General features: G+C 53.8%; 4 protein-coding genes across 5 annotated transcripts; 2 read left to right on the forward strand and 2 right to left on the reverse strand.

The window, feature by feature from the left end:
• Positions 1-34243: 34243 nt before the first annotated feature.
• PLEKHG6 (pleckstrin homology and RhoGEF domain containing G6) lies at positions 34244-50138 on the forward strand. Its single transcript, XM_056106864.1, has 14 exons — positions 34244-34294; positions 35944-36108; positions 37937-38032; positions 38267-38317; positions 38551-38700; positions 40772-40882; positions 41004-41153; positions 41298-41435; positions 42409-42528; positions 44156-44288; positions 44417-44532; positions 47335-47480; positions 48886-49632; positions 49967-50138. Exons 2-14 carry the CDS (start codon positions 35956-35958, stop codon positions 49974-49976), a joined length of 2121 nt encoding a protein of 706 aa, XP_055962839.1. The 5' UTR covers positions 34244-34294; positions 35944-35955; the 3' UTR covers positions 49977-50138.
• Positions 50139-50806: 668 nt separating this feature from the next.
• Positions 50807-69554, reverse strand: TNFRSF1A (TNF receptor superfamily member 1A). The gene is made up of 10 exons (XM_056106862.1): positions 69255-69554; positions 58587-58725; positions 58005-58133; positions 55957-56106; positions 55081-55159; positions 53476-53549; positions 53257-53370; positions 52987-53021; positions 52166-52451; positions 50807-51566 (listed from the first exon to the last, which is right to left on the reverse strand). Exons 1-10 carry the CDS (start codon positions 69291-69293, stop codon positions 51262-51264), a joined length of 1350 nt encoding a protein of 449 aa, XP_055962837.1. The 5' UTR covers positions 69294-69554; the 3' UTR covers positions 50807-51261.
• Positions 69555-81162: 11608 nt separating this feature from the next.
• On the reverse strand, positions 81163-111514 carry SCNN1A (sodium channel epithelial 1 subunit alpha). The gene is made up of 13 exons (XM_056106865.1): positions 111467-111514; positions 110866-111229; positions 96921-97191; positions 94739-94929; positions 90742-90845; positions 90024-90187; positions 88906-89007; positions 88670-88787; positions 82934-83012; positions 82788-82845; positions 82494-82549; positions 82265-82340; positions 81163-81516 (listed from the first exon to the last, which is right to left on the reverse strand). The coding sequence occupies exons 2-13, from the start codon at positions 111222-111224 to the stop codon at positions 81163-81165; spliced, it is 1932 nt and encodes a 643-aa protein (XP_055962840.1). The 5' UTR covers positions 111225-111229; positions 111467-111514.
• A 16100-nt stretch (positions 111515-127614) lies between these two features.
• Positions 127615-137983, forward strand: LTBR (lymphotoxin beta receptor). 2 transcript variants are annotated; one of them, XM_056106840.1, is made up of 10 exons: positions 127615-127947; positions 128079-128175; positions 128437-128562; positions 128683-128838; positions 129170-129266; positions 129378-129505; positions 134912-135013; positions 135491-135516; positions 136367-136613; positions 137124-137983. In XM_056106840.1, the coding sequence occupies exons 1-10, from the start codon at positions 127852-127854 to the stop codon at positions 137363-137365; spliced, it is 1317 nt and encodes a 438-aa protein (XP_055962815.1). In that variant the 5' UTR covers positions 127615-127851; the 3' UTR covers positions 137366-137983. The 2 variants fall into 2 exon arrangements, with proteins under 2 accessions (XP_055962815.1, XP_055962816.1); XM_056106841.1 differs by having other exon boundaries at positions 127616-127947; positions 136370-136613.
• The last annotated feature ends 2349 nt before the right edge of the window (positions 137984-140332 follow it).

The following is a 140332-nucleotide window of genomic DNA, read 5'->3' on the forward strand; positions in this document are numbered from 1 at the left end:
GAGACAGACAGACAGACAGAGACAGAGACAGAGACAGAGACAGAGAGACAGAGAGCCTGGTCTGCTGGCAAACACCCACAGGACACTCCGGTTGAACAGAGCTATTGTGCTTGGCCTTACACACTGCATGTATTTTCCAGAGAGTGCCTCAGTTAGTACTCCCCAGAAGCAAAATCTGATGGGTGTAATAAGTGCAAAAAAAGGCATGGAAGGGGGGCTGGAGTGATAGCACAGCAGGTAGGGTGTTTGCCTTGCACGTGGCTAATTCCCAGCATCCCATAGGGTCCCCTGAGCACCGCCAGGAGTAATTCCTGAGTGCAGAGCCAGGAGGAACCCCTGTGCATTGCTGGATGTGACCCGAAAAGCAAAAAAAAAAAAAAAAAAAAAAAAGGGCACCAGAGATGGTTCTAGGCTGGAGCACAGTCTTTGCATGTAGGAATCCCAAGTTTCATTTGTTGGGACTTTATGTTGTTGTTGTTGTTGTTTTGCTTTTTGGATCACACCCGGCAATGCTCAGGGGCTACTCCTGGCTCTGCACTCAGGGATCACTCCTGGTGCTGCACGGGTGGCCTATGGGATGCCAGGGATCGAACCTGGGTTGGCAGATTGCAAGGCAAACCCCCTCCTCGCTGGAGTATTGCTTTAACCTGAGTCCCAAGTTTTGACCCTGATACTGGATGGCCTCTGAGCACCCCCAGGAGATGCACCCCACCCCACCCCCACCCAGACCAGAGCCGGGAGTTCTTGCAGTTCTAGTACATACGCTTGTTGGGTCCCACTCTTGATTTTGGTGCCTGCCAGGGGCCACTATGGCCCCAGTCTGCGGGAGACACTCAAACCCTTTCCTGCGGGGCCTCACTGGCAGCACAGGTGGGATCGAACTCGAGGCCTCGGGCTTGCCAGCAGGTGCCCCTGGGCCAGGTCCTGGTCCCTTAAATCCTGTGTCGGGGCTGGAGTGATAGCACAGCAGGCAGGGTGTTTGCCTTGCACGTGGCCAACCCGTGTTCGATTCCCAGCATCCCGTAGGGTCCCCTGAGCAACCGCCAGGAGTAATTCCTGAGTGCATTGAGACAGGAGTAACCCCTGTGCATCGCCAGGTGTGACCCAAAAAGCAAAAAAAAAAAAAAATCCTATATCATTGTAGTTGTTGTTTTGGGTCCATCCTCAGCAATGCTTGGAGCTGACTCTTGGCTCTGCAGTCTGGGATCACTCCTGGCGGGGCTCAAGGGCCCACGTGGGGTGCAGTTTATCGCGACCTACAAGCCTCGGCCTCCCTCTTTGAGAGTAGATGGATGTTTCCGGCCTCCTGGTTTCCTCCCTGGGCTCCTCTGGCTGCGAACCGGGGACCCCTCCGCGTGGGAACCCGGGAGGCTGTGGGTTCCGGGCCGGCTTCTGCTTCAAAGCCAACTGCGCTGTCCTTTGGTCGCTTTGTGTCTGCAGCCAAGGACACACCCAGGGAGTGCCAAACAGTCTGTCCCTTGCCCCCAGGTTTGCACGGATACCTCCCATCCCCCCACCTCCCCCGCTTCTGGGGTGGGTGGGGGGCAGCCTTGCTTGTTCCTTGTGCAGATTGCCACTGGGTCTCCCAAATCCCACCCCAGTGTGTTTGATTGTTCTATTTGGACGTCAGAGCTGCCCGGCTTCCTCCTGGCTTCCTCCAGGCACCACGCCTGGCGGTGCCTCAAGGCCCCTACGAGGAGCCGGGGATTGAACCTGGGTCAGCAACGAGCAAGGCTAGTAGTGCCCTGCCCACTGCGCCATCTCTCTGTCTCCCCACCCCCAACCTGAATTTATTTGCCTCAAGGTTTTTCCCTGAATGATGTGGGGGGGGACTGAGTACTCTCTCTCCCTCCTCTCCCTCCCTCTATTTCTCTCCCTCTCTCCCTCTCTCTACTTTTCTCTCTCCCTCTCTCTCTCCCTGTCCCCCTCTCTCTCTTTCCCTCTCTCGCCCACTCTCTTCCTCTCTCCCTCCCTCCTCTCTCTATCTCTCTGTTTCTGTCTCTATCTCTTTCTGTCTCTGTCTTTGTCTCTCTCTACCTCTCTCTTTCTCTCTGTCTCTCTGTCTCTCTCCCTCCCTACTCTCTCTCTGTCTCTCTGTCTCTGCCTGTCTGCCTGCCTGTCTGTCTGTCTGTCTCTCTGTCTCTCTCCCTCCCTACTCTCTTTCTGTCTCTCTGTTTCTGTCTGTCTGTCTGCCTGTCTCTCACTTTTGCTCTCTCTCCCACTCTCTCCCTCTCTCCCTCCCTCCTCTCGCTATCTCTCTGTCTCTGTCTTTGTCTATCTCTCTCTGTCTCCCTCTGTCTCTCTGTCTCTCCCTCTGTCTCTCTGTCTCTCTCCCTCTCTCCCTCCCTATTCTCTCTGTATCTCTCTGTCTTTGTCTCTGTCTGTGTCTGTCTGTCTGTCTGTCTGTCTGCCTGCCTGCCTGCCTGCCTGTCTGTCTGTCTCTTTCTCTCTGTTTCTCTCTCCCTCCCTATTCTCTCTCGGTCTCTCTGTCTCTGTCTGTGTCTGTCTGTCTGCCTCCCTGTTTGTCTGTCTGTCTGTCTGTCTGTTTCTGTCTCTGCCTCTCTCTCTCTCTCTCTCTCTCTCTCTCTCTCTCTCTCTCTCTCTCTCTCCCTCACTCCCTACTTACTTCCCCCAGGCTTTGAGGAAGACAGCTGCAATTTTGCAGGGAAAAAAAAAAAAGACACTCGCTTGGCTCCTGGCACCTCCGTGACAAGCTGGGAGGTTCTGCAGGTTTCTGAGCCAGGAGCGGGAGCAACAGCCCCACCCTCAGACCCCACCCTGCAGAAATGGATTTATGCCTCACTGTGGCTGAGAACCCTGGAAGCCACGGGTACCGTGACTCAGAAGATTCTTTACTAACAGAAGTTGCCCTGGCAACCTGGGAGGGCCCCGGGCTGGAAGGTCTCCGTGTGACCCCTGAGAACCTTCTGGAATGACTGGGTAAGGCCAACACACACAAAGACATCCGTTGTCACGCTGTAGGAGTTCCCTCTCTAACCTCCCCCTCCCCCACTCTTTCCTTCCCCCCTTCCCACACAGGGTACAGGTACCCCAATTCTCTTCCTTTTGACTCAGAAATCACCTCGCTGTCACCTCGATCTCAGGTGCTCGGGAGGCCGAAGCAGAGGTTGGGGCCAGGACAAGGGGAGTCCCGCAGCATTTCTTTGCCTTTGTGGGTGTGAGGCTCTGGGCTCCGGTTCCTGGCCTCCTGTTGTTCATCATTTGCTCGAGCGAGCGGGCCCAGTAACATTGCGAGACTTGTTGTTACTGTGTTTGGCATATCAAATACTTCACGGGTAGCTTGCCAGGCTTTGCCGTGCGGGCGAGATACTCTTGGGAGCTTGCCAGGCTTGCTCCGAGAGGGGCAGAGGAATCGAACTCGGGTCAGCTGACCGGCCCGTGCAAAGCAAACGCCCTCCCCGCTATGCAATTGCTCCAGCCCCTGGCATTGCAAGAAAACTAAAGAAGGACTGGAGCAATAGTCCAGCGGGGAGGGCGTTGGCCTTGCTTGCCGCTAACCCAGGTTCGATCCCCAGCATCCCATAGGGTCCCCGGAGCACCACCAGGAGTAATTCCTGAGTGCAGAGCCAGGAGGAACCCCTGAGCATTGCCGGATGTGACCCAAAAAGGGAAAAAAAAAACCCTCCTTAAACAGGCTGGGAATGCCCAGATGGAGTCAGGATGTTGAGTCACTGCCAACTCCAATCCCCCTAAGTCCCCATCTCAACCCTCCGCCTGGCCTGTTCCTCCCACGGGTGGCATGACCTAGGCCTAAGAGCCACTATCTACAAGCACAAGGTCAACCTCAGACCAAGGGCAGGTGAAAGGCAAAGCTTGTCCATTGGTGGCCGCCACCAAGAATAGGCAGCACAGATGCGTTGTCGAGAGAGAAGAGTGTCATGTTTGGGCTGGAGCAATAGCACAACAGGGAGGGCATTTGCTTTGCATGCGGCCGACTCGGGTTCGATTCCCAGCATCCCATAGGGTCCCCCAAGCACCACAGAAGTAATTCCTGAGTGCAGAGCCAGGAGTAACCCCTGTGCGTTGCCGGGTGTGACCCAAAAAGCAAAAAAGGTAAAGGCCCTCCCGTTGATCGTCGATTTGCTCGAGCGGGCCCAGTAACGTCTCCATTGGAGACTTTGTTGTTACTGTGTCTGGCATATCGAATACTCTCGGTAGCTTGCCGGGCTCTCCGAGAGGGGCGGAGGAATCGAACTCGGGTCGGCCATGTTGGCCGCTTGTAAGGCGAACGCCCTACCGCTGTGCTATCGCTCCATTCATGAATTTTGCTCTTTTGGCCTCCCAGGTTGGGTTTCGGGAGGGGGATTGTGGGGGGGGGCGGAGAGAAGGGGAGGAACAGTCAGGTGGAGCTCTGAGGATGCTCAATCACCCGATCTCCTGCTTGCAAAGCTTGTGACACTGACCACTGAACCCTCCTTCCAGCTCACCTCCACCCCCTGCCAAAAAAATAAATAAATAAAAGATTGTGTTGTCTGTGTGTGTTTTGCTTTTTCATTGATTGAGGTTCTGTGATTTCTTTTTTTTCTCTTCCTTTGTTTCTGGACCACACCTGGCAGTGCTCAGAGGTCACTCCTGGCTCTGCACTCAGGAAACACTCCTGGCGGGGGGCAGGGGAACGGATGGGATGCTCGGGATCGAACCTGTTTGGCCGCATGCAAGGCAAGCGTCCTCCCTGCCGTCCTATCGCTTCAACCCTGAGGTTTGGAGATTATTTTTTTTCTTTTTGGGTCACACCCCAGCCGGCGATGCTCAGGGGTTACTCCTGGCTCTGCACTCAGGAATCACTCCTGGCAGTGCTTGGGGGACCCTATGGGATGCTGGGAATCGAACCTGGATTGGCCTAGTGCAAGGCAAACGGCCCACCCACTGTGCTCTTGCTCCAGACCTGGTTCGGAGATTTTTGATGCTGTTAATGATGGTTTCCCAAGCACGTAATTCCAGCATCACAGCCATCACTGGTTTGAATCCCAGCACTGCATTTGGTCCCCCCAACACTGGCAGGCCTGGACTCTGACCACAGAGCCACCCCTGGGTGCACCCCCAAAAAATATATTTATATGAACAAACAAGCCCGTGAGATAGAAGGTAAATGACTTTGTTTGGGAAGGGTCAGCATGAAACATCTGTTCCTTTTATGATTCATGCTGAAAATCATTTTGTCTGAGAGGAGGAAGTTGTTAAAAATAATTGTCCACACCATTGTCAAACATATGTCTCAGTCCCGTGGGATAGAGCGATAGTACAGTGGGTAAGGTGCTTGCCTTGCATCTAGCTGACCCGGATTCAATTTCTCAGCATCCCAGATGGTTCCCATGTAAGCCAGTCAAGAGTGACCCCTGAGCACTGAGCTGGGAGTAAGCCCTGAGCACCACTGGGCGTAATCCCCAAAACAAACAGACAAAAACAAAAAAAAAAACATACCTAAGTCTCTCTTCCTTCCAGAATTTTACTAAGATACATTACTTGGAGAGTTTTAGCCAACTGATTTAGACCCCCTCTACACCCTAGACCTGTTCTCCTGAATCCTTTTTTTTTTTTTTTTTTTTTTTTTTTTGCTTTTTGGGTCACACCCAGCAATGCTGATGGGTTACTCCCAGCTCTGCACTCAGGAATCACTCCTGGCGGTGCTCAGGGGACCATATGGGATGCTGGGAATCGAACCTGGGTCGGCCGTGTGCAAGGCAAATGCCCTCCCCGCTAGATTACCGCTCCTTCCCCTGAATCCTCTTTTAATCACCATTTAATGCTCACTTAATCAAATGCCACTTCTGTCACATACACATTTTGTCATGGGGCCAAAGCACTTGCTGGGCATTTGACCCTCCCTGGTTTGACCCCACCCAACACCACAAGGTCCCCCAGCACCTCCAGGAGGAACCCAAGCACTTGACTGGGATCCAACCTCCCCCCAATTTATAAATGAAAATAAAAGAACCGAGAGGGAGAGAAAGAGAGAGAAATAGAGAGAGAGGGAGAAAGAGAGAGAGAAAGAGGAGAGAGAGAGGGAGAGAGTGTGAGAGAGAGGGAGAGAGAGAGGAGAGAGGGAGAGAGGAGAGAGAGAGGGAGAGAGGGAGAGAGAGAGGGAAAGAGAGGGAGAGAGAGGAGAGAGAGAGGAGAGAGAGAGGGAGAGAGAGGGAGAGAGAGGAGAGAGGGAGAGAGAGGGAGAGAGAGAGAGGGAGAGAAAGAGAGAAGAAAAGCCCCTGCCATAGAGGCAGGCAGTGGTGGGGGGGGCGGTGATGGGAGGGAACCTGAAGATTCTGGTGCTGGGAAATTCATGCAGGTGGAGGGATGGGTGTTAGACACTGTATGACTGAAACCTAATCAGGAACAGCTTTGTAAGGGTCTATCTCACAGGGATTCAATTTTTTAAAAATTAAAAATTAAATTTAAAAGTGCACTGTAGGGGCTGGAGCAATAGCACAGAGGGTAGGGCGTTTGCCTTGCATGAGGCTGACCCGGGTTCAATCCCCGGCATCCCATATGGTCCCCCAAGCACTGCCAGGAGTAATTCCTGAGTACAGAGCCAGGAGTGACCCCTGAGCATCGCTGGGTGTGATCCAAAAGGCAAAAAAAAAAAATGCACTGTAGGGACTGGAGTGGTAGCACAGCGTGGAGGGCGTTTGCCTTGCACGCGGTCGACCCGGGTTCAATTCCCAGCATCCCATATGGTCCCCTGAGCACCACCAGGGGTGATTCCTGGGTGCAGAGCCAGGAGGAACCCCTGAGCATCGCCGGGTGTGACCCAAAAAGGCCAAAAAATAAAAATAAATAAAAATAAAAATGTAGCACTGTCCTCCTGTTGTTCATCGATTTGCTCAAGCAGGCACCAGTAACGTCTCCATTGCGAGACTTGTTGTCACTGTTTTTGGCATATCGAATATGCCACGGGGAGCTCGCCAGGCTCTGCCATGCGGGCGAGATACTCTCTGGCACTTGCAGGGTTCTCCGAAAGGGGCAGAAGAATAGAACCGGGGTCAGCCTTGTGCAAGGCAAACAAACACCCTACCCGCTGTATAAATAAAACAAACGATCCCTGAGCACAGAGCCAGGAGTTAGCCCTCAGCACTGCCAGATGTGGCCCCCAAACAAACAAATAAGAAGAGGAAGCAGCTGGCTGGGATCCTGTGGGGGTGTTTGGAGTGCTGCTCTATCCTGGGGTGCAGCAGGAACAAGGAGACTCGTTCAAGCCGCCCCTCTTCCGGAGGAGAAGCGCCAGCTCGGAGAGGTCCCAGGCAAGCGCCTGTCTCGCGGGGGTCCCTGGGCGCTGAGCCTGTCCTCCTGAAAACAGCCCCGTTCTTTCTCTTCTCTTTGCTTAAATGGAATCACCGTGAGATACACAGTTACAAAGTTGTTTATGATTGGGTGTCAGTCACACAAGGATCCAACCCCTGGCTTCACCAGTGTACATTCCTGGCTTCACCAGTGTCCCAGTTTCCCTTCTCTCTCTCTCTCTCTCTCTCTCTCTCTCTCTCTCTCTCTCTCCTTTCTTTCTCTCCCTCTCCCTCCTCTCTCTCCTCTCTCTCTCCTCTCTCTCTCCTCTCTCTCTCCTCTCTCTCTCCCTCTCTGTCTCTCCCTCTCTCTCTCCATCTCTTTCCCTCTTTCTCTCCCTCTCTCTTCCTCTATCTCCGTCTCTCTCTTTTCTCCCTCTCTCTCTTTCTCCTTTCTGTCTCTCCCTCTCCCTCCTCTCTCTCCTCTCTCTCTCCCTCTCTCTCTCCCTCTCTCTCTCCATCTCTTTTCCTCTCTCTCCCTCTCTCTCTTCCTCTATCTCTGTCTCTCTCTTTTCTCTCCCTCTCTCTCTTCCTCTCTCTATCTCTCTCTCCCTCTTTCTTCCCTCTCTCTCTTTTCTCACACTCTCACTCTCTTGATCTCTCCTTTTAGGCATTATGATTTTCAATATTGTTGCTGAAAAGTTACTATATTTGTCCCTTAGCTTCCTTTTTATTTTTTTAATTCTTTTTTTAAAATTTTTATTAGTGAAACACCATGAGGTACAGTTGTAGACTTACAAATTTTTGTGCTTGGGTTTCAATTATTATTATTATTTTTTTTTTTTGCTTTTTGGGTCACACCCGGTGATGCACAGGGATTACTCCTGGCTCTGCACTCAGGAGTTACTCCTGGCGGTACTCAGGGGACCATATGGGATGCTGGGAATCGAACCCAGGTCGACAGCGTGCAAGGCAAACGCCCTACCGGCTGTGCTATCTCTCCAGCCCCTTGGGTTTCAATTATACAATGATCAAGTACCCATCCCTCCACCAGTGCCCATTTTCCACCACCATGGATCCCAGTATCCCTCCCACCCCCCATCCTCCCCATCCCCCCTGCCTCTGTGGCAGGACATTCCCTTTTGTTCTCTCTCTCTTATTGGGTGTTGTGGGTTGGAAAAGAAACATTGAGTGCAATCATGTTTGGTCTATAGTCTACTTTCAGCATGCTTCTCCCATCCTGGGAGGATCCTCCCAACACCCTTTATTTGGTGCTCCCTTCTCTATCTGAGCTCCCTTTTCCCCTAGCATGTGTGGTTGGCCTCCAAGCCATGGAGTAAAATTCCTGGTACTAATTTCGGCCACTCTTGGATGTTAGTCTCCTATTTTGTTACTTTATGTTCCCCAGATGAATGCAATCTTTCTATGTCTATCCCTTTCTTTCTGAGTCATTTCGCTTAACATGATACTTTCCATGTAGTACCACTTGTATGTAAATTTCATGACTTCATCTTTTCTAACAGCTGCATAGTACTCCACTGTGTAGATGTACCAAAGTTTCTTTAACCAGTCATCTGTTCTCGGGCACTCAGGTTTTTTCCAGATTCTGCCTTAGCCTCCTTTTTAGCACTCATTTCTTTTTCAAAAAAATTTTTTATAAAGTAGTTCACAATATTCGATCACATTTTTTTTAGATTTTTATTAGTGAAACACCATGAGGGACAGTTGTAGATTTACAAATTTTTGTGAACATTTGATCACATTTAATATCCCAATACCGATCCCACCACCATTGCATTTTCCCGCACCCATATTTCGAATATTTCCATCCTGAACCCCAAACCCTGCCCCCAAAACAGAACCGAAGTAATTTATTTTGCATTGCTTGTTATGAATAATTCGCTAAAAAAAGGATCCAGAAAGGGTTTCTTAGAGGAAAGCGTGTGAAGATTGCTGTATTTCACCCAGGAACCCTTAAGCCCTGTTATAAGACATTAGTAACGTATTGTTAAAGGTTGACACTTGGGGCCGGAGTGATAGTACAGCGGGTAGGGCGTTTTCCTTGCATGCAACCGACCTGGGTTCGATCCCTGGCATCCCATATGGTCCCCCAAGCACCGCCAGGAGTAATTCCTGAGTGCAGAGCCAGGAATAACCCCTGAGCATCGCTGGGTGTGACCCAAAAAAGAAAAAAAAAGGTCGACACTTGTGTGCTTATATCTATATCTGTATAAATGTATTTCCCCTAAGATTGATTTTCTTCTATTTAAACCCCATCAAATGTGGTAGGCTACTCTTGGTACATACATCAGTGGTGTAAAGTATAAGATGTCCAGGAATAGATTCACTCATGGGTGAGACTCGTCCGAGCATGTGGAGAGCGTTGAATTCTGAAAGTTTTCGGCTTTGGGGGCTGGCCTCGTTGGAGTGGGGAGGGGAACTCACTCACCCTCTCTGGGGTGCTCTGGATGAAACAGCCCAGTGCTGGGTTTATGGCATATGGTTACGTCCATGGTGTATCGTTCTTTTCAGCACTCAGTTCTTGTCCAGTGTAATCATTTCCAACTGCCATTGTCACAGTGGCCCCTTTTCTGACCTACCTGCCCTCCTCATCCACACCCCCCCCCCAATTTGGGGCAAGTTTCCTGCCTAGGATGGTTCTCCTGGCCCTCATTTCTACTGTCCTTGGGTATTAGTCTCATGCTATAGTTTGTTTTCTTTTTCTTTTCTTTCTTTCTATTTTTTTTGGGGGGGGGGTACTTTTTGAATCACACTTAGCAATGGTACTCCTGGCTCTGCACTCAGGAATCACTCCTGGTGGTGCCTGGGGGACCATATGGGATGCTGGGGATCAAACCCTGGTTGGCCCCGTGCAAGGCAAATGCCCTCCTCGTCTTACTATCACTCTGGCCCTCGTACTGTTTTTATAACCCACAAATGAGCATAATCAGTCTATGTCTGTCCCTCTCCTTGGTTTTTTTTTTTTTTTTTTTTTTTTTGCTTTTTGGGTCACACCCAGCGATGCTCAGGTGCTCAAGGGTTCCTCCTGCCTCTGCACTCAGGAATTACTCCTGACGATGCTAGGGGGATCATATGGGATGCTGGAGATTGAACCCAGGTGGGCCACATGCAAGGCAAATACCCTACATGCTGTACTATAGCTTTGGCCCCTTGGTAGTGATCCTTTTTGGGAAGGGGGGTCACACCTAGCGATGCTCAGGGGTTACTCCTGGCTCATGCACTCAGGAATCCCTCCTGGCATTGCTCAGGGGACCATATAGAATGCCAGCGATTGAACCAGGGTCAGCCGCATGCGAGGCAAACACCCTCCCCCTGTGCTATTGCTCCAGCCCCTTGGTTGTGATTCTTTTTTTTTATTTTATTTATTTATTTATTTATTTATTTTATTGACTCGCCGTGAGATAGTTACAAGTTTTCATGTTAGGGTTACAATCACACAATGATCAAACATCCATCCCTCCACAAGTGCACATTCCCCACCACCAATATCCCCTCTATACCCCCCTTTTCCACCTTCCCCCTGCCTCCATGGCAGACATGATTCCCCATAATCTCTCTCTACTTTTGAGCATTATGGTTTGTAATACAGACACCGAGAGGTCATCATGTTTGGTCCTTTATCTACTTTCTGCACACATCTCCCATCCCGACCGATTCCTCCAGCCATCATTTTCTTAGTGATCCCTTCTCTATTCCAGCTGCCTTCTCCCCTTTGCTCATGAGTCAGGCTTCCAGCTATGGAGCAATCTACCTGTCCCGTGTATCTACTATCCTTAGGTGTCAGCCTCATGTTACGTTGTTTTATACTCCACAAATGAGTGCAGTCCTTCTATGTCTGTCCCTCTCTTTCTGACTCATGTCACTTAGCATGATATTCTCCATGTCTGTCCATTTGTAAGCAAAGTTCATGACTTCATCTCTCCTTACAGCTGCATAGTATTCCATTGTGTAGATGTACCAAAGTTTCTTTAACCAGTTATCTGTCCTAGGGCACTTGGGTTGTTTCCAGATTTTGGCTATTGTGAACAGTGCTGCAATGAACATATAATTACAGATGTCATTTCTACTGTGCTTTTTTGCATCCTCGGGATATATTCCAAGAATTGGTATTGCGGGGTCATGTGGAAGCCGAATTTCTATTTTTGAAGGATTGTCCATAAACCGAAACAGAAATGAAAAGGGGGACATTACAACAGAAACTACAGAGATTCAAAGGATCCTCAGGGAGTACTTTGAGAAGCTTTATGCCACGGGACATGAAAACCTCGAGGAAATGGATAAATTCCTAGATTCCTATAACCTCCCAAGGTTGAACCAAGAAGACCTGGAATACCTGAACAGATCTTTCACCATCAAAGACATTGAAACGGTAATAAAAAGTCTCCCCAAGCACAAAAGTCCTGGCCCACATGGATTCACTAGCGAATTCTTCCAAACATTTAAAAAGGACTTACTCCCAATTCGCGTTAAGCTTTTCCATGAAATTGAAGTATCAAAAACACTTCCGAACAGTTTCTATGAAGCAAATACCACCGTGATCCCAAAAGCAGACAGAGTTACCATAAAGAAAGAGAATTACAGGCCAATATCCCTGATGAACACAGCCGCAAAGATCCTCAACAAACTATTAGCAAATAAAATCCAATAACTCATCCAAAAGATCATACACCATGACCAAGTAGGATTCATCCCAGGGATTCAAGGATGGTTTAACATTCAGAAATCGATCAACATAATCCATCTTATCAACAAAAGAAAAGATAAAAATATATGATCATATCAATAAATGCAGAGAAAGCATTTGACAAGATCCAGCACCCATTTATGATGAAAACTCTCAGCAAAATAGGCATCAAAGGAACTTTCCTCAATATAGTCAAAGTCATCTACCACAAGCCCACGGTAAGTATCATTCTCAATGGGGAAAAACTGAAAGTCTTCCTTCTAATATCGGGCACAAGACAAGGTTGCCCACTTTCGCCACTCCTATTCAATATAGTACTGGAAGTCCTGGCCATTGCAGTTAAGCAAGAGAAAGGTATCAAGGGAATACAGATAGGAAAGGAAGAGGTCAAGTTATCACTATTTGCAGACGATATAATACTATACTTAGAAAACCCTAAAGACTCTACAGAAAAGCTCCTAGAAACAATAGGTTGTTTTAGTAAAATAGCAGGCTACAAAATCAACACCCAAAAGTTTATGGCTTTCTTATATACAAATAATGAAAGAGAAGAAAAAGACATTTAAAATAATTCCTGGGGCTGGAGTGATAGCACAGCAGGTAGGACGTTTACCTCGGGTTCGATTACCAGCATCCCATATGGTCCCCTGAGCACTGCCAGGAGTGATTCCTGAGTAACCCCTGTGCATCGCCAGGTGTGACCCAAAAAGCAAAAATAAATAAAAATCCCATTCACAATAGTACCTTAGAAAACCAAGTACCTCGGAATCAGCTTAACCAAGAGGTAAAGGACCTATACAAGGAAAATTACAAAACATTACTTCGGGAAATAAAAGAGGACACTAGGAAACGGAGACACATCCTGTGCTCATGGATAGGGAGGATTAACATTATCAAAATGGCAATACTGCCTAAAGCACTATACAAATTCAATGCGGTCCCTATCAGGATACCCATGACATTTTTCAAAGAAATAGACAAAACACTCCTGAAATTCATATGGAGCAACAAACCCCCATGAATAGCTAAAGCAATCCTTGGGAAAAAGAAGATGGGTGGCATCACTTTCCTCAACTTCAAACTGTACTACAAAGCAGTAGTAATTAAAACAGCATGGTACTGGGCTAGAAACAGACCTGCAGACCAATGGAACAGAGTTGAATATTCTGTCACAAACCCCAAAATATATGACCACTTAATCTTTGACAAAGGTGGTGATTCTTGGGGCTGGAGAGATAGCACAGCGGGTTTGCCTTGCACGCGGCCGACCTGGGTTCGATTCCCAGCTTCCCATATAATCCCCTGAGCACTGCCAGGAGTAACTCCTGAGTGCAGAGCCAGGAGTAAATCCTGTACATCGCCGGGTGTGACCCAAAAAAGAAAAGAAAAGAAAAGTGGTGATTCTTAAAAGCATCTGAGACTGTAGGCTGGGGTGCGGGGAAGCGCTCCCACCTACACCCTGGGCTCTGGCCCCCGGGAGAGAGAGCAGGCCAGCAGGGCTGATGAGCTGGCTCTCTGTTGCCTCTGTTCTCCTTTGCACAACTTCAAGGAGGAGGAAGTGAAAAGTTTCACATTTACTCGCAACAGGAACGTGACATGTTTTAAAGAAAAAGGAACAGTTTTCAAGCACTTTTAGCCTTTGAGGTTTGGGGAAACATTTATTCAGACTTGTAGAAAAAAATGTTTGTGGCTTTTTTTTTTTTGGTTTGGGGCCGTACCCAGCAGTGCTCAATCATGCCAGGGTGAGCCCAGGACGCCCACGTACCAACCATGTGCTCCCGCCCTTGAACCACCTCCTGGCCCCTTAAAAAAGAGTTTCCTTGGGGCTGGAGTGATAGCACAGAGGGTAGGGCGTTTGCCTTGCACACAGCCGACCCGGGTTTGATTCCCAGCATCCCATATGGTCCCCCAAGCATGGCCAGGAGTAATTCCTGAGTGCATGAACCAGGAGTAACCCCTGAGCATCGCTGGGTGTAACCCAAAAAAAAGAGTTTCCTTGGGGTTGGAGCGATAGTACAATGTGGGGGTGTTTGCTTTGCATGCGGCCTTTCATCCCCAGAATCCCATATGGTCCCCCAAGCACCGCCAGGAGTGATTCCTGAGTGCAGAGCCAGGAGTAACCCCTGAGCATTGCTGGGTGTGACCCAAAGAAAGAGTTTCCTCTTGTTTTGGGTTTTGTTTTTGTTTCTGAGTTACACCCAGCTGTGCTCAGAGCTTACTCCTATCTCTGCATGCAAGGATCACTCCTAAGGGGGCTCAGGGGACCATAGGGGCTGCTGGGGATTGAACCTAGGTGAGCCACATGCAAGGCAAACACCCTACCTTCTGAACTCTCTCTCCAGCCCCCTCATAAAGATCAACGTGTGCCGTTCGCAATTGTTGGAAAACAGAAAGTCACTTTTTAAAGAAAAAATTAGGCTGTGGGGGCTGGAGCGATAGCACAGCGGGTAGGGCGTTTGCCTTGCATGCAGCCAATATGGCCGACACAGGTTCGATTCCCAGCATCCCATATGGTCCCTCGAGCACCGCTAGGATTGATTTCTGAGTGCATGAGCCAGGAGTAACCCCTGAGCATCGCCGAGTGTGACCCAAAAAGCAAAAAAGAAAAAAATAGGGTGTGTGGGGGCTGGAGTGATAGTACAGTGGGGAGGGCATTTGCCTTGCATGTGGTTGACCCGGGTTCAATCCTCGGCATCCCATATGGTTCTCTGAGCACCTCCAGGAGTAACTCCTGAGTGCAGAGTCAGGAGTGATCCCTGAACATAGTTGGGGTGTGACCCAATACAAAGCTTGTAAAATTTAGGGTATGTGACTTCAGTTGGCCACCAATCACTTTTCACTTGATTCATTTATTCCTGCCAACATTGCAATTAAATTATTTTATAAATACTGAGTTTACTCATCACTAGTACGTTTGCAGGGTGCTCCAATGTACCAGAAATATATTATTTTCTCTTGCATCTGTTACTTTTCTCGAATCTCTGCTTTGTTATTGGTTATGTTCCTATTTGCTCTTGTAGGAGATAGAAATTTGTCTTCTATGGGAGAAGATGGCCACCTTGTAGTGTGTGTGTGTGTGTGTGTGTGTGTGTGGTGCCAGGGATTGAACCCAGGGCCTCACACATGCAAGGCAAGTGCCTTAGTTGTAAAACACCTCCCCAGTCCACAAGTAGATAATTCTTAGGGAGATTTTAAGTCATCAATAGATGAAATAAATTTACCAAAGCCACATAAGTGAAAGGTAGCAGAATCAGGACTCAAGACCAAGCTAGTCAGAAGAATATAGCCATAGCTCTCCTCTCTCTCTCTCTCTGTCTCTCTCTGTCTCTCTCTGTCTCTCTCTGTCTCTCTCTGTCTCTCTCTCCACCCCTCTCTCTCCAATGACCTCCTCTCCTCTCCCCTCCCCTCCCCTGGCCCCTCTCTCTTTCTCCCTCTTTCTCTTTCTCTCTCTACTTCTTTCCTCTCCTCTCCTCTCCTCTCCTCTCCTCTCCTCTCCTCTCTTCTCTTCTCTCCTCTCCTCTCCTCTCTTCTCCTCTTCCCACTTCTCCCCTCCCCTCCCCTACCCCCTCTCTCTTTCACCCTCTCTCTTTCTCTCTCTCCACTCCTCTCCTCTCTCCTCTCTCTCTCCACTGCTCTTCTCTCTCTCTCTCTCTTTCTCTCTCTCTCTCTCTCTCTCTCCTTCGAGAGGTGAGGAAAAGCACTGGCAACTAAATGGGGAAGTCCAAAACCAACTCAACTTTCCCTTTTTAGCCCTAATGTTAATTCAAAATAGAGTCTGCCAATTGTTTGCTAATAATTAGTGTAAAATCATTATACTAGATACCAATTCTGATGTGTAGAGAGTGTGTGTGAGAGCAAGCAGGACAGAGTATTACCAATCAATTGATCTAGGAAAAGGTCACTTAATCACTTAATCACTTAACTTCCCGTTAGTCGTCGATTTGCTCGAGCGGGCGCCAGTAACGTCTCCATTTGTCCCTGTCGCGTGCTAGTGTAGCCCAATGGCATCTCTTCGCTCCGGGAACATGGAGGGCCTCAAACCGATCGTTCATGACCTTGACAAAGAAGTCTGACCATCTGGTAGGTGGGCGGCCACGCGGTCTCTTGACATCCCGTGGAATCCAATCAGTAACAGCTCTAGTCCAACGGTCGTCTTTAAATCTCATTACGTGACCAGCCCATCTGATTTTCGATACCTTGGCATATGAGACAGCGTCCCTGATCCTTGATCGTCGACGGATGTCAGAACTCCGGATTCGTTCTCTCATTTGAGTGAAACGTGATATTCCAAGCATAGCTCTTTCTATTCTTCTTTGGGAGACCTGAATGGTGTTCTCATCTTGTTTGCGTAGGGCCCAGGTCTCTGAGGCATATGTTAATGCAGGAAGAACAGTGGAATCAAAGAGATGTGCCCGGAGCCGGAGGTTCTTCGTCCTCTTAGCTATTTCTTCGACGTTCTTGAAGGCGTTCCAAGCCGCTCTCTTCCTCCTGCGCAGCTCGGGTGCCAGGTCATTTGTCATGTTGACCTCTCGACCTAGGTACACATAGCTGTTGCATTCGGAGATGGTCGTTCCATTGAGAGCGAATGGGGCGTCAGGAACAAGGTAAAGCAAAGATAATTTTTTTCCCCAGTGTCAAGAATCAAACCCAGGTCTCAAGCATGTAAGGCATTTTACTTTACCACTGAGCAATGTCTTTTGCAGCTTTGTTTTAAATTGGCCTTTTAAAGAAAATAAATAAATAGAATAAATAAATGTAAAGATTTTTTTGGTTGGGGGGATTTGTGGTTTTATTTATTGATTTATTTATTGGTGAGGGGGTAGCTGGAGCGATAGCACAGCAGGTAGGGCACTTGCCTTGCATGCAGCCAACCCAGGTTTAATCCCCAGCACCACACATGGTCCCCCAAGTACTGCCAGGAGTGATCCCTGAGCACAGAACAAGGAGACAGCCCTGAGCTTACTGGGCATGGCCCAAAAACAAAGAAAGAAGAAATAAAGAAAAAAAGAAAAAGAGAGGGGGAGGGGAGGGAGGGAGGAAGGGAGGGAGGATTTGAGGAAGGGAAAGAGTGAGTTGTTTCTGTTTAAATGTTAATGAAAGTGACATGCTATAAAAAGTGCAGGGAGGGGGGCTGGAGCGATAGCACAGCGGGGAGGGCATTTGCCTTGCACGCGGCTGACCCAAGTTCGATTCCCAGCATCCCATATGGTTCTCCAAGCACTGCCAGAAGTAATTTCTGAGTGCAGAGCCAGGAGTAACCCCTGTGCATCACTGGGTGTGACCCTAAAAGCAAAAAAGAAAGAAAGAAAGAAAGAAAGGAAGGAAGGAAGGAAGGAAAGAAAGAAAGAAAGAAAGAAAGAAAGAAAGAAAGAAAAGTATAGAAAGGAAGGCAAGGATGCAATTCAGTGAGATAGCATAGGACTTACATGTGTATGAGGATCTGGGTTCCAATTGTGGTATCACATTTGTGATATCCAATTGTGGTATCCCCTGCCCTCCCTCTCTTTCTGACTCATTTCACTTAACATGATACTCTCCATGTCTATCCATTTATAAGCAAAGTTTATGACTGCATCTCTCCTGACAGCTGCATAGTATTCCATTGTGTAGATGTACCAAAGTTTCTTTAACCAGTCATCTGTCCTAGGGCACTTGGGTTGTTTCCACATTTTGGCTATTGTGAACAGTGCTGCAATGAACATATAGGTACAGATGTCATTTTTACTGTGCTTTTTTGCATCCTCGGAATATATTCCAAGAAGTGGTATTGCGGGGTCACATGGAAGCTCAATTTCTAGTGTTTGAAGGATTGTTCATAAACCAATTATGGTTTATGGACAAATGTGGTATCCAATTGTGGTATCCCCTGCCCTCCTCCCCCCCACAAGAGTACTATCTGGAGAGATCGGGAAGGAAGGAAGGAAGGAAGGAAGGAAGGAAGGAAGGAAGGAAGGAAGGAAGGAAGGAAATTTAGATCTAAAAAAAAAATAAGCAAGGGGCAGAGAGACAGTACAAGTACCTGCTCACTGTCCACTCTACCTCTGTCCCTGGCACCATATGATTCCCCGAGCACCACCAAGAATGACCCCTGAGCACTGAGCCTGGCTGGAGCAGCGCACAGGTAGCTACAATTTTCGAGTGTGGCCCAAACACCAAAAAGAAAAGACATTTAATTTTTTTTAAATTAATAAAGACGGGGGCTGGAGTGATAGCACAGCGGTAGGACGTTTGCCTTGCACGCGGTTGACCCGGGTTCGATTCCCAGCATCCCATATGGTCCCCTGAGCACTGCCAGGAGGAATTCCTGAGTGCATGAACCAGGAGTAACCCCTGTGCATCGCTGGGTGTGACCCCAAAAACAAAATTAATTAATTAATTAATTAATTAATAAAGACGTCTAGAGTTCTCCAGGATTCTCTGGTTAGTTGTATCTTGCACACAGCTTAAAGACAAAAGTCTGGGGGGGGGGCGTTGTTTTTATTTTAACACCACACCTGGCAGTGCTCAGGGCTTACTCCTGGCTCTGCTTTCAGGGAACTCTTGGCAGGACGCCATGTGGGGTGTCAGGAATCTAACCAGGGTCTGCAACATGCCAGGCAAATAATTCAACCCACATACTGTCTCTGCAGCCTGGAGCGATAGCACAGCGGGTAGGGCATTTGCCTTGCACAAGACCGACCCGGGTTCAATTCCTTTGATCCTCTCAGAGAGCCCAGCAAGCTACTGAGAGTATCTTGCCCGCATGGCAGAGCCTGGCAAGATACCGGTGGCATATTCGATATGCCAAAAACAGTAACAACAAGTCTCACAATGGAGACGTTACTGGTGCCCGCTCGAGCAAATCGATGAACAACGGGAAGACAGTGCTACAGTGCCACTGTCTCAGCAGGCCCAAAAAGAAGAACCTTGAGTATGGAAACGGACCCTTTTGCTTCCATGCCATTGGTCAGGCTTGTCATGTGACCTCTTGCCTCCTCTCTCCCAGGTGAGCTCCCGGAAGTCAAACTTTAGGATGGAGCTGTGAATGGAAGCGGCCTCTTGGACCTCTCCTGCGTGCAACTGCAGAGCAGAAACGAAGCAGGACAGGGAGGAGGGAGACAACGAGTGACAACAGAAGCCTTGGTCCACCCATGGCAGCTCCGCTGCTGGGACCTCCCTACAGATTAGAGCTGCCGGGGACCAGATCTTGCTATGTCCACACTGACCAGTCCTTGGGGACAGAACCCAGGGAAACACGTGTCTTCAACTGAAGCAATTCCTTGAAGGAGAGACTGACCCGTATCCACTGTCAATCATGCTGCCTGCGGCCCCGTTTTACAGACAGGGAAGTTGAGGAACACAGAGGTTAAGTGCCTCGTTCAAGAGCCACAGAGCCAGTAATTTGGCTGTCAGCCTTGCCACATGAATGTTACCTAACAAGTATCCACCAGCCCTCTCCTAACAGTTTCCTAACAGTCCTTGTCACTTTATGGAAGTGACCACAGTCAACACTCCTGGACCAAACAGGCAGAGGTTGTAAAAACACAAACTCCAAAGCTCAATCCATTCTCCTTGATTCACAGCAGTCCAAAAGTCTCACCCATTGCCAGGTGATTGCTTGAAGTCGCTGTGGGCAGGGTGGAGAGAAAGAATTACAGGGAGGGCACTTGCCTTGCACATGGGTGGCCTGGGGTCCATCCCTGTACCATCTCTCCAACACAAATATTAGTTCTATTTTCTGTTTGGCATTGGATGACAACTGGCTGTGCTTAGGACTTACTCCTAGCGTGGATCAGGGTAACATACGCAGTGCTGGGAATTGAACCGGGCCAGCGAGGTGCAGTGCAAGCCTCAGATGCACTATTCTATCTCTCTGGTCTGGAAAAGTCATTTTTTTTAAAAATACCTTTTCAGAGCTGGAGTGATAGCACAGCGGGTAGGGTGTTTGCCTTGCACGTGGTCAGCCTGGGTTCGATTCCCAGCATCCCATATGGTCCCCTGAGCACCACCAGGAGTAATTCCTGAGTACAAAGCCAGGAGTAACCCCTGTGCATCTCCGGGCATGATCCAAAAAGCAAGAGAGAGAGAGAAAGACACAGAGAGAGAGACAGAGAGAGAGAGAGAGAGAGAGAACACGAGCTTCTCCAAAGACGGAGAGAGCCCCTACAAACACCCCAGCATTAGATATGGAATATAAAAGTCCACATCTCAAGAGGAGAGACGGGGACGCCACGTGTGCTCAAACACCATATGTGCTCAGCCTCATGGGTGCAAGAAGCACATGGGCTCAGGCAGCATACATGGCCTTGACTTCCTGCATTTGGCATTCTGGACGCAGAATCTCCTGCTCCCACACCAGGCGGCCTTCACCGGGGTCCCTCAGAAGGGGGCAGGGAGGGAAACTTTCCCTTCCCACCCCAAGCAGAACCCCAGCAGCCAAAAATCTCCAGAACCCAGCCACAGCCATGCTTAAGGCCACTCTCCACACGCTCAGACGAGCCTCAAGCAAGAAGGAACCGGCAAAGGAACTCAGGTATGTGGGACTCGTGGCTGAGATCTCCAAGCCTGCTCGGATCGGGACTGGGTCTCCTCCACCCAGACTCCCAGTTTTCCAGTAGCTTGGCAGTCACACCCACAAATTGCCTCCCCCCCTCCGCCAGGCGCGATGTAATCTCATCAATGGCCAAGATCCAGAGACTTTAAAACAAAGCTCCCGGAAGAGAGCAATGCAGTTTCTCCCTCTCGGAGATCCTGGCAAGCTACCGAGAGTATCCCGCCTGAATGGCAGAGCCTGGCAAGCCAAAGCCACCCTTGGCGTATTCGATATGCCAAAAACAGTAACAGGTCTCATTCCTCTGACCCTGAAAGAGCCTCCAATAGGGCAGCGTTGGGAAAGACGAGTAAGGAGAGGCTGCTAAAATCTCAGGGCTGGGATGGATGGAGACGTTACTGGTACCCACTCAAGCAAATCAATGAACAATGGGATGACAGTGATACAGTGACACTGCATTCGGTGTTCTATCTCTATGTGGCTCCTTTTTTAAGGACACGTGGCTGGGTGGTGAGTGGCCCAATGCAGGGCGGCAGGCCTTCACTTTTCAAGACTTGGGCAGTTTATTTTCCTTCCAGGACAGCCCTGAAGGATGAAACAAGATGGTCCATTTTCTCTGCTATCCAAGTGGCAGCTTTTCCTTCTCTTTGCCTTTTCCTTCTTTTCTTCTCGGTGGAGATAGAGGCCAGTGCCACTAAGTCACCTCCCAGTGACCCATTTCTTCTCCGACAGCATAGTAAATGGTGTAGATTTGAGAATGAGCTAGAAGCTAACTCCTGAATCAGTGCTCAAGGGTCACTCCTGGCAGTGCTCATGGGACCATGTAGTGCCAGGGATCGAACTGGGGTCAGGAATAGATAAGGCAAGCTCCTTGACCCTGTACTATCTCTCTGATTCTCACTTGGTCCTCTTAAAGTTCCTATATCCCTCTTTCCTTCTCTGCTCTGCGAGGTTCCTAAGTGCCTTGCACAGTTTTTGCATGGATTAAAGGAAAGAACACACTTTCAAGAGCTTGATGATGCTTTGCACAATATCATTGCTTTATTTAAAAGTTGGTTGTTCTGGGGGCTGGAGTGATAGCGCAGCATGTAGGGCATTTGCCTCGCATGCAGTCGACCTGGGTTCGATTCCCAGCATCCCATATGGTCCCCTGAGCACAGCCAGGGGTAATTCCTGAGTGCATAAGCCAGGAGTAACCCCTGAGCATCACCAGGTGTGACCCAAAAAGAAAAAAAAGTTGGTTGTTCTGATAATGATCTTAATGTTTAGTGATGGTGGTAGCCTTCGTTGCCATATAAGGGTGAAGTCCATCTGCTCCACATGAAGAGATTGTGAGGACGTTGATATGGAAACGGACATGGATTTGACCTGGACTTAAGGTGGTCCTGAGCCTCTGAGAACTGACCATTTGTCTGGCCATGCATACTCTTACTCTACAAGCAAAAGAACAATGCATGCTTAAGGAGTAAGGAAGACAGACTGTAACAGAAGGGGCCAGAGTGATAGTACCAAGTTGGGAGGGCACTTGCCTTGCACACGGCCAGCCCAGGTTCAGTCCCCAGCACCCCACGTGATCCCCTGAGCACTGCAAGGAGTGATTTCTGAGTGTCGAACCAGGAGTAACCTCTGAGCATCACCAGGTGTGGCCCTAAAGCAAAACCAAAACAAAACAAAAAAGGACTATAACAGACTTCCAGGAGTTCAGGAAGGAGACCAGTATAAACCAGAATTGAGGTAGAAGGGCACCATCTGTTCTAAATGCCAATGGTGGCATCCTGGTCGGAAATGACTTGTTACCAAGTGCTCACTCTAAAACGTCAGTAGACTGGAGCCAGAGCTATAGTACAGCGGAGAGGGCATTTGCCTTGCAGCCAACCTGGGTTCCATCCCTGACATCCCATATGGCTCCCTGACCCTGCAAGGAGTAACTCCTGAGTGCAGAGCCCAGAAGCAATCCCTGAACATCACCGGGTGTGACCCCAAAACAAAATAATAAATAAGTAAATAAAACTTCAGTAGATTGATTAGGGGCTGGAGTAGAATAGCAGGTAGGGAGTTTGCCTTGCAGGCGGCCCACCCAGGTTCAATTCCCAGCATCCCATATAGTCCTCTGAGCACCACCAGGAGTAATTCCTGAGTATAGAGCCAGGAGTAACCCCTGGGCATTGCTGGGCATGACCCAAAAGAGAAAAAAAATTCTGTGAATTGAGGGCTGGAGTGATAGCACAGTGGTAGGACATTTGCCTTGAGCGCAGGTGGCCTGGACGAGCCGGGTTCGATTCCTCCGCCCATCTCGGAAAGCCCAGCAAGCTACCGAGAGTATCTTGCCCGCACGGCAAAGCCTGGCAAGCTACCCGTGACGTATTCAATATGCCCAACACAGTAACAACAAGCCTCATGATGGAGATGTTACTGGGCCCGCTTGAGCAAATTGATAAACAACGGGAGGGCAGTGCTACAGTGCTTAAGATGGGCATTCAGCATGCTGACCTCTGTGGATTGAATCCCAGTCCCAGTTCTTCCACTTCCTGACCATGTAACTTATTCTTAGAGACTCTGTCTTGGCATTTTTTGAATGGGCTTAATACCAGTGACAACGGCTTCTATATATAGTGTTGTAATAGGGCGAAAGTAGATTTGTCTATGGTGAATATTTATCAGCAGACCTGGCATCTCCAGGGAGGTAGGTTACTCAGAACTCATTGCCTGCCCTTTGAGCCCTCACTTTGAACTTGGGTCTCCAAAGATGGGGAAAGGGTCCAGGACTTCAGAACCTATGATTTCTGGATTTCCAAATTCCTCTTCACTCCTGGCCCCATCAAATGACCTGACTTTGTGTCTCCCAGGTCCCCAAGAAGGTCTATGACCCAGAGATGCATATGCCCTGGGGCATGAGGAAATGACGCGAAGCTGGAGCTGGAGGTATTTGGGTCAGAGTCGAGAGAGAACTTCCTGAAAGTCGAGCTTGTCAAATTCAATGAGAAACCACGATTTAGGACTTGCCGGCTCAGCCTCTGCTCTTCACGTAATGGCCTGTGCTCATCTTCCTGGGTTGGGCAAAATAGACCATAGCACTGTAGCACTGTCCTCCTGTCGTTTATCGATTTGCTCGAGCGGGTACCAATAACGTCTCCATTGTGAGACTTGTTGTTACTCTTTTTGGAATATCGAATATGCCATGAGGAGCTTGCCAGGCTCTGCCGTGTGGGCGGGATGCACTCGGTAGTTTGCCAGGCTCTCTGAGAGGGACGGAGGAATCGAACCCGGGTCAGCTGTGTGCAAGGCAAACAACCTACTCTCTCTGCTGGATCCTAATCTCCTGAGAGCACATGTCACCCTCTAGGGTCAGCGGGGACCCTGGAAAGAGAGTGACAACGGCCGTAGAGCCTGCCAGCACTTGGCTGTAAGCTGGGGTGGGGCTGTTCTGGTTTGGGAAATCTTTGCAAGAATGACCCAGAACCTGCAATGTGTTTGTCACCCATGCTGATGAGTCATGCTCTGGCCAAGGGGAAGACCCAGTGTCAGCGTCAGAGCAGACCTGTGGGAGGAAACGCTCTTGAAGGAAGGGGACCCAGGGCAAGCGGCCACACGGTCACCAATCAGAGCTTGAGAGCGATGGACTGGAGCTGACGCAGCACAGAGGAGGGGACTGTCAACCAGGACACTGCTGACTGTCTTCCCTGCTTGAGGAGGAACATTGACTTGTAAGACCACGTGGGTCCCCCTCAACCAGGAAAGGTCAGGAAGTTGGGGTTCTCTCCACTCCTGGCCCCAGAAACCAAGTCCAATCGAATCGCACTTTTAGGGGCTACCACTAGGGAAGACAATGCCCCTCTCCTCCCAGGTGCATGGGGGACAATAGCAAAAGGCAGGAAATCAGACACTTCTGGAGGTGACTGACTTCTAAAGCATCTTTTTTTTGGGGGGGAGGTCACACCCAAAGATGCACAGGGATCACTCCTGGCTCATGCATTCAGGAATCACTTCTGAAGGTTTTCAGGGGGACCATATAGGGTGACAGGGATTGAACTGGGGTTGACCCCTTATTCACTGTACTCCAACCTGCCCCATTTGCTTCTTTTATTTTATTTATTTATTTATTTAGGGCTGGAGTGATAGCACAGCAGTAGGGCATTTGCCTTGCGCGCACCCAGCCCGGCCGAGCCGGGTTCGATTCCTCCAGCCCTCTTGGAGAGCCTGGAAAGCTACCAAGAGTATTCAATATGCCAAATACAGTAACAAGAAGTCTCACAATGGAGACGTTACTGGGCCCGCTCGAGCATTTATTTATTTATTTTGCTTTTTGGGTCACACCCAGCAATGCACAGGGCTTCCTCCTGGCTCATGCACTCAGAAATTACTCCTGGCGGTGCTTGGGGAACTATATAGGATGCTGGGAATCGAACCCAGAACCAGCCTCGTGCAAGGCAAATGCCCTCCCCCCCCGGTGCTATTGCTCCAGCCCCGCCCTCATCTGCTTCTTGGCCAGACCAAAAGACCCCACACTTTCACAGAACTCATTCTTGGTTTAATGTTAGAAAAGCATTTAATAAACAAATCCCTTCCCACTAACAAGTAAGATAGGAGTTGAGCTGGAGATGTGGGGTATCTCCACAAGTGTCCAAGGGATCCTGCCTGGTGCAGAGGCTCCCAGATGTCCTCAGAAGGCCACACCTCCAACCTTAGTCCTTGGGCTTCAACCTGTAACCAGGCTGAATACACCTCTCACCCCTGAAAGCATCTCAGTTGGGACTGGAGGATAGCACAGCGGGGAGGCCATTTCCCTTCCATGTGGCCAACCCAGGTTCGATCCCTGGCATCCCATATGGTCCCCCTGAGCACCTCCAGGAGTAATTCCTGAGTGCAGAGCCAGCAGTAGTCTCGCATCACTGGATACGTTTCAAAAAAGCAAAAATTAATAAAAAAAATTTAAGTATCTTAGTTCTCTCTCTTCTCAGCACCCACCATTCACAGATAAGACTCTAAGAAAACCTCTGGGAGTCACCAGAACTGACTCACAGGAAAGACTTGATGGTTCTGAAACCCAAGATGGTTCTGAAGCCCAAGACAAGATGGTTCTGAAGTCCAAGAGAGATAGTACAGAGTTTAAGATGCTTACTGGGGCCGGAGCAACAGCACAGCGGGAAGGGGATTTGCCTTGCATACGCCTGACCCAGGTTTAATCCCCAACATCCCATGCGGTCCCATTCAACAAGGAAAGGTCAGGAATTTGGGCTCCTCTCCACTCCTGGCCCCAGAAACCAAGTCTAATCGAATCGCATTTTTAGGGACTGTCTTGCGCACGGCAGAGCCTGGCAAGCTACCCGTGTCGTACTCGATATGCCAAACACAGTAACAACAAGTCTCACAATGGAGATGTTACTGGGCCCATTCGAGCAAATCGATGAACAACGGGAGGATGTGGACCATGGACCGTCTCGAGCACCTCCAGGAGTGATTCCTGAGCCAGGAGTAACCCATGAGCATCACTTGATGTGTCCCGCAAACAAACATACAAATAAGATGCTTTCTTGCACATGGCTGATCCCAATTATAACCCCGGAACCATGTGTGGTCCCCTGAGAACTGCCAGGAGTGACCCCTGAGCACTGTCAAGTGTGACCTCAAAACCCCAAAATGGAAAGGAAAAAATAACACCTTTACTAAAACAACAACAAATGAGTTTGTCCTAAGGAATCAGGAACCTTAAGAAAGGCACATTACAGGAAGATTGTTCCATGGTTGGAAGCCTATGTCATGAGCTGAGGAGAAGGCAGCTGGGATGGAGAAGGGATCACTAAGTCAATGGTGGTTGGAGAAATCATTCAGGACGGGAGATATATGCTGAAAGTAGATAAAGGACCAAACATGATGGCCTCTCACTATATGTATTGCAAACCATAATGCCCAAAAGTAGAGAGTGAGTAAGAAGGAAATTGTCTGTCATAGAGGCAGGGGGACGGATGGAATGGGGTGGTGGGAGGGATACTGGGTACATTGGTGGTGGAAAACGTACACTGGTGGAGGGATGGGTGTTCAATGATTGTGTGACTGAAACTGAATCATGAAAGCTTTGTAACTATATCTCACGGTGATTGAATAAAAATAAATAAATAAATAATATCACGATCACGATCATCCTGTTGTTCGTCGATTGCCTCGAGCAGGCCCCAGTAATGTCTCCTTCACCCTAGCCCTGAGATTTTAAAAAGTGCCATATTTAAGGCTCTTTCAGAGCTAGGAGAATGAGACCCATCATTGTTACTGGTATTTGGCATCTTGGGTACGCCACGGGGAGTTTGCCAGACTCTGTCGTGTGGGCAGGTTACATTCAGTAGCCCGCCAGGTTGTCCAAAGTAAGAATGAGATAATAAGATGTCACGCGGCCGCAAATGCGACATCTTATTTATATTATTTTAAATAATATAAAGTTTAAAAAAGAAAGGCACATTAGAAGAAATAATTCATTTATACCATTAAACACACACACACATAGGGCCAGAGCGATAGTATAGTGGGTCGGGAGCTTGCCTTGCATGCAAGTGACCCGGGTTCAATCCCCAGCACTACATATGGTCCCCTGAGCACTGCCAGGAGTAATCCCTGAACACAGACTCAGAAGGAAGCCCCACTGGGCATGGCACAAACACACACACACACACACAGATGGAGCAAAGTGGGAAACTAGGTTAATGAACCAGGCGAAGTCCAAGAATCTGAGAAGGAAAGGGGGCTCCTTTAGGAGGTGGAGAGAGGAAGTGATCTCTAACCTGCACTCCAAAGGGATGCTGATTGCCAGCAAGTATAGAGGGCAGAAAGAAGGAAGGAGGAGGGGCTGGAGTGAAAGCACAGAAGGTAGGGTGTTTGCCTTGCACGTGGCCAACCTGGGTTCGATTCCCAGCATCCCATATGGTCCCTCCAAGCACCGCCAGGAGTAATTCCTGGATGCAGAGACAGGAGGAACCCCTGTGCATTGCCGGGTGTGACTCCCCCAAAAAAATAAGGAAGGAGGAAAGAAGGAAAGGGCGGACGGGGCATTGGTTCTGGTTCAGGGCACTGGAGCTGTGTGTGCCCTGTGGTCAGTCCTGAGCTGCCTCACGTGACCTGGGCTTCCAAACACGTGCGACAGCCACCTGGGGCAAGGAGGACAAGGCACCACACCTCCTCCATTAGTTGCCAGGAGGTGCTGCCTCATTAACCCAGATGACCCCGCCCAGGGGCTGTGACCAGGTCCCCTGCACAGGGCACCAACAAACACCCTGCCCTGGACGTGCCTGGGGACAGAGGGCAAGCAGGGACCGAGGTCCTTCTCAGTCACTTCTCAGAGTGGAGGCAGGAGCAGGTGGAGGAGAAAGTGAGGTGTGCAGGAGGAAGAGGACATAAACCAGAAACAGGAGGGAAGGGGGGAGAGAGTGGTCAAGAAGAAAGACAAGGGGCTGGAGCTATAGTACAGTGGGTAGGGCGTTTGCCTTGCACGCGGCCGACCTGGGTTCGATTCCCAGCATCCCATACGGTCCCCTGAACACCGCCAAGAGTGATTCCTGAGTGCAAACCCAGGAGGAACTCCTGTGCATCGCTGGTGTGACCCAAGAAGCCAAAATTTTTTTTTAAATTTTAAAAAAAAAAGAAAGGAAAGTGTTCAAGGGCTCCATCCGCCCAGCCTCCAACCCCCATCTCTGTCAGTTCTTCCTCATTATGCAGTTTCCCACTCAGCCTGTTTGTCTGGGAATTCTTCTCTGCACAGCCCAGAGGGGTGAGGGAACCCCAAGTGGAGTGCACCCCACCCCCATTCTGACAATGCAGGAGGCTGACCTCCTGCCCACAGATGGCCACACCCCACTTCTAGCTTTCCCTGGGAACCTCTCCTCCCCAGCACTCAAGACGCTCAAGACGGGCCCTGGGGCAGCGGGCAGGAGAGATTGCATCTCAGCCTCCGGGGAGTGAAAGGGTTAACTCTCCCCCATGTGTCCACTGGGCCAGTCTAGCCAGCTCACCCCAGGGAGGGCGGGGCTGCTGTAAGTCCAGGCTTGCCTGGGTTGTCTCCATCTCAGTCTCCCTCTGACTCCTTCCAGCAACTTGTGGAAGACACAAGGGCCCTTGGCACCAACTCTCTCCCGGAGTGTCATTAATGGACCAGTAATCACCACCTCCTGTTTATGAGCCTTCTGTGGCTCATGTTATCCCAGGAGTTGGGAACCGAAGAACTTAAAACGGATCCCCATCAGCGGGGGAGGCCGGAAGCAAGAGGTGGGGGTGTTGTCAGCTACAGGGAAGGTGAACTCTTCCCCCACAAACAGAGTGACCCTGACATTGAGGGCAGAAAAAGAAAAATGAAGGGATGGGGAACAGAAGGGTGTGTCAGGACTAGAACCCATTCCCTGAGAAAGGTTGGGCCTCTAAGCAAATTAGAGCATGGAGGGGGGAGGGGGGAGAAACTATACAGCAGGGAGGGCATTTGCCTTGCATGTGGCCGACCCAGATTCAATCCCATATGGTTCCCTGAGCCTACTGTTAGGACCAGGAGTGATCCCTGAGCACAGAGCCAGGAGTAAGCCCTGAGTACCTCAGTCTGTGACCAAAAAAACAAACAAAACAGAGATTTTTTTTTTTTTGCTTTTGCTTTTTGGGTCACACCCAGAGATGCTCCGGGGTTACTCCTGGCTTTACACTCAGGAATTACTCCTGGTGGTGCTGGGCAGACCATATGAGATGCCGGGGATCGAACCCAGATCGGCCGCATGCAAGGCAAACGCCCTGCCCACTGGGCTATGGCTCAGGCCCCAAAATAGAGACTCTTGAATCCAAGTGACAGTGATGGATCTTTGAGGTAAGGAGTACATCAGACAGGAGGGGGAAATGGAGTGCCTTTCCCTAAGGTCTTGGAACGCTGAGGGATTATGCTTTGAGAAGAATTTCACGAACTCCAGAGAGCTCTGAACAAGTACCCTCCCAGCTCAGCCAATCTGCAGGCGGAAGATGAGGGTTCACACCTGCCCCCAACCAGCCTCTAGACAGTCTCATGCTTCTAAGATTCTAATGACAGGGCTGGGGGTAGTCTGAGGGCCTTGCTTGAGGCCCTCAATTCAATTCCTAGCACCAGGGAAAACACCACACACACACACACACACACACACACACACACACACAAAGTCACCTTGTTCCATTTGCTTGTTTTGGGGGGGAGGGGGGCAAGCTTTGGGCCATACTCCGCCTAGTGGTGCTCAGGACTTATTCCTTGCTCTGTGCGCAGGGATCACTCCTGACAAGTGCTCCGAGGACCTGGGGCAGGAGATCAATCAACCACCTTCAGGACAAGCCTTAACCCTGTACTCCCCCCCCCACCCCCACATTCCTCTCTGTTTTAAACAGAGACTAATTGCCCTGTTTACCACCACCCCCAAAAAATTCAAATGAAATAGCTGCTAAAGATGATAATGACCGCATATCCGTGTTCAGTCCTAACGTGTCCATCAGACGCCTTGCAAACTTGGGGGCGTTGAAAAAAATTATAAAAAACCGTTTCCTGGCGGAGCCTGCACCGCGACTGGGAAGCGGCCAGCCTGGGCCCGCGTCCGTTTGCCAGGGAAGTACGCGTCCCCTTCAGCTCGCCCTGTCCCCCAGGGTCCGGAGCCGGGACGAGCGTCAGGTGCATTGCTCAGGTGCTCCTCGGGAGCCCAGGCAAAGTCCAGAGGTAGCCGCCACCTGATGGCCAGCGCGAGCCACCGAGAGATAAGACTCACACTTTGGACCCGGGGGACAGCGGGACGCGCGAGCGCCCGGGGGTGCTGAGGCCCCGGGGCCCCCAATGTTCTCCTTTGGTTGCAAGAGGCCGACGAGGGCCCCCGGGAGGAGGCTGGCTGCACCAGCCGGCGACCGACCCGGGCGCCCGTCCCGGCTCCCCGGGTCATTCCCCGCCGCCGCTCCTCCTCCTGCGGCGCCCGCTGCTCATTTATGCCTCATTACGCTGGCGCCTCGCGGGGGTCTGACCCCCCGAGCGCGGGGGCCGCGCGGTCCAGCCCTGCGATCGCGGGGTGGAGAGGGTGCAAAGAGGAGGTGCGCGCCGAGCCCCGAGCCCGCGTCTGCCGCGCGGCTCCCGCACCCCAGGGCGCTGCGGGGGCCCCCCCGGGAGGCGGAGGGGCGGGGCTTGCCGCCGGCCACGCCCCCTCCCGGCCCTCCCTCCCGGCCCGGCCCTGCGCAGCCCCGGCTCTCCCGGGCCGCTCGGTCCCAGACCCAGGCCGGGCAGCGGGGCTGGCATCGCTGGAAGGGGGGACCCGTCGGCGATCCGGAGCCCCGCGGGCCGGGAACCGGCAGCGCGGGGCGCGGGGACCCGCGTACCTGCCCGCACAGGTGAGCGGCCGGAAGGCTGGGCGGACGGGCGCCGGGAGGGCGGCGGGGAGCTGGAGCGGACAGGGGTGCCCAGGGCTGCCCGAGGCTGGGTCCATGCTCAGAAAGGACTCTGGGTCGGATGGAAGAGGGGGAGAGCGCCCCTGAGCGGAACGGGGTGGGGGGATGAGGAATCTTTTCCTCCGCTGCCCATAAATCAAGGGGGGAAAGTTTCGGGGGGTCGAACAGCACCTCAGACTCACCTGGAGGGGTACCCACGCCTCTTGCGGAGTCCCCTCTTCAGGATTTATCCCAGAAATGAGTCCTCTTGCCGAGGTTAGGGAGAAGGAAGCCCCATATCCTGGTGGCCAGTACCCGGAGCTGGGGGCACCCACAGACAGGGGAAGTCCAAGATCAATCCCCGTGTTCCCCTCTGGGCTAAAACCCTGTCTTTCCCCCACCTGGCTCCTTGCCTATTGACAGGTGGGGCACTTTTCCCTGCCGGCAAGTAAGGCAGATGTTAGACTTTGAAGCCAATATAGTGCCAACGTACTCCTCCAGCAAAGCAGTTACCGCAAATGACTAAGGAGAATAGATGTGGTCAGGAAAACCTAATGGACCCTGAAACCGGAATGTCACATATTTTTATGTTTATGAGATATTTGTGTGTGGGGGACACAGGTGGGCGGGGACGGGTGGCACACAGGTGGGTGAGGCGGGGTGGCACACCCCGGGTGCTTCAGGAGGACTCCGGGCTCTGTGCTCAGGAATCACTCCCCCAATGCTCAGGGGATTGGGCTACACCAGGGAGCACTGGAGTGGGGCTTTCTACTATTCGCAGACCCAGTCCTCAGCCCAGAGACTTCTGTCTCTGGTCCAGGTCTAAGAAACCTTATTCTTACTTCTTGTTGTTGCGTGTTAAATCACTGACTGCTTAAACATGCAAAATGCATTTTGTTTGTTTTTGTTTTTGTTTTGTTTTGGGGCTTTGGGGCCACATCCAGCAATGCTCAGGGCTTCCTTCTGGTCTGCACTCGGGAATCACTCCTGATGGTGTTCAGGGTGGGGGGGTCATATAGGATGTCAGGGATCAAACCTGGGTTGGCAGCGGCCAAGACCAGCACCCTACCCACTCTCCAGCCCCGGAAAAATGCATTTTTAACTTTCGGGCTCTTCCAGCATAGGTGGTAGGTGGGGGGAGGGGGGTTCTAGTCCCAGATTTCTGTCCCTCCCCGCCACACACACACACACACATACACACACACACACACACACACATACACACCCTGCAGCTTTCTACAGTCTCTGCGCTGGCCAGTGGACAGTGCCTTGGGACCCAAGGGGACCCCCTCCACCTGAGACACCCCAGAAGCCAGGACCTAACTGTGACTCTGACCCCCTCAGTGCTCTGAGGAACAGGAGCATCCTTTAAGACCACCATGGGAACTTGCACCCCAAATATGCCCAGATGTGAAGGACGAGGTGTATTCCCAAAGAACCCAGAACACGGGGTGCGTTGTACCCCATCCTGCCAGGTACTAGATAAGGCAGCTCTGCTCCCCCTAAACACCAGGTTCTCCCCTCTCCACTCTCCGGATCATTTCCCTTCCCACTCCTGGCGCTGGTGACCCCCGTGGGCATCCCGTGATCTGTGCCGGCTCTTCCTTTCTTGTAGGTTCTCCGGGCTGTCTCGAGGCTGTTCCTCGCTGGACATTGGCACCATGACCTTCGCCAGGTGACCCAGCAGGGAAGGGATGCGGGCCTTTGACCCTAATGAGCGGCACCATCAAGGAACCGTGGCCTCCCTCATCGAGGCCTACGGGGGCCGGCGCGGCGCCCCGAGTCCCCCACGCAACCTCTCTCCCCGCAGAGGGAGCCCCACACCGGTGAGTCCAGCCCTGTGGCCCCGAGACGACCCGGGCGGGGCCCAGGGAGGGCGCATTCCCGGCTTTGAAGTCTCAGCCCGCGTGCTGTGGGCCGCTCTATCTCCGTCCCCCGCCCCTGCCCTCTTCCCGGGGACTGCAAGGGACAGGAGGGCGCGCGGGCTGTCGCACGGGGCCAGGCGGGGCTCGGGAGCCCGGAGGAGCCACGCCTTCGGGGAGGGGTAGTCGGACGGGTCTGACTGAGGCCCAGCGCTGGGGAGAAGGTCACCCCGCAGCCGGGACACCCGCCTTCACTTGGGAGGAGCCTGTGGGCTGCCAAGGTTCAGGGTGCCCCCGCCCGGCTCCACCCCCCGGTGCACCCACAGAGCTGTGCCTCCTGCGGCCTGCAGGGCACCGCACCCTGCAGAAGATCCCGGCTTCCAGCCGCGGGGATCCCCAGCCCCGTGGAGGAGGCTGCGAGGATGGCCAGGCCCATCCCCGGCCCAAGGCGCGCGGGAAGTGAGGAAGACAGTGTGTGGGGGGTCAAGCCAGAGGCCAGCGAAGGAATGCAGCCGGGCCTGCTGGGATCCCAGCCTCTAACTCACCAGGAACAGAACTGGAAGCAGGGGCTGGAGCGGTAGCACAGCGCGAGGGTGTTTGCCTGGCAGCACGGCCGACCCGGGTTCGATTCCCAGCATCCCATAGGGTCCCCTGAGCACTGCCAGGAGTAATTCCTGAGTGCAGAGCCAGGAGGAACCACTGAACATCACCAGGTGTGACCCAAAAAGCCAAAAATAAATAAATAAATAAATAAAAAGAAATCAATAAAAAAGAAAAAAGGGGGCTGAAGCAATAGCACAGCGGGTAGGGCATTTGCCTTGCATGTGGCCGACCCAGGTTCGATTCTCAGCATCCCATAGGGTCCCCCGAGCACTGCCAGGAGGAATTCCTGAGTGCAGAGCTAGGAGGAACCCCTGTGCATGGCAGGATGTGACGCACAAGAAAAAAAAAAAAGAAGAAGAAAAAGAAGAACTGGGAGCACCAGGGGGCAGCTCCTCACTGTGAGCGTGGGACCCGGCTGCATGTCGCTGGCACACGCTTAAATGCCCCCAACCCTGTGTGCCAGCCAGGCTGATGGCCCACCTGGGCCGCTTGTGCATGCTGGCCATGCGGGGGCGGGAGGCCAGCAGGGCATACCCACAGTGGCCCGTGCCAGCATCCTGGCTCTGAAGGAGGCTTCTGCCCGCCGGGGCCCACTCGCGGATCCAGGTGGGCATGTCCCTGCCCAGCCCGCTCTGGCTTCCTGGCAGCAGGCACGAGTGACTCAGGCCAGGAGCCGCTCACGCCAAACTGGTTTTGGGGGAGAGACGAGCCAAACCTGTGTTTCTGGGGGGGCGGGGGGGAGAGGTTGCTATCTGGAACTGAGCCTGCACCCCCCACTCCAACTCTCAGGGGCTGCCAGGGCAGGAAGTTATCCCCCGCAATTCCCTCACTTTCCACCCCCCCCCCCCCCCCCCAGGATCCCAGCCGCCGCCGCCGTCATGGTCCCTTCACCCGAGGCCTCCCACCCAAGCGGGACACAGACGCTGAAAAGAGGCATGGAGGCTATTTGGGCAACGGGCCCCCTCGCTCCCCCATATTCAAGGTAAGGGACCCCCTTCCTCCCACCCGCACAGCCACAACCCGACCTGTGAAGTTCTCCATGGTTGGCACAATGTGCTCCAACCCCACCAGCCCTTGCCCCCAAGAAATAGCAGCTGGCTCCAGTTAGAGACCCCGCAGGCATCTGCCTCGGAGCCTGGATGCCTGAGAAAAATGTCTCTTAGGGTCAAGGATAAGGCTCAGTGGTAAAGTGCACGCCTTACGTACAGGAAACCAGGGTTTCGTCCCTGGCACCCCTAAAAATAAGAAAAAGAAAAGCCTTAAAGGGACTGGAGCAATAGCACAGCAGAAAAGGCATTTGCCTTGCACTCGGCCAACCCGGGTTCGATTCCCAGCATCCCATAGGATGCCCTGAGCACCGCCAGGAGTGATTCCTGAGTGCAGAGCCAGGAGTAACCCCTGTGCATGGCCGGGTGTGACTCAAAAAAAGCAAAAAAAAAAAAAAAAAAAAAGAAGGAAAAAAGAAAAGTATTAAAATACCAGGAATGGAGAGATAGTACAGCAGGTAAGGCACTCGCCTTGTAAGTGGCTGACCCTGGTTCACTGCCCAGGAGTACATGGGGTCCTCTGAGCTCCACTAGGAGTGATCTCTGAGCACAGAGCCAGGAGTAAGCCCTGAGCACTGCCAGGTGTGGCCCCAACATGTCACTGTCACTGTCCTCCCGTTGTTTATCGATTTGCTCAAGCGGGCCCAGTAACATTGTGAGACTTGTTACTGTGTTTGGCATATTCGAATACGTCATGGGTAGCTTGCCAAGCTTTGCCGTGAGGGCGAGATACTCTCAGTAGCTTGCCGGGCTCTCTGAGAGGGGTGGAGGAATCGAACTCGGGTTGGCCATATCGGCCAGCTGCGTGCAAGGCAAACGCCCTACCCACTGTGCTATCGCTCCAGCCCAGCCCCAATGTGAATAATAATAAATATAAGACAAAAGTACTAAGATCAGAATAATAGTACGAGGTTATGGCGCTTGCCTTGCATGCAGCTGACCCCAGTTCAATCCCTGGTGCCCTGAGCCCCTCCAGGAGTGGTCTCTGAGCACAGAGCCAGGGGTAAGCCCTGAGCACTATTGGGTGTGGCCCAAATACCCCTCTCTCCCAGAGAAAATAGAACAAAGTCAAATCAAATGTCCATTTCATGGGAGCATATTCAAAATGTTGCTGGCCCTCGGAGCCTCTAAGTTCCATTGCCCCCTGAAGGGAAGGGGGGCGTTCTCCCTCTGGGACACCCCAGAACTTCTGGTCAGGGCACTCAGGTTAAACCCCGTGGTCCAGGGTCCTTCCTTCCCAACCTTTCCGTGTTCCAGCAAGATGTAGTTCTCTGGGCTGGAGAGATAGCACAGTGGGGAGGGCGTTTGCCTTGCACACAGCCAACCCGGGTTCAATTCCCAGCATCCCATATGGTCCCCTGAGCACCACCAGGAGTAATTCCTGAGTGCAGAGCCAGGACTAACCCCTGAGCATCGCCTGGTGTTACCCAAAAAGAAAAAAAAAAAACGATGCAGTTCTTCTGTCATCCCAGCCTCAGACTTCCCCTTTCCCAGTGTCCCATTGTCACACACATACACACACACGCGTGCACGCACGCGCGCACACACACACACACACACACACACTCTGTACCCCACCTGCCAGGAGGCACCTACGATGCAGAACCTGGAGAGGCGACTGCACACATTCAGTATGTTCGGGATGCCGCGCCTGCCCCCCGAGGACCGGCGACACTGGGAGATCGGAGAGGGCGGCGACAGTGGCCTCAACATCGAGAAGTCCTGGAAGGAGATAGTGCCGGAACACAAGGTGCGTGCACACCTGTGTCTTCCCCGGGGTCTCACTCTGTTCCTGGGGGGCAGAGATGGGTGGGGAGTGGAGGGGTAGGGACCAGAGGCATCTGAAATCATCTTACTCCAGGATTCAATTCTGGCGTGGCAACTTACTGCTGAGACTTTGGTCCAGACAAAGTCGGGGCTAGAGAGATTGTTCCTGGCTAGAGCTTTGCATGTAGGTGGCCTGGGTTCAAGTCCCACCACCACATGGTCTCCTGAGCACAGAGCCGGCCGGGAGAAGGCCCCAGCACCACCATGAGTGCCCTCCCTCCCCACCCCGGCTAACAAAAAGATGGCAACGCTCCCTGCTTCAGCTGCTTCTCCGGAGAAATGGGGGGAAGGGCTGGGGAGATGACTCAAAGATCTGGCATGCACGCCTGGCATGCAGAGACCCCGGGTTTGATCCCTGGCATTTCATGGTTCCTGAGGTGATTCTAATAGTCTCCAAGCACTGCTTGAGAAACCGTCATCCCCCCGCCCCAAAAAAAGATTCTGGGGGCTGAAGCAATAATATAGCAGGTAGGACATTATCTTTGCATGCAGCTGATCTAGGTTTGTGTCCCGGCATCTTATATGGTCCCCCAAGCCCACCAGAAGTGATTGCTGAGTGCAGAATCAGGAGTAACCTGGCGCTGGAGTGATAGCACAGCGAGTAGGGCGTTTGCCTTGCACACGGCCGACCTGGGTTCGATTCCCAGCATCCCATATGGGCCCCTGAGCACCGCCAGGAGTCATTCCTGAGTGCAGAGCCAGGAGTAACCCCTGTGCATCGCCAGGGTGTGACCCAAAAAGCAAAAAAGAAAAGAAAAACTTCTGCACCACAGACGTGGCTCAGCAATAAAGTATTTGCCTTGCCTGTGAGGCCCTGGTCGTCATCAGGAAATAAAAAGAGGGCTGGAGCTATGTTATAGTGGGGAGGGCATTTATCTTGCACATGGTCAACCCAGGTGCGATCCCCAGCATACCATATGGCCCCCCAAGCCTGCTAGGAGTGTTCCTGAGTGCAAGAGCCAGGAGTATCCCCTGAGAATCATTGTGTGTGGCCCAAAAAACTATGAGGAGAAGAAGAAGAAGAAGAAAATTCAGAGGCTGGGGAGATAGTACAGGGGTAAGGCTCTTATGTTGCATATGGCCACTCTTTGTTCAATCGCCAGGATCCACAGTGCTCCCTGAGCCCCACCAGGAGTAATCCCTGAGCACAGAATCAGGAGTAAGCCTTGAGCATAGTCAGGTGTGACCCCCCCCAAAATTTTTTTTTTGCTTTTTGGGTCACATCCAGCGATGCACAGGGGTTACTCCTGGCTCTGCACTCAGGAATTACTCCTGGCGGTGCTCAGGGGACCATATGGGATGCCGGGAATCGAACCCGGGTCGGCCGCATGCAAGGCAAACGCCCTACCTGCTGTGCTATCTCTCCAGCCCCCCCCCAAAAAAAAATTTAAAACAAGAAAATTCAAGTTAACTGGGGGTGATACCCTGCCTCACTGGAGGGTCTCAGAAATAGATTCAGGGACCGGAGCAATAGACCAGCAGGTAAGCTGACCCAGGTTCAATCCCCAGCACCTCTAGTGATTCCTTGAGCCTGCCAGGAGTGATCCCTGAGGCACAGCACCAGAATTAAACCCTGAGCACTGCTGGGTGTGGCTGAAAAAAAAAAAAGTAGACTCAATAGCATTTCACAAAGGGTAACAGGGGCGGAGAGATCTTCCAGGGGTGAGGTCAGGGGTCCTCGCCTTGTGTCCATGGTAGCTGCTCTTCTCGTCTCTGCTCCCCCACTGAACCCGCCCTCTGCCCCTCCCCAGGACATGAGCCGGGACCTTTGCCACCAACAGGAGGCCCTGTGGGAGCTGCTGACCACCGAGCTCATCTATGTGCGGAAGCTCAAGATCATAACCGATGTGAGATTCTCCTTCCGCCCCAGGCCTGGGCTGTCTGCAGTGGCCGGAAGATGCACGGTTGGGGGGTGGGGGGGCGCAGGGGGAGGGATCAAGAGCACCCCCCCTCCAGCTTAGAACGCCGGCAGGGCACCTCTGGGGCAATGCTGGGTGGGAACTGCAATGAAGCACTGGGTGGGGCTCCTGAGAAGAGTTGGGGGTTCAGGCACTGAGCCCCTCTTCTCTCCCTGGGTCTAGCTCCTAGTCAACGGTCTGCTGAATCTCCAGCGAGTGGGCGTGCTGACAGACGTGAGTGCTCAGGGGAGGACCACAGGCCCCCACATCAGGCTCCTGTGCTATACCCAGCCCTGAAGGAGGGGTTGGGGGGGGGTCACACAACCACCCAGGCAGGGGGGAGGACATAGCTGGACTCCCCCTCCCCCCAGCCTAGGGTCTATTACCGCCCCACCCCCACCCTCCAATTCCTTGCCCCTGATGGCCACCTGCCAAGATTTGTCACTCCCTGCTGCTTCCTCCTCTAGGTGTCAGCTGAGACCCTTTTCGGAATCGTCCCCAGGTTGATTCGAGCCCATCGGAGCTTCTGGGATGAAGTGCTGGGTCCCATGCTTGAGGAGACTCGAGCCTTGGGCCGGCCCCTAGACCCCATGCGCCTGCAGGATGGGTTCCTGACGGTGAGGCGGGGTGAGGGGCTACGTGTGGAAGGGGTGGGAGCTGTCTGAAGCCCAGGAGGCTCAAATCCTCTCGTGACTTACAGGGCAGGAGGGGCTTGAGAGCATAAGCCTCAGAATATCCTGGGAATATCCTCGGATAGCAACTTCAGGATAGCCCTTCCCTTACCAGGTTCATTCCAGAACTAGGAGCTCTGGCCCACAGGCTCATTGGTCCACTCTCTGGGCACAGTTGGGACATGAAAAGGCAGTTCTCTCAGAGAAAGCCCACAGGTAGCTCCTGATCACGGTCACAGACCTCCCGTTATTCATCGATTTGCTCGAGCGGGCCCAATAACATCTCCATCGTGAGACTTGTTGTAACTGTGTTTGGCATATCGAATACGTCACGGGGAGCTTGCCAAGCCTTGCCGTGCAGGCAGGATACTCTCAGTAGCTTGCCGGGCTCTCCGAGAGGGGCGGAGGAATTGAACTCGGGTCGACCACGTTGGTTGTGTGCAAGGCAAACGCCCTACCCGCTGTGCTATTGCTCCAGCCCCAGCCCCTGATCAATGATAAAAACCATTTCAATTTTAGGGGCTGGAGTGAGAGCACAGCAGGTAGGGCATTTGTCTTGCACGCGGCCGACATGGGTTCGATTCCCAGCATCCCCTATGGTTCCCCAAGCACCGCCAGGAGTAATTCTTGAGTGCATGAGCCAGGAGGAACCCATGTGCATCGCCGGGTGTGACCCAAAAAAGGAAAAAACAATCAATTTTTGGACCAGAGAGGAAAATACAGCGGGTAAAGTGCTTGCTTTGTATATGGCCAACCTCAGCTCAATCACCAACACCCCACATGGTCCCTGCAGGACACCAAGAACAGTGACCCCTGAGCACTGAACGAGGAGTAAGCCCGAGCACCCACCCAGTGTGGGCCCAAACACCCCCAACCCCAAATATCTCTTGAGCAAGAGAGCTTACTCCTTGAACTAGAATGTTTGCTGAACACAGGGTTCAATCCCTGCCACCACATGGTCGCCCAGCACTACTGGGGGTGGCCCCCCCAACAAACAGTTCTTGGACAGCAATCCACTGACAAAGAGCTGTAGCACTGTAGCCCTGTCCTCCCGTTGTTCATCGATTTGCTCGAGCGGGCACCAGTAGCGTCTCCATTGTGAGGCTTGTTGTTACTGTGTTTGGCATATTGATTTTTTGTTTTTGTTTTTGTTTTTTGCTTTTTGGGTCACACCCGGCAATGCACAGGGGTTCCTCCTGGCTCTGCGCTCAGGAATTACCCGTGGCGGTGCTCAGGGGACCATATGGGATGCTAGGAATAGAACCCGGGTTGGCTACGTGCAAGGCAAACGCCCTACCCGCTGTGCTATTGCTCCAGCCCCTGTGTTTGGCATATTGAATATGCCACAGGGAGCTTGCCAGGCTCTGCCGTGTGGGCAGGGTACTCTTGATAGCTTGCCAGGCTCTCCAAGAAGGATGGAGGAATTGAACCCGGGTGGGGCCGTGTGGGGCCGTGTGCAAGGCAAACACCCTACCCGCTGTGTTATCCCGACAAAGAGCTAGGAGCACCTAAGCAAAGTGGCCCCCTAGGGGGCTGGGGGGAGGGGGGTGTAAGGGGTGAAGAGGAATGATGAGTGAAAGAATTTTGTAGCGAACTGAGACTGTCTCCTGGAACCTTAGATGGCTCCCTTCCTTGGGAGCAAGGCTTCGGGGCCAGGGTGGGGTCCCCGCCACCCGGTAGAGTGAAACGGGATCCCTGGTGTCCTGAAAAACGTTCCGATTGCATTATTCATGGTGGGAGAGTCTCCAGGCTAGGCTAGGCGTGGGGTACCGCATGAGTTAGGGAGTCAGACGGAAGAGGCTCTCGTCCTTCTTCCCCTTGGGATCCAGAGAGGGGGCTGGGGGCGGGGGGGAGGGTTGCCAGCACGGGGGAGGGGAGCCTGACAGCCCCAGGGGAGATGGTCTTGGCGGGAGCTGGCCTGAGAATCCATGGAGGGGCTCTCCCCCTCCCCCGTCTTCTGCAGCCAGACCCCGATGATCTCCTGACCTTCTCCCCTCCCCCCCACCCCCCACTCCAGTTCAGCGAGCGCTTTCAACCCTACGTGCTTTACTGCCTGCAAGTGAAGCAGACCATGGCTTACGCCCGGGAGCAGCAAGACAGCAACCCGTGCTTCCATACCTTCGTGCAGGTGGGAGGGCCGCCTGGGGAAGGGGCGCGCGAGGTGGGTCCTCCCCAGGCTGGTTCGTGCCTGCACCGGGGGCAGGAGAGAGCCGGCAGGCACCTGAGCCCATGCCCACTTTTGCCCACAGTGGTGTGAGAAGCACAAGCTGTCAGGGAGGCAGATGCTGGGCGATCTCCTCATCAAGCCCCACCAACGCATCACCAAGTACCCTCTGCTGCTCCAGGCGGTGCTCAAGAAGACCCCTGACCCCCACACCCGCGAGACCCTGACCACCATGGTAGGTTGCCTATAGGGGAGGGGAGGGGAGGGGAGGGGAGGAGAGGAGAGGACTCTTGAGGGCCCTGTCCTGCTGTGCGTGGGAAGGGGCCGGAAGGAGGTCCCGGGAGGGAGCTGACCGCTCTGTCCTGGGTTCCCCCTCCAGATCTCATCTGTGGAGTCCTTCCTGCACCACATCAACCAGCAGATCCGCCAGGGCGAAGAGCAGGAGAGCTTGGCAGCGGCCGCCCTACGCATCGGGCCCTACGAGGTGCTGGAACCTTCTAGCGAGGAGGTGGAGAAGGTGAGAGGCACAGGGTCAGGGAGTTCAGATAAAGCAACGTTCCCAGGCCACTATAGGGGAGCCTGAAAGGGAAGGGAGGCGGGGGCGAGAGGAAGGGGGCGTGCCCTATTGATGAGGATGCAGCCTACCACCACAGAGGGTGTGGCCTAAGACAGGGGCGTGGCCTACCATAGGGGGTGTGACCTATCACGGAGGTGTGGCCTACAACAGGGGGGTATGGCCTACTGCAGAGGGCGTGGCCTAAGACAGAGGTGTGGCCTACCATAGGGGTGTGACCTAAGACAGGGCGTGGCCTATTCCAGGGGGTGTGGCCTATTCCAGCCGGTGTGGCCTAAGACAGGGGTGTGGCCTAACAGGGTGTGACCTAAGACGGGGTGTGGCCTGACACACGGGGGTGTGGCCTATCATCGAAATGCAGTCTTATTGGTGAGGTAGCTAACCAGGGGTGTGGCCTACCAGCAGGGGTGTGGCCAACTGGGGGGCGTGGTCTATCAGCAGAGGCGTAACCTAAACACAGGTGTAGCCTATTGGTGAGGGGATGCTCTACTACAGGGGGTGTGGCCTATAAATGAGGGTGTGGTCTACAGCAGCGGGTGGGGCCTATATGTCTTTCCTGGAGGGGTGGAGTTTCGTGGCAAGAGGGATAGCCCAATAAACTGGAGCACAGGCTTTGTGTGCTCCTGCATACTGCAGTATCACTGTTGGTGGCAGCCCCGACCAAGCATCAAGAAAAGGATGCTTATTACTCCCCAAACAGCAATAAGTAATGTAATAAATGAGCACGGAAAAATCTTGTCAATGTAAAAAAAAAGAAAAGGATGCTTTACTGCATGGGATGCTTCCTCGCGTTCCAAGAGGGGCAAGAGTGGTAAGAATGTGCTGGTGGCCGAAGGAAGAATGTTCTTGGTTGGGAGGCGGAGAGAATCCTTCCAGCCCCCCCACCCCCATCCTCTCTCCCGTCTATGTCCCTCAGAACCTGCGTCCCTACTCCAAGCTGGACCTGCAGATTCCCATGATGGGCGTGGCTCCAGAGAACACCAGGCAGCTGCTGCTGGAGGGGCCTGTGCGGTTGAAGGAGGGCCGGGAAGGGAAGGTGAGGCCGATGGGGACGGAGAAGACAGTGGATGAAAGGTGACGGGAGGCAGGATAAGAGTCAGAAACGTGGGCCAGGGATGTGGCTCAGTGGCAGAGCACTTGCCTTGCATGCATGAGAACTGAGTTCGATCCCTGGCACCCCAGGGGAAAAAAAAAAACAAGAAAAGCAAGAAGTGAGGGAAAAGGGCATGTGGGTATGAGTATGTTTGTGAATCTGGGTATGAGTCTGTGTATGTATTTGTGTAAGCCCCACTGCATCTGTTTGTAAGTCTATCTGTGTTAGGCTGTGTGTGAAGTCTGTCCGTGCAAGTCTGGATTAAGAGTCTGTGTGTCTTTGTGTCTGTGTCTGAGTTTTTGTCTGTCTCCTGTGGCATGTGAATCTGTGTGTGTAAGTCTGTGTACATCTGCATGCTTCTCTGTGTGTGAGTCCCTGTATTTTGGTTTTTGGGGACACATTCAGAGGTGCTCAAGAGTCCCTCCTGGCTCTGTGATCAGGAATCACTCCTGGTGGCCTCAGGGGACCATATGGGATACCAACAAGTGCCTAATCTGCTGTACTCTCTCTCTGGCCCCTGAGAATCTATGTGTGAGAGTGTATATGTGTGTGTGTGTTTTGTGTGTGCCCATGTGCAAGGCTCTGTGTGAGTTTATGTTTATGGAAGTCTGTATAAGAGTCTATGTGTGAGAGAGTGTGTGAGTCTGTGTGTCTGTCTCTGTGTGAGTCTCTATGTGTGTATAGTCAGTATGAGTCTACTGTGAGAGTCTGTGTGTCTCTGTGAAAGTCTGTGTGTGTCTGTGTGAGTCTCTGTGAGAGTCTGTGTGTCTCTGTGAGAATCTATGTGTGTGTCTGTGTGTGAGTCTCTGAGAGTCTGTGTGTATGAGTCTCTGAGAGATTGTGTGTGTGTGAGTCTGTGAGAGTCCATGTGTGTGTCTGTGTGTGTGTCTCTATGTGAGAGTCTAATGTCTCTGTGAAAGTCTGTGTGAGTCTGTGTGTATGAGTCTCTGTGAGAGTCTACGTGTATGTTAGTCTCTGAGAGTCTGTGTATGTATCTATGTGAGAGTCTGTGTGTGAGTCTATGTGTCTGTGTGTCTGTGTATGAGTCAGTGTGCAAGTCAGTGTGAGTGTGAATCTTCATCTGAGAATCTGTGTGTCTGTCTCTGTGTGAGTCTATATGTGTGTTTAAGTCAGTATGAGTCTATTGTGAGAGTGTGTGTGTGTCTGTGTGTATGTTTCTGGGAGTCTGTGTGTCTGTGTGTCGGAGTCTCTGTGAGAGTCTGCCTGTGTGAGTCTCTGTGAGAGTCTGTGTGTGTGAATAGCTATGTGAGAGTCTGTCTGTGTGTGAGTCTGTGTGTGTGTCTGTGTGTGAGTCTCTGTGAGAGTCTATCTGTGTGTCTGTGTCTGAGTCTGTGTGTGTCTGTGTGTGTGTGTGTCTCTGTGAGAGTCTGTCTGTGTGAGTCTGTGTGAGTGTGAATCTCCGTGTGAGAATCTGTGTGTGAGTCTGTGTGAGAGTCTAGGGGTGAGAGTCAGTGCACCCCACAGGTGCCACACGCCCCACCCCCAACCCCAGAGCTCTGTCTCTCCCTCCCCCGCTCCCCTGACCCTCTTCCTCCTCTGCCTGTCCCAGCTGGACGCCTACTTGTTCCTCTTCTCGGATGCGCTCCTGGTGACCAAGCCCCAGCGCAAGGCCGACAAAGCCAAGGTCATCCGCCCGCCCTACATGCTGGAGAAGCTGGTGTGCCGAACCCTCCGAGACCCGAGTAGGTCCCTCCTGCCCTGTGCCCTCTCCCCTCCTCCCAACCAGGGCCCAGGGCTGGGACTGGGGCTGGGGGGGATGCAGGAAGCCCAGCCCCTGCAGCCCCTGCAGCTGACCTTCTTCTGCACCCAGACAGCTTTCTGGTCATCTACCTGACTGACTTCCAGTGCGTGTCCACCGCGTTCACTGTGCACTGCGCCAGCGCTGCCGACTGCTTGCAGTGGCTGCAGAAGATGCAGCAGGCCCAGGTATGCAACAGCTGATGACAGGAGAGGGGAGGCTGGTGCAGAGTGGACCTTTAGCCCCTTGGGTATTCTTTTTTTTTTCTTTTTGGGTCACAGCCAGAGATGCTCAGTTACTCCTGGCTCATGCATTCAGGAATTACTCCTGACGGTGCTCAGGGGACCCTATAGGATGCTGGGAATCGAACCCGGGTCGGCCACATGCAAGGCAAATGCCCTCCTTGCTGTGCTATCGTTCCAGCCCCCCCCCCCCACACACACACCCTGGGGTATTCTTGCCAAAGATCTTGGGGCCAGAGAGACAGTACAGTGGGCAGGGTGCTTGCTTTGTATGTGGCTGAACTGGATTTGAAGCCCAGCCACCCCTTAGGGTCCCCTGAGCACTGCCAGGAGTGATCTCCGCCCTCCCGTGCAGAGCCAGGAGGAAGCCCTAGGCAGAGCCAAAACAAACAAACAGATGAAGGAGAGACACTTTGTTTCTGGAAAAGCCTGGAAGGGACTTGCAGTCAGCTCCTGTGCCCGGCACAGGGGAAGTCCAAGACCACACCCCCCGAACGGTTGCGACTCCCCCCAAACAATGACCTGCTAAACTTCCTCCTTCCTTCCAGTGCTGTCAACGGGCCTTTGCTGCTGCAGGTCCTGTGAACAGGCGGCCACTCGAAACGTGTGTGGGATGGTGCTGGGGCTGAGAAGGGCCATTCTCCCTGTGGGCTGGCTGGTCAGGGAGGCAGCGTCCAGGAGGGCATAAACCAGGAAGGTCTGGGGCAGGAGTTCCTGTGTGAACCCCACTAGGGGGTGCATCAGGGTTATTCTGGGGATCAGGGGGCAAGGGCGGGAGGCGGGATCTGCAGTGGTATATTGGGTGGTATGTTAGGCATATGATTACATTGATATATAATCACTATCACTGTCACCCCGTTGTTCATCGATTTGCTCGAGCGGGAGCCAGTAATGTCTTCGTTCGTCCCTGTCACGTGCTAGTGTAGCCCAATGCCAGATATATTGGGGGCTCTTTCAGAGTCAGGGGAATGAGGACCATCAATCATTATTACTGTTTTTGGCATATCGAGTACGCCACGGGTAGCTTGCCAGGCTCTGCCATGCAGGCGGGATACTCTCTGTAACTTGCTGGGCTCTCCAAGAGGGATGGAGGCTTTTCGGGCAGCCTCTAATCACCTTTACAGGTGTTCCCAGTCAGGCATATATGCGGGCAGGATATTCTCAGTAGCCTGCTGAGTTCTCTGAGAGTGAGAACTAGAGAATAAGAGGTCCGGGAGCTTGGTTTTATAGTCTCTGGATTCACAGCCGAGACCAGCCACTGGGACGGGCCCTGGTCTCCCCTCGGTCCTCGAGTCCACTCACTGCTCTGTGCTCTTTTCGGGGAGCTGGAGCCTGAACTTGGAAAATACCCTGACTTAGGGTCCGGGAAGAGGAAAAGGAACCAGTGATGGGAACAGAAACTGCTGGCAGAAACAGCAGCCAAGGAGGAGGGAGGGAAGCTGAGAGGCGGGCTGCTGAGTGATCTCTGTTCCGGACGCGGGCTACCTCGCCCCCAGCTGGGGACTCTCAGGGGTACAGGACAGGGAAAGGGGTGTTTGTAAACTGCCTGGGCTGCAGGCCCGGCACCGAATGGGTACTTCCTACATGCTTGTTACTGGCACAATTAGGAGAAAAAGATGGTCGTGAGCCGAGAGATGGTACAGGGGCAAGGCATTTATCTTGCAAGCAGCCAAGCCCGGTTTAATCTCAGGCACCCCTCAAGGTTCCCCTGAGGACCACCAGGAGTGATCCCTGAGTACAGAGCCAGGAGTCAACCTTGAACACAGCCGGGGACAGCCCCAAAGCAAAATACATACACAAAAAATACCAATGACCTTTTCTGTCGGTTCCATCTGTCCCAGATGACACCCAGGTGTGAGCCGGGCCTCTATCTGTGCTTGGAGATGCCAGTACTGGGTGCTCCTGGCCGGGGACACTTTCTTTCCAGTTCTTTTTTTTTTTTTTTTGAGGTCACACCCAGTGATGTACAGGGGTTACTCCTGGTGCATGCACTCAGAAATGACTCCTGGCAGTACTCGGGGGACCATATGGGATGCTGGGAATCGAACCCGGGTCGGCTGCATGCAAGGCAAATGCCCTCTCTGTTGTGCTATCGCTCCAGCCCCCTTTCCAGTTCTTTACTTCCACAGACCTCCCCTCTTCTGGCCATCCCAAGTGCAGAGTTGGCCTGGGGTTCCCTAGGTGGAAGGGCACCATGTCTCAGCAGTTATTCCTGCAAGCAGTGACAGCCTGGAGACAGGAGCAAGAGAGGAGGTGACAATCCCTGGCAGGGAGTTTCCTCACTCTGGCCAAGTCTCGCGAGATCCCTTAGCCTCCTCCGGCCCCAGACGGCAAAGTATCTCGTATGTCTTGCATGTGTTCATCTTGCAAGGGTTTGATCCCTAGCACAGCAAAATGGGGCTGGGGGGAACAGGTGATACCAGTCAGCCAGGACTGTGAAAATCATTCAAGTTGGGCTGGAGCGATAGCACAGCGGGTAGGGCATTTGCCTTGCACGCGGCCGACCTGGGTTCGATTCCCAGCATCCCATATGGTCCCCTGAGCGCCTCCAGGAGTAACTTCTGAGAGCAGATCCAGGAGTAACCCCTGTGCATCGCCGGGTGTGACCCAAAAAAGCAAAAAAAAAAAAAAAAAAAAAGAAAAAGAAAATCATCCAAGTTAAGGTACATGAAGCACGTAGCTCGGTGCTTGGTATACAGCAAGCGCACCATAAGCAACAGCCCTTCATGAACGTTTCCCCCCATCCAGACCTCCTTGCAAAAGCTGAAGACAGACGAGTACGTCCGGCAGAAGCGGGGGCTCCTGGCCCTTTACCGGGACCATGAGCAGGAGTCGCCGGGCACCAGGCCCTCCACGCCCTCCCTGGACAGCTCCCAGAACAGTGTGGACAGCAGGTAAGGCCAGGCCTGGACCCCGGGGCCTCCCAGAACAGGAGGGAAGAGACGGGCAGGGAGGTTGACTAGGGAATCGTTGGCCCCAGCCTCGTCCCTGCCTGGGAGGTGTGGGGGTGGAGGGGGCATGAAACCCACCTCGAGTTGGCACCGGGCACAAGGTGCAGACATGGGACGCACGGGCATTTACTACGGAGTGGGTGCCCCGGCCCTAAGGGAGAGCAGAGGGTGAGCTGGGTGTGTCAGAGGGCAGAGCCTCAGGGCCCAGCTACCCAAATGCCCCCGCTCCTTCCGGGATGAGGGGCATCAGAATCCCGCAGCGGGGGCTGGAGCGACAGCACAGCGGGAAGGGTGTTTGCCCTGCATACCTGGTTCAATTTCCAGCATCCCACAGGGTCCCCCGAGCACCGCCAGGAGGAATTCCTAAGCGCAGAGCCTGGAGGAACCCCTAAGTATTGCCGGTGTGACCCAAAAAGCAAAAAAAAAAAAGAAAGAAAGTGCCAGCCCAACTGGGCTAGAGCGATAGCACAGCTGGAAGGGCGTTTGCCTTGCATGCGGCTGACCCTGGTTCGATTCCCAGCATCCCATAGGGTCCCCCGAGCACCGCCAGGAGTAATTCCTGAGTGCAGAGCCAGGAGGAACCCCTGAGCACTGCCAGGTGTGACCCAAAAAGCAAAAAACAAAAAAAAGGAACCCCACAGAGGATGGGCAGCAGCCCGGGAAGGTGGGAAAGGTTCATCCCTAGGGGAGGTGCTGGGAGCTCCCGGCACTCCCCAAGTGCCTCCTCCATCCCAGGAGAGGAAGTCCAGGGGGCAGGGCACTGGCTTTGCCATGGATCCTAGTTCAATCCCTGGCACCGCTTGTGGTCCCAGCAGGGGTCACTCTCAGCTGGGCTGTGGAGCTGTGTACCAACTGGGGTAGACCCATACAGTCCCCTGAGCCCTCCAGGAGTGATCCCTGAGCACAGAGCCAGGAGTCAGCCCTGAGTGCTGCTGGGTGTGCTCCCCCACCCCATAGCACTGTAGCACCGACCTCCTGTTGTTCATCGATGTGCTCAAGCGGGCACCAGTAACGTCTCCATTGTGAGACTTGCTGTTACTGGTTTTGGCCTATCAAATACACCACGGGGAGCTTGCCAGGCTCTGCCGTGTGGGTGGGATACTCTCGGTAGCTTGCCGGGCTCTCCGAGAGGGACAGAGGAACCAAACCCGGGTCAGCCACATGCAAGGCAAATGCCCTATCCGCTGTGCTATGGCTCCGTCCCCCCACCCCCACCCCCAGAAACAACAAATGCAGGGAAGGTTTGAAGGCAGGGACCATAGACAGCATCATAGATGGCAGCTTCTAGAGTGTCCCGGTGACCTCCCCACCCCAGCATCGGCCTCTGACCTCCCCTTGGCACCTGCAGGTCCCCCGAGTTCTTGACCATCATCCCCAACCTGGTGGTGACGGAAAACACAGATGAAGATGGTCCCTTGGGTCACGACGACACCTCGGACTCCGGCTATGGCACTCTCGTCCCAGATTCCCCCCAAATACTCCGCCAGCCCCTGAGCCGCCGGCGCCCCCTAGCCATGCGGCGGGACCCTCGCCTCAGTTTCTCCACCATGGACCTCCGAGACGTCCCCCTGCGCCCGCTGCCCCCGGACTCCCAAGCGCCCCAACGCCGAAGTGCCCCGGACCTGCCAGAGGATAATCTCCTCCCCCGAGGAGGCAGCCTTCCCCGGGGGCTCATCCCCTCCTGGGCCGAGGACAAGGACCACCGGGGGACCCCGGGCCGAGGGGACGTGGTGATGCAGACATTGCATCGAGCCCTGGTCCGTGGCCAGCTTCCCGCGTCACCCAGCCACACAGACTCCGCCGGGGACAGCCCCTGGGAGCTGTCGGGGGAGGAGGAAGAGGAGGAGGAGGAGGAGGAGGAGGAGGAGGAGGAGGAGGAGGAGGAGGAGGAGGAAGAGGGGGCGCTCCTGCCTACCCACCCCCGGCCCCTGCAGAGAGAGGACATTCTCCGGGAGATCCGAGAGGAACTGGCCCGGCAGAGGATCGATGGCCTCCCGGAGCCCAGGGGCGGCCAACCCCGCAAACTGACACGGGCTCAGCTGCACAGGATGCGGGGGCCCCAGGTCATACAGCTGGACACGCCGCTGTCCACCTCGTAAGTGCTGCAGGGGAGTGGGGAGGGGAACGGGACGGGGCTCCAGCTGACTTTGCTTTGTAGCTTGGCAGGGAGGGGGGGAGGGCGGGGGAGGGGGCACACCTGGTGTCATCCCAGGGGCCATGCAATGCCAGGGATGGAACCCAGACCTCAGCCCTTTTGGGGGGCCAGGGGCCCCACACCCACCCACTTGTGCTCAGGGATCTCTCCTGGAGGAGCTTCGAACCCGGGTCAGCCACCTTCGAGGCCAGTGCCCTCCCCGCTGGACCATCAGCCCTTTGACCTATCTCAAGGACGTGGTTTTCCCTAAATAACCCACCTCCTCTCTTTTCAGGGAGGTGTGAGGGGATGAGAGCCCCACCCCAGGAGTGCTGGTCACTACCCACCCCCTCTGGACTCTACCTCAAGGACCACATGTCCCTCAGAAGCCTGCTCCGGGCACCTTGCTCAAAGGAATCGGGGGACCCAGGATTCTTCATTCTCCTACCCAGGACGCCCAAAGCCCGCCCACCGCCGGGCACAAAAGTGATGGCTCCGACCCCTGGGATGGTGAAGGAGCCAAGAGCATCTGTGTTGCAAACTCGTGAGGTCGAGAATTTGGTCCCCGGTGCGACCTCCCCGGCACTCAGCTTGGTCCCAGCACGGGAGACCTGTCAGCTCCCAGGAAGCCCACGGGCAAACACCAAGAGGACGAGAAGTGTGCAAGCCCCAGTGAGCACCGCGGCTGAGGGGACAAACGCCACGACCAAGTCGTACCTGCCACCCCACATCGCGGAAACATCAGAATAAAGGGGGGGGGGGGGGAGGAGAGGAAAAGAAAGGGAAGAAGCAGAAAGAGACAGGCGGAGAGAGCTGGGGGGAGGCGGGCGGGGGGGCGGGGCTGTTCCCAGCCACCCGCGGGGGTCCCAGGCCTGGCCTCCCACACCCCCCACTCCCTCCATCCAGGAGCCCAGCTCCCAGGGTTTTGAGTGTTTTCCTAAAAGAACACGGCTCCCCGGCCTGGGACGGAGCACGCGCTCTGCACCCGGACCCACATCACCACAGAGTGTGGCAAATAAAACCCAAACACACGCAAAGTAAGACCGGCCTTGCCTTTCCTTGCTGGCCCTCGGACCCCCGGGACAATTCCAACCCCGCCTCCAGTCACCGGCCGCTTGTCCAGGCCGAGGGCAAAAGATGTGTCGGTTTTTATTAGTGTAACACAGAAAAGACTGTAACGGTACAATCGAGGGACGCCAACGTTGCTGGCCCACTGTGAGAAGGAATCGAGGGCCAGCCCGAGGGGCCAACCCTGAATGGCTCCCAGTGCTGGGGGCTGGAAATCTAAGTATCCCAGCAGCCACGACCAGGGTTTCGGGGTGAATTCAGACACACGCGCGCGCGCGCGCACACACACACACACACACACACACGCACTCGGGCCGCTGAGTAAAGCTATGTACAGTGAGGAACTGGCACCCAGTGGTACCCAACTGATGCCTGCCCCTCCGAGGCCCTTCCGGGAGGCGGTTCCCGGGTGCGGGGGAGTCTTTTTTGCACTGTCCTTGTGGAGGAGGGGGGAGATGATGAGCTGCCCCGCCGCCCCAAACTGCACGAAGAGGTAGCGCCCAGGGGGGCGGGGGCGTGGCCTCACCGGGGAGGCCGGGGCGCGGGCGCGCCAGGGGCGGCGCCTGCCACCGCCTCCTGGATGTCCTCCAGGCAGCCCCGCAGGTCCATGTCGCAGAGCACTTTGCCCAGCAGCTCCAGGGTGGCCAGGTGGCGCGGCGTGCGCTGCCTCCAGGCCGCCAGCATGCTGTAGTGCGCCTCGCGCAGGCAGCGCCCGTTCTGCAGCTCCAGACGCTCGATCTCGTGCTCGCTCAGGCCCAGCCGCCGCACGAACTCCCGCCAGCGCGTCGGGGGCACGCCGTCCACCACGGCGTACAGCATCGCGGGGTCTGGGCGGAGGAGGGGCGGCGGGGCGGGCGGTGAGCGGGGTGGGGAGGGGGGCAGCCCCGCGAGCGCGCCCCCCGCGCCCCTGCCCACCCGCTCCCGGTGCGTGCGCCCCCCGCGCTCCTGACCCTGGTCCCCGTGCGTGCGCCCCGCGCCCCTGCCCTCCCGTTCCCCGCGAGCGCGACCCCCGCGCCCCTGCCCGCCCGCTCCCCGTGTGTGCGCCCCCCGCGCTCCTGATCCTGCTCCCCGTGCGTGCGCCCCGCGCCCCTGCCCTCCTGTTCCCCGCGAGCGCGCCCCCCGCGCTCCTGCCCACCCGCTCCCGGTGCGTGCGCCCCCCGCGCTCCTGACCTTGCTCCCGGCGCGTGCGCCCCGCGCCCCTGCCCTCCAGTTCCCCGCGAGCGCGCCCCCTGCGCCCCTGCCCGTCCGCTCCCCGTGCGTGCGCCCCGCGCCCCTGCCCTCCTGTTCCCCGCGAGCGCGCCCCCCGCACCCCTGCCCACCCGCTCCCCGCGAGCGCGCCCCCTGCGCCCCTGCCCGTCCGCTCCCCGTGCGTGCGCCCCCCGCGCTCCTGACCCTGCTCCCCGTGCGTGCGCCCCGGCCAACTCACCGTCTGGGCGCGGCTGCGGCGGTGGCGGCGGCGGCGGCGGCGGCGGCGGCAGCGGGGCCCCCTCCTCCCGCTTTGGCAGGAGGCAGGAGCTGGGGCCTGGGCTGGGGTCCGGTGACCCCGGGACGGGGGTGAGGGCGGCCTTCAGCAGGGTCGGGGCCGTCTCCCTCGCGGGTGGTCCGAAGTGGGGCCAGTTTTCAGAATTTGGCGAGGGGAAAGTGGGGATGGGGCTGAAGGTGGGGGAAGAATAAGGGCCGCCTGGCCCAAACTTCCCGGTATCAGGCTCCCCCTGAAAGAGAAAAGGCGCAGCCTGGGCAGGGGTGAGAGAGAACCCCCCACCCCCCACCCCTGCCTGAATCACGCCTTGGGGCTAAACGCAGCCTTTTCCAGCTTGGATTTTCTTTTGGGACACCCTCAGCAGGGACTCCTGACTCTGCGCTCAGGGATCACTCCTGGAGGGGTTCGAGGGACCACTGGGAGGTGCCAGGGATGGAACCCAGACCAAGCCAGGTTTAAGGTTGACCCTCTGCCTGCTGGACAATTCGCCCAGGCTACTTTCTTGACCCTGTTGGCGCCTGCAGCCCGGCCCAGACCAGCAGTTATAGACCATTGCGGCAGACCAGAAGTTTCCAACCTTCCTACACCTGCCAAACCACACGGGTCCACAGGGACCAGCGGTTGAAAACCACGGGGACTAGAGAGAATGGGGGTGGGGGGGAGGAACCCAAGGGTGACAGATGAGTGAGGGGCAGCTGGGAATTGCAGGCATCATTCCCAAAGGACCCTTAAGGGAAATGGGGGTGAGGTGAAGGGCTCCCTCTTACCTCTTTGATAGGAGTGGATAGTTTTTGAGGACAAACTGTAAGACAAAGAAACTGTGTGAGTGACGTCACTTCCTGTCTCAGCCCGGGACCAGAGAGCCGGTGCTCTTGGGGACTTGCGGTTCCATGCTTCAGGGCCTAGGCGGCCCCAGGGACTACATACACCCCCCTTTGCAGTGTGATGGGTTCACCATTTCCTTCTCTGCGTGTCACACTCTTCCGTCCTCCCACCCCGCACGGTCCCCTGCCCCGCCTGCTGCAGTGTCCACTCACCCATGGAGGCCAGCTTGGATTTCCACCGGGGAAGGCGGCACAGGAGCACAAAGGAGAGGAGGAACAAGAGGCAGAGGCCGAAGAAGATGACCAGCGGCAGCAGCACCTCAGTGCCTGGACACAAAGGGGGTGGCGGTCAGAGGGGCGGGCAGGCTGGCTAGGGCTACGGAAGGGGACAGGAGAGGCCCGTGGTTAATGAGCTGTTTCTGCTCCACTCACCTTTGTCCTCAGGTTGAAGAACCTCATTTAATGGGTTCAGGCACAGCTTCACACAGTCTGAGTTGTTCTTACAGCTATGACAAGAAAACAGTGGTTGGGCCAAAGAGATAGGACAGGAACTGAGTCAACTGCCTTGCATGTGGCTGACCCAGGTTTGATCCCTGGCACTGCACACGGTCCCCTGAGCACAAGCCAGACATGGCCCAAAAACTAAAAAAAAAAAAAAAAAATTCAATAAAAATAAAAGAAGAGGGACTGGAGCGATAGTCCAGCGGGTAGGGCGTTTGCCTTGCACGTGGCCAACCCAAGTTCGATCCCCAGCATCCCATATGGTCCCCCCGAGCACCGCCAGGAGTGATTCCTGAGTGCAGAGCCAGGAGTAACCCCTGAGCATCACTGGGTGTGACCCCCCCAAAAAAAGCAAAAAATAAATAAAAGAAGAAATAGCACGGGTGAAGTGGATGGGGGTGGGAGTTGGCATTATGCATGAGAAAAACACAGCCCAAAAGGAAAAAAGCAAAAACACCCGCTGCTGGAAGTTCTTGGTTTAACAAGTACCAAGTCTCCCTCTTGATCAAACGGAAATGAAACCCGTCTATGGAATTGATGGAGAGGAATGGAGAGCAGAGCAGAGGAATTGATGGAGACTTCAGCCCATCTCAGACTCGTTTCATTTTCGAATGGAAATTGATCTCAAAGGTGCTTGTGGACACACACACACACACACACACACACGCTCACGGTGCGTGCAGGTAAAACCCAGCTATGGGGGCTGGAGCAACAGCACAGCGGGTAGGGCATTTGCCTTGCACGCGGCCTACCCGGGTTCAATTCCCAGCATCCCATATGGTCCCCTGAGCACCGCCAGGGGTAATTCTTGAGCACAGAGCCAGGAGTAACCCCTGTGCATTGCCGGGTGTGACCTAAAAAGCAAAAAAAAAAAAACAAAACAAAACAAAAACAAAAAACCCAGCTATGTCATGCATGACACAGAACATGTCAGATGTCTGGTGTGGCACTACTGAACCAGAGTGGGCCACTGGGCCAGGACCAGATGCCCAAGTCCTCAAGGTAGCAGCCTGCACCCCCAAACCTCCTTAAGGTCTGAACAGGAAGGAGTCAGGGAGATAACTTTGGGGCACAGAATTCACCTCATATGCATGAGGCCCTGGGTTTGACTCCCAGCAACACACACACACACACAAACACACACACACACACCATTTGACAAAGGACCTGAGCCACAGTACAGCAGCTAAGGTGCTTGCCTTGCAGGCAGCCCATCTGGGTTCAACCCCTGGAATCCCATATGGTCCCCTGAGCCCACCAGGAGTGATTTCGGGTGATCTGTGCTAAGTGATCCCTTAGCACAGGGCCAGGAGTAAGCCCTGAGAATCACCAGATGTAACCAAAAGAGAGAGATTTGAGGAACGAGGAGGTGGGGAGAGGGGCTGGCCCTCACCATACCGTCAGACGGAGACAGAGCCCCTGGGGTGTCTCCCACACCCTGCCGGTGGTTTCACCCAGAGTCACCCCACCCTGCCCCCACCACATACCATGCACCACCCCAGGTCCAGCTGCCAGGCAACCAAGATCGGTACTCACTTAGCACAGGACTCGCACTTACTCTTCTTCAGGTAGAACCCTGCATGGCAGTTGCAGACCGTGTCCTGATTTTCCCCACCTGTAGGAGGAGACACAATGAAGGCAGCTTAGCTGAAGGGTCGGCATGTGTGCACGCACACACACACATTCACACACGTACACATACACTCACACACACATACACACACTCACACACACACACTCACACAAACACACACACTCACACACATACACACACACATACTCATGTACACACATACACTCACACACACTCATACAGTCTCACACACTCACACATACACTCTCACACACACATACTCACACATAAACTCACACACACTCACACATATACACTCACACAATCACACATACTCATACACTCATACACACATGCACTCCACACACTCACACACACTCACACACATACACTCACACGCTCACACACACTTGTACATACTCACACACATACACTCTCACACACACACTCTCACACACACATGTACACACACATACACTCACACACTCAGACAGTCTCACACACATACACTCACACACATAAACTCACATACACTCACACATATACACTCACACACAATCACACACACTCATACACTCACACACACATACACTCCACACACTCATACACACACATACACTCACACGCTCACACACACTCATACATACTCACACACACATACACTCTCACACACTCTCTCTCTCTCTCACACACACACACACACACACACACACACACACATGGCAGGACCCCAGAGGGAGGAAGGGCCGGGAGGGTGTTGTGGACCAGATCCAGGAGAGAGAAGGAAGTGCAGAAAGGTGGGGAGCCGGGCGGGGGGCAGGGAGGGACGGGGTACTCACAGGGGATATAGACAGTGCCGTTGAGACAGGGGCTGCAGTTCTTGCAGAGGAAAAGATCCAATCCCGAGTGGACGCGGTACTGGTTGGGCCCACAGCCGCACACAGTGTCCTGGTATGCAGTGCAAGCAGAAATCTCCACCTGCCTCAGGTCTGGGAAGGGAAGGACAGGAGACAGGAGTGAGCCGCCTCCCTGGGTCCCCAGAGCATCCCTGCTTGTCCTGGGTCCCTCCAAGACATACAACCCTCCTCCAGACATTCCCACCACACTGTGCCCAGGACATTCTCGGTCCCAGGCACGCTCACGCACACACCTGCTGACAACTCCATACACACACACACACACACACACACACACACACACACACACACGCCCGCATGGCCAAGTTCCTATACACAAAAAAATATTCTGCAGCTGAAAGAAAGAATAAAAATCCTGCAATTTGTCGCTCCGTGGATGAAACTGGAGGGGATCGTGTTGAGTGAAGTGAGTTGGAAGGAGAGGGACAGACACACAGTGATCGCTCACTCGCATATGGGGTCTTTAAAGATGAACTGTAGGGCCGGAGTGACAACAGTATAGTGGATAGGGCATTTCCCTTGCAGGCGGCCGAGCCGGGTTCAATCCCCGGCATCCCATATAGTCCCCGGAGCACTGCCAGGAATAATTCCTGAGTGCTGAGTCAGAAGTAAACCCCTGAATACCCCCGGATGTGACCCCAAAACAACAACAGCAGATACACTCTATGAAGGGAGTTTGGGGGCGGGGGGGGGACAGAATCATAGTACAGTGGGTAAGGTGCTTGCCTTGCATGTGGATGACCCATGTTCGATTCCCTGTATCTCATACGGTCCCACAAACCCTGCCAGGAGTGATCCCTGAGTGCAGCATTGCTGGGTGTGGCCCCCAAACAAACAAGAAATAAAAATACACGTAAGAGGGCCGGAGTGATAGCACAGTGGGGAGGGCGTTTGCTTTGCATGTGGCCAACCCAGGTTCCATCTCCAGCATTCCATATGGTCCAGGAGTAATTCCTGAGTGCAGAGTCAGGAATAATTCCCGAGCATTGTCAGGTGTGACCCAAAAAGCAAAACAGAAAACAAACAAATAAAAAAAATACATGTTAGAAAACAGCAAGACATCTGCCCCGGCCCACGGGACTAGTCAACGTAAATAACCCGGAGAAGGTGTGCGAGTGAGAAAAAAGAGAGAAACAGAAGAATGGGAGCAAGGCAAGACTCTGATCAAGCTCCAAATTTACCTCTCCCAAGCTAGCCTTTTATAATTGATTACATGAAGAAGTGGGCAAAATGGGGGATTAACAAAGCAGGCAGATATGCAATAAATCATGGTGTGAGCCTTAACGGTGAGCTCATGGGACTTCTCCCGGGCATAGCTCAGAAATTTACACAATGTATTTTAACATTTTTTTTCCAAGAAGAGATTAGTTCTTAAATCGCAGGTCAGGCTGTACTGACATTCTGGCTCCCGGCAGACAACTCAACTGAACAATGGGTTCAAGAACTAGGCTTGGAGGGGCTGGAGCGATAGCACAGTGGGTAGGGCGTTTGCCTTACACGCAGCCAACATGGCTGACACAGGTTCGATTCCCAGCACCCCATATGGTCCCCTGAGCACCGCCAGGAGCAATTCCTGAGTGCATGAGCCAGGAGTAACCCCTGTGCATTGCCGGGTGTGACCCAAAAAGCAAAAAAAAAAAAAAAAAAAAAAGAAAGAAAAGAAAGAACTAGACTTAGGGAGGGGCTGAAACTGGAGGCCATTAGACCTTGGGGGAGAGAAGTGGGCACTATTTGTGTATGTGGTACTAGAATAATGTGTGCGTGAAGCCATCACTAGCAATACTGTAAATCACAGCATCTCGAGATCTTTTTTTTTTGGATAAATAACTAAAAATGGTTATTACCATCTAAATAAGCATCTCAGGGATTATCCCCCACAAAACACAAAAACCCACCAACCAACCAACCAACATAAAGAGCCCGGGCCCACACGCATCCTGCTCCCAGTCCTCCCCTCAGCATAGACTCACTTTTTCGGCACCGGGAACAGCTGAGGCACCGTTGCTGGAAGTTCTGCTGGGCCATGTAGGTTCCCTCTGCACAGGGCGCACATCCCGTGCTCATCCAAGAGTTCTCACAGTGAGTCTTCAAGTAGGTTCCTGTGAGGGGGCCGGAGCGATAGTCCAGCAGGTAGGGCGTTTGCCTTGCATGCGGCCCACCCGGGGTTCAATCCCCGGCATCCCGTATGGTCCCCCGAGCACCACCAGGAGTAATTCCTGAGTGTATGAGCCAGGACTGACCCCTGAGCATCGCTGGGTGTGACCCAAAAAGCTCCCCCCCAAAAAAAGAAGGTTCCTGTGTTGGGGGTAAGGGGGAGGGGGAGGGGTGTGGAAGAGCAGAGGCAGCCCCCAACTCCAAGAACAGACAGAGGGACGCCAGGCCACCCCCAACCCCTCAGGAGGGGAAAGAAGGGACAACTTCCTGGTAGAGGTGACAAATGTAGGTTTGGGGAGCCCAAGATTTTTTTTAAAAATCTATTTTTTTTGAAAAAAAAAAAAACGAAGAAGCAGAAACCCGGGACGGAGAGAGTCCCTGTTCCCCATTTTTCTGACCTTTATGGCACATGGTACAGCAGATGGTGTTATTTTCAGGGTGGACATATTTTCCTGGGGGACAGGAGTTGCCTTTATTCTCCGGGTTCTGTCCAGTAGCCCCTGGGAACTGTACTGCCACCAGCAGAGCCTGGAGCACCTGGGGGGAGTCCAGAACAGAGAAGCCATCAGGAGCGGGAGGACGGCGGAAGGGGGAGGATGGCAGAAGGGGGAGGGGAGGACGAGGGGGGGAGGATGGTGGCGGGAGGGGGAGAAGGTGGGAGGGGGAGGACAGTGGGGGGGAGGACTGAGGTGGAATGGGAAGGACGGAGGGAGAGGGAGCGGACGGGGAGGGGAGGGGGAGGACTGAGTTGGGATGGGGAGGACGGTGGGAGGGGGAGGGTGGGAGGGGGAGGGGAGAGGGAGGGTGGTGGGAGGGGAGGGGGAGGACTATGTTGGGATGGGGAGGACGGTGGGAGGGGGAGGGTGGGAGGGGGAGGAGAGAGGGAGGGTGATGGGAAGGGAGGGGGAGGACCATGTTGGGATGGGGAGGACGGTGGGAGGGGGAGGGTGGAAGAGGGGGAGGGGAGGGGGAGGACGAGCACTGGAATAGGAAGCAAGTCCCAGCTCTGCCCGCTGTGGGTGCAGCCTCCCACCCCCTGCCTTCCTCTTCCCAGCTCGGCCCTCTCGGCCCCCGCACCTTCGGCCCCTCACTGCCCTCTCCTGTCCTGTACACACATTTGTCCCTCCCGTCCTTCCCAGGACTGGTTTGGGGACTGGGAACTGGCAGGTGACCTCAGCGCCGCCTGCCCTCCTGCACTGCAGCTGCCTGAGTGTTGGGGGGCGAGGGGGGGTTGGGGTGGAGGGAAAGGAGGACTTTGGATTTGTTTTGTCTGGGGGCCACACCTGGCCGTGCTCCTTCATTCCTGCTCCTGTGCTCAGGGGCCATATGGAGTGTTGGGGATCGAACTGCGTTTAGCAACTAGCAACGTGCAAGGCAGACGCCCCGCCCTGCTGTGATAAGACACAGTGTAAAAGGGGTAAAAAACCCAAGAAACCAGAGTGGGCGCCGGGTAGGAGGGGGGGGAGCCAGGGAGAGACTCGAGAGCATGCCTGAGCCTGACGCCTGACGTGGGAAGCAGTAGGTGAATCAGGCCACATAAGCCCCCACGCAACAGGAGGGCTTCCAAACAGCACCCCGATCTCCAGCAGACAGGTGGGTCACCCCTGAGTCCCCACCATGGGGTCGGAGGCGCCTCAGTGCTGCTGCCCCAAAGCCAAGGCCACAGCGGGGCCGTCGCACAGAGCAACAGACCAACACCGCTCTCCCCTCCCCGTGCTCCCCCGCCCCTCCCCCACTCCTAGGCCAGTCCCCCGCACCAGCACCCCCAAAGCAACAGGGAAGCCTCTGACGGTAGTTCTGGGAAGAACTTCCCAATCATGAAAAAGTGGCTCCCCACCCCACCCCACCCAAGGGAGGCAATCCTGCTTGGAACCCCCAGTTCCAGAGAGGTTTCCAGGGGAGGGGGGCCTCCGGTTCTGGATTGTCTTGAAAGGCCAGGGGGAGCGAAAACATCTTTCAGCGACCTCTGGCCTTTTGAGGAATAAGCTTGTGTGGGGGAGGAGGAAACACCCCCCCCACACACACACACACATACACACACACCCCCTGTCCTGCGCACGTGTCCCCCACACCTTCAGCACCTCGGGGGTTAAGGAGATCCGGGGAAAGGGGAGACCTCTTCCAGCAGCCCCGCCCAGTGACTCAGGCCTGGGGTATGGGGTGGGGTGTGGGGTGGGGGGGAATCGCTAAGGGAGGGGGAGAAGGAAGAACCAGAAGCTTCCCCAGCGCCTCAGGGGTCCATGAGTCAGCAGAAAGACTGGAACCAACCCCCACTCCGTGGCCCCCCATCAGGCCTTGCACCCCTGTCCCACTTGGCCCGATTTTCTTCGGGAAGTGGGAAATGGGGTCCCCAAAGGGAAGCCTCCCCAAGCCCTGGCTTCCTCTCCCCAGTTCACTGACCATCCCCCCTACTGCCCCATCCTTCATGAGCCCCACCCCAGCTGCTCCTCCTCCTCCCCCCCCTCCTCCTCCCCCTCCCAAAGTCCTCCCTTCCCCTCCCTTTCCCTCCCCTCCTCTCCTCTCCTCCTCCTCCTCCTCTCCCCCCTCCTCCTCCTCCTCCTCCTCCTCCTCCCTCCTCCTCCTCCTCCTCCCCCTCTCCTGCCAGTCCCCCCCCCCACCCCCCACCCCCCCCGCAGATAACCCAGGTCTCCGGGTTCCCACACCAGCCCCCTGACACTCCCCAGTTCCAGAAAGAAGCAAACCCAGGCCTGCCCTGGCCTGGGTTTCACCACATTCCCACAGCCTGGCTGGTTCTGGCCAGTTGGATCGGATTGGGTAGGGAAGGGGAAGGGGGGGGGGTGTTGGTAGGGGACACACACCTCCCTGGGGAGCCCAGATCATCTGCCGGAAACAAGACCGATTCTGAGCCTGCCCCCAGCCCCCCTGGCAGCTCAGGAAAAAGCTGAGGTGTGTGGGTACTGGTGCCGGGGTACTCGGGCCCTCGGGGCCTCCACTTCCAGGAATGAGAAGTGAGGGCAGAGAGCAGCAGAACTTCCCAGACACCCCCCAGCAGGGCCCCCAAGCCTCTGACCCTTCAGGGCTGTGGGCCCCGCCACCCACACACCACATCTGTAGGCACCGGGGGTTGGCACCATGGTCCCCAGAAAAGGCACGGGGACCTCAGCCTGAGCGGCTCTCACGTGGCGTGGGTGGAGTGGGGTCACAGCCGGAAGGCAGGGAGGGCCTGTGAGAGACAGTTGAGGGGGTGGCCTGCCCCCTCCAGCTCCCCACAATTTCCGCCTCAGGAGGCCTTTAAGTGTGACTTCCTGTGCAAGGATGCCAGAGCTGGGCCAGAGACAGAAGCGACACTGACCCGGGCGCCTGCCTCCTACGGTTTCAAATGTCTCCCCCCCCCTCAACTAAATGTCAAGATCTTGGGGGAGCCAGGTCTCCTGCCAGAGGCCACCCTGAGCACCCCCTCCCTCCCCCACAGCCCTGGGCTAATGACGTCCCCACCCCAGCTCATTAAGCGCCAGCTCAGCCCCCCTGTGAACGTTCAGCTGTTCAGCTCAGCGCCCCCCTGTGAACGTTAATGACATGAATTAACTTTATCTCTCATTGGGCTTCTTATCATCACATAATTATCTGGGGGGTAGGCAGATAGGATCTCCCCAAATAGACCATAAACTCTGAGAGATGAGAGATCAGAGAGGATCATGGTTGGCGGATCAGTGTCTCACCTCGTGGGTAAATCTCTCAGCACTCAGAACTGGCTTGTGGGCAGATCTAGTGTGTGATCTGTCTCCCGGTAAGACCAGTAGTTCCCAAAGAGAAATGGGGGGAGACGGTGTCCCCCCACCACCACCACCACGCCCCCCCAAAAGCATATTTCTGTCCAAGAAAGTGCTCTTAAGCCCTCCCCCACCTTCCCATGCATGCATGTATACAAACACACACACACACACACACACACACACACACACACACACACATTCCCTCTCTCTCCCTAAAGGCATCTGACAAGTGTTTCTCTCTTGAGAATCCAGGTTTCCTTCGCTCCTTTGGAGATGTCTGTAACCTCTATCATAGGTAACAGCAACGCCTTTGAAACCCTTTGCATTAGGAGGGAGAGTTATAGCGGGCAGGGCGTTTGCCTTGCCTGTGACTGATTTGGGTTCGATCCCCGGCACCCCATACGGTCCCCTGAGCACTGCTAGGAGTAAGTCCTGAGCATCCTGATTATGACTGTCACTGTCACTGTCCTCCCGTTGTTCATCGATTTGCTCGACTGGGCCCGGCAACATTGTGAGACTTGTTGTTACTGTGCTTGGCGTATCGAATACATCACGGGCAGCTTGCCAGGCTTTGCCATGTGGGCGAGATACTCTCGGTAGCTTGCCGGGCTCTCCGAGCGGGGCGGAGGAATCGAACTCAGGTCGGCCGTGTCGACCGCGTGCAAGGCAAACGCCCTACCCGCTGTGCTATCACTCCTAAAGCAGAGTTTCAAAGGCTTTGATGTTACCTATGATAGACATGATATGATTTGAGTATGACCCAAAACAAAAGGAAGCTCTGCTCTATCCTGTTGGAGACCCGTTTCCCTTGGGCCATCCCCTGGGCCCCACGGACCCTTCACATGCCCCAAAGGGAATTGACCTGGGATTCTAGGAATGTCACACTTGGTGTCAACGCCCAGACCCTGGCCTTGGTCATCTCCCTCGATGGCAGTCAGCCTGCCCCATGTTGTGCCTGTCCCTCCCCTGGGGCCCGGCAGCCTTCTCCATCCTTTGTTGCCTCACACCTGGTTTCTTGCAACTGTCAGCCACCAGCCTCTTTCCTGTACAGTTCTTATCTCCCTTCAGGCTTCCACTTGCTCTTCTCTGCGTGAGAATCTTCCTCTTCAGGGCGTGACCCTGCACATCACTGCCACTCCTCACGTCCTCCTGGAAGACGCACTACAGACATCCCAAATGAGTCTTCTGGGCACTGTTCCGGGCACAGTATGCCCTCAGAGAATTGTTGATGAATGTATGAATGAGTGAGCAAGTGAATGAATGAGTGAATGCATGGATGAGTGAATGAATGAGTGGGCGAGTGAGCGAATGAGTGAGTGAATCAGTGAATGCATGAATGAGTGAGTGGATGAGTTCGTGAATGAATGAGTGGGTGAATAAGTGAATGGATGAAAGAGTGAACGAATGAGTGGGTGAATAAGAGAATGAAGGAATGAAGGAGTGAATGAATGAGCGAATGAGTGGATGAGTTAGTGAATGAATGAGTGGGTGAATAAGTGAATGGATGAAAGAGTGAACGAATGAGTGGGTGAATGAGAGAATGAAGGAATGAAGGAGTGAATGAATGAGCGAATGAGTGGATGAGTTAGTGAATGAATGAGTGGGTGAATAAGTGAATGGATGAAAGAGTGAATGAATGAGTGCGTGAATGAGTGAATGAATGAATGAGTGAATGAGTTAGTGAATGAGTGAATGAACAAATGAGTGCGTAAATGAATAAGTAAATGAGTGATTGGGAGACTAATGATTGAGTGAGTGAGTGAGTGAATGAGTGAGGAACTGAGTGAGTGAGTGAAGGAGTAAGTGAATGAGTGAGTGAGTGATTGAATGAGTGAATGAGTTAGTGAATGAGTAAATGAACAAATGAGTGCGTAAATGAATAAGTAAATGAGTGATTGGGAGACTAATGATTGAGTGAGTGAGTGAGTGAGTGAGTGAGTGAGTGAATGAGTGAGGAACTGAGTGAGTGAGTGAAGGAGTAAATGAATGAGTGAATGAGTGAGTGAGTGATTGAATGAGTGAATAAGTTAGTGAATGAGTGAATGAACAAATGAGTGCGTAAATGAATAAGTAAATGAATGATTGGGAGACTAATGATTGAGTGAGTGAGTGAGTGAGTGAATGAGTGAGGAACTGAGTGAGTGAGTGAAGGAGTAAATGAATGAGTGAATGAGTGAGTGGGTGATTGAATGAGTGAGGAACTGAGTAAGTGAAGGAGTAAATGAATGAGTGAATGAGTGAGTGGGTGATTGAATGAGTGAGGAACTGAGTGAGTGAGTGAAGGAGTAAATGAATGAGTGAATGAGTGAGTGGGTGATTGAATGAGTGACTTCCTCCACTGGAACACATTCAAGATTCTTTATCACTTCCCTCCATCTCTACAATCTTCTTTTGGTTTGGGGGCCACACCAGGGGTTCTGGGGGCAACCTCCTGCCCAGAACTTGTGGGCTGGGGCCGGAGAGAGAGTACAGCAGAAGGGCTCTCGCCTTGCACGTGACGACCCAGCTTCAATCCCTGGCACCCGCATAGGGTCCCCCAAGCCCACCAGGGCTGATCCCTGAGCCCAGAACCAGGAGTAGACCCTGAGCACTGCTGAGTATGGCAACTCACTCCCAAAATAAGCTCAAGCAGAACTGAGCTTAGGACTGGGGGGTGGGGGGTGGGCAGGGAGCCATGCGGTGCAGGGGGCTGAACTCGGACCTCCCACATGCAGAGCCCGAACTCAACCCACTGAGCGTCTCCCTGACTTGTTTTTATTTCTCATCGTCCCTCAACATGGTCCTTCTACTCCAACAAAAGTCAGCTCTTCTGGACACCACTCCCGACATAAAGGCCCTCTCCCTCCTCCCTCACAAGTCTCCTGACTCTTCTTTCTCTTTTTCTCTTTCCTCCCTTCCTTTCTTCTTTCTTTCTTCCTTTCTTTCTTTCTTTCTTTCTTTCTTTCTTTCTTTCTTTCCTTTGGGCCATTAATGGTGCTCAGGAATTACTCGTGACTTTTTGCTCAGGGGACCATATGTGGCACCGGGATTTGAACTAGGCTCAGCCACGTATGAGGCAAGTGCCTTACGCCCCGCACTATCTCTCCAGATCCTCTCCAGGAACGAGTGTGGGGGTGGTTACACCCAGCAGTGCCGCCAGCTCTGTGCTGGTGGTTGATTTCTGTCTTTCTGTCTAGTCATCTGCTGACCAATAGCTCCAAATCTCAGCTCCGGATCTTAGTTGCTTTTTTTCGGCGGGGGTGGGGGGGAGGTTGGGGGCACTCCCGGTGTAGTGCTCAGGGGATCAGGCTGTGCTGGGAATTGAATGCAAAGTTCCTGAATGCAGGGGCTGGAGCCATAGCACAGTGGGTAAGGCTCTTGTTTTGTAAGCAGCTGAACCAGGTTCGATCCCCCAATCCCCACCAGGAGTGATCTCTGAGCACAGAGCCATGAGTAAGCCCAGAGTACCACTGGGTATGGGGGAAAAAATATGTATGCAAAGCAAATGTTCCAACCCTTTGAATCATGCTCCCTAAATCTTCCCCCCCCCCCAGGATGTCTTCCCTCCTTCACCCAAGTGATACCTGTTCCTTCAGCCACTTGAGTAACAGCCTCTGCAGATGGTTGCCGGAAGGCCAAGATAACTATATCACCCTGTTCATAAGATCTCTCGATTGGGATGGTTCACTGGAGGCTCTCAGACCCAGGTAGGGAGTACCCCTGAAACATGATAATGTGTAAACACACACACACACACACACACATACACACACACACACACACACACACACACACACATCAACCTGGGACATTCCTGGGTTTCCTTGAGCTAAACTCCACTAATCAATTCAAAAAAAAAAAAAAAACCAGCAAGGGCCAGGGAGATCATCCAGGGACTGAGGCACTTGCCTTGAACACTGCTGGCATACCCCAGGTCAGATGGCATCCCTGGCCAGACCAACTGCCAGCACAGAGCTGGGAGCATTGCTAGGTGTAACCACCCCCCCCCCAAATTAAAGACAAGAGCAGGGGGCGCTTGCCTTGCACACGGCCGACCTGGGTTCGATTCCCAGCATCCCATATGGTCCCCCGAGCACAGCCAGGAGGAATTCCTGAGTGCAGAGCCGGGGGTAACCCCTGTGCATCACTAGGTGTGACCCAAAAAGCAAAATAAATTTTAAAAAAGACAAAAGCAGTCCAAGATACCCACGCCCATTCCCTCTGCTCTCCACTCCTTGGTTCTCCCTCCCAATAACACCCTAGGTTAACACATCATAGCACTTTTGTAATTTTGTTTTCTCTCCTTCCCGATGATTGTGAAATCATTTTTCACAGCAAGTCCTCTTGCCTCTTAGGGCTGTAAGTTCTCGGAGAACAGCAAGATTCTTTTCTCTCGGTCCCTTTCTCTCCTGTATTAGAATACAGCCCCGTCTCCTCCACCACCACCACACACACAGGAAACGCTCAGTGTCTCCTTCTGAATGGTAAGAAGCTTGGACAGCAATCAAGAAGAGTTGGATGGATAGGGCCGGAGCGATAGCACAGCGGGAAGGGCGTCTGCCTTGCACATGACCCACCCAGCTTCAATCCCCGGCATCCCAGAGGGTCCCCTGAACACCGCCAGGAGTAATTCCTGAGTGCAAAGACAAGAGGAAGCCCTGAGCATCGCTGTGTGTGACCCAGAAAGCCAAAAAAATTTAAAAAAAGTTGGATGGCTAACCCTGGCCTTACAGAACTCCAATTTAGCCCCCTACCCCAGCCCCAAGTGGAGCTTTAGAAGTTATAAACCAGACACCCAACCCATGGGGCTGAAACGTGTGGTTACAGTGGGTACAGTGGTTAGGGTTCTTGCCTTGCACAGAGGAACCTGGGTTCTATCCCGTTATCTCATATGGTCCTCCAATCACTGCCAGGAGTGATTTCCTTGGAGCAGAGCCTAGAATAAGCTCTGAGCACTGCCGGGGGGGTCCCCCAAACCCTAAACAAATAACATCAAACAACCCTGCCCCCCACACACCTGGGTTTTAACCTGCACCAAGCCCCAGGCTCTTTCCTGGCCCCTAAAACTCTAACCATATATGTTGAGAGGATCCTCCCAGGATGGGAGAAGCATGCTGAAAGTAGACTATAGACCAAACATGATTGTCACCCATTGCCTCTTTTGCAAACCACAACACCCAATAAGAGAGAGAGAACAAAAGGGAATGCCCTGCCATAGAGGCAGGGTGCGATGGGGGGATGGGGGATGGGAGGGATACTGGGATCCATGGTGGTGGGAAATGGGCACTGGTGGAGGGATGGGTATTTGATCATTGTATAACTGAAACCCAAGCACAAAAATTTGTAAGTCTATAACTGTACCTCATGGTGTCTCACTAAATAAAAATTTAAAAAAAAAGAAAATAGAAAAAAAATTCTAACCATATAAAAGCTAGCACCAGCTGTTCCTTCTCTCTCCTCAGCCCTGTTCCTGGGCCACCAGGTAAATTCCACAGCTCAAAGATTTGGTCCAAGGCCCTCATCACCCCGACCCTTAAAACAGGGAGAGATAAAGGTGGGAGGTGGGGAGACCTCGGAAGCCCGGAGCGAAGAAGACACTGGTGGTGGTGGGATTGGTACAGGAGCACAGTGTGTCTACAACCCAACTAGGAACACATAGTATGTCTACAACCCCGCTATGAGTAACTTTGTCAATCACGATGCCTCAATGCAATCAGAAAGCGAAATAAAAAGCAGAGAGTGACATCTCAACAACACTAGGGCAGCCCTTCTGCCACGGCACCCATAATAGCTTCTCAATTCTCAATCATCCGGCGGGTAGGGCGTTTGCCTTGCACACGGCCGACCCGAGTTCGATTCCCAACATCCCATAGGGTCCCCTGAACACTGCCAGGAGTGATCCCTGAGTGCAGAGGCAGGAGTAAGCCCTGTGCATCGCCAGGCGTGAGCCCAAAAAAAGCCAATATAAAAAAAAATAGTTCATTTTAGAGAAAATAGTTCATTTTAGAGAAAGAGAAACTCAAGCCTGGGGGTGGAGGGGTGGGGGGGGGCAGCATTGCGTCATCACAGTAGCGTGTGAGGGAGTCAGGCTCCAAACGGGGGTGCGCTACCCCCCCAAAAAAAGGACAGAAGATGCCAGGGCCCTTGGATGGGGGGTCAGAGAGAAGCGGAGAAGAATGGGGGAGGTGGAGAGAAGAGAAGGGCTGAGGAGTGGAGGGATGGGGCTGTGAGCTCAGGGTGCCAGGGGCATTAGGGTCTAAAGCCGTGGGGGTTCGGGGCAGGGGGGTCTGGAATGAGGAAGGAATGGAGGGAGAAGAAGGTTTCAAACAGGGAAAGTCCAAGCGGTGGAAGATTTCTGGGGGGACACATAGAAAAGTATGATTCGGGGAGGGGGGAAGGGAGGAATGTGGAGGGGCAGGGCAGAGCCCCAGGGCATCCCCCAAGAAAGTGGGGGCAGAGGGGGACTCAGCCCTCAGAGCAGGGGCTGACCCCCCCCCTCCCCGCACCCCCAAGGGAGGGACGCGGAGGAAAAGTTGAGAACAGGCCAGAGAAAGGGACATTTTCCAGTGACGAAAACAACTTTCTACTTCCCCAAACCGTGGCCGGAGAAGCCAAGGGATTATATTGCCCAGGCCTTAGGAGGCCTTAGGAGGGGGTGGAGGGTGGGGTGGGGGGGTGAGGAGCAGGCACCAAGGGCGGGTGGCAGACGGGCCCCCTCACTGCCTGCCAAGAGGCTGAGCCTGAGGAGAGGCAGAGGTGGGTGAAGACGGTGGGGTGGCGGGCAGGGGTGGGAGTGGGAGAGAGGGGGCTTTCTGGACACCTCATTTCCACCCCCCCTTAAGCCCCGACCCCACTGCCCCCGCCCCCAATCCACTAGGTTCCCAGCCAAGCCCGCCAAGCCCTCTCTCTCCTAGACTCAGTTTCCCCGTTTCCCTCACATCCCACTGCAGCCCGGCAGTGAGACCTGCTCAGACAGGCCCCCCCTGGCCAGCAGCCCGGGCCAGCCCACTGCCCAGGGCCGGCTCTGGACTGAATCCTGGCTGCTGGGCCCTCAGAACTTCCCACCTGCCAACACTCCCGCCTCCGCCCCCTCCCTCTGCGGGGAGGTGGGGGTGCCCGGTCCTGAATGCCCGCCTGGCCCCAGCTAACTCCCCGGGGCTGGGCTGACCTCCCCCGGGTTCGGTTCGGTTTATCCCTTTGCTCTCCTCCCGCCAACTCTGGGGCGAATGAATGGGGCCGCCTTGAACTTGGAAAGTGCGGCCTGGCCGCGGCGGCGGCGGCGGCGGCGGCGGGTCAGGCCTGGGCGCTGCTCCCCACCCACCAGCCCCTCCACCCAGGGTCCCCCCAACTCACCAGGGTCAGCAGCAGGCCAGGCACGGCGGGGAGGCCCATGACCCGCCAGGCCAGCGGGGTCGCTCACTCCCCCATCAGGGCGCTGACGAGGGACGTGGCGGCGGGGCCAGCCGTGGAGTCCAGGGCCCGCCCTGGCCACGCAGGTGCCCCAGGGCGCAGGGGTGGAGCGCGGAGATCGGGGAGCAGACGGGACGGTCGGTCGGGTCCCCGACACCCGCCAGCCCCAACCCAGGCCGCGACTGGCAGCCACGTCCCCCCAAGAGGGACTGGGAGAAGAAACTCAGCCGAGTTCAGAGGAGGTGGGAGGAGGGCGAGGGCGAATGGGGTGTTGCAATGGCAGGAAGAGAACCGGGGGCGGAGGCAGAGTAGGTGCGGGGAGGGGAGGAGGAGGGCGGAGGCTGCTTAACCCTTCGGGGCCCAGGAGAGGCACGGAGGGGCCCGGCCCCAGCTGTCTTGGGGCCCCCACTCCTCGGGGCCCTCATCTGATTGCCCCCAGCCAGACCCCCGGGAGCTCCCAGACTGCCACCCCCCCACCCCTTCATTTTCCCCCTTGAGTGGTTCGTGGGTTCCAAATTCTGCACCATCTGGGTGCACCGGCCAGGACTAACTTTTCAGAGCCTTTCCCAGGGGGGAGCAGCTCTTGCTGAGACCTGGAGACCCCCAGGTCCCCCAGAGTTCCCCATTGACACCCCAGAATCTCTCACTTTTTTTTTGTTTTTAGATCACACCCGTGCTGGTTCTGCACTCAGGAATTACTCCCGAAGGTGCTCAGGGGACCCTATGGGATGCTGGGAATTGAACCCTGTGCAAGGCAAACGCCTACCCGCTGTGCTATTGCTCTAGCCCTCAAAATCTCCGCTTTCTTGAGGATTTACCGCAGCAGCAACGGAAGCAGGGTTCAACTTGTAGAGCAAGTGAATCCTTTTGGTCCTTTTCCTTTTGGGGTGTTCCCGGGGCGCCTTCTGGATCTCAGAAGGGGTGCCTCTCAGCAGTGTTGGGGGGCTGTGTGGTTCCAGGGATTGAACCCAGGATTTCTGCACACAAAGCCTGCGTTTAAGCCTTTGGGGTTATCTCTCTGGGCCCAGAGTACTTCCTCATCCTTATCCCTTGGCTTTCTGTCCTGACCTGAGGGCAAGGGGGTGAAGGGGTGCTGTAGGGGGGGCCTGACACCTGCCCCTCACCCCACATACACATTTCATACTCTGGTTCTCACCGACTATCTACCTGGCTGGGAACATGCAAACCCCCATTACTGCATGATCCCCTGAGCACTGCCAGGAGTGACCCCTGAGCACAGAGCCAGCAGTATTTCTTTTTAGATTTAATTTTTATAAAGTTGTTCACAATAATTAATTACAGTTAATATCCCAACACCAATCCCACCACCTAAATCACACCTACCCACCACCATATTTCGAAGGTTTCCACCCCGACCCCCAAAACCTGCCCCCAAAGCAAGGACCTGAATCATTTGTTTTGTATTGCTGGTTTTGAATAATCCATTAAAAATGATCCCAGGGGCTGAAGCGATAGCACAGCGGGTAGGGCGTTTGCCTTGCACGCAGCCAACATGGCCGACCCGAGTTCGATTCCCAGCATCCCATATGGTCCCCCAAGCACCGCCAGGAGAAATTCCTGAGTGCATGAGTCAGGAGTAACCCCTGAGCATCGCCGGATGTGACCCAAAAAGCAAAAAAAAAAAAAAGATCCCAAAAAGTTTCCTTAGAGGAAAGTGTGTGAAGATTGTTGCATTTCACCCAGGAGCCATTAGGCCCCTGTCTTGGTACATCAGTGGGATCAGAGTATGAAATGTGCCACAAGCCAGGAGCATTTCTCAAGCAACGCTGGGTGGGACCCCAAAAGCCCCCCTGAATGAAAATCCTAATTGACCTTAGAGCTAATCTGCTGTGAGTCCCCCGGGTTGGGTTGGTATTTTTTTTTGGCTTTTTGGGTCACACCTGGCGATGCACAGGGGATACGCCTGACTCTGCACTCAGGGAATTACTCCTGGCAGTGCCCAGGGGACCATATGGGATGCTGGGAATTGAACCCGGGTCGGCCGCGTGTAAGACAAATGCTCTACCCGCTGTATCTCCAGCCTGTGAGCCCCCAGTTTTACAGAAGAGAAAACTCAGACACACACACACACACACACACACACACACACACACACACAGAAGCAGCTGAAACCTGGGCATATCCAGATTTCAGTCTAAGGACCCGTTCTGTTCTATTTAAGACATTTGCCGCTTTCCTCTGGCTGGTTTTCTTTTTTGGGGGGCGGAGGGGACAAATGTTTGTTTGTTTGTTTGTTTTGAGGGGAGGGGGCTGCGGGCCCCCAAAGCAGGACTTAGACGACCCAGAAGTCACTGCTGGAGGGACTCAGCTGATGGAGCCAGGGGACTCAATGCTGGGGGCCACCAGGGATACCCTGGCATTGCCCAGGGGCCCATGCAGTGTTAGGATGGACCTCAGGTCCCTGTGCATGGCACCCCCACCCCTAAGCGATCTCCCAGCCCCAGGCACCATTCTATGTCTCTTTGAATCAGACCCCCACCCCCTGATTTTGGGGGTAACCCATTTATGCAGGATATCTTCAAATGAACACCACAAAGAGGCTTCCATGTCTGTCCAGACAGCCTCTAGTATATTGACCTTCTTTCCATCCAGGGGCGAATATGGCAGCAAATACAGGGGGACCAGGGGCCAGAGAGATAGCACAGTGGGTAGGGCAATCCTGGGATTGCCTTGCGTATGGCTAATCCCAGTTAGATCCCCGGCATTCCATATGGTCCCCTGACTGCAGAGCCAGGAGTGACCCCTGAGCATCGCCAGGTGTGCCTGCCCCATAGAAAGAAAGAACAAGGAGACCAGAAAGGAGGAAGATCTCAGGGCATTGGGCTTTGGAGTCAAGAGCCCCCTGGCTCTATCAACTGACCCTCACCCTGCCTCTTCCTGGCCTCCCCTCTGTGTTCATCCCCAAAGCAGAGCATCTGTCCAGGAGAAAGGGGGAGCAAAAGTCCCCACTGTCTCTCCAATGGACTCAGGCCCCTCCTCCAACCTCTGAAGAAGTGGGGAAGGGTTGCAGCTGGACCCAGGCGGGGAGCTCCCATCCCCCACACTTCCAGGCCCCCCTACACACACAGGGAGGGAGCCCAGGCCTCACAGCGCCCTGGAGGAAGTCTGTTCCCCAATAAAGTGCCGAGCTCAGCTTCCCTGCTTTGCTTTAGGAAGCAGAAAGACAGTCCCCGCCACCGCCTCACCCCAAAATGGGGAACATGCCTGTCACATCATGGGCGTCCATGGTCAAAGGCACGCAGGGAATGGGAGCAGCTGCCTGCCCTATGGGAAACACGCAAGGTGTGAGAGTAGGGGCTGGAGCGATAGCACAGCGGGGCGGCCGTTTGCCTTGCCTGTGACAGTCCCCGGTTCGATCCCCAGCATCCCATAGAGTCCCATGAGCACCGCCAGGAGTAAATACTGAGTGCAGAGCCAGGAGGAACCCCTGAGCATCGCCGGGTGTGACCCTCTCCCCCCAAAAGAAACGTGAGAGTAATCATGATTGTTTGTCTGAATAATGGGTCTGCGCCAGGACAAGGTGGAATCATGCTTCACGCACAGGCCTGGGTTCAATCCCTGGTACTACAAGGCGTTAACAATAATTATTACCAATTATTATTTTATTAGCACAGCGGGTAGGGCATTTGCCTTGCACATGGCCGACCCAGGTTCAATTCCTCCATCCCTCTCAGAGAGCCCGGCAAGCTACCCACACGGCAGAGCCTGGAAAGCCCCCCATGGCATATTCAATATGCCAAAAATAGTAACAAGTCTCACAATGGAGACGTTACTGGTGCCCACTCGAGCAAATCAGTGACCAACGGGAGGACAGTGTTACAGTGCTATAGTGCTATTATTATTGTTCAATTTTTAATCGTAGGAAGGATTTTTTCCTTTGGAAGGGATTTTTATTATACCACTAATGTGATGTTCAGGGTATGCAACGGCACTGGCCACAATGGGAAGGAGAAAGCGGAAATGAATTTTTAAAAATTGTGAACTTGGGAACTGGAGGGGTAGCAGAGTGGGTAGAGCACTCGCCTTGCACACACCTGGTTCGATCCTTGGCATCCCATTGGTGGTGCTCAAGGGCTAGTCCAGACTCAGTGCTCAGGAAGGTCCCCAGTGGGATTCGGAGGATCATGCTATGATGGGAATTAAACTGGGGGTCCCACATGCAAGTCACCCGTCTCAGTCCTTTGCATCATCTCCCAGGCACTTTAGGGAAGACTTTTTCCTTTTTGGGTCACACCCGGCAATGCTCAGGGGTTCCTCCTGGCTCTGCACTCAGGAATCACTCCTGGCGGTGCTCGGGGGACCCTATGGGACGCTGGAAATCGGCTGTGTGCAAGGCAAATGCCCTACCCACTGTGCTATCACTCCAGCCCCACTTTAGGGAAGATTTTATTTGAATAGTCTGCGCAAACTCTCCAAAACAGAGTAATACAGAGGCTGGCACAAAAAGAGAACTTCTTTCAATATGAACGATAAATGCTTGCAAGTTTAGAGAAACGTGTTGTTAAACTGTCTAACAAAATTCAAAGAGAAAGGGGCCAAAGAGATAGCACAGTGGGTAGAGCTTTAGTTTGCCTTGCATGCAGCTGCCTCGGATTTGATCCTGGCATGCCAAAAGGTCCCCTGAGCACTCCCAGGAGTGATCACTGAGCACAGAGCTAGGAGGAAGCCCTGAGCACAGCCAGGTGTGGCTCATAAACACACACACACACACACACACACACACACACACACACACACACATTCTAAGAGAAAGAGGGGACTTAGGAGCAGGAAAGATAACCAAGGGAGGCTGAGTCCATAATCAGGCCAGGGAAGAAGAAATGTGGTGAGCGAGGAGTGGAAGAGATAAAGATTGGAGATGTGGGGAGAGGGGTGACCGACAGCACTGACTCAGGAGTGATGAGTGAAGAGCATCACGTCACACACGCACCTAATCACAGAGAGGCCAAAAGGACACTGCACTCCGTCATCAGGCTGATAAGGATTCTGGCCCAGCCCTGCCATTCCGTTCTGATGTGTCACGGGGAAATGGGATCGGCCCAGGTTCCAGACTGGTTCTGTAAGAACTGCGAATGTGGGGACCCCCAAGGACAGCTCCGTGGCTGAAAAAGCATCTGCTTTGTTGGCAAAAGACCAGAAGTTTGGGGGTTAGAGCAATAGTACAGCAGGGAAGAGCGTTTGCCTTGCACGCAGACAATCCAATACAGTTCCCTGAGCTCCGCCAGGAGTGATTCCTGAATGCAGAGCCAAGAGTAACCCCTGAGCATCACTGGGTGTGACCCAAAAAAGATTTTTTAAAACGTGGTATTTTAAGATGATGAGTTCAGGGAGATTATCTCTCTCTCTCTCTCCTCATTGACCACCCTCCAGAACTCAAGGCTGCTCCTCTCAGATGGGACTATAAAAGGAGGCCCCCATAACCATGCCACTGGACCCCGTGCCAGGCTGTTTTCACTCGGGGTGCCCCTGAGGGGTGCGGAAGAGAGCACTCCCTGCCCCAAGGGACCCAGCCCTGGCAGCTGACCTCCATACCCAACTGCCACCACGCTCCAGGCCGCTTTCCGGACCCTGCGGCCACAAAGTGCTCGCACAACACATCATAAGACACTTCCTACCCATTTTCTATTATTACCACACCATGTTTGATGGAGTTCAGACAGTAGGCAACAAATCATAGAAACAAATATATATATATAATATATATATATATATATATTTTAAAAGGCCCTCCCGTTGATCGTCGATTTGCTCGAGCGGGCCCAGTAACGTCTCCAATGGAGACTTTGTTGTTACTGTGTCTGGCATATCGAATACTCTCGGTAGCTTGCCGGGCTCTCCGAGAGGGGCGGAGGAATCGAACTCGGGTCGGCCATGTTGGCTGCGTGCAAGGCAGACGCCCTACCCGCTGTGCTTGGACAAAATGGCAGGCTACCGAATGTAACCTGCCCACATGGCAGAGTTTGACAAACTCCCCGTGGTGTACCCAGTATGCCAAATACCAGTAACAATGATGGGTCTCATCATTGAAAGAGCCTTTAATATAGCATTTTTTTTTAAATCTCAGGGCTAGGACGAAGGAGACGTTCCTGGGGCCTGCTCGAGGCAATCGACAAACAACAGGATGGTCGTGATCATGATATAGTAAAGTAAGTAAAGTAAAGGCCCTCCCGTTGATCATCGATTTGCTCGAGCAGGCCCAGTAACGTCTCCATTGGAGACTTTGTTGTTACTGTGTCTGGCATATCGAATACGTCACGGGGAGCTTGCCAGGCTTTGCCTTGCGGGCGAGATACTCTCGGTGGCTTGCCGGGCTCTCCGAGAGGGGCGGAGGAATCGAACTCGGGTCAGCCATGTTGGCTGCGTGCAAGGCAGACGCCCTACCCGCTGTGCTATATATATGCCTCTCAGAGAGCCCAGCAAGCTACCGAGAGTATCTCACTCATTCTCACGGGCAGAGCCTGTCAAGCTACCCATGGTGTATTCGATATGCCAAAAACAGTAACTATAACAGGTCTCATTCCCCTGAGCCTGAAAGAACTTCCAATCATTGGTAAGATGAGTAAGGAGAGGCTGCTAAAATCTCAGGGCTGGGACGAATAGAGACGTTACTGACGCCTGCTAGAGTAAATCGATGAACAAAGAGATGACAGTGACAGTGAGTTCAAGGAGGCAAAGCGATAGTACAGTGAGGAGGGCACTTGCCTTACATGCGGCCAACCCCGGTTCGATCCCCAGCATCCCATATTATGGTTCCCTGAGCTCTGCCAGAAGTAATTCCTGAGTGCAGAGCCAGGAGGAACCCCTGAGCATCGCGGGGTTCAGAGAGAGAGAGAGACCAGAAGTTTGATTCCTGTTGCTGCCCACATGTGCCCCACATGGTTGTGTTGCTCGGGTTAGCCAGTGCTGCCACAGAGTGTGTGATCTCAGGGTGGGCTGGAGGAGGCTGCAAGCACACAAGTGAGTAACAAAACCAGGAAGGGAGAGCCTGGGTGAGTGGTTCTGTGAGCTCAGCAGCTAAGGCAGGTGACTGCAGGTGAGCACTGTGGCCGAGTTCCACAGCCGGGAGAGCGGGTAATGCCGGGGAAGCCAATAGCAACAGCCCCAAGGGGAAGGGGAAGTAGAAATGAATAAACAGATCATGAATTTGGCCTCATTGCCCCTGCTTAACTGGGCAAAGAGGGACCGGAAAGATAGGACAGCGGGAGCTGGAGTGATAGCACAGTGGGTAGAGCGTTTGCCTTGCATGCGGCCGACCCGGGTTCGATTCCCAACATTCCATATAGTCCCCTGAGCACCGCCAGGAGTAACTCCTGAGTGCAGAGCCAGGAGTGATCCTTGTGCATCGCTGGGTGTGACCCAAAAAGCAAAAAAAAAAAAAAAAAAAAACGATAACACAGCGGGTAGGGCACTTGTCTTGCAAGAGGCCAAATCTGAGTTCGATCCCCAGCACCCCATATGGTCCCCTGAGCCCTGTGCCTCACTCCCCCCAAAAAAACTTGATAAGGAAAATAAAGCCAAGGACCACCCCCAACACACACACACACACACACACACACACACACACACACACACACTTTCTCTAACACTCTAGGTTTAGACCCCTGAGTCGAGAGTACCATCAGGATGATGAGGAGTCAGCCCTGGGGGAAATGGAGAGCCAGAAGCAGCCCAGTTCGGACTGGAGGGACAGGGAGCAAGGTCACTGGGACTGCCATTCACCCAGAGCCAGCTTTGCCCAGCAGGCCCCGCCCTGTCCACCCAGCCAGGGGTCAGGCAGAGCTGACAGGAGGTGACTCCAACTAAGGGGACTGTTGAGACACCCTTGGCCCTTCATCGACCAGGAATGGGACGCCAGGAATGATCACACCCGAGGCTGAGCGATACTACAGCTGGGAGGGCGCTTGCTTCTCATGCAGCCAACTCGGTTGGATCCCATTATCCCTTATGGTCCCCTGAGCACCGCCTGGAGTAATTCCTATGTGCAGAACCAGGAGTAGGCTCTGAACATCGCTGGGTGTGGCCCAAAATCAGAAGGAAGGAAGGAATGAAAGAAAGAAAAAAAGAAAGAAAGAAAGAAAGAAAGAAAGAAAGAGAGAGAGAGAAAGGGAAAGGAAGGAAGGAAGGAAGGAAGGAAGGAAGGAAGGAAGGAAGGAAGGAAGGAAGGAAACAGAGAGGGAGAGGGAGGGAGGGAAGGAAAGAAAGTAAGAAAGAAAGAAAGAAAGAAAGAAAGAAAGAAAGAAAGAAAGAAAGAAAGAGAAAGGGAAAGGAAGGAAGGAAGGAAGGAAGGAAGGAAGGAAGGAAGGAAGGAAGGAAGGAAGGAAACAGAGAGGGAGAGGGAGGGAGGGAAGGAAAGAAAGAAAGAAAGAAAGAAAGAAAGAAAGAAAGAAAGAAAGAAAGAGAAAGGGAAAGGAAGGAAGGAAGGAAGGAAGGAAGGAAGGAAGGAAGGAAGGAAGGAAGGAAGGAAGGAGAGAGAATCAAACGGGTTCCTGGCCAGTGATCTCTCCTCCCCACTTCCCAGCTCCTCATGTCCCCCCTGTGCTCCCCAAACTCACTCCTCATGACAGGGGAGTGGCAGTTCCCTCCTGCCATTTAGGGAAGGAGGTGGAGTTGGGAAAGGAAGTTGCCCCAAGATCATGACAAACAGGAACTTCAGGGTCAATGTTGGAGTGGGAGAAAAAAAACTGGGGTTGAGAGGTCAGAAAACTGGGGGGCCACCATTCTCAGATATCCCCCATTCCCTCTTTAAAAAAATTTTAATGAATCACCATGAGGTAGTTACAGACTTACAATTGTTTTTTTTTGCTTTTTTTTGGGGGGGTCACACCCGGCGATGCACAGGGGTTACTCCTGGCTCTGCGCTCAGGAGTTACTCCTGGCGGTGCTCAGGGGACCATATGGGATGCGAGAATCGAACCTGGGTCGGCCGCATGCAAGGCAAATGCCCTACCCGCTATGCTATCTCTCCAGCACCCAAGACTTACAAAATTTTGTGCTTACATTTCAGTCATACAATGATGGAGTACCCATCCCTCCAGCAGTGCCCATTCTCCACCACCAATGTTCCAGTATCCCTCCCGCCAACCCTACCCCATCCCCCCAACCCCTCCTCTCTGTGGTGGCAGGCATATTCCCTTCTTTTTTTTTTTTTTTTCCTTTTTGCTTTTTGGATCATACCTGGCAATGCACAGGGGTTACTCCTGGCTCACTCCTGGAGGTGCTCGGAGGATCATATGCGATGCTGGGAATCAAACCCGGGTCAGCCACATGCAAGCCAAACGTTCTATCCACTGTGCCATCGCTCCAGTCCCAGGCACATTCCCTTTTACTCTCTCTCTCCTTTAGGGTGTTGTGGTCTGCAATGCAGGTATTTAGTGGCCATCATATTCGGTCTATTGTCTACTTTCAGCTTGCATCTCCCATCCTGAGCAGGCCCTCCAAGCATCCTTTACTTGGTGGTCCCTTCTCTATCTGAGCTGCCTTTTCCCCCAGCATGTGAGGCCAGTTTCCAAGCCGTGGAGCAATCCTGCTGGTCCTTATCTCTACTATCCTTGGGTGCTAGTCTCCCATTCTGTTACTTTATGTTCCACAAATGAGTGCAGTCCTTCAATGTCTGTCCCTCTCTTTCTGATTCATTTCATTTAGCATGATACTCTCCATGCTGATCCACTTATAAGCAAATTTCGTGACTTCATCTTCTTGATTAAAGCTCCGAAGAGTCACACTATGATCTCTCTGGCTCTCTGAAGTTGCCAGAAGGCCACTCGGGGAGACTCGGTTTCCAGAAGAATCTGGCCTTTGCCTCACCCTGTCCTGAGGTGCTTGGGGAGTTAAGTGGTTGTGCTGGAGTGGGGTTACTGGTGACGGTCCCTGAAGGGAAGGGAGGCTCAGGAGGGGGGGGGATAGTACAGCAGTTCCAACGCATGCCGAGCCAGCATCCAATCTGGGTTCGATTCCCAGCACCAGTGCTCCCAGCATTACTGCCTGAGGTGCTCCTGGAGGCCCCCAGTACTTCCTGGGGAGTTGGGGTATCCCCATCACCACGGGTCCAAGCAGCACCCCATCCTCAGGCGCTTGCATTGATCTAACGACCCAGTTGCCCAAGAATCACCAGTAGGAACCTTGGGACTCCTAAGCACTGTTTGGGAGGCCCCCCCCATTAAAAAATAGAAAAATAGAGGCTGGAGAAATAGTACAGCAGGTAGGGTGCTTGCCTTGTACGCAACCAACCAGGGCTCAGTCCTCAGCATCTCATATGGTCCCCTGAGCACCAAGTAGGGATTCCTGAGTACAGAGCCTGGAGGAACCCGAGTCCCCCAGGTATGGCCTTCAAACCAAAAAGAAAGAAACAAATAAGTATAAAGAAAAGGAGGCCCATGGGGCTGGAGTGATAGCACAGCAGGTAGGGTGTTTGCCTTGCATATGGTGGACCCAGGTTCGATTCCCAGCATCCCATATGGTCCCCCGAACACCACCAGGGGTAATTTCTGAGTGCAGAACCAGGAGTAACCACTGTGCATCACTGGGTGTGACCCAAAAAAAGCAAATAAAAAGAAAGAAAAGAAAAGAAAAAGAGGCCCAGACATTGGAAGTCCGGGGTCATCCAAAGCATAATGGAGGGGCTGGAGCGATAGTACAGTGGGTAGGGCATTTGCCTTGCACGTGAACGACCCAGGTTCGATCCCCAGCATCCCATAGGGTCCCCTGAGCACTTCCAGAAGTAACTTCTGAGGGAAAGAGTGCTCCCCAACCCCCACTGTTTGCTCCTTATCCTCTTGCAGCGAGGGCCCAGCCATGCTCAGAGCAGAGCCAGAGTTGTCTGTCCTCCAACCCCTGAGTGGTCATTTCCACAATGAAACCAAGCAGTCCGGGTGTCGAACCCTGCTCCCACCCCGGGGTCCCCTGGGAGCCTGGCACCCACACCCCTCTTCCTTCCTGCAGGCCCCATTCAACTCACCAGACATTTCATTTTGCCTCAACATTTATTGAGCACTTGCAACTTGCTCCATGAAGGCCCGGACTAGACCCAGCAGCTACAGACATGCACAGGACTCAGCATCAGGTCAGACTCCTAGTGGGGAGGCAGCCGTGGGGAACAAGCCAACAGAGTGTCATGGCAGAGGGGAGTGACGGATTCTGGGGCCAACAAGGCTGGCAGGAGGCTTCCTGGAGGCGGCAGTGTCTGAGCTGGGTTCTAAGGGATGCAGAGGAGTTTGCCGGCAGCGGGAGGAGAGACTTGTCAGCTATCGACAGAGCTTGAGTTGACAGAGTTATGAAGGACACGGGGCATGACTGTGGGTCCTGGAAGCGGGAAGAATCTTGGGGCTGGCCAGGGTGGATGCCCCTTTCTGTATCTGTGCTTCTGCTCTGGGCTTTGTCCTGGTAAGTCAGGGATGGGGGATCTGTCCACGAACTAATGAAGAGAGCTATAGGGCGGGCTTCACCCAAGTCCAGTCTGTGCAGCAGAGCAGTGAGGCCGGCCCGAGGGGGGCTGACCACGGACCTCCTTGGTGGGGGTCCCAGGCACTCCCTTCTTTGTATTTATGGTCACAACCACACACCCTGGCCCATTTCTTAGGCAAGTTCCTTGTCAGAGCCCCAGGTGGGACTTGGCTGATCCGTGAGAGAAGACTTGTCTGTGACGGTGAGGATGCCAGAATGTTCTAGAAGCAGGCAGAGGAGTCAGGGCAGAAGTTCGGGGCCACTTTCTTCAAGTCCAGTTTGGGACAATTTCCCCAGACCACCCTAACCCTCTCCCCACTGGCCCCCACTGAGCCCGGACACTGCCTGGCGTGATCCGCTGGCCTTGGGTGGTGGACACTGACCTTCCCCCTCAGAGACACAGGGGGTCACGAGCAGAGGTCCCCAAGGCACCCGGGGCAGTGGGGCTGGGGCCCAGGCTGGAGTAGGCAGGTGGCGGGGCCGCAAGGGTAGCAGGCGTGGACGCGGAGAGGCCGGGGGGCAGCGTGGAGCCTGGGGTGGAGGCCGGGGTGGAGGCCACCTCCCGGGCCCCTCCACGGCCCCCGCGGCCTGGGGACCAGTAGCGGCTGCGGAACCTCCGGAGCAGCATGAGGGCCGTGATGACCAGGAGGTCGAAGATGAGCTCGGCCATCTCCACCACGGACAGCACCGACGAGCCGAACCACAGGCTCCACTGGCTGCCCAGGTTGGACAGGAGGGTGACCATCTGCGAGGGGCGGGGTCACAGTGACCGGGCGGCAGAGGGCCCCCTCGCTCCCCTTCCTGCCGCCCCCAACTCTCCCTGCTAAGACACCTCCATGCCCTAGAGACATCTTCCCCCCCACCCCTCACCCCTGCATCCTCTGCCTTTCAAGCCCACCCCTCCCCCGCTTTCCCTGCTAGAACACCCCTATCCCCCCCCCCCGCAGACATCCTTCCCTCTCCCCCTCACCCCTCCATCCTATGCCTTTCAAGCCCACCCCTCCCCCGCTTTCCCTGCTAGAACACCCCTATCCCCCCCCAGACATCCTTCCCTCTCCCCCCTCACCCCTGCATCCTCTGCCTCCCAGGCCCCATGACCCTTCCTGATAAGACATCCCCATGCCCTAGAGACATCCTTTCTCCTCACCCCTCACCCCTGCATCCTCTGCCTTTCAAGCCCACCCCTCCACGTTCCCAGCTAAGACACCCTCATTTCCCCAGATATCCTTACACCCCTCCCCCACGCATCCTCTGCTCCCCCCTCCCCCCATAAAACACTCCCATCCCCCAGAGACATCCTTCCCACCCTCACCCTCACCCCTGCATCCTCTGCCTTCCAGCCCCCTGACTTTCCCTGCTAAGACACCCCCAAGCCCTAGAGACATCCTTCCCCCTCCCCCTACCCCCTGCATCCTCTGCCTTTCAAGTCCACCCCTCCACTTTCCCAGCTAAGACATCCCCCAAAGAATGAGCGGCTCGGAGCTAGGCAGTACCGTGACGGACGGAGACTCGGAATTGGTTTTGTAGTTCAGCTCCTTGAAGAAGATGTTGAGTTTGGCCACTCCATCTCTATGGAGAAAGGAGGGGTGGGTGGGGAGGAAGGGCGGAGGTCTCGCTTCTCAGACCCTCACAAAATTCCTTTGCCACCAATCCCATCCATCCCCCCACCCCCTCCCAGAGGTGCCTTTCCCAGAGTTGATGGGGAAGGGCGCAAGTGCTGACCTCTTGTTGGTGATGGTGTAATTGTTCTGCTGGGACAACATCTGGAAGACCCAGTCCTGGGGAAGAAGGGGGGAGTCGAGTCAGTGGAGTCACCCACACACACCACTGAGGCACGGGGAGGGGAGGCAATGTTGTCAGAAGTGCCTATGCACAGTGACCCAGAGATGACCAGCCATGACGTTTCATACACACACACACACACACACACACGTACACACACACACACACGTGCACATACACACACACATGCACAAAGGCCAACACCCATCACCCCCTCTCAGTCCCCTGCCTTACCTGGGATGACACTGATGGCCATCGGGAGTAACCGGCTGAGAGCTGGTAGCTGGTCACACTGGGGATAGAGGAAGGGGCTCAGCTGGGTGGCCCTGGGTTCCCCCTAGCCAGCTGCCCCTGTCCCCCGTGTTCTGGGGACCACCCACCTGCACGGCTTCCTGCACTTGGAGAAGCAGCCCAGGCGGTCGGAGGAGAAGGCATCCTGGAGCTTATAGTAGCAGTAGCCTGTAGGGCCCAGAGGGTACCGTTTGCCCAGAGACCACCACCTTCTACTCCCCATGCCCCGGAGGTCTCCCCGGACCCCTGGATGGCCACTTTCTTTTTTTTTCTCTCTCTCTTTTTGTAGGAGTACTGCTATTTATTCAGCCACTGATTAGCTGATTGAATTGTGCATGAACTCCACCTTACTTTTTTTTCTTTTTCCATTTTTTATAATTTTATTTATTGAATCACCGTGAGAGCAGTTACAAAGCTTTTGGGTCTAAGTCTCGGTCATACGATGAAACACCCGTACCTTCACCAGTGCCCATTCTCTACCACCAAAAATCCCAGTACACCCCCATCCCACACCCTCCCCCTACCTGTGGGGCAGATGATTTCCACATTACTCTCTCTCTACTTTGATCACATTCAATATTTTGACACCAGGCCCACCATTATTATTTGAGATTTACCCCAACACTCAGATCTGCTGAAAAGGCAACAATAGACCATCTGTGTTCTATTGCTGGTTATATGATGTCGCGTGGCTGCAGTAGGGCCATGTGGTTTTGAAATTCTGAAATTTTAACACTTAAATCTGGAAGGATTTCTGCCAAAAGCCACTGGGTTTCGAGATCTGCTCCTGAGTCTCTGGGATCATGGCCGTTGAGCAGCTTGATGAGGAGCCAAAGAGGCCATTCGCGGGCGATGACTTGGGGTCTCACTGGGGTGGGGAAGACAGGCCCGGCTCCACCTCCCCCCCATCCCGTGAGACCCAACAAGTTTCGTCACTGCGGGCCCAAGCCTGACTGTCCAATGGCCTCTGGAGGATGACAGCCACCAAGTCACCAAGAGGGAGCAGGCGGAGGGACAGCACCCATTCCCCCCTGGGGTGGCCCGGTGACAGTAACCTACTGCGGGGTCCGGACACATTTCTGACAAAAGCCGCTGGGTTTCGAGATTTGTTTCTGAGTCTCTGGGATCAAGTGGACGGCCACTTTCAAAGAGACTTGGGGAGCCCCAAGTGGCAGCCCCCCCAAAGATGCTGAAGACGTTAAAATTAAGTTGGGGCCTGAGACATAGCGCAGGAGGGGGAAGCCACTTCCTGGCACGTGACTGACCCTGCTTCAATTGCTGCTATGGCCTAGGGTCCCCTGAGCACCGCCAGGAGTGACCCCTGAGCACAGAGCCTGGAGGAAGCCCCGAGCACTGCCAGTGTGGCCCCAACCGAGGCAAAGAAGGCGGTGAGCCACGAGCATCCTTGCGTGATTCTTTCTACGTGCCCTGTACAAGTGTACCAAGACAGGGAGAGAGCTGGGCTTGCAGGGGTGCAGTGGGCAGGGCAGAGAGGGGCCGTGTGAGAAGGTGATCGGGCCTGGAGCGTAGCAGAGGGGGCAAAGGTTCTTGGTGATGAAAATGTTCTAAAAGTGATGGCGGTAACTGTTGCACAACCGGATGGCCAAATGACAGCCCAAACAAACGATGGCGACACTTGGACTGAGGGGGGGAGGGGCCCGGAACTTCACGGAGAATGAAGTTCTTCAAAAGGAGCAGCCGGAGGGATGGGACAGTGGGGAAGGCTCTCGCCTTGCCTGTGGCTGACTCAGGTTCTATCCCCGGCATGTCACAGGGTCCCCCAAAAACACCATCAATAATGATTCCTGAGTGCAGAGCCAGGAGTAAGCCCTGAGCGTCACTGGGGGGGGGGGTGCCCAAAACAAAAGCCAAAGGAGGATCCAAAGAAGGATCTTACGGGTCCCCTCCTCGCCTATGGCCCAGGTTCTCAACAAGTCTATCAGGTTGTTCTTACAACTTTTAGTCACGTGTTCTTGAAGTCATTCTTGCCCGCCCCTCCTCTCCCCTACTGAACCCTCCCTTCCTCTCCCCTCCCCATATTCTCTCCTCTCCCATCCTACCCTCTCCTCCTTCTTCTCTCCCCTCTGTTCTTCTCCCTCCTCTCTTCCCTCTTCTCCTCTCCCCTCCCCCTCTCATCTTTTCTCTCCCCTCCCCCCTTCCCTCCCCTCCCCTCCTCTCTCTTCCTCTCCCCTCACCTCCACTCCCCTCACCGCCCCTTCCCTCCTGTCCCTCCTCTCTTCCTTTCCCGTCCTCTCCTCTCCCCTCCTTTCCTTTCCTCTCCTTTTCCTTTCTCTCCCTTTTTCCCCCTCTTCCTTTCTTCCTCCCTCCCTCCCTCCCCTCCTCCCTTCCTCCCTCCCCTCCTCCCTCTCTCCCCGCTTCCTTCCCTCCCTCCCTCCCCTCCTCTCTCCCTTCCTCCCTCCCTCCCTCTCTCCCTCCTCCCTCCCTCCCTCCCTCCCTCCCTTCCTCCCTCCCGTCCTCCTTCCTTCCTCCTCCCTTTTCTCTTTCCTTCCTTCCCATCTTGAGGCCAGACCCCGCAGTGCTCAGGGGCTACTCTGCATCAAACCTTGAAGTGCACTCCCCACAGTGCTGGGGAGACCATAGGGTGCGGGGGTGGGGGGGGGGGAGGGAGGTTAAAAGGCACCACAGGCCCTCCTGCCTGTGAAGCCTGTGCTCCCCCTGTGAGATATCTCCCCACGCCAGGAAAGCCTTTACTTCTGCCCCACATCCTCCCTCTTGAGGGCTGGAAGAATGGGAGGAAGTTGCTGGCCGCCCCCTCCCCCCCCCCACCCCCCCCACCCCACACACACTCCTTTTCTTCTCAGGGCAGCAAGCGATTCTCAGAAAGCACCAGGCTGGGTTCACAGTCAAGTTCCTCTCCCTGCCTGGACAGCTCTGTCACAGACTTCTAACAGCTTCGAAATCACGGGGCACAGGGGCCGTGCGCAGGGAAGCAAGTCTTCTGGGCTTCGGTCTGCAGCTCCAAGAAGGGGTGAAGCGGGGAGGGATGATGGAGACCTGACTCCCTCCAGCTCTGTAATGCTCCAGGACAGAGCAGGGCGGGCTGGAAGGAAGGAAGGAAGGAAGGAAGGAAGGAAGGAAGGAAGGAAGGAAGGAAGGAGAAAGGAAGGGGTGGGGAAGGAAAAGGAGAGGAAAGGAGGGGAGGGGAGAGGAGAGGAGAGGAGAGGAAAGGAAGAGAGGAGGGGAGAGGAGGGAAGGGAAGGTGAGGGAAGAGGAGGGGAGGGGAGAGGAAGAGAAAGAAGGGATGGGGAGAGGAGGGGAGGGGAGGGGAGGGGAGAGGGAAAGGAAGGGAGGGGAGAGGAGAAAAAAGGAGAGTGGGGAGGAGGCAGGGAAGGGGGCAAGGGCAGTGCCAAGTCAGGGCCGACACCACACTCTGGGCTCTGCAGCACCCTACAGTGCTCAGGATCCCTGGGGGGATCGAGGGGGTCTCCCGCCACCGAGGTTGGCGCCCAGCTCTGGGAAAGGACTCGGAGGAGCCCACCCCCCCCCACTGTCTACAGCTTGTTCGGGATCTTCCTCCTCTCTCAGCTTCCCAAGAGAAAGTTTCACAGCCGTAGAAGTCAGCTGTGAGGAGAGGAACCCAGGGTTTTTGGACAGGACCACACCCAGCAGTGCTCAAGGCTTATTCCTGGCTCTGTGCTCAGGGATCACTCCTGGCCGGGCTCAGGGACCCTGTGGGGTGCCGGGGATCAAACCGGGTCAGCCATGTGCTAGGCAAGTGCCCTCCCTGCTGTGCTATTGCTCTGGCCCCGGAACTCAGATTTTGTCTACATTAAGGAGGAGAAGAGTCTGATGCTGTCTCAACTTCTCTCTCTCTCTCTCTCTCTCTCTCTCTCTCTCTCTCTCTCTCTCTCTCTCTTTCTCTCTCTCGCTTTTTGGGTCACACTCATGCACTCAGGAATTACTCCTGGAGGTGCCTGGGGGACCATATGGGATGCTGGGAATCGAACCTGGGTCAGCTGCGTGCAAGGTAAATGCCCTACCCGCTGTGCTACCGCCCCTTGACTTCTTCTCTTTTTAAAGGGAGACTCCCTAAGACAAAAACGAAGGAAAAAGGGAAAAGCAGAATAAGTAAATAAGGGCTACTCCCTGCAGTGCTCAGGGTCCAAGCAATGCCAGGGCAGGCATACAGCCTTCACACGTCAAGGCTCAAGCCATACCCCGAGACCTCAACTGTTTTGCTGTTATGTGTGGGTGGGGGTGGGGCAGGAGGAGTTGTTTCTTGGTTTGGGGCCACATCTGGCTGTGCTCAGCGGCCATCTCCAGCTCAGTGTACAAGGACTGCTCCTGGCAGTGCTCAGGGGACCATGTGATGCCGAGTTCAAACCCGGGCCTCCTGCATGAAGTCCAGGTGCTCCAACCTTGTGAGCTGTCTCCCGGATCCCCTCAATTGTTTTCAACTATTCCATTCCCTTGATTTTTTTTTTCTTCTTGGGTCACATCCGGCAATGCTTAGGGGTTACTCCTGATTTATGCACTCAGGAATTGCTCCTGGTGGTGCTCAGGGGACCCTATGGGATGCTGGGAATCGAACCTGGGTCAGGCAAACGCCCTCCCCGCTGTGCTATCGCTCCAGCCCTCCCATGATTTGATTTGATTTGATTTGATTTTTTTAAGGGAAAGGAGGGGCTGGAGAGATAGCACTGCGGGGAGGGCGTTTTCCTTGCACACGGCCGACCCGGGTTCGATTCCCAGCATCCCATATGGTCCCCTGAGCACCGCCAGGAGTGACTCCTGAGTGTAGAGCCAGGAGTAACCCCTGTGCATCGCCAGGTGTGACCCAAAAAGAAAAAAAAAAGGGAAAGGAAAAGAAAGCCTTAGATAAGTAACTTCATTCTATGCCTCTGATTTATAGAAGCTGCATATCCGCTCCTCGTGAATTGAACGGATATGTATGTTGCAAGACACAGAAAATGAAAGCTGTTTGGTTGGGAGAAGTGAACAAGAAGGACTTGGGGGGAGGGGCAGAAGGGATCCCATAGCACACAGGCAACTCGGGTTCAATCGCCAGCATCCACCAGAAGTAGTTCCTGAGTGCAGAACCAGGAGTGACCCCTGAGCATCACCAGGTGTCGCCCCCCCCAAAAAAAAACAAAGAAAGTATTTGGGGTTCAGGGCTGCAGTTCAGCAGCGGAACACAAGTTTTGCACACTTCACAAGCTCTGACACCATGAAAAACAAACAAGCTTCTAGCATTTTCTTTTTTTTTTTTTTTTTTTTTTTTTGCTTTTTGGGTCACACCCCGCTATGCTCAGGGGTTACTCCTGGTTCTGCATTCAGGAATCACTCCTGGCGGTGCTCGGGGGGACCATATGGGATGCTGGGAATCGAACCCGGGTTGGCCGCGTGCAAGGCAAACGCCCTACCCGCTGTGCTATCTCTCCAGCCCCGCTTCTAGCATTTTCCATCTGTCTCCACCCCACCTGTTGCGTGGTCAGCACCTGAGGAGCAAACCAGGAAGCTCAAGACAGATTTGCCCATCTGGATTGATTCCTGGCATCCCATCAAGTCCCCAGGGAAACCCCAGGAGTGATCCCTGAGCTCAGAGTCGGGAGTACACCCTGAGCTGCGCCGGGTGTGGCCCAAAACACAACCAACGGAATCAAAACATCCAGTCGCCGGAAGAGAGAGAGAGCGAGAGTCCAACGGGGGCAAAGACCAGAGCAGGGTGATCAGAGGCAGGGCGAGGAGGAGGTCAGACCGGAAGAAGGCAGAAAGTGGGGGACAGGGAAAGAGAGCAAGACCTGAGCTTGGGAACGGGGTGGGGGGGTTGGAGGGAAAGCCGGTGGGTGCCCTCGAAGCCTCACCCCAGGAATCGTGCTTGCGGTAGTCACAGAATTCCACACCAGGGCGCCGCGGGTAGAAGAGATAGGCACAACCACACTGGCGGATCATGCTTTCCTGGAAGCAGGAGTGAATACACACCTGCAGGAGAACGGGGCAGGAGGGAAGAGGTGAGAGCTGCCTGGTCCAGCCCCTTCACACCGCCGAGCCCTGTGTCCACCGCGCCCGGCTGGCCTGGAGATGCCCAGCATGGCCTCACCTGCTGGGTGTACTTCAGAGGGTGATACAGGTTCTCCACAGGGACATCACTGCCGTTCTGGGTGCAGTCGCCGTAGTCGCCCCCCAGACGCACCAGAGCTTCCTAGGAACACCCAGACAAGAAGCCAGAGGTCAGAGCCAGTGGCCCAGGCCCCTTCCAGAATAAGTCTCCATCTTCCAGTCCACACAATCTCTCCTTCCCTGCCAGCCACTGCTCTTGACCGCACTGTTTCAAAACATGTCCGCAGCCGGAGTGATGGAAGAGCAGGTAGGGGCGCTTGTCTTGCAGGTGGCCAATGTGGGTTCTACCTCCAGAACTTCCTATGGTCCCCCTGAGCCCTGCCAGGAGTGGTCATTGAGCTCAGGGCCAGAAGGAGGAAGTCCTGATTGGAGGCTGGAGCGATAGCACAGTGGGTAGGGCATTTGCCTTGCACGTGGCCGACAGGGGTTCAATCCCCAGCATCCCATATAGTCCCCTGAACACTGCCAGGAGTGATTCCTGAGTGCAAAGCCAGGAGTAACCCCTGAGCATCACTGGGTGTGACCCAAAAAGCACTGTAGCGCTATCCTCCCATTGTTCATCGATTTGCTTGAGCGGGCACCAGTAACGTCTCCATTGTGAGACTTGTTGTTACTGTTTTTGGCATATCGACTATGCCACGGGGAGCTTGCCAGGCTCTGCCATGCAGGCCGGATACTCTCAGTAACTTGCTGGGCTCTCTAAGAGGGATGAAGGAATCGAACCCAGGTCGGCCATATGCAAGGCAAACGCCCTACCTACCACCTGCTGTGCTATCTCTCCAGCCCAAAAATGAAAAAAAAAAAAAACTGGGTAAGATTGAAAACCAAAAGAATAAAAACATGTTTCCAAGGACCCTGACCCCCAGCATGTCCGCACTCCCCTCTCGGGACTCTTGCCCAAGCTGCACTCCTCAGGTGCCCGCTGCCTAGCATTGGCTGGGCCAGCGCCCACCCCCCCATCCCCCACCCCAGCCAGCCCTGACTGGCCTCTGGGACTCCACACATCCCAGGCCTGGCCAGCGCCCACCCCCCCATCCCCCACCCCAGCCAGCCCTGACTGGCCTCTGGGACTCCACACATCCCAGGCCTGCCCCTTGCCTTCCTCATGCTGATGGAGGTTTCCACGCCAGGCCGCAAGTTAAAGCCGCCGTCGTCCATGAAGGGAGGCTCGTCCTGTCCATGCACCATGACCCTGGCCCCGGTCACCGTGGACAGCAGGGGGATGAAGTCATTCTGCTCGGTGCGAAGTGTCAAGGACAGACCTGGGGATGGCGCAGAGGTGGGGAAAGGGGTGGAGGGGGGATGGATGGAAATCCACACGCCCATCTGGGCTGGTCCCCACAGCTCCAAGGGGGAGCCGCATCAGGAAGACAAACAGCTTGGGTGACCCCAGGACCTGGACCGTGCGAGGAGAACCCCGAGTTGGGCATGCTGCAAAGAATCTGTGGGACCCAGGAGAGACAGAATAAGTGGGGGGCGGCTCCCCCCCATGTTTGAGAGAGACTTGTGGGGAGGTCCAAAGGCAACAGTAAGGGGCTGGAGTGATAGCACAGCGGGGAGGGCGTTTGCCTTGCACGCGGCCGACCCGGGTTCGATTCCCAGCATCCCATATTGTCCCCCGAGCACTGCCAGGAGTAATTCCTGAGTGCATGAGCGCATGAGGCAGGAATAATCCCTGTGCATCGTCAGGTGTGACGCAAAAAAAAGAAAAAATAAAAAGGCAAAGGTAAACTCAAGGCGGGAAGGTGCCCAAAAAAATATGCACACAAGGTCACAGGAAGGCCCCAAGGAGGATGTGGAAGAGGAAGTGGCTCACCATTGTTGATCCCAGGCATGGAAGACATCCAGAGTTTAGAGTTGTTTTTGTCATTGAACGTGTAGCAGTTGCCATACATGGGGTGGTGGAAATGCGAGTAATTCCTTATGAGGAGAGAGAGAGAGCACGTCGGTCAGAGAGAGGCACCTGGGTGGTCAGAGGAGACAGAATTCCAGGACGCTCTGCTCTGGGGCCACCTATGACTCGCCAACATCACGTAAAGGCGCTTCCCCGAACTCCGAGGGCACCGGAACCACAGCACAGAGGTCAAGAGATAGTCCACGGCCACGCCAACAGCCATGAGGACCTTGGAACTCAAGCCTGGGTGGGCTTTCTGAGCCCGGGCTCCTTCCCCACCAGGCCACCAACCTCACTGGCCTTGTGTCTCCCCAATCCCACCCCGATTGCAATGTCATAGCACGAAGATACCCACGTGGTCTTCTCCAGCTTCTTGTGTGTCTAAGTTTCCCCTGCGGACTGTGACCTCCTTTTTTTTTGTCTTGCTTTTTATTTATTTATTTATTTATTTAGGTGGGGGGAGGCATGGTAAGTTGTGCTCAGGGGCTACTCCAGGCTCTGTGCAGAGCGGTGATTCCTGGTGGCGCTTGGGGTTTGCATGAGTTTCATTCCTAGCATCATGAGGACTGAATCCTTGGCAATATGTAAGAGCAACCTCTGAGCATCGCTGGGTGAGACATCCCCCCTCCCAAAAAAAAATACCCAAAAACTTTTTAAAGCCAGCAACAACAAAAAATACCAAGACAATTTAAGAGGAGAGCCAGAGGCGAGATGAGATGAGTGATATCACATTCATGATATACACAGTTTCCATTTGTTTGGGGGCCACATCCGGCCAGTGCTCAGGGGTTATTCCTGGCCCTGCACCCAGAAATCAATCACTTCTGGTGGTGCTCAGGGGACTATATGGGGTGCCGGGGTTTGAACCCAAGTCGGCCATATGCAAGACAGGTGCCCTCCCCACTGCACTATTACTTTGACCCCAATTTTGAAGAAAAAAAAAACCCAAAGAGAGGATTTGGAGCAATAGTATAGCAGGTAGGGTGTTTGCCTTGCACGCGGTCAACCTGGATTGATTCCTAGCATCCCCAGTGGTCCCTGGAGCACTGCCAGGAGTAATTCCTGAGTGCAAAGCCAGGAGTAACTCCTAGACTGGGTGTGACCCAAAAAGCAAAGTGTGACCAAAAAAAAAAAAAAAACTCAAAGAGATGTATGTTAAGCACTGTGGGGCGTGAGGCGGAGTTGTACAATGAGCCCGTTCAGAGCACGTCTCCAGACTTGTGTGCTGTGCATTTGAATCTCAGCTCTAATAAGAGGGACCACCGAGGTACGTTGGAACTCGGGGAGAGGCATGTCAGAGAGATGTGGTTTCTCACCCATTACACAGGAATCATAAAAATATGTCACAACATGTGGTCAGCGCTCAATTAATCTGAAGACAGTGGCGAGATCTTATATAAGTTTACTACAAAAATCATAGGCCCTCGTTAAGATGGCCAAGGTTAAAAGATAATAACAGGGGGCTGGAAAGATAGCACAGCGGGTAGGGTGTTTGCCTTGCACGTGGCCGGCCCGGCCGAGTCGGGTTCGATTCCTCCGCCCCTCTCGGAGAGTCCAGAAAGCTATCGAGAGTATCTCGCCCACACAGCAAGGCCTGGCAAGCTACCCGTGACGTATTCGATATGCCAGACACAGTAACAACAAGTCTCACGATGGAGACGTTACTGGGCCCGCTGGAGCAAATCGATGAACAACGGGAGGACAGTGACAGTGACGAAAATCCAGGCCCTCATTAAGATGGCCAAGGTTAAAAGATAATAACAGGGGGCTAGAGCGATAGCACAGCGGGTAGGGTGTTTGCCTTGCACGTGGCCGGCCCGGCCGAGCCAGGTTCGATTCCTCCGCCCCTCTCGGAGAGTCCAGAAAGCTATCGAGAGTATCTCGCCCACACGGCAAAGCCTGGCAAGCTACCCGTGACGTATTCAATATGCCAAACACAGTAACAATAAGTCTCACAATGGAGACATTACTGGGCCAGCTCCAACAAATCAATGAACAACGGGAGGACAGTGACAGTGACAAAAATCCAGGCCCTCGTTAAGATGGAGCATGGGTCTGGGTCCAAACCTTTTCCCCTGGGCCTGGAGCCATAGTACAGCAGGTAGGGCATTTGCCTTGTGGCTGGCCCGGGTTTGATTCCCAGCATCCCATAGGGTCCCCAAGCACCGCCAGGAGTAATTCCTGAGTGCAGAGCCAGGAGTAATCCCAGAGCATCGCCGGGTGTGACCCAAAAAGAAAAAAAAAATAGATAATAACAGGGGGCTGGAGCGACTGGGTGGCAGGTGTAAGCAGAGACAGGCTTGGGGCCCCCTTCCCAGATGGCAGTTTCTGTCCTCAAACAAACACAGAGAACGGAGATGAGAACGAATGACGTGCTGGCCAGTTTGTGGGTACCCAGCAGGCCCCACCTGGCACAGCTGCTGCAGTGCCACGAGAGGGAAGGGCTCCCTAAAAGGGGACAGGAAGACAGCAAGCTCCTGAAAATGGGAGTCAGGAGGGAAAAGCAGGGGCCAGGGGCAGCAGAGGCCACAGGAGAGGACCCCCCGTCGTCCCCCTTGGACTCCAGTGCTTTGAGAATAGGCTACGGTCGTGCCCTCTTTTGCCAGGCTGTTCATTTTGCAAGTCCCAGAGTGAGGATGCCTGGCGGGCAAGACAGTGGATGGGAAAATCCTTTGCCAGGATTGGTGGGGCTAAAGGCAAGGGCATTCCCGGTCTGGGTCCAAGACCCCATGGCCCGTGCTTCAGGGGCCTGTGCAGGGGGTCTGCTGTGTGATCTCGCGCACCTGGTGCGATTCTTGACATAGGTGTTACCATCTTCTTCATCACTTTAGCAACAACAGTGCCCAAAGGGTAAGGGTTACTTGTTTTTTCCTTTTTGTGCCACTTCGATACTGAGAACTCTGTCTGGCCTAGCCCAGACAGTCTAACACTGCATGAATCGCCTTTTCCGCTCCCTTTTACCAAGAAGTCGGCTCGGAAGAGTGGCACGCGACACCCAGCGTGTCACTGGGTCAGGAAGTAACAGAGTCAGGACAGAAACTCGGTCTCATCCCTTGCTCACTCCAACGCGATTTTCACACACACACACACACACACACACACACACGCACACGCACACACACACACACGCTCACACACACACACGCTCACACACTCACGCTCACACGCTCACACACACATACACACACACACTCACACATGTACTCATGCAATTGCACCACTGCCTTTTCTTGTCTGAGAAAGTGAGGCCAGATGGTTGCTGGGGTTCAGTACTACTCAAAATCACAGAGAAGTTCCCTTCCTACCCTCGGGTTCAAAACCAGACCCAGGGTCCAGAGAGACAGCACAGTGGGTCAGGCGCTTACCTTTGCACGTGGCCAACCCAGGTTGAATCCCCGGCACCCCATATGGTCCCCTGAGCCTTGCCAGAAGCGATCCCTGAGTGCAGAGCCAGGAGTCAGCCCTGAGCACAACTGGGTGTGGCCCCCAAACACAACTAAAGACAAAAATCACAGCCAAATCTCCAATCTGTCTTCTTGGAGGTTGCCAGAGCAACCCAGCTGTGCAGGCAATAGTAGGGGGCCTGGCAGAGGTCTTCGGGCAGAGGTTTTTTTTTTTTTTTTTTTTTTGCTTTCTGGGTCACACCCGGCGATGCACAGGGGTTACTCCTGGCTCTGCACTCAGGAATCACCCCTGGCGGTGCTCAGGGGACTATATGGGATGCTGGGAATCGAACCCGGGTCGGCCGCGTGCAAGGCAAACGCCCTACCCGCTGTGCTATTGCTCCAGTCCCCGGGCAGAGGTTTGGACCCAGACCCATGCTCCATCTCTTCCCCCCTAGGGATTTAATTAATCATCAAGCATTTCTGGAGTGCAGGCCCAGCCAGGAAGAAGTGTCCATATGGGCAGAAACACTCACGCCTGGTTGCAGGATTCCTGGTTGAAGCGGCAGGCGAAGATGAAGTTGCCCAGCGCGTCCTCCTCCAGGGCGGGCGAGGTGTCCGACAGCTGGGACAGAATGTTGATGTAGTGGAAGCGGTACCACTCCCTCACTGCATCCACCCCCGACGAGTACGTCTGGTAGAAGCAGTCGGATTTGTTCTGGTTGCACTGGACACGGAGACCAGAGCGTGGAGAGAGAGAAGAGGCAAGTCAAGGTCAAGGAGTGAGCGACCGGGGTCCGTAGGGGAGGGGAGCGGGACGCAGACAGGAGCAGAAGCCCCTGTGGAGAGAGGATAGAGAGAGCACAGGATGAAGGGCAGGGAGGGAGGCAGCCCCGCAGAGGGTGGAGTCAGGATTCTTGGTCCCTTCACAGATGGGAAAAGAGGGGCCAGAGTCATAGTACAGTGGGTGGGACATTTGCCTTGCATGAAGCAGACTCCGGTTGGATCCCTGGCATCCCGAGCACTGCCAGGAGTGATTCCTGAGTGCAAAGCCAGGAGTAACCCCTGAGCATCTCCAGGTGAGACCAAAGGAAAAAAAAAGCACCGTAGCACTGTTCTCCCATTGTTCATCGATTTGCTCGAGCGGGCCCAGTAACGTCTCCATCATGAGACTTGTTGTTATTGTGTTTGGCATACTGAATACAACACGGGTAGCTTGCCTGGCTTTGCCATGCGGGCGAGATACTCTCGGTAGCTTGCCGGGCTCTCCGAGAGGGTTGAAGGAATCGAACCTGGCTCAGCTGGGCCGGCTGTGTGCAAGGCAAACGTCCTACCACTGTGCTATCGCTCCAAGAAAAAAAAAAACCACAGATGGGAAAAGAGAAGAAAAGAGGGAACAAGATTTATTCCCTCGATAGGGTGGGACTAGAACTCAGTCTCTGGAGAGGTGGCAAGGTAAGTGGAGCTCACACTTGGCACGCAGGAGGCCTTAGTTCCAGCCCTGGTACCACTTGGTCCTTGGAGCACCCAGCTCCAAAACAAAATAAACAGCCTCCCAAAAAAGACTATTCTAGAATTCAGGTCTCCTTAGAGGTGGGAGTTCATGGTACAGAGGATAGGATGGCTGTCTTACACACAGTCAACCTGGGTTTGATCCCCGGGTGGGACCCCAAAACAAAAAGTGTTTAAAAAAACTAAAAAAGAAAAAAAGAATTCAGGACTCCTGAGAGCATGGTTTTCTCTCATGGGGTGGGGGTGAGGGCATCTCTCTTCTGCTTCTTTTCCTTTTTGTTTTCCTCTCACTTTACTTTGTATTAGAAAAGTCTTCCTTCTTTACTGACTCTTATTTTTCTGTCCCTTTTCTTTCCCTTTATTCTTATTCCCTCATTGTAGAGTCACTGGAGGTCTCCACTGCATTACCACCACCACCCCTTACCCCCGACTCTGCCTTTCATCCCCCCAACCCCTGACCCCGTGACTACTAGAATACTCAGAAAGGTGCCTTTTCCTACAGGTGACTTGCTCAAGGCTCTTTCAGCCCTCCCCCAGAGGTCCTCAGCCAAGACACCTCACCGGCTGGCACACCAAAAGATATTTTATCAATACATCTTCCAAAATAAATGTACTGGGGCTGCCCGGAGCAATAGTACAGTGGATAGGGCGTTGACTGTGCAGGCGGTGGGCTGGGGTTTTGTCCCCGGCACCCTGGCACACCGTATGTTCCCTGGAGTGCAGAACCAGGAAGGGGTAAGCCCTGAGCACTGGAAGGGGGGGGTGGCCCCCAAATGAAAAGTAAATAAATGCACTGGTTTGGTTTAGTGACTTGAGGGTTGTTATTTTAATTTAGCTGCAAGCCCAGGAGGTGTTCCCCGCCCCACCTCCCAGCCTCCTAAATCGAGAGGCAACAGGGACCCCCCCCCCAAACCCCCTCCCGGAAAGGGAGACAAGTCTGGCGGGTGGGCGGGGCCGCGCGGTTCTGGGGTGGGGCCTTAGGTAGAGGGCGGGGCCTGTATCGGGGCGGGGTCTCGGAGCCCTGTGGGGCGGGGCCTGAAATGGGAGGGGCTTTGTGAAAGGGTGTGGTCTGCGGGGTAGGGCCTGATAAGGGGCGGGGCTTTGTGAAGGGGGTGTGGTCTGCGGGGGCAGGGCCTGGTGGGGCGTGGCCTGATGTGGGCGGGACTTTGGGGCGGGGCCTGCGGGTGGGGCGGGGCGGGGCCTTACCAGCTTGAAGCCGATCTTCCAGTCCTTCCTGTTCACCTGGGGGTTGTTGTCGCGCACGCTGGAGGCGGCCCTACGGGCTCTGTGAGCCTCGTGGGGCGCAGCCGGCACCCGGACGAGCTGCAGGGAGTGCAGCAGCGTGTCCCCGAGGTCGCGCCGGTGGCGGGGATGCGCCGCCGCCAGGGTCTTGGAGGAGTTGTACTTGAACAGGTCGAAGAGCGTCTGCTCGGTCATGCGGTCCAGCTCCTCCAGCTCCCGCTTAATCTCCGTGTACCTGGGAGGGGCGGGCAGGAGAGCTTGGTTGTGGCCTCCCGCCAATTCCTGGCCGCTCCGGGTCTCCGCTCTCCCTTCTGCCCCGAGGAACCCGCTCTGGGGCCTCCCGTGGGGTGGGGTGGGGGGCAGATGGGGGATGAGGAGGAGACGGGAGCGTTTTATTTGCACGGGGTTATGACCGGGGAGAGGTGGGGGACTCAGAATTTGCCTGTCTTCTCCCCCCACTCCCCCGCACGAGATAGGGGGTGAGGAGGGTGGGCTAGGCCAGTGCCCAGTCACCCCGCATTGATCCCTGCAAGCGAGGGGCGACCCAACACCTCCTGAATTTGAGGTTTTCAACTGCCCTTTTTTTTTTTTTTTTGGCTTTTTGGGTCACACCCGGCTTTGCACAGGGCTTACTCCTGGCTCATGCACTCAGGAATTACTCCTTGGCGGTGCTCAGGGGACCATATGGGATGCTGGGAATGGAACCAGGGTCAGCCGCATGCAAGGCAAACGCCCTACCCGCTGTGCTATCACTCCAGCCCCTCAACTTCCCTTCTTGACGCTGCAGAGGAACTTTTTAAAATTCCAATGCTGAGACTGGGGTAGTAGCGGAGAGGGTAGGGTACTTGCTTCACTCGCAGTGAAATTCAGGTTCGACCCCAGCCACCACATACGATCCCCCCAAGCCCTCCAGTAATGAGCCCCAAATGTAGAGCCAAAATAAGCCCTGAGCATCATCGCTGGGTTTGCTCCCCCGCCCGTCAGGTACACAAAATAATACTGATGCGAATCACCCCTCCTCCTCCAGTTTTGATAAGTTTCAGGGTGGCACCCAAGCTCCACAAATTAAACAATGCCCAGTACAGTCCTTCTCAATACCGGCCCTATTGCCATGTCCATCACGGGCAGAGTGGGATGGGCATAAGAGATAAAAATCTACCAAAGTAAAAACAAACACACCCAGAACTAACAAATCATTAAACAGAGTTCTATTATATCAAACAGAGCATTGTATTTCTAGATATTAGCCACCAACTATTGGAAAGTGAGGTCAGTGAATAACACCTTACGGTATTGAAATAGCAAAAAACATAAAATACTAGGGGGAGGGGGCGGAAAGTAACAAAACTGAGCAGGAACTTTGCCCTCAAAAGCCCAAGTCAAAGGAGAGTCATATATGTTTATGTATAGACATAACATATAGAGACTAGGGGGCTAGAGCAATATATTACACAGCGGGGAGGGCGTTTGCCTTACACACGACCCCAACTCGGGTTCGATTCCCAGCATCCTATATGGTCCCCTAAGCACCACCAGAAGTAATTCCTGAGTGCATGAGCCAAGATTAACCCCTGTGTAATGCCGGTTGTGACCCAAAACAAACAAACAAACAAACATATAGGGGCTCAATATTGTTAATATATCTCCCAAATGGATCTTTTTTGGTTTGTTTTGTTTGTTTTGTAATGCTGGAAGTCAAGTGCTCAGTGACTGAGCCACATGCCCAGCAACAGATTAATCTTCAGATTCAATACAACTTATCAAAATATCCAAAAATAGGGGCTGGAGCAATAGCACAGCGGGTAGGGCGTCTGCCTTGCACACGGCCGACCTGGGTTCGATTCCCAGCATCTCATATGGTCCCCCAAGCACCGCCAGGAGTAATTCCTGAGTGCATGAGCCAGGAGTAACCCCTGAGCATTGCTGGGTGTGATCCAAAAAGCAAAAAAAAAAAAAAAAAAAAAATCCAAAAATTATATATCAGCTAAAATCCATACGGAAAAAAAAAAATTTAAGTAGAATAGCCAAGGATCAAAGCAACATATTGTGTGGCAGGTAGGATGCTTGCCAGGAGTAAGTATTGAGTACAGACCAGTAAGGCTCACAACCAAAACCAAAAACCAGAATAGGGGGCTGGAGTGATAATACAATGGGTCGGGTGTGTGCCTTGCATGTGGCTGGCCCAGGTTCGATTCCTGGCATCCCATATGGTCCCCTGAGCACAACCAGGAGTGATTCTTGAGTGCAGAGCCAGGAGTAACTCCAGATGTGGCTCCCAAACAAACAAAAATCAACAGGAGAGAGTGCATATATAAACTCATATAATATGTTATCGTTGTCGGCCTCTCCTTTCTCATCCTGCTCGAGCAAATCGACGACTAACGGGAAGTTAAGTGATTAAGTGATAATATGTTATCAATTGTTTTTTGTTTGGGCTGGAGCGATAGCACAGCGGGTAGGGCGTTTGCCTTACAAGCGGCCAACATGGCCGACCCGAGTTCGATTCCTCCGCCCCTCTCGGAGAGCCCGGCAAGCTACCGAGAGTATTCGATATGCCAGACACAGTAACACCAAAGTCTCCAATGGAGACGTTACTGGGCCCGCTCGAGCAAATCGATGATCAACGGGAGGGCCTTTACCTTTTTTTTTGTTTGTTTGTTTTACCAAAGCACCAATTTAATCCAATGAGGAAAATAATTCCTTACAAACAGATGGTGCTGGAACAACTGGAAACAATATGGAGAAAGGAGAAGAATCTCAAATACTACCTTGGTATACACACACACACACACACACACACACACACACACACAAATTTAGTACAGTGGGTAGGTGCACTTGCTCTGCACACAGCCAACCCAAGTTCGATCCCCATATGGTCCCCGGGCACCATCAGGAGTAATTCCCAAGTATAGAGATAGGAGTAAGCATCACTGGGAGTGCCCCCCAAAAAATTTTAGTTAAGATGGCTCATGGACCCAAACATAAAATTCAGAGCTACAAAAACTCTATAAAAATAAAAACGAAAACAGAAGATAGCCTCATGACTCTGAAACAATCCAAATTTCATAGAATACAAAATGTCTATGGATGAATATGCCCTGAGGTGCAAAGACCTCTTAGGATTCAATAATACAATGACAAATCGCTTTAAAAATGAATCAAACAGGGGCTGGAGCAATAGCACAGCGGGTAGGGCGTTTGCCTTGTACGTGGTTGACCCGGGTTCGATTCCCAGCATCCCATATGGTTCCCCAACCACCGCCAGGAGTAATTCCTGAGCGCAGAGCCAGGAGTGACCCCTGAGCATCACTGGATGTGACCCAAAAAGCAAAAAAAAAAAAAAAAAAGATGAACCAAACAGAGGCTGGAGCCATAGCACAGCGGGTAGGGCATTTGCCTTGCATGCAGCCAACCCAGGTTTGATTCCCAGCATCACATATGGTCCCCGGAGCATTGCCAGGAGTAATTCCTGAGTACAAAGCCAGAAGTAACCCCTGTGCAATGCCGAGTGTGACCCAAAAAGCCAAACAAAAAAAAATGAAACAAACACCTAAGCCCAATAAAATTAGTCTTTAGGGAAATGCAAGTTAATGCCATAATGAGGTTTTCATTTTAGGCTAATGCTAAAAGTTAACCCACTAATATGAGTGAAAATGTGCGGTAACTAGAATTTCTACTAGTGGGTGTCTAAAATGGCATGACCAATTTGGGAGACTTGTTCGTGGTTCCTTGGTTTCTCTTTTTGTTTTTTTCCCTGGCTTTTGGGGACATACCTGGTGATGCTCAGGGATTAATCCTGCCCTACATTCAGGAATTACCCCTGGTGGTTCTCAGGGGAGCATATGGGATGCTGGGGATCAAACTCAGGTTGGCTACATGCAAAACAAACGTCCATCCACTGTACTGTCCCTCTGGCCCCAGCTGATGATTTCTTAAATATACCCCCTGAGGGCTGGAAAGACAATAAGGTGGGTAGGGCATTTGTCTTGTACCCGGGTTCAATTCCTGGCACCCCGTAGGGGCCTCCCGAGCCTCTTCTGGAGTGATCCCTGAGGAGGAAGCCCTAGCACTGCCAGGTGTGGCCCTAAAATTAAAATAAATAAATATACTTTATCACCGAGCAATTTTACTTTTGAATTTTTTACCCAGTTCTACTCCTAATCATTTATCCAAGAAAAATGGAAACATAAGGACAAATATTTACAGCAGTTTCATTCACAAAAGTCAAAAAATAGAAAGCAACCCAAATACATGTTCATGGGAATAACTTAGCAACGAAAGGGGACTGTGGTAAGCATTACATGTAAAATGAGACAGACACACATGCAAGATTCAGTTTAGGTGAAGTCTAAGAACAGATAAAACTGAATGATGGGGGTGGGGCGGGGGGGAAATGCTACCTTACATGAGTCTGAGACCTGGGTTTGATCCCTGGCATCCCATATAGCATTGTCAGGAGTGATTCCTGGGTGCAGAGCCAGGAGTAAGCCCCAAACATCACCGGGTGTAACCCCAAACAAAATAAAGTAAGCCTTAAAAAGGCCTAGAGGATGGTGCTCTATGACAGAAAGTGAGAGTGGGAATGGGAGAGACTGACTGCAAAGAAACATGGGAGAAAGGAAATGGTTACTATCTAGATTATCTAACTTCAGGGAGCATCGAAGTTCACTGCGGTTTATTGCATGTCACTGACACCGCCATTCAAGAAAAAGTCCCCAAAATGTGTGTGTCTGTGGGGCCACAGAGGCAGTACTGGAGTTAAGGTGCTTGCCTTGCAACCCACCCACCCAATTAACCAATTTGTTTTTGGGTTGGGTTTTGGGGTTCATTTGTTTGCTTTGGTTTGGGTTTGGTTTGGGTTTGGGGCCACACCCAGCGATGCTCCGGGGTTACTTCCGGACTCTGCACCCAGGAATCACTCCTGGAGGTGCTCAGAGTACCATAGGGGATGCCGGGGCTTGAACCTGAGTTGGCTGCGTGCGAGGCAATAAATGTACCTTCTGTACTATCTATCCAGACCCCCCAACCCACCCACCCAATTTGAACCCCAGCATCGCATATGGGCCCTTGAGTACCACCAGGGGTCACTCCTGAGCACCACCAGGGACTAGTTTGTTTTGCTTTGTTTTGTTTTGTTTTGTTTTGTTTTGTTTTGTTTGGAGGGAGGTGGTTGGTGATTAAAAGAATAGCTAGAGGGACTGGAGCGATAGCACAGCGGGTAGGGCATTTGCTTTGCACGCAGCCTACCCGGGTTCGATTCCCAGCATCCCATATGGTCCCCCAAGCACTGCCAGGAGTAACCCCTGAGCATCGCTGGGTGTGACCCAAAAAGATTTAAAAAAAAAAAAAAAGAGCTAGCATTGATGGCGTCACAGGTGTTAGAATTCTCATTTCCCCCCTCTTCAACTGTCACTGTCACTGTCCTCCCGTTGTTCATCGATTTGCTCGAGCGGGCCCAGTAACGTCTCCATTGGAGACTTTGTTGATACTGTATTTGGCATATCAAATACATCACGGGTAGCTTGCCAGGCTCTGCAGTGCGGGCGAGATACTCTTGGTAGCTTGCCGGGCTCTCCGAGAGGGGCGGAGGATTCCCTTCAACAGGTGAAGTAAAATAAAATAAAATAAAAACACCCTGAGGCTCATCAAGTCAGAAACTGCTCTGCTGCCCGCCTGACCCTCCATCCATCCCTGCTACCTCTGACTCTCTTAAGGGCATGCTGCGGTCCACCAGAGTCAGACCAGCTAGATATGGGTCTCGGGGTTCTAGTCTCTCACTCTCCAACTGTCATATTGATAAATCACCCAATATATCTGCCTCCTGGCCTCTCTCTCTGTATTTCTGTCTCTCTGTCTCTGTCTCTGTCTCTGTCTCTGTCTCTGTCTCTCTCTCTCTCTCTGGTTTTTGGGTCACACCTGGCAGTGCTCAAAGGTTCCTCCTGGCTCTACACTCAGGAATTAACTCCTGGCAGTGTTCTGAGGACCATAAGGGATGCCATGAATCCAGGCCAGGCATGTGCAAGGCCAGCGCCGTCCCTGCTGTACTGTCTCTCCAGCCCCATGACTCTTTTCTTCATCTGCACAATGAGTAAGGCACCAGAGGGTGGCATGAGGACTCATCCAGTGGCACCAAGTGGAGAAGCCGAGCCAGAGGGAATAGTACCGCCAGCAGGGCACCAGCAGCTGGCACTGACCCAGCTTTGATCCCCAGTCACGCACACGATCCCCTGAGCACCGCCAGGAGTGATCCCTAACCACAGAGCCAGCAATATCTCCATCTCTCTGGCTGACACCTGGAGGTGCTCAGGGCTTCCTCCTGGCATCGTGCTCAGGGATCACTCCCAGTGGTGCTTGGAGGACCATCTGGGGTGCTTGAAGCCATGTGCAAGGCAAATGCATTAATCCCTGTGCTATGTCTCTGTCCCCAGCTGTGCCAATTTTAAGAGCAAGATAGGGCTGGAGCGATAATGCAGCGGGTAAGGCATTTGCCTTGCATGAGGTGGACCCGAGTTCAATCCCTGGCATCCCATATGGTCCCCTGAGCACTGCCAGGAGTAATTCCTGAGTGAAGAGCCAGGAATAATCCCTGAGCATCATTGGGTGTGACCCAAAAATTAAAAAAAAAAAAAAGAGCAACGGATATCACCAGATCAGTGGTTGTTCTGATGGGCAATGGGTAGTGGAAGTTCTAGAAGTCTAGAAGTTCTAGAAGTCACTTAACTGAAGCGATAGCTAAGGAACCAAGCTCTACTCTGCAGCCCAGTCCCCTCGGCTGACCTTGCCACTTCTAAACTGGGGAGCCTCAAAGGCACCTCTCTTCCTTGTGCCCGCTGCCTGAGGGTGGTTCCCTGAGCACCGAGAAGAGAGCCTGGCCAAGGAGGCGCTGGACACCAAGCAGGTGCCCACTGCTTTCAGATCAGCCCCACAGTTATTGGAGGAGAAAATGTGAAGGGGACGCGGAACCACTGCCTGCCACGCATCTGCCACACCTAACCGGCCCCACAGAGAAGCAGGTGTTGCTACCAAGCCACGGACCCACTACTGCCCATGCCAGCTACCCCCCCAGCTAACCCAAGCTGCTGGTGACTAAGCCCAGAAAGAAGTGTCTTTTTTTTTTTTTTGCTTTTTGGGTCACACCCAGCGATGCTCAGGGGTTACTCCTGGCTCCACACTCAGGAATCACCCCTGGCGGTGCTCGGAGGACCCTATGGGATGCTGGGAATCAAACCCGGGTCGGCTGCGTGCAAGGCAAACGCCCTATCCGCTGTGCTATCGCTCCAGCCCCAAGAAAAAGTATCTTCAGGGAGCTTCTAAGCACAGAAGCAGGACCAAAGGGCATATGGGAGGAGGCCAATTCTTGCTCTCCCCAAGCAAGTATGCTCTATCAAGGGGGCCTCTGAGGGAGCGAGGGGCTGGCGAGAGTGGGAGTTGGTGAATGGAAAGAATTGGCAACTCCACGCATTTGGACTGTGGGTTGCTGCCACACCCTTCCACAGAGCCTGTAAGAAGGGGTTTCCCCGCCCCCAGCATTTGGACAAACGGCCCAGTGCAGCGTCCCCTCTTCGGAGACTTGCCACCGTCCCTTCCCTATTTCTGTTGCTCAGCCCAAGAAAACTTGTTTTTTTTTTTTTTTTCCGGAAGAGAAAACACCATGAGCTCCCTTTGTTCAATAAGAACCTTGAGTTCTGGGCCCAGAGAAATAGCCCAGATAAGGTGAATTATGTGCTTGCCTTGCACGTGGCTGACCCGAGTTCAATCCCTGGCAATGGGTATGGCTCCCTAAGTACCACCAGGAGTGATCCCTGAGCACAGAGCCAGGAGTAAGCCCTGAGCACCACACGGTGTGATCCAAAGACCACAACTTGATACAGTGCGACAAAGAGATAATTACAGGCCTTGCACATGCCCATCATGGATTCAATCCCCTGTACTACATATATGGTCCCTCGAGTCCCACCAGGACTGATTCCTGAGCACAGAACCAGGACTAAGCTCTGAGTACCACATGGTGTGACCCAAAAGACCAACACTTGAAAAAGTGCAACAGAGAGATATTACAGGTGCCTGGGCTGGAGCGATAGCACAGTGGGTAGGGCTTGCATGCAGTTGACCTGGGTTCAATTCCCAACATCCCATAGGGTCCTCCGAGCACCACCAGGAGTAATTCCTGAGTGCAGAGCCAGGAGGAACCCCTGTGCATCACCAGGTGTGATCCAAAAAGCAAACAAACAAACAAAAAAAAACCCCAAAAAAACAAAACAAAATAAAAATTACAGTGCTTTACCCAGGCTCAATCCCCCGTATTACATATGGTCCTAAGAGTCTCACCAAGAGTGAGCCCTGAGAGCACCAAATAAAGGATGTTTGGAGGATCCTCCCAGGAGGGGAGATGCATGCCGAAAGTAGACTATGGACTGAACATGTTTGCCACTCAATGCCTCTTTTGCAGACCACAACACCCAAAAGGAGAGAGAGAACACAGGGGATTGCCCTGCCACAGAGACGGGGGGGATGGGGGGATGGGGGTGGGAGGGATATCATCCATGGTGGTGGAAAATGGGCACTGGTGGAGGGATGGGTATCTGATCATTGTATAATTGAAACCGAAGCACAAAAAATTGTAAATCTACAACTTTAAAAAAAAATAAAATAAAATAAAGGGGAAAAAAAAAGAGTGAGCCCTGAGCACGGAGCCAGGAATAATCCCTGAGCACTGTGGGGTGCAGCTCAAAACAAAACAATGCCAAAAACCTTGGCCTTGTTCCTTAGGCACCCACTAAACCCCTCGGGATCTGATGGCTGCACGTCCCTGAGCTCTGTTCTTGGCGGGTGTGGGGTCACTAGATGCCACCTCCTGTGTTCCTGCCTTATACGCCCTCTGCTTGCTGCTGCTCTTCTCCTTGGGGATGGGGGCCCGACCTATCTCCTCTGAGAGCACATGGCAGAGGAGCTCCGAGGCCCAACCCACTGGGTCTGGTACTCGGCTGAGGTGCCCGGCTCCTGGAGGGGAAGGCCAGGGCATGACCTGAACCCCAATGTTCCATCTGCTGCCTGTGTGAATGAGTGAGTGATTTTAACCTCTCCGGGCCTCAGTCTCTTCATCTGAGCCAGGGGAGGAAGACGGGTACCTGACCCGGAGGTCTTTGGGTAAGGAATAATGGAATATAAAATGCGGTGCGTACTTGAGAATGGAGAGGTCGTCCAGTGGTTAGAGTACTTGCCTGGCCTGCAGCTGACCCAGATTCAATCCCCAGGACTTCGTAGGATCCCCTGAGCCCCACCAGGAGTAAAATCCCTGCCTACAGAGCCAGGGGTAAGCCCTGAGCACTGCCAGGTGAGACCTAAAATGAAAAATAACAAAACAAAATGCTCTGTATACTCATGTAAATTTGTAGAAATGCCTGGGACCTATTAAGAACTTAGCATTAGTTTTTTTTTTCCTTACTTTTTGGGTCACACTGGCAATGCTCAGAGGTTAGTCCTGGCTCTGCACTCAGGAATTACTCCTGGTGGTGCTCAGGGGACCATATAGGATGGCGGGGACCGAACCCAGGTCTGCCATGTGTAACCCGGGTCTGCCATGTGCCCTACCAGCTGTACTATCGCTGCGGCCCCGTGTTATTAATGGTATTGTTTTTACTTTCATTCACTTCAGGGGCTGGAACTGTGCTCGGGAACCATTTCTGGCAGGGCTCGGCATATCACATGGAGTGCTGGGGTTAGAACCAGCATCACTGGGAGTAAGGTAAGCACCTTAACCCCTGTCCTCTCTCTCCAGTTCAAGATGAAATCTTATTGGGGTTGGCAGGAGAGCATGCCTAGCTGTGCTCAGGGATCACTTCTGGTGCTCGAGAGACACTGCGTGGTGTCAGGGATTGACCCAGGCTGCACCTTGCCAGCTGTCTTAACAATCTCTCCAGCAGGGAATCACTAAGTCAATGATGGTTGGAGGAATCATTTGGGATGGGAGATGTGTGCTGAAAGTAGATAAAGGACCGAACATGATAACCTCTCAGTATCTATATAGCAAACCATAATGCCCCAAAGTAGAGAGAGAGTAAGAGGGAACGTGTCTGCAATGGATGCAGAGGGAGGGTTGGAAAGTTGGGGGTAATACTGAGGACATTGGTGGTGGAGACTGTACCCTGGTGGAGGGATGGGTGTTCGATCATTATATGAACTGATGAAAGCTTTGTAACTATGTCACGGTGATTCAATAAAAAAGAAAAATAATAATAAAAAAATATCTCTAGTCTCCCTGGGTTTTTTTGTTTGTTTGTTTGTTTGTTTTGTTTTGTTTTTTGTTTGTTTTATTTTGTTTTGCTTTTTGGGTCACACCCTGTGATGCTCAGGGGTTACTCCTGGCTCATGAACTCAGAAATTACTCCTGGTGGTGCTCGGGGGACCCTATGGGATGCTGGGAATCGAACCCAGGTTGGCTGTGTGCAAGGCACACACCCTACCCGCTGTGCTATCGCTCCAGCCCCTCACTGTCTTAATGATTTGGCGTGTGACCCAGAGCCAAAGGTTTCCCTTCCTCGTCTGCACCATGGAAAGAACAATCCCTATATCCACGGACCGGCCCAAATTCCCTGGGAGGGTTTATAAGGTGCCCAGCACAGGATCACACGCAAAAAAGTACTCAGGACCCTCCCCCTATCCCAGAGAAGGAGTTTCCCCTTCCTGGGCGCTCTCTTTTTTTTCTTTTTGGCTTTTGGGGTCACACCTGGCGATGCACACGGGTTACTTCTGGCTCTGCACTCAGGAATTACCCCTGGTGGTGCTCAGGGGACCATATGGGATGCTGGGAATCGAACCCAGGTTGCCCGCGTGCAAAGCAAATGCCCTACCCGCTTTGCTATTGCTCCAGTCCCACCTGAGTGCCCTCTCTACACCTTGTAGCAGCCCTATACAGGCGAGCTGCTCTCTGTGTCTATGCACACCTCCCTCTCCCAGCTGCCTTGGGTTCCGACTGACCAGGGTACCAGCTCCGTCCAGCAGAGCATCTGCAAACATGCCCACCCCAGCAGATTCCGCGGTGGTGGGGGAGGGGGAGACTGGCGGGTGGGGAGAGTTTCTCCATCTCACACCCACACACATGATTCAGCCACAGAGATTTGTGGCGGAGAGCCTGCAGCCTGCAGTCACTTGGCCCCCCCTGCCCAGCTGAGCCCAGGGCTGATTCCGGAAGGAATAAAAAAAAAAAGCACAGGAGACCCGGGGACAAGATTAGGGCAGGGGAGATCCGGGGTCAGGGTGGAAGAGAAGGGAAGCCCAGCCCACTAGCAACTTGCAGAAGAGGCCAGCAGGGAGGAATCGGAGCCAATCCAGAAGAGAGATGTAAACACTGATTGGAAGCTTCCCTGAGCCTCTGCCCCACATCCTGGGAATTAAGTGGAAGCAGGCGTTGGTGATCAGGCAAACAGCATGAGTCACGGCTCTGTCACTATCTCCTTAACCTTCTGGCTTCCTCTCTTCTGGCCTCGGGTTTCTCCAGTGAAACGTGGGGAGGACCATCGGGGCTGCCCCCGCAGGACAGGAAAGCAGAGGCCTGGAGCGTCGTTCACAGGGACGGGATCCCCGACAAGCTCTGTGCTCAGGGGCCCCCTAAGTCAAGGGGCGTTCCGTGGAAGGTGATCGATGTACTCTCTGCAGGACAGCCCGTCCCAGCCCTTATTAGCCCATGACACACCTTAGGGAACATAATAGACTCTCTGGGGGCTCCACCTCCAGGTTGAGGCCGATGCCAACTCTCCATCAATGCACGCCTACCCCTCCTGCCCGCTCACACCCATGCTCATGCACGCACGCACGCACACACGCATGCATGCGCTCATCCGGCTCACGCTCCTCGAAGGCAGAAACCCACTGGCATGATTTTGATAACGCTGCTCAGAGAGGGCCGCGGGAGACGTGTGTATGCCCTGAGCTTTCCATCATATTTTCTTTGTGTGTTTGCGACGGGTGGTGGAGGGTGTGTTTTGGGACCATCCCTGGCCGTGGGTGACCAGAGGCTATTCTGGGTGCTTGCTCTGCACTCAGGAGGGACAGGCAACCGTGCTTGTGGAATTCTCTGTGCAGCTGAGGATTTGAATGGGGGTCAGCTGCGTGCAAAGCAAGGCCTCTTTGTGTTTTCTGGGGGGCCTCACCCTGCTGTCCTCCTGGCTCTGCATTCAAGGGTCTCTTGGCAGGCTCGGGGGACCTTATGGGGTGCCAGGAATTGAACCTGGGTCAATGGCACGCAAGACAAGTGCCCTCCCCGCTTACAGTATTACTCGTAAATGCCTTAACCACTATGCTCTCTTTCTGGCCCCTCATCCTGTTTTTTTTTTTATTTATTTCTAGCCAAACCCCAGAAATCAGTGCTCAGGGCTTACTCTTGGCTTTGTGCTCAGGGATCACTCCTGGCAGGGCTTAGGGGAGCTTACGGGGGTACCGAAGTTTAAACCCAGGATGGGTGCATGCATCTGTAGAATCTCCTGCACTTTTTTTTTTCTTTTCAGTCTTTGGGTCACACCTTGCAGTGCTCAGAGTTTAATCGTGGCTCTGTGCTCAGGGATCACTCCTGGAGGGGCTCTGCGGACTGTATGGGATGCCGGGGATCGAACCCGCGTGCAAGGCAAGCATCTTACCTACTGTATTATAACCCTGACCCCTCAGTAGTGTTCTTCATTTCAATACCCAGCAAGTAGCTGGACTTTCCATGAGGACTGTCTGCATTAGAGAGGCCCATTTGCCACCCGTGTGGGGCCTGCAAATGTTCCTGGGGCATCTGGAGTCAGTTCACATGATAGGTGTGTGTGTGTGTGTGTGTGTGTGTGTGTGTGTGTGTGTGTGTGTGTGTCTACTCTGGCTCCTGACTCCTCTCTTCTGCCCGGTTCCCACTCACTCTGACTTTCCAAGCAAACCTTGGCAAGAAGCAGAGGCATTGGAACCCAAAATCTCAGGCCACACCCTCACACTTCACAGCCAGGGACCTGGAGAGGAATGGGGTCACCTGGCTCATGCAGGGGGCAGCAGTTGACCAGGGCTGCCTTTGTTTCTGTCTCTCTCTCTCTCTCTCTTTTTTTTTTCTTTTTGGGTCACACCCAGTGACGCTCAGTGCTGACTCCTGGCTCGGAACTCAGGAATCATTCCTGGCAGTGCTCGGGGGACCATATGGGATCCTGGGAATCAAACCCAGGTCAGCATGCAAGGTAAACGCCCTCCCTGCTGTGCTATTGTTCCATCCCCCATGTCTCTCTCTTTTGTTTTTTTGTCCTGGGAACACCCCCACACAGTGCTCAGACTTTCCTCCCCGACTCTGTGCTCAAGGAATCACTCCTGGCAGGACTCAGGAAGACCCTCAGGATTCGAACTAAGGTCGGCCGCGTGCAAGGCCAGCACTTTACTGGCTATTCTATGGCTCCGACCGGCTTTCTTTTATCTCTTCTCCTGCTAGAGCCAGCCCGAGCCTCAAGGCTCAGGGATGTCACCTGCTCTTCACTTTGCCTATATCCTCTGGAATAGGGACCAGACGGGATGCCAGGGCTCGAACCCAGCATGCGAGGCAAGCATCTTACCTGCTATCCTATCCCTCTGGCCCATCTCCCTGAGTCCTTTAGGAATTTACCAGCATTCAGACCTCAGGCACTCCCTCCCACAGGAAGAAGGGAAAGGAAGAGACCCAGGCCCCTAGGAGCCTCAGGCAGCTAGGAAGAAGTTACTGATCAGAACAACAATTTAGGCTCCCATCTGGCCCCAAGGAGTGGGGGATGGGGTCCCTTTGGGTCTTGGGGGCAAAAACAAAACCAACTGGACTCTCCTCATAGCCCTGGGCCTGCAGTTCTATTTCTATTGCACCCTCTGTCCCAACCCTCCACCCCCAGCGGGCCGGGAGCCCCTGGCCTGGCCGGGCCCGGCTGACCTGTACGGGTTGAGGGTGCAGACAGTGACGGCCGGGAAGACCAGCTTGTCGGAGTTGAGGTTGATGTTGAGGTTCACGGGGTAGCTGAAGTACTCCCCGAACAGCAGGCCGAACTGCCAGTACATCATGCCGAAGGCGCTGAGCCAGAGCACAGCCCAGAAGGCCGTCTTCATGCGGTTGTGCTTGGAGCACACCAGGCGGATGGCGCCGTGGATGGTGGTGTTATTGCAGAAGAACTGGAAGAGCTCCCGGTAGGAGCGGTGGAACTCGATCAGGGCCTCCTCATCCTCCGTGCGCTGCTGGGGGGCCGCGGCGGGGCTGGGGCCCAGCCCCAGCTCCTCGGGTTTGTCGCCCTTCATGAGATCTGGGGGTGGGGGGCAAGGTGAGGGCTGAGGACTGACCCCTGCGGCCCCCCGTTGGGCATCCCCTTCTCCCCAGGGCTTCGTTGCTTCTGTCTGCACCCGGGAAACCCCACCCCGGTCCGCTTTGCTCTGCCAGCCTCTGTCCAGCAGGGGGCCAGCAGCAGTGCTGAGCTGGATCCCCCCAGGGCCTGTCCTCTGCCTCTCCCAGACCACCCCCCTTGGGGTCTCGCTCACTCTACCCAGTCAAGTGTCACTCTGATCTTCCTCCTCCAGGAAGTTATTAGCTTCTCTCTCTCTCTCTCTCTCTCTCTCTCTCTCTCTCTCTCTCTCTCTCTCTCTCTCTCTCTGCCTCTCCTCTCCTCTGTCCCTCTCGGCTCTCTGTCCCTCTCTGTCTCTCTATCTCTCTCCTTCTCCTAATCTCTCTCTGTCCCTCTCTCTCCTCTCGTTCCCTCTCTCTCTCCCCCACTCCTCTCTTTCTCTCTTCTCTCTCCTCTCTTTCCTTCCCTCCTCTCTCTATCTCTCTCTGTCTCTCTCTGTCTCTGTGTCTTGTCTCTGTCTCCCTCTCTCCCTCCCTCTTTCCGTGTCTCTCCTCTCTGTCTTTCCTCTCTCCGATCTGTGCGGGGAGGTGAAGGGGGCCTTTCTCTCTACCTGTCTGTCCTCTGTCCCACCTTCTCCCTCTTTCTCTGTCTTTGTGTGTTTCTTAGCTGCACTCAGATCTCTTTTCCTCAGTGTGTATGTGTGTGTGAGTGTGTGTGCATGCATGTGTGTGTGTGTGTGACTGTTTCTCTCTTAGCTGTGCTCTCTTGCCCTCTCTGGGTCTATCTGGGTACGCCTGTCTCTCTTAGCTGTGCCGGTGCTCTCTTGTCGGTCTCTGTCTCTGTCTCTGTTTGTCTCTATCTGTCTCTGTCTCATCTGTCTCTGTCTCATCTGTTTCTCTCTCTCTCTCTCTCTCTCTCTCTCTCTCTCTCTCTCTCTCTCTCTCTCTCTCTCTCTCTGTGTTTTCTCTCTTTCACCCGCGCCGGCAGGCTCTCCCAGTTCTCCGGCTCCCTTTACCTACGCCCGTCTCCCTCATATGCACTGGCGCTGGCCGTCTGTCTGTCCAGCTGTGTGTGTCTGTCCGTCTCTCTCTCTCCTCTCCCTGGGCTCTGTCCTCCCTTACCTGCCTGCGCTGGCTGCCAGGCGCTCCGATCCGGCCTCTCTCCCTCCTGCGCCCGCCTCTCGGCGCTCACCTGCCTCTGGCCGTGGCCCGGGGCGTTGTCCCGGCTCTCCGCCCCCGCCCGTCCCCCGTGCCCCGGGTCCCCCGATCGCGGGGCTGGGAGGTCGGGCGGCCTCCGGGTCCCGCTCCCGGGCTGTGCCGGCCCGGGCCTGGTTGGGTTCCAGTTGAATCTGGCCTCTCCACCCCCTCACCTGACAGGTGCGACCGCGGGGCCCGGCCCGCCCGCGCGGGGAGCCGACAGCTCATTAGCATCTCAATTAAAGGCCAGTGGCGGGGTGCGGCAGAGGAGGAGCCGGGAGGGAGCTTCAGGGCGGAGAGCTTGGGGCTCCCGGGACCGGAGTGTCCCCAGCACCCCGAGAAGGGATGGGGAGCTGGGGAGGGGGGCCCAGCTCCGAGCCGCGGTCGTGGTTGAGGGCCGGGGGCCAGGGGGACCCCAGAGGTCAGGCCGGATTGATTGCGGGTCTGGGAAGAGAGAAAAGGGGACCCTGGGAGAGGGAGAGGGGAGCAGGTCCGGGAGGGAAGGCTGGAGGAGGGGCGCAGGGGTGAAGTTCTGCGAACCTCATGGGAGATTCCCTGGCAGTGAGGGGGTCCCCTCCCCAGGGGCCCTCCAGGGGCCTGGCCAGCCTTGGAGGAGCAGGGAGAGCCAGCCTGGCCTTGGAGGTGACCCCCCCACCTCTTCCGCCTCTTCCCTCCCGACTCCCCACCACCAGCGGGGCCAGGGAGGGGCCCAGGTGAAGCCGGGGGCCGGGCGGGGCCGGGACATTCTGTTCCTTTTGCCCGCCAGCTGCCAGGCCTGGAATGTGTAATGTCCCCCGTGTGGTCACGGGGTTATAGGAATGTGGGCACCGAGAGCAGCACAAGGCCACAATGGGCACTTGGGACAGACCCAGAGCCCAGGGAGCCACAGGACAGCAGGAAGGAGGAAGGGAGGGAAAGAGGGAGGGAGGGATGGAGGGAGGGAAGAAGGAAGGGAAGGAGGGACGGAAGGAGGGAGGGAGGGAAAAGAAAAGAAGAAAGAAAGGGAGAGAGGAAAGGTAAATGAGAGAAGGAAAGGGAAGAACAAAGGGAAGGAAGGAAAAGAAAAGGAAAGAGAAGAAGAGAAGGGAGGAAGCAAAGAAAGGAGGGATGGAAGGAAGGGAAAGGAGGGAAGGAAGGAAAATCAGAGAAGAAAGGGAGGGAGGAAAGGAGAGTGAAGGAAGGAAGGGAAGGAACAAAGGGAAGAAAGGCAAAGAGAGAAGGAAGGAAAAAGGAGGGAGGGAAAAAAGGGTGGGAGGGAAGGAAGAGAGGGAGGGAGGGAGGGGGAGGGAGGGAGGGAGGGAGGGGAGAAGGGGAAGGAAGGAAGGAAGGAAGGAAGGAAGGAAGGAAGGAAGGAAGGAAGGAAAAGCTGCATGAGGGAGAGAAGGAGGGCGGGAGGAAGGAAAGCTTGACAAGGGCTGTTTCTTCTTCCCAAACTGAGCCAGCAAGGGACTAAAGAGGGCAGAGAGAGAAAAGTGCAGGCCAGGAGAGCGAAGGGGCAGAGGACCCGCCACGCTGGCCCCCAGCCCGCAGACTGCGCCCCCACCACGTACAGCCTGCCTGGGTACAGGTAGACCAGGAGATGAGCAGGGCCGCAGTCAGGGAGATGAGGATTCCAGTGAGAGTCAGGAGCCTGGGAGCAGGGAGGAAGGGGAAGAGGGGGGAGGGGGAATTGCAGAGAGGAGGGAAGGAAACAGTCCCCACCCCAAGAGACTGGAAAACTCAGGCACGCTGGCAGCCCCTTGGGTCTTGGAGAACAGGGGGTTTCCCAAGCCAAGAAGAGGGAGGAGGACCCCGAGATGACCAGGCCATCAACTCGCCCCCCTGACTGTCTCTGAGGCCTCTTAAAGGGAGAGCTGGGGGCTGCAGAGGGGGTTTAAGTGGAGGAGCGTGTGCTTCACATGTATGAGGCCAGATCCCCAGCTCTGCACAGCCCATGACACACTGTCGGCTTTGGCTGGTTCCCAGCACCCCCAGATATGGCTCGAACAGTTTTTTTTGAAGGGGGGGGGGGCTATACCAAGTGTGCTGAGGGTTTGCTCCTAGCTCTGTGCTCAGGATACTCAGGAATCCCTCCTGGCCAGCTTAGGAGACCGCGTGGGATGCCACGGTCTGTTGCGTGCACGGCAAACGCCCTACCTGCTGCCCTATCGCTCTGGCACTAACATTTCTTTTGCAGAGAGAGAGAGAAAGAGAGAGAGAGAGAGAGAGAGAGAGAGAGAGAGAGAGAGAGCTGGTATCAGCCAGGATTCCTGCTCTGGGTCCTTTTTCTCCTTCCCTCCCTTTGGTGAGCGCAGCTCCCTGGGCAAGACTGTTTCTTCATTTTCCTGCTGAAACCACACACACACACACACACACACACACACACTCACATCTCCCCCTACAAAGATATCCTGCTGAAATCACACACACACACACACACACACACACACATGCACACATATCTCCCCCTGCAAAGATATCCTGCTGAAACCACACACACACACACACACACACACCTCCCCCTGCAAAGATATCCTGCTGAAACCACACACACACACACACACACACACACACACACACACCTCCCTCTGCAAAGATATCCTGCTGAAACCACACACACACGCACACACACACACACACACACACACACGCACCCCTCCCCCTGCAGAGATATGCCAGTTTTCTGAGAACACAAAACAAGCCAGCAACAAAGTGGGAATGGGAATTGAGAACTTTTCTCTCCCTCCTGGACGGCCTCGTTAGAGCATTTGACTCCCAAGACAGCAACCACAGATCATTGGGAATGAGGGTTCCCCTGCACCCAGGTTTAAAAGTCTTAGAGTCCAGGCCTGGAGAGATAGTACAGAGGGGTAGGGCACTAGCTTTGCACACAGCCAACCCAGGTTTGATCCCCAGCACCCAGAAGGAGCCTTGAGCACCACCAGGAATGATTCCTGAGCACAGAGCCAGCAGTAACCCCTGAGCACTGCAGGCCCCAAATGGGAAAAAAGAGAAAAATCTCAAGTCCATGGATTGATTCTCGGCAATCTGGGTCCTGAATCCTCTCCCAGTCCTGAGGAAAACTCCCCATTCCTCCGTCATCCCTAAACCAGGGGCCATCCAAATGTAAGGGTGATCCTCTCTGCTGTGAGCTGTCACCCCAAGGGGATGACGCTTTGATCTCCAAGATCTGAGAGGCATGTTGGACCCCCCCCCCCAGGCACCTGAGGGCGTTGCTGGGTGTCCAGCCTGTGTCCCTGGGGCAGCGGCTGCCCAGAGGCTGCAGAAAGAACCAGAGCAATCTGGCTGCAGTGACAACACCAGGAACCTGATACCTGCCCCTTGTCACGGCACCATTGTCACACCATTGTTGCCTCAAGTGCAGAAATAACACCTGGACATGCTTGGGGCTTACACAACAGAAGGACCACACAGAAGGACGCAGGGGACAGGGAAACCTCCCTTTGTCCTGTCCCTATCCCTGTCCCAAGCTGAGCAGCTGCAATCTGGGTCCATCCACATCCCTGGGTGCCGTAGTGTTTGTTGTATGTTTTGCTTCCTTTTGACTTGGGTCCACACCTGGCATGGCTCAGGGCTGACCCAGGCGGAGTTCAGGGAATTGAACCCGGGCTCACTATGTGCCTTACCCGCTGTACCATCTCTTGAGCCCCTTTGAGGGCATTTATAGACTTATGGTTTTTTTGGGAAGTTGGGGGTGGGGTGCTCCTGGAAGTATGTCGACCCCGTGGTGCTCAGCTAAGTTCCGTTCTGCCAGGAATGGAACCCAGGTCTCTTATCTGCAAGGCCTGAACTTCACAACAGAGCCACAGCCCACCCTTATTGCTTTTGTTTATTTTGCTTTGTGGGGGGTGGAGGGGAGTTACCTAGTGGGACTCGGGACTGTTCTTAGCTCAGTGCGCAGGCCATTTCTAGCAGTGCTCAGGAGTTGCTCAAGAGCAGTGCTCTGGAGCCATGCACTGGCTGGAATCAAACAGGAAAAGGGGGTCCAGCAGGTAAAGGATGTGCTCCAGCCCTTTGAACCATCACCGCCAGCCCCTCCATGCATTAAAACAAAAGCAAGAGGGGCTGGGGCGCTAGCACAGCAGGTAGGGCGTTTGCCTTGTGCACAGCCGACCCGGGTTCGATTCCCAGCATCCCATATGGTCCCCTGAGCATCTCCAGGAGTAATTCCTGAGTGCATGAACCAGGAGTAACCCCTGTGCAATGCCGGGTGTGACCCAAAAAGCAAAAAAAAAAAAAAAAAGCAGGGGGCACCGGATCCATAGTACAGAGGGGAGGGTGTTTGCCTTGCAAGCCGCTGACCCAGGTTTGATCCCTAGCATCCCATTTGGTCTCCCAAATACCACCAGGGGTGATTCCTGAGTGCAAAGCCAGGAGTAACCCTTGAACATCGCTGGATGTGAACCCCCCCACACCAAAAAAAAAAAAGCAAAAAAGTGAAAAACAAAAACAGGGGGATTGGAGAGACAGTATAGCAGGTAGGGTACTTGTCTTGCTTGCAACTCACCTGGGTTCACTTCACTCCTTGGCACTACAGATGATTTCCTGAGGATCACCAGGAGTGATCCCTGAGTGCAGAGTCAGGAGTCAGTCCCGAGCATCACCAGGTACCCGCCCCCCCAAAAAAAATATAACCAATATTTTTAAGTAACTAAAATAAAATACATCATTATTTTTCATCCGTAGGACTTTGTCGCAGGCATTCATAATTTCCTTCTTTCTCTCTTTCTCTTCCTTCCTTCCTTCTTTTCCTTCCTTCCTTCTTTCCTTTCTTTTTGATTTTGGAGACCCACTAGGCCATAGGGCTTCTTTGTGACTCTGTGCTCTGGTGGTGCTTGGGGGACCAATGGAGCGATAGCACAGCGGTAGGGTGTTTGCCTTACACGCGGCCAACATGGCCGACCCGAGTTCGATTCCTCCGCCCCTCTCGGAGAGCCCGGCAAGCTACCGAGAGTATTCGATATGCCAGACACAGTAACAACAAAGTCTCCAATGGAGACGTTACTGGGCCCACTCGGGGACCAATGAACGTGACCCAAAAGCAAAAACAGGGGCAAAAGGGATAGTAGAGTGGGCTTGCCTTGCACGTGACCTGGGTTCAATCCCTGGCACCACATATGGCCCCCTGAGACCCCACATATGTGGTGACCCTTGAGGACAGATTCAGGAGTAAGCCCTGAGCACTGCCAGATGTGGCCACCCCCAAAAAAATCTACACACACACACACACACACACACACACACACACACGCACGCACACACGCATGAATCACTAAAGTAAATGCAACCCTTGGCTTGCACGTGGCAGAGAACAATAGATTTTTCTTCTGCACTTACATCATGTTTGTTTCTCCTTACCCCAAATCACATAAAATCCTGCCCTGTACTCCTAGTCCAGTCTCCCAGCAAGATGCCTTCCTTCAGCTCAGTCAGACGGTCTCAGCCTTGGTCTTATTGACATTTGGATAGTTCTTTGCTGGGCCAGTGGATGGGAATGGGGGCCGGGGTGGGGGTGGGGGGCTGTCCTGTGCGGTAATGGCTGTGCAGCAAATTCCCCCCACCTGGGTCCACTAAATGTCAATAGCACCCCCTGAATTATTTTTATTTATTTATTTATTTGACTTTTTGGGTCACACCCGGCGATGCACAGGGGTTCCTCCTGGCTCTGCACTCAGGAATCACTCCTGACGGTGCTCAGGGGACCATATGGGATGCTGGGAATCGAACCTGGGTCAGCCACTAATGCCCTACTCTCTGTGCTATCACTCCAGTCCCGGAACCCCCTGAATTTTTTTTTTGCATTTAAAATCATTTTAGTTTTATTTAGTGACAACTGTAAAGAAAGTAAAAAGGAAAGCCACAAAGTGGGAAAAGATATTTACAATAAATTTGACCAACTTATATACTGAATATAGAAAAAAAAATCTGTTGCATGCTAGTAAGAGAAAGGCAGAAAGGGGCAAAATACTTGCTAGGCACTTCACAAAAGACACTATCTATGTCATCATTAAATATGAAAATTTAATCCTCATTTAATCATTTAATTTAATCATCATTAAATATGATTATTAAATTATGATAAAATTATTTTATTAAATTATTGTATAAAATCATTATAATAATTATTATTATATATTATATAATAATACTCTTATTAGTAGTATTGTGAAATTATTTTATAAAATTATTAAATATGATAAAAATTTAATCATCATTAAATATGAAAAGACACTATCTATGTCATCATTAAATATGAAAAAGTGCCCAGTTGCGTAACCCAGAAGAGCACACATTAAATTCAATCACTACACACTCATCGAAATGACTGAAAGGGATAAAAGGTAGAGAAATAACACCAAATTAGGTATTCCGGGGCAGCTGAAACTTTCATAGACTCTGAGTAGGAGTGTAAGTTTTTCCTGTTTCTTTGTGAAACTGTGTGACAGCAGCCACTTAAGATACACATAAACAAAGTTACCTATCAAGTCCACTCCTACAATATCACCCCTGGCCACTGTTGATCACTGTCCTTGAAGTACCTTGTCTCATTGGTGAACCACGGTGACCTCTGGGGACTTCTTCCCCAGGGTGCAGTCATCCTACTGTTAAATGACTGCAGGTCCCCTTGCAGGTGGCTCAAAGTCAGGTTTACTGTATAAATTATTGGCTTTGTGACAGAGCTTTTTCTTAGAGAGACTCAGCTTCACAATCCTCCAAGGGGCCCTGGGATTATAAACTGTCTGAAATTGATTGGAGTTAGGGACAGGAAAATATGATATATTTATTATGATTACTGAAGTTAATATGCCAGACACAGTAACAACAAAGTCTCCAATGGAGACGTTACTGGGCCTGCTCGAGCAAATCGATGATCAACGGGAGGGCCTTTACCTTTATCTTACTGAAGTTAATATTTTGTCCGTCAGTCCTAAAGCAATTCCATTCATACTCAAAGCTATAGTAGACTGCTGTCCTAGAGTCAACATAATTAACTGTCGCTCCAAACAAAACACTCCGATTCAACTAAATCTGATTACTGCTGCAGCTCTGCTGTCTCTTAGGCAACCGTGCCAACCTTGACCCTGACCATTAAGTTGACCCCATCCACAATGGCAGCAGTTTCTATTTATTTTTTTTTTCTTTTTGGGTTATACCTGGCGATGCACAGGAGTTACTCCTGGCTCTGCACTCAGGAGTTACTCCTGGCGGTGCTCAGGGGACCATATGGGATGCTGGGAATTGAACCCGGGTCGGCCGCAATCGAACCCAGGTCTGTGCTATAACTCCAGCCCTGGCACCCCCTGAATTTTGATTATCCAAAACTCCTCCAGATATTCCCAAAGTCCTCTGGGTAAAAGAGGAAGGATAGTGCAAAATCATCCCAATTGAGAATCAATGGGCTGAAAGGGTTGTCCTCCGTGGAAAATCAACCAGGTGAGACAGTGACAGCATCTCAGTGTCCATCAGCCCTTGGGACAAGGGCTCTGGGTGCCATGATTAAGCTCCTGTTGGCTGTACCCAATGTGGGAAAGAGCAGGAGATGACAGCATGCTTGGCAAATGCCATCCCTCCAACCTCCTCTTCGATGTTTCCATGGGCCTATGGGAAGAAGGCTCTCAGCTGTCCCCTTTGTAGAAAGGCTAGAAAAGAGCCCCCTCCCCTCTCATCCTGAGCATGCCCTGGGGACACAGGACAGCTCTGGTGCTGCCCCAGGAGAAACTGTGACTTCAAGAAAGGTGGTGAGGGGGTATCGGGGGCTGGAGTGATAGCACAGAGGGTAGGGTGTTTGCCTTGCACTTGGCCAACCTGGGTTCGATTCCCAGCATCCCATATGGTCCCCTGAGCACCGCCAGGAGTAACTCCTGTGCATCACCAGGTGTGACCCCCCACTACACACACACACACACACACACACACACACACACACACACACACACAAAGAAACTGGTGAAATAGTCCAAGGGAACATGCGAAGACAAGGGCCGGTACTGCAGGTAAGGCATTTTTCCTTGCACTGTCCCGGCCTGGATTCAATCCTTGGCACCCTGTGTGGTCCCCTAAGGTCTTCCAGAAGTGATCCCTGAGTGCAGAGGCAGGAGTAAGCCCTGAGCACAGCCAGGTGTGGCCCCCGAAGGAGCAAACAAGAACCTGCCTCTCAAATGCAGAGATTCCTTAGCCACGGGGTCTCCCTTCCCTGTCCCACAGAAGGTGGGGCAGGTGCTGTATTGCGCATGTACTGATATGTTCTGCCAGCCCAGAAATGGGAAGCACTGCTAGTCTTTCCAATGGAAGAAATTTAACACAGGCAAGGGGTACCAGGGAGACACAAGTGCCGAGAAGCGAGTCGGCGTGTTAGTACAGCTGGGAGAGAGCATTTGCCTTGAGCGCGGCTGACCCAGGTTCAATCCTCAGCATCCCATCGGGTCCCCCGGCACTGCCAGGAGTGATAGAGATAGGAGTAACCCCTGAACACGGCCAGAAAACACAGCCAGATGTGGCCCCCCCAAAAAAGAAAAAAAAAAGAAATGTTGAGAAGACAACCAGGAACAGTAAGGCAACCCCCAAAACATTAAAGCAGAAAGCAGCTGCTGTGTCTAAGACTGGAAGGACAGCAGGACAGTGGGACATTGAAAATCCAGACGTCTCCAGCACTTTCTGGCAGGAACTAAAGACTGTGGGGAGCCTGGTAAAACAGTGGGATTATGAATGGAGGAAGAGAGGAAACAAACGGCCCACATGCTTTGTATGGGGGAGACCTGAGTTCAGTTGCGCCACCTCCAAACAGATCTACCAGATACATCCCCCAAAAAGCAGTATCAGAAAGCAAAGAGGCTGGCTTTCTTCTTCCCATCTGGAGGCCTTCCACTCCCTTGTCCTTCGATTGGCTGAACCTACAAAGATGCACAGAAGCAAAGGAGTCTGGGAAATGTAGTTTCTAGGAGTGATCCAGAAGTGGGTTAGAATAGGGTTGGAGAATGGATCTGTAAGCACTGGGTAGTTGACTGGCACCAAGGCCCACCGGCTCATACATATGGTTCAATAAAAAGGCTAGTTCAGGGGCTGGAGAGATAGCACAGCGGGTAGGGTGTTTGCCTTGCATGCATCTGACCCGGATTCGATTCCCAGCATCCCATATGGTCCCCTGAGCACCGCCAGGAGTGGTTCCTGAGTGCAGAGCCAGGAGTAACCCCTGGGCATTGCCAGGTGTGACCCAAAAAGAAAAAAAAAAGGCCAGTTCAAGTTCTGCCACAGCATGTCCCCTAGAACCATCAGGAGAGAACCCCAAAGCACAGTCAGGAGTAGCCCCTGAGAGCCACCAGGGGAAGCCCCCCAAACAAAAACAAAAACAGGGCCAGGATTAAAGTCCAGATCTCAAGGTTATTTCTTTCTTTTTCTTTTTTGCTTTTTGGGTCACACGCGGTGTTGCACAGGGGTTACTCCTGGCTCTGCACGCAGGAATTACTCTGGCGGTGCTCGGAGAACAATATGGGGTGCTGGGAATTGAACCTGGGTCAACCGCGTGCAAGGCAAATGCCATACCCGCTGTGCTATCGCTCCAGCCCCCAAGACTATGTCTTTAGGACCCAGAGAGTCTAGAAGTTCGCAGCTACTGAAGGAGACTGTCAGTGGGAAACAGGGTTCACAAGTATCCAAGGGAGTGTTCACCTGATTAGAAGGGAATTGGGGTGAAGGGAATAACTCTATGGACTGGAGCACATGCTGAGCGGGGGAAGGGTTGGGCCACACACAGCAGTGCTCAAGGTCCATTCCTGGCTCTGTGCTCAGGAGTTCATCCTGGTGGTGCTTGGGGGAACCATAGATGGTGCTGGGGTTTGAACCGGGGTCATCTGCATGCAAGACAAATAAGTTCCTTAACTCCACGACTATCTCTCAGACCCTCAAGCACATGCTTTGTATGGGGGACCTAGGTTCGGTCCCGGCACCTCCAAGCAGATCTATCAGATACATCCCAAAAGCAAACAGCCAGACAGGACATGGGAGGAACTTTGGGGGCTGCAGGAAAGAATCTGGCAAGTTGTATGAGAGGCACAGGAATAATCAAGCTGAAAACCCATCGACTTCTTTTTCCTTTTTAATTTTTTGAATTTTATAAAGTAGTTCACGATCTTTGATTGCATTTATTATTCAAACACCAATCCCATCACCATTAAACCTTCCTGCCACCATATTTTGGGTATTTTCATTCCAAACGCCAATCCCTGCCCCAAAGCAGAATTGAAATAATATCATATTTTCCTCTAAGGTTGTTTGTCTCCTACTTTGAATCCTATCAAACGTGGTGTGGCACCCTTGGAGCACAGGTCGGGTGTGTCCTATGAAGATTCTCTGCCACACTGTCAAGGAAAAGGTTCACTCGTGGGTGAGACTGGGCCCGAGCGTGTGGAGAGCAGCCGTGAGCAGGGTGGTGGTTGTGTTCTTTTCGGCTGCTGGGGCTGGGTCCCCTGGGGCAGGGAGGGCTCTCAGGGTTCAGGGGTGCCCCGAGTGAAACAGCCTGGTGCAGGGTCCGGAGGAATGGCGATGGCGAGAGTCATGTTGCTCCCTTCCGGGAGAGAAGGACGTGTGATCTGGATGGTCTGGCACCAGCCAGGGGTGCTTAAATATATAAATTAGTGTTCTTTGTGGGTGGAGAATTGGGCCACACCCAACAGTGCTCAGGATCATTAATGAAGATGCTTGGGGGAGCTTATGTGATGCTGGGAGATCAAACTGGGGTTGGCCACGTGCAAGGCAAGAGCATTAACGTCTGTGCTTTCTCTCTGGCCCCAAGATTAGTGTCTTATTTTGTTTTGGTTTTGGGGGCCATACCCAGCAATGCTCAGGCATTACTCCTGGTTCTACACTTAGGAATTACTTCTGGCGGTGCTTGGGGGACCATATGGAATTGAACCAGGAATTGAACCTGGTTTGGCCACATGCAAACCAAGTGTCCTACCCACTGTACTACATCTCTGACCCCAAGATGAAGATAGAGCAGGGACCACTATGACAGTGATAGTTGGAATGACCAGTCTGGACAAGAACTGAGTGCTGAGAGTAGGGAAAGAGATATACATGTTAATCTGTCAGCACCTGTACTGCAAACCATGAGAGAGAGAGAGAGAGAGAGAGAGAGAGAGAGAGAGAGAAGAAAAGTGCCTGCCTTAGAGGCAGGCTGGGGCAGGGATGGGGGATGGGGGTTGAGGATGATGGTGGTAGGGAAACTGGGGATATTGGTGGCGGGAAATGTACACTGGTGAAGGGACTGGTGTTGGAACATTATATAATTGAAACCCAATCATGAACAACTGTGTAACTGTGTATCTCACGGTGATTCAATTAAAATTTTTTTTTAAATATTACTATTCTTAGGGCTGGAGCGATAGCACAGTGGTAGGGCATTTGCCTTGCACGCAGCCAACATGGCCGGCCCGAGTTCGATTCCTCCGCCCCTCTCGGAGAGCCCGGCAAGCTATCGAGAGTATCTCGCCCGCACGGCAGAGCCTGGCAAGCTACCCGTGATGTATTCGATATGTCAAACACAGTAACAACAAAAGTCTCCAATGGAGACTGGGCCCGCTCGAGCAAATCAATGATCAACGGGAGGACAGTGACAATTACTATTCTTAATGCACTTGACTATCATACTTCAATAAAAAAGAGTTCTCATTTGGGAGAGGTGGGACAAAGAACTAGAGGGCATACTTTGCAGTGGTGGTACCAGGTTTGATCCCCAGCACTGACTGTCTCCTGTGCACTGCAGAACGTGACCCCTGAGCACCACACTTGGAGAAGCCCCCAGCATCACCAGCTATGCCCGCCCTGTCACCCAAAAACAATAGCCACAAGAACGGAGGGTCCTTGGTTCTCATCTTTTAAAATCCTTAAATGTTTTCTGTTGAAATAATTATCAAGTAATGACAGAGAGATCCAAAGGGGGACACAGGGCGAGAGAGATAGCACAGTGGTGAGGGCATTTGCCTTGCACACAGCCAGCCAACCCGCGTTCGATTCCCAGCATCCCATAGGGTCCCCCAAGCACCGCCAGGAGTAGTTCCTGAGTGCAGAGCCAGGAAGAAGCCCTGAGCATCGCTGGGTGTGACCCATAAAAATAAAACCAAGGGGGAGGCCTGATGCATGGGAGAGTTAAGATGTCCTGACCCCGCCTCCCCCTTCAGCCCTCCTCTGACTATACCTGTGTTCTGTGTGAATTTAAAATGTCTGGAGCAAGGGGCTGGAGCGATAGCACAGCGGTAGGGTGTTTGCCTTGCACACGATCGACCCAGGTTCAATTCCCAGTATCCCATATGGTCATCCCGAGCACCGCCAGGAGTAATTCCTGAGTGCACGAGCCAGGTGTAATCCCTGTGCATCACTGGGTGTGACCCAAAAAGCCAAAAAAAAAAAAAAAATGAATGGAGCGATAGCACAACAGGTAGGGCATTTGCCTTGAGAATAACAAAATATGGGGCTGGAGAGATAGCCGTTTGCCTCGCATGCGGCCGACCCAGGTTCGATTCCCAGCATCCCATATGGTCCCCTGAGCACCACCAGGAGTAACTCCTGAGTGCAGAGCCAGGAGTGACCCCTGTGCATTGCCAGGTGTGACCCAAAAAAAGAAAAAATAATAACAAAATAATAAATTTAAAATAATAAAGAAAACCAAGGAGGAGGGAAAAGGATCTCAGGCCATGCCACACTCCTACCTTCATGCATGTGACAACTCAGCCCCAGCCCCCAAGGCCCTGGATCCAGCGAGCCCTGTTCGCCTGCTGTTCTCTCATGCCCACATTGCCCGGCATCTTGACTTGGACCAGCCGGCTGCAGATCCTAGCCCCAGGAGAGAAGAGTCAAGTGTCTTCCACCCTTTTGTGGGTCCCCCCCCACAATATACTGGGACTTCCCAACTCCTCCACCGAGAACCTGTCCAGCCAGTCTGCCCAACTGGGGGAAGGCTGAGCGCCGAACAGGCTCCTCCAGGAAGGGGCCCGGGCACTGTGCCTCGGTGACCTATCTCTAGAGAGTCAGTCGGCCCATCCTGCCAAGGGAGGCGCCGCTGAGTCACACCGAGGCAGTGGGGTTGCTGGAAAGAGCTAGAAGCCGGAAGTCAGGAGCGCGGTCTCTCTAGGCTGTGTGACTGGGGCAAGGCACCGTGACGTCATCGGTTTACTCCGTAAATACACGCGGCCTCAGCAAAGCCCTGGAAAGTCAGATGTAAAGATTCTGGCTCCTGGACAGCAGAGCTCACAGCCTGGGCTCGTGTGTGTGTGTGTGTGTGTGTGTGTGTGGTGGGGGTGGCCTCAAATCCGTGCTTCTCAGAACCCCGGGAGAACTCAAGGATAAGTCACAGGAACCTGGAAATCAGACAGAGCTCCTGGCATCTGTGGGAGGAGCTCTTAATGGATTAAAGGAAATGGTTGAAAGAATGGAGAGAGGGACCAGGCTACTCCCCTCCTCCAACGTAGCACCCTGATCCCCATTCTCCTGTGCTTGGGGCTTGGGGGGTGGGATCTCTCAACTGCCTCCAGTTCAAAGAGATTCAAAGGGTGAGGGTGGTCAGGGCTGGAGAGACAGCCCATAAGGCACTGGCTTTACTGGCTGACCTGAGCTCGATCCCGGCATCCCATATGGTGCCCTGAGCACTGCCAGGAGTGACCCCTGAGCACCCCCAGGTGTGGCTTAACAACCAAAACACAAAGGGTGAGGGTGGGACCCCAGAGATAGCGGAGGGGGGTTAAGGCCACGCATGCAGCCTATAGCCTGGTTCAAACCCCAGCGCTGCCTGTGGTCCCCTGAGCACCTCCAGGATCCCTAGCACAGAACCAGGAATGAGCCCCGAGCACGGGGATGGGGCACTTTTCCTGGGACACAAAATGGTGCGGGGTCCGAGAGACAAATCAGTGGCTACAGTGCATGCCTTCTGCTCCACTGCACAGGGTCCCCTGAGCTCAGCCAGGAGTGAGCCCCAAGTCAAGAGCCTGGAGTAAGCCCAGGTGGCAGCCCCCACCAGCACCGCCTAAGCAGCCTCTACGTTGCCCACTTCAGCCCCACTGACACTGCCTGGTGGGACCCCCATTTCCCCCCACCCTTGATTCCTTCCTGGAAGAACATTCCTAAGGACAGACGAGGAGGGGACCTCTAACTTCAGAAGGGTCCTGGGGGGTCACCTGCAGCCCCTAGTGAGGGGGGCGTGGGTGGGGTGTGGGAAGATGCAGCCATCTGACTTGTTATTTCTTTGTAGTTTGCCTTAAAAAAAGTGACCCAGAGGGACTGGAGCAATAGCACAGCGGGTAGAGCGTTTGCCTTGCAGGTGGTGGACCCCGGTTCGATTCTCAGCATCCCATAGGGTCCCCTGAGCACGGTCAGGAGTCATTCCTGAGTGCAGAGCCAGGAGTAACACCTGCAGCAATTCCGGTTGCGACCCAAAAAGCAAAAACAAAACAAAACAAAAAAAGTGACCCAGAGTCGGAGCGAGAGAGTACAGCAGGCAGGGCGCCTGCCTGGCACTGCGACCAACCTGGGATCCATCCCGGGTACCGAGTATGGTCCGCTGAGCACCAGCAGGAGCGCAAGCCAGGAGTAAGCCCTGAGCATCGCCAGGTAGGGAACCTTCAAAAATATATATATATTTTTTTTTTTAAAAAAGAACCCAGGGGCTGGAGCAGTAGCACAGCGGGTAGGGCGTTTGCCTTGCACGCGTCGGACCCGGGTTCGATTCCCAGCATCCCATAGGGTCCCCCAAACACCGCCAGAGTAATTCCTGAGTGCAGAGCCAGGAGCAACCCCTGAGCGTTGCTGGGTGTGACCCAAAAAGCAAATTAAATAAATAAATAAAAAAGAACCCAGACGGGTGGGTGCTTCTTTCTGCTTCTTTCGCTCTGTCCGTCCCCGGGCGTCGGCGGGCCCGGGCCAGGCGGTCCCGGCTCTCGCGGCCCCCCTCGCGCGCGCATCACATCCCGCCCCGGTCTCCACCGCCCGCTCCCGGGCCGGCCCCGCCGTCCGCGCGTCCCGCTCCGGCTTCCCAAGAAGGGAGGCGGCTGTTCCGGCCCCGCTGCCCTCACGTGCTTTCCCGACCGCCGCCTCCCGCCCGCGCCGGGCCAGCCCAGCCTGTTCCTCTTCCCGATTGCGCCAGCCCGGCGGGCGGCCCGCGGCCCCGGCTCCCGGCGCTCCTGTCCCCGCCCCGCCGTCGCCGGCCGCTCCACTCCCACTTCCTGCGCCCGGCGCTGGAGCCCCGCAGGCCAGGCCCGGCCCTGGGCCCCCGGGGCACGTCGGCCGCGCGTCCCGCCGCAGCCCCTGCGCTCCGGGGGCCGCTGTCAGCCCTGCCCGGCCCGGCCAGGCCCGTCCAACGTCCTCCCGGCCGGGCGTGCGCCTGCCCGGCTCGACGGGCCCACCATGCGCCTGCCCCGGGCCGCCTCCCCCTGCGGCCTGGCCTGGGGACCCTTCATCCTGGCCCTTTGCCGCTTCCTGGCCGCCTCCCCAGTGGCACCGGTGAGGGTGGGGTGCGGGGTGGGGGGTGCGCCCGGCGGCGCGCAGGGCCGGGTCCGGGCAGCTCGCACGCGTGCCAACCGTGCCAAGCCCTGACTCCTGCACCCCCTCTCGGCCTCCCTCTCCTTTTGAAGGTGCTCCCGTACCCCACGGGGAACGGTACCTGCCAGGACCCGCAGAAGGAGTATTACCAGTCCAGGCACGGTTTGTGCTGTTCCCGCTGCCCCCCAGGTGAGAGGCAACGGCCGGGAGCGGCGGCGGGGAGGGGGCCTGGGATGGGAAGGGGGGGCGATGCAGGGGGCGGCTGAGGCTGAGTGTGAGGGGTGCCCGGCGCTATCTGGCAAGAAGGCTGTGCCCAGAGAGCATGTGTGTGTGTGTGGAGGGGGGCGGTGGAGCGGGGCGGGCCTCCCCCAGGCCTCCTAGGCAGGCTGCAAAGACCAGGGGACAAAGGTCCAGCTCCCTCTGCGCTGTCGCCCCTGGCTGTCCCCCTAGGCAAGTACCTCCTAGCCGAGTGTGACCGCAGCCAGGACACCACCTGTGCCACGTGCCCGGAAAACTCCTACAACGAGCACTGGAACCACCTGTTCACCTGTCAGATGTGCCGGCCCTGTGATCACGGTATGGTCCCGGCCCAGCAAGGCTGGCCACTTTCTGGGTTCCAGGGGGGTGACCCGCGCGGCCCCCCTGCTCAGCTCCCTTGTGTCTTCCCCCCACCCCCACCCCCACCACCCCACACAGTGTTGGGCTTCGAGCTGCTGTCGCCTTGCACCAGCCGAAGGCAGACCCAGTGCCGCTGCCAGTACGGGATGGTGTGTGCCACACACAGCCCCTCCGAGTGCAGCCACTGCGAGCCGCTGCCCAGCTGCAGGCCTGGCACGGAAGCCATGCTGGAAGGTCAGAGGTCACCGGGCACAGTGGGAGTGGGGGGAGGGTCGGGGAGCCCCCTGCAGCCCCGGGTGGCCCCTGCAGCAGCATTGCGTTCCGTTGTGACTGTGCAGGCTGGGGTCACCCGCGTGGGGTCTACTCCAGGAAGGTATAGGGACAAGAGCTGGGGTTCTGGAGGGGCGCCTCTCAATTCTGCGGTGGGGGGCCGGGGGGTCTCAGACAAAGGTGACGGGGAAAGGGCAGAATGGATGGAGCCATTGGGTGGGGGCAGAGGATGCTGTGGGTGACAGAGCCAAAGGCGCCCATGGTCCACAAATCAAATTCACCCTTCTCTTGCCAGGTGAAGTGACAAGCGTTCACAGCTACTGCGTGGCCTGCAAGGAAGGACACTTCCAGAATACCACCTCCCCCACGGCACGCTGTAGCCCCCACACCCGGTGCGTGGGCCCCAGATGTGCTCAACCCCAGGGGCTCACACCCCCACACCCCACCCCACACTTCTAGCCCAGGTCCATCCGAGTCTCAGGCTTTTTCTCTTTTCTCTGCAGATGTGAGGCCCATGGCCTGGTAGAGGCAGCCCCGGGCACCGCCCAGTCCGACACTAGATGTAGAAGCCCAACAGAACCCCCCAAGATCTCAGAGTCTTCCACAAAGACACCGATCCCCAAAGGACCAGGTGAGGGCCAGGGCAGAGGGCCGTGGGGAAAGGGGTCGTCTGGGGAAATGCTTTAATACCACCTATCTACGAATACGGAAGGGCCGGAGAGATAGCACAGGGTGTAAGACATTTTACCTTGCACCCAACAGACCGTGGTTCGAATCCTCAGTACCCCATGTCACTTCAAGTTTCTTAAAGAGGAAATAGAGGATCTCTGAGGATAATTTACTTGCGCACACCTGAATACACACAGCGTTAAGTTTTATGGGCCAGGGCAGGGAAGTGGATCGGTGGTCGGGCGGACATCCTTTGAAGTGGCTTGGTGGTCTGGGGGACATACTTTGCATGCTGGAACTCTGAGTTGCGTCCCCAACATTGCATGCCCCCAACCCCAGCACCACCAGGGAATGACGACTCATGAGCACTGAGTTAGGAGTAGAACCCAACCAAAAAAAAAAAAAAAAGAAAAAATTAACATAGGATGGAGAGATAGTACAGCAGGCCAAGCAATTGCCTTGCAAGTGGCCAGCCTGGTTCAATGCCCAGCACCACGTTTGGGTCCAGAAGCACTAGCAGGAGTGATCCCTGGGTGCAGAGCAGGGGTGAACCCTGAGCACCTCCAGGCCAGCCTCCCAAACCAAACTAAATAAAATAAGGTAGCAGAGAACTTTGTATGCGACCTGTCAAGGAACACCCCACTCGGAGAAGTAACTATCACCTCTGGGTTCCTGTCGCCCTCATCTAGTCTATGTGCTAGACTAAGAATGTCTTTGATTATTCTCTTCCTTGTTTTTCCAATCCAAGAAGTTACTGGTTTTCTTGCTTCATAGATAATCAGAAGACATTACCAATACCTGTGATTGTTATTTATATTTTAATTTGTTTGTTTTTTATTATTTATTTATTTATTTTGCTTTTTTGGGTCACACCCGGCAATGCACAGGGGTTACTCCTGACTCTACACTCAGGAATTACTCCTGGCAGTGCTTGGAGGTCCATATGGGATGCTGGGAATCGAACCTGGGTCGGCCGTGTGCAAGGCAAATGCCCTACCCGCTGTGCTATCACTCCAGCCCTTGTGTTTTTTTTTTTTTTTTGGCCATACGAGGCAGTACTCAGGACTTACTACTAGCTCTATCTATAATCAGGGGTCACTTCTGGCAGACTCGGGGGCACTTAGGGGGCACTTGACCGCTATTTTCTTAGCTTCCTTTTTTTTATGCTTTTTGGGTCACACCTGGAAATGCTCAGCGGTTATTCCTGGCTTTGCACTCAGCAATTAGTCTCGGTGGTGCTTGGGGGACCCTATGGGATGCCAGGGATCGAACTCAGGTCGACTGCCTGCAAGGCAAATGCCCTACCCGCTGTGCTATCGCTTCAGTTCCTTAACTTCTTAACATTCCTCCACGTTTCATTTCCATTTCTTGGGAGCTAGAGTAGGGGTAAGATGTGAGGGGTGGGCCATGTGCTACTCACGCCTTCCTCTGAGATGAGGTAGTTCTGTCACCATCCCCCACCTGTCTGCCCCTGCCCCTGCATAAGGAAATCAGGCTCAGATGACTTGCCCCCGAACCCCCTCAGTCCAGGAAACCTACGCTGGGGTCTTTCTCCCTCCGAAGCTGTTGCCACATTGCGTGTTAGAAATCAGAAAATTTAGATAAAACTGAAAATCACCCACAGACCCCTCACTTGCACAGCCACTCGTTGGATTCTTTTTGGGGTGAGGGGTTGGGTCATACATGATGGTGCTCACGGATTGCTCCTGGCAGTGCTCAGGGGACCATGTCATGCTGGGAATCAAATTCTCTCCAGCTAGGCACATTTACTTTTTTGGGGGGCGGGGAGGGTAGGGAGCGTTGGACCGCCCATCATGCTGTGATACTCAGGTGTTACTCCTGGTTCTGTGCTCAGGGATCACTCCCAGAGGGGCTCAGGGGTCCCTATGGAATGCCAGGGATTGAACCCGGGTCAGCCGCATGCAAAACAAACACCCTACCTGTTGTACTATTGTTCCAGCACCACTCCTGCATCCACTTTTGTTTTGTTTTGAGGCCAGAGCCAGTGATGCTCAGGGCTTACTCCTGGTTCTGTGCTCAGATCACTCCTGGCAGTGCTCAGGAGACCAGATGGGGTGCTGGGGGTTGAACCCAGGTTGACCACATGTAAGGCCAATGTCCTTCCTGCTACAGTATCTCTCTGGCCCCAGACCCATCTACTTTGAACCTTTTTGGTCTTATTACTTCCCAGACATATCTCTTAAGTATATCTAAACATAGTTTTCTGAAAGTGGGGTCACTGAAATGTTTAGTGGCTTGGCTTTTTTTGTTTGTTTGTTTGTTTGTTTTGTTGGTTTTTGGTTTTGGGATTTTGTGTGTGTGTGTGTGTATGTGTGTGTGTGTGTGTGTGTGTTTTATGGGAGGGGTCACATCCAGCGATACTCAGGGGTTACTCCTGGCTCTGCACTCAGGAATTACTCCTGGCGGTGCTCGGGCACCATATACAGTTCCAGGTATCTAACTGGGGTTGTCTGGATGTGCCTTACCTGCTGTACTGTCTCTCCAAACCCATCCATCCGATCTGTTCTAGGGGCTGGGGGCCATACCTGGTGTTGCCTAGAGCTTCCTTTTGTTTCTCTGCTTAGGGGTCCCTCCTGGTGGTGCTAGGGGGTCCATATGCAGTAAACCCTCACCTAGCGTTGCCCACGTACAAGGCAAGCTCATTACCTCCTACCTCTCTCGCCTTTTATTTTTTTTTTTAATTTTTAACTATGGAGTATAGATGACTGAGTAGGGCCAAGAGATAGAAAAAGAGGTAAGGCTCTTGCCTACATGCAGTTGACCCCGGTTCTGTGTCCGTCAGCATGTATGGTCCCCCAAGAAGCAGGAGTAAGCCCTGATCTCCACCAGGTATGGCTGGAAAAACAAACAAAATCCCCAAATGGTGATGGTCAGGTCGGAGAATATGCTCAACTAATTCCCTCACTGCACAGATGAAACGGCTGATGTACCAAGAGGCGAAATGACTTATGAAGCCCCCCTGCTTTTATGGGGCCAGAGAGATACTACAGCGGGGAGGGCTCTTGCCTTGCACGCGGCCAACACGGGTTTGATCCCCGGCATCCCACTGGGTCCCCTGAGCATCACCAGGAGGAATTCTTTTTTTTTTAATGCAAACATTTAGTCATTTTTTTATCTTTTTTTTTGGGGGGGGGGTCACACCTGGCGATGCTCAGGGGTTACTCCTGGCTCATGTACTCAGGAATTGCTCCTGGCGGTGCTCAGGGGACCATATGGGGTGCTGGGAATCGAACCTGTGTCGGCCGTGTTGGCTGCGTGCAAGGCAAACGCCCTACCCGCCGTGCTATTGCTCCAGCCCCATAGTCATTAATTTTTATTTTATTTTATTTTGACTTTTTGGGTCACACATGGCAATGCATAGGGGTTGCTTCTGGCTCTGTACTCAGGAATCACTCCTGATGGTGCTCGGGGGGGAACATATGGGATGCTGGGATTCGAACCTGGGTTGGCTGCATGCAAGGCAAATGCCCTACCCGCTATGCTACCACTCCAGCCCCAAGAGTAATTAAAAAAAAAAAAACAACAACTTTTTGTTTTGAATCACTGTGAGATAAACCCTTACAAAGTTGTGCATGATTGGATTTCAGTCATACAGTATTCCAACACCCATCCCTCCACCAGTGTATCTTTCCCAGAGTTGGTGTCCCCACGTTCCCTCTCATCATCTCCACCCCCCCCCCACCCCCGCCTGCTTCTATGGCAGTCACTTTTCTTCTCCGCCAGGAGTAATTCTTTTTTTTTTTTTTTTGGCTTTTTGGGTCACACCGGCAATGCACAGGGGTTACTCCTGGCTCATGCACTCAGGAATTACCCCTGGCAGTGCTCAGGGGACTATATGGGATGCTGGGAATTGAACCCGGGTCGGCCGTGTGCAAGGCAAACACCCTCCCTGCTGTGCTATCACTCCAGCTCCGCCAGGAGTAATTCTTGAGCTCAGAGCCAGGAATAAGCCCTGAACATCATAGGATGTGGCCCCCAAACCAACTAATAATATTAATATGATTTCTTTTTTAAAAGTCCCTTAGCTGGGGCTGGAGCAATAGCACAGCGGGGAGGGTGTTTGCCTTGCACGCGGCCGACCTGGGTTCGATTCCCAGCATCCCATATGATCCCCTGAGCACCGCCAGGGGTAATTCCTGAGTGCAGAGCCAGGAGGAACCCCTGTGCATTGCCAAGTGTGACCCAAAAAGTAAAAAAAAAAAAGTCCTTTAGCTGGGCAGGAAACTTGAGGTCCAGAATTTCAGCTCCTTTCCCTGCCTCCCATCCTGTCTGCCTCTTGGTCACAGATAGTGCCTGGAAAGGCAAAGTTCCCCGGCTTCCCGTCCTCCTGGCCATCCTAGGGCATCAGTGATGGTTGGTGGGTGCTGTAATAACCGGGCCCTTGATGTAGTCACTGAGAGACAAATTACCTGTGGTTTCCCATTAGGACTTGAGAACCCGAAATTCCCCCTGCCGCCCTAGGCTCCCAGAAGCTGCCCTGAGCAGTGGTGTGGGGATCTCATATCCCCAAACCTCCAGGGCCAATTACAGCTGAATTTGAAAGTCTCCCCCATTGGCCTAAATCTGGATAGTCTTCCCTGAGGACAGGGAGGGCAGTCCTGCTCCTCCCCTGGTTTCTCCGTAAGGTAATGGAGTCCCAGGGTCGGAGCAATAGAATAGCACAGCGGGTAGGGTGTTTGCCTTATACCTGGCAGACTCAAGTTCGATTCCCAGCATCCCATATGGTCCCCCGAGCACTGCCAGGAGTAATTCCTGAGTGCAGAGCCAGGAGTAACTAACTCCTGAGCACCGCTGGGTGTGACCCAAAAAGAAAAAAACAAAAGATAATGGAGTCCCCAGAAACGCAGCTCTCCCTGTGACCTAGTATGTTTAGTGCCGCAAGCACCCACCTCTCTCTACTGCCTCCCACCCCAAGCTTGTTCATGAGACAGCGCAGTCTGGTGCCAGAGCAGTAGTACAGCAGGGAGGGCACTTGCCTTGCACACGGCTGCCCGAGGTTCAATCCCCAGCACCCCCTGAGCATCCCCTAAGCCCTGCGAGGAGTAATCCCTGAGTGGCAGAGCCAGGACTGAGCCCTGAGCACCCTCAGGAGTGGCCCTCACACAAAAAATGATAAAATAAACAGAGACTGCTCGATCCTGGTCTGTAAACAGGGGGGCACCCGTCCCACCCCCAGACATCACCTATGGGAGAGTTTACTGGCTGTGAGGAGACCCTCCCCCAAGTTCGATAGAGCCTCCCATTGTCTGCACCCAAAGGTAGGGTCTGTGATTCTGTCGGGTGGCAGGTTGGGGATAGCAGCCACTAACCTCCTTCCCCTCCACCCTCCCGCCCGCTGTCCTGGCAGAAGACACGCTGCTGCTGGCCATCCTGCTGCCCCTGGTTTTCTTTCTCCTGCTCACCATCGCCTTGGCCTGGAAGAGCCACCCCTCGCTCTGCAGAAAGCTCGGTAAGAAGGGGCCAAATGCAGGGAACCAGATCAGTAGTCCAGTGGGGAGGGTGGGTGTTTGCCTTGTGCTTTGATGACCCGGGTTCGAGTCACCCCAGAGTGTCCCCCAAGTACCCCAGAGGGTCCCCCAAGCACCTCCAGGAGTGATTCCTGAGTGCAGAGCCAGGAGTAAGCCCTGAGCATCTCTGGGTGTGACCTAAAACAAACAAAAACCAAAGGCGTTAAAGACAGGACTGGGAACTGTGTCCACAGCAAGCTAGAGCGGGCGAATATTCCACACTCCCAGGGCCAAGCCTTCTGCCCCTCTGCGCCTTCAAGTTTCCTTCATGCCTGCCCCCATATACACATCTTCTCTAATCACCCCGCATTCGGAGACTGCTTCCTCTTGGGAGCCTGAAGAGGGCGGCATGATGGAGTGATGGGTAGGGGTGAGGGTCAGTCAAAGGTCCTCCAATCCCGTCTCCTTTTCCCTTGCAGGCTCCCTGCTCAAGAGGCGCCCAGAGGTAACAGGGGCAAAGAGTGGTGTGGGGCAGGGGGGCAGGGAGTACCCGGATGCCAGACACCCATGACGTTGTTGACTCAGTTCCTGCATATGGCACATGCCAGTCTCTGTTGGACACCGCGGCGAAGGCAGTGAGCACTACCAAGTCCCTCCCCTCCAAGAGTTGCAAGTCTGTGGAGCAAAACTAGAATGAGGGGCCGGAGCGATAGCACAGCGGGTAGGGCGTTTGCCTTGCATGCAGCTGACCCGGATTCGATCCCCGGCATCCCATATGGTCCCCTGAGCACTGCCAGGAGTAATTCCTGAGTGCAAAGCTAGGAGTAACCCCTAAGCATTGCAGGGTATGACTCAAAAAGGGAAAAAAAAAAACAGAATGACAAAAATATGCATCTAGGAGCCAGAACCACAGTGCAATGGATAGGGCGTTTGCCTTGCATGCGGCCAACCCAGGTTCAATCCCTGGCATCCCATATGATGGCCCAAGTGCTACCAAGAATGATCCCTGAGCGCAGAGTCAGGAGTTAGTCCTGAACACTGCCAGGTGTGGCCCCAGACGAAAAGAAAAAAATATGCACCCATTGGTGTCATTGCTCAGGAAGGCAGGTCGTGGGCAATGAGAGAGTGTGGCAGGGGAAGGGGATTGATTGTTTCAGAGTGGACACAGCGGGCCTCTGAGAAGCTGGTTGTGGGTGGAGCGCTGATAGAAGGAGGGAACTGGTCAGAAGGATTTCTGGGGGAAAGTGCTTCAGGAAGACTGGGACGTTGGGTGCAAAGGTCCTGAGGCAGGAAGCCTGGTGAGGAGGAGCTCAGGTAGAGTCGTGGGGGACCCTGACCTTCAGCCTCCTTTGCAGGGAGGAGAATCTGGTGCTTTGAATGGGAGCTGGGAGCCTCCGAGGGTGAACCCACATTTCCCTGACTTGGTAAAGCCACTTCTGCCCTTCTCTGGAGACTTGGCGCCCGCACCTATCCCCGCCGGATCCCCCACCGAACCCCCCACCATCCCAGTTGTGGAGAATGAAATGCCACAACAACGGAGCCCTGTGGTCCAGGCCAATGAGTTGGATGCTGAGTCTCCAGACCAAGGTCAAGTGGCCCACGGTGAGCCTGGGCAGGGGCTGGGGGTGGGGGGAAATGATGTCACGGTGGGTGGAGCTACAAGCAGGGTAGCCAGGATTGGGCGTGGTGATAGTGTGGTGGGCGGGGCTATGAACAGGATGGGCAGGTCCGTGTCGTGGGGGTGGGGCTATGCGCGGGTGGGTGGAGCGATGTCAGCATGGGTGGGGCTATGAGCAGGATGGGCGGGGCTGTGGACATGGAGATGGCATGGTAGGCGGAGCTATGTGTAGGGTGGGCGGGGTTATGGGCGGGGCGATGAGGTCGTGGGTAACGGGAGTGGGATGCCAGGTGCGACCTCAGGTTAGACTGAGTGTCCAGCCTCCAGCCAATGTGACAGCCAGAAATGAGTGAAGGGAGTAGACACCCTAGGCACAGAGAACAGAACAAAAACCAGTGGCTGACAGCCCATGGGGGTGGTGTAAAGAAAAGAGAAAGGGAGGGGAAGAGGCAGTATCCCCCAAACCACTCACTCTGCCTACCCTTTCCCACAAGGTACCAACGGCATTCATGTCACCGGCGGGTCTGTGACGGTCACTGGCAACATCTACATCTACAATGGGCCGGTCTTGGGGGGCGCACGGGGCCCTGGAGACCCCCCAGCTTCCCCAGAGCCTCCATATCCCATCCCGGAGGAGGGGGCCCCCGGCCCCCCCGGCCTTTCGACTCCCTACCAGGAAGATGGCAAAGCCTGTCACCTGGCTGAAACAGAGACTCTAGGGTGCCATGGCCTCTAAGGACCCAATCTGTCACCCACGTTTGGTGGCATCTGGGAGAAGCCCGAAGGAAGTGGGGGAGGGTGTTCTTGGGCACCCTCTCTCCCGGCCAGCCCAACCCGCACAGGACTGAGGGCCGCTGGGACAGCCCCAGGGGCCAATCCTGCTCGGAGGGGCTGGGCCTCACCCCGTGTGAGAGCAGGGCCTACAGACCGTGGCCCGGAGCCAGCTGAGACTGTCCACAGCCCCTCTCCGCCCATGTGGGGCATTGTGCCAGCTACACTTCAGGCACCCACTGGCAACAGGACACTACTGCCGCCCACCCACCCTTGGCACTCTGCACCCTGAGCATGCCACAGGAGGGAGCCCGCTGCCCAGCCACTTGCTAGGACGCTCCTGGGACCCCCAGCGGATTCGTGGTGCTCATGCCCAAGCTTCTGAGAACCTCCAAGTGCCCACACTTGCCGTGGACTGAGGTCGACCCCAAAGGTTGATGGGAGGACCCTCCCCCCCCACCCCCGGCCTCTCACAAAGCAAAGGGAGTCACAACTGTGGGGCGTTGGGGAGGAAAGTTCTGGAGCTGGAGGAAGAGAGCAGGTGTATTTACAAAGTGTAACCACATGCAAATAAAGAGGAGATTACGAGCTAGATTGTTGATTTTCTTGGGATTGGGGCCACATCCGCAGCAAAGACCCAAACATTCAACTGAATCCCACAAAGATATTTTGCGGGGGGACTTAGATCCATCATTCGGGTGGGAAAAAAAATAAGCCAGGGGCCCCGGGAGATGACCCAAAGTCTGAGCTATGCAGTTTGCAGGCAGGAACTTGGGATGCAAATCCTCACACTACAGGGACCCTGAGCAGATTCAGGAGTGACCCCCAAACACCATCGGGTGTGGCCCCAAGACTCAAATTTAGATAGAGGGGACGGAAGAGATAGTACACTGAGTAGAGCACTTGCCTTGTCTACAGCTGACCCAGGCTTAATCCCCTGCACTGCATGCGACATCCCAAGCCCCTCCTGAAGTGACCCCTGAGCACAAGTCAGGATTACAAGGGAGGGAATAAACCCGAGCACTGCCAAGTGTGGCCTAAAACAAACAAACTATATATATATAAATGTATAATATATATATATATACATATATATAATGAGCAGGCTAAATGCTTTTAGTTGGAACTTAAAACCACCTCCATGAGGACTTGATCACTTGACTTCCCATTAATCATCGATTTGCTCGAGCGGGCACCAGTAACGTCTCCATTTGTTCCTGTTGCGTTCTAGTGTAGCCTAATGGCGTCTGTTCCTTCTGGGAACACGAAGAGCCTCAAACCGATCGTTCAGGGTCTTGACGAAGAAGTCTGACCATCTGGTAGGTGGGTGGCCACGCGGTCTTTTGACATCCCGTGGAATCCAGTTGGTAACAGCTCTAGTCTAGCAGTCATCTCCAAATCTCATTACGTGTCCAGCCCATCTGATTTTCAATGCCACCATGTGCTTTTTGCGTTGGTGGTATAGTGGTGAGCATAGCTGCCTTCCATGGAGACAATACAATTATTATTCCCATTGAACAGATGAGGAAACTGGGGCCCAGAGGTTACTGCATAACTTTCCCAATTTGACTGTAATTGGCAAAGCTGGGCTTTGCACCAGGACTGGCTCTCTTGAGACCAGTGGGTTAAACTTCACCCACCCATCCTTATAGCGTGAATATCCCTGAAGGGGTCAAAGGGGTTTTCTCAAATAATCACCTCTCCTGCAAGGCCCAGAGGCACTGGCCCCCACTGCCAAATGCTAAAGTGTTCACTTGATTTCTTTCTATCTGGTTTTATCCCCATGCCCCGTCCCCACTCCCCGAAACAAGACAGGCTGCGACATTTTCCGAACCTCTCTGACTAGTCCGTGTTGAGGGGTGGGGCAGGAGAAGGGGTTTGTCTACTGCAGGAAACCCAGGCTGTCTTAGTTGAAGGATTACAAGGGAGGAAGTCTTGCCAGCTGTCTGTCCCTTCCATAAAAGGCCGCCGTCTGGGGCTCGAATGTCAGACCGAGTTGTTTCTGCAGCTGCAAACACATACCCCGGGAGTGCTCTGATCCAGGAGGATGGGTTATTTAAGGTTGGCCAGGAGGACGTGCTGCATCCAACTTCCTTTTTGCAGAAGCAAATTGTGGCGAGCTCTGTCATGAAGAGCTCAGTCCTTCTGCTGCCCTGTGCCAGTGCTGGCCCACATGAGTCCGTTATCATTGTCCCAACATGCTGACATGTTTCATTTTCTTTTGCAGTGCTGGGAATTGAACAAATACATACATATACAAATCATATATATATACATATATAAATTATATATATACATATACACATATATATGTGTATATATACGTATATATACACATTTGTGTATATGTGTATATATATGTATGTATGTGTATATGTATATATACACACATATATATACACATATATACACGGCACGAGTAGCTTGCCAGGCTTTGCAGTGCGGGCGAGATACTTTCAGTAGCTTGCCAGGCTCTCCGAGAGGAAAAGAGGAATTGAACTCGGGTTGGCCAGGTCGGCCGCATGCAAGGCAAACACCTTACCCACTGTGCTATCACTGCAGCCCACACACACACACACACACACACACACACACACACACACACACACGTATGTACATATATGTATATATACACAAATACTTGTGTTATTTTATTGTATTTGTTTATTTTGCTTTTTGGGTCATACCTGGCAATGCACAGGGGTTACTCCTGGCTCTGCACTCAGGAAGTACACCTGGCAGTGCTCAGAGGACCATATGGGATGCTGGGAATCGAACCTGTATCAGCCATGTGCAAGGCAAATGCCCTACCCACTGTGCTATCGCTCCAGCCCCTTTATTTTTTTAAAGATTTATTTATTTTTTTTACTAAATCACTGTGAGATAGACCCTTACAAAACTGTTCATGACTAGGTTTTCGTCACACAGCACT

This window comes from Sorex fumeus, unplaced genomic scaffold, assembly GCF_029834395.1.
Source record: "Sorex fumeus unplaced genomic scaffold, SorFum_2.1 ptg000148l, whole genome shotgun sequence".
NCBI classification, from domain to species: domain Eukaryota; kingdom Metazoa; phylum Chordata; class Mammalia; order Eulipotyphla; family Soricidae; genus Sorex; species Sorex fumeus.

Bases quoted from the DNA above. Each gene is read 5' to 3' on its own strand.
- PLEKHG6 (XM_056106864.1), top strand. From the start codon at position 35,956: ATGCAGAACCTGGAGAGGCGACTGCACACATTCAGTATGTTCGGGATG. The intron at 36,109-37,936 runs GTGCGTGCACAC...GCCCCTCCCCAG, and splicing joins AGATAGTGCCGGAACACAAG to GACATGAGCCGGGACCTTTG. The intron at 40,883-41,003 runs GTGGGAGGGCCG...TTTTGCCCACAG, and splicing joins GCTTCCATACCTTCGTGCAG to TGGTGTGAGAAGCACAAGCT.
- TNFRSF1A (XM_056106862.1), bottom strand. From the start codon at position 69,293: ATGGGCCTCCCCGCCGTGCCTGGCCTGCTGCTGACCCTG. The intron at 53,022-53,256 runs GTGAGTGGACAC...TTTGTCTTACAG, and splicing joins ATCCAAGCTGGCCTCCATGG to TTTGTCCTCAAAAACTATCC. The intron at 52,452-52,986 runs GTAAGAGGGAGC...TTTCTCTTTCAG, and splicing joins TATCCACTCCTATCAAAGAG to GGGGAGCCTGATACCGGGAA.
- SCNN1A (XM_056106865.1), bottom strand. From the start codon at position 111,224: ATGAAGGGCGACAAACCCGAGGAGCTGGGGCTGGGCCCCAGCCCCGCC. The intron at 90,188-90,741 runs GTGAGCCACTTC...CGCCATCCCCAG, and splicing joins CATGCCTGGGATCAACAATG to GTCTGTCCTTGACACTTCGC. The intron at 88,788-88,905 runs GTGAGGCCATGC...GTTCTCCTGCAG, and splicing joins CTCTGAAGTACACCCAGCAG to GTGTGTATTCACTCCTGCTT.
- LTBR (XM_056106840.1), top strand. From the start codon at position 127,852: ATGCGCCTGCCCCGGGCCGCCTCCCCCTGCGGCCTGGCCTGGGGACCC. The intron at 128,176-128,436 runs GTGAGAGGCAAC...CTGTCCCCCTAG, and splicing joins CTGTTCCCGCTGCCCCCCAG to GCAAGTACCTCCTAGCCGAG. The intron at 128,563-128,682 runs GTATGGTCCCGG...CACCCCACACAG, and splicing joins GTGCCGGCCCTGTGATCACG to TGTTGGGCTTCGAGCTGCTG.